The sequence below is a fragment of the Amblyomma maculatum genome, chromosome 7 (genome assembly GCF_055883805.1).
Source record: "Amblyomma maculatum isolate TAMU_Amacu chromosome 7, ASM5588380v1, whole genome shotgun sequence".
NCBI lineage: Eukaryota > Metazoa > Arthropoda > Arachnida > Ixodida > Ixodidae > Amblyomma > Amblyomma maculatum.
In genome coordinates this window covers 117,799,178-117,932,636 of record NC_139350.1, presented here as the reverse complement: position 1 = coordinate 117,932,636, position 133,459 = coordinate 117,799,178, and the positions used below count along the sequence as shown (strand labels likewise).

The 133,459-nt window shown below is 45.6% G+C and overlaps 1 protein-coding gene across 2 annotated transcripts; it reads left to right on the top strand.

Moving 5' to 3' along the window:
• Positions 1 to 11,931: 11,931 nt before the first annotated feature.
• On the top strand, positions 11,932 to 120,702 carry LOC146184533 (phosphatidylinositol-3,5-bisphosphate 3-phosphatase MTMR14-like). 2 transcript variants are annotated; one of them, XM_084609415.1, is made up of 21 exons: positions 11,933 to 12,145; positions 35,442 to 35,507; positions 45,076 to 45,176; positions 47,617 to 47,725; positions 51,825 to 51,894; positions 53,174 to 53,221; positions 54,823 to 54,894; positions 56,038 to 56,137; positions 59,272 to 59,388; positions 60,756 to 60,829; positions 90,806 to 90,876; positions 94,690 to 94,767; positions 103,730 to 103,793; positions 105,031 to 105,193; positions 105,314 to 105,350; positions 105,848 to 105,912; positions 105,999 to 106,057; positions 106,681 to 106,816; positions 107,933 to 108,097; positions 112,172 to 112,276; positions 120,357 to 120,702. In XM_084609415.1, the coding sequence occupies exons 1-21, from the start codon at positions 12,053 to 12,055 to the stop codon at positions 120,577 to 120,579; spliced, it is 2,016 nt and encodes a 671-aa protein (XP_084465541.1). In that variant the 5' UTR covers positions 11,933 to 12,052; the 3' UTR covers positions 120,580 to 120,702. The 2 variants fall into 2 exon arrangements, with proteins under 2 accessions (XP_084465542.1, XP_084465541.1); XM_084609416.1 differs by lacking the exon at positions 112,172 to 112,276 and having other exon boundaries at positions 11,932 to 12,145.
• Positions 120,703 to 133,459: the final 12,757 nt, after the last annotated feature.

Below are 133,459 nucleotides of genomic sequence, written 5' to 3'. Positions count from 1 at the left end.
CTGGCGGGGAGGCCAGCGCGGGACGGCCAGCGAGCGTCACGGGCCAACGGGGTGTGCACGAACGACGGAAAGAAGACCAGCGACACGAAAATGGAAGGAGTGCCTGCAGAAACGGCCTAGGTGTATTCGCGTATTTCTGTCACGAGAGGAGCAATGTCTGTCGTGCCGCAGCTAGTGCATTGGCCCTATCGCTCGCCCTGTTCGCGCTGCAGTGTGTTTTGCCTGCCGCGGCGAAGCCCTGACCCTCGTTAGGTTTTATCCTTTGCAGTGTATTGTCGTGCGCGTCGACAGCATGTCTCCAGCACAGTGGCGTTTCTTGTGTTGTTGTCCTTTTTATTGAATGATTTTGCGTTTATACGGAAATAAACGGGTGTTTTTAAAAGATACTGGAATTAATTGTCACTCGTCGGGCAAGGCCATGGCTCGCGGACCCCTTTTCTGAAGGCGAGGCCTTCGCAGTAGGGTTTCATCGGAGGAGTGCTGCGAGCGCAGGTGAAGGAAACAAAGATTAAAAGAGAGAAAGCGGCTGGAACACTTTGCACATCGTTTTATGCAAATTGGAGGAATCACATTTAAGGTGGGTTTTCGCTTCGACACGAAAAAAGTGGTCCCAACGCTCGGTCAGTGTGCTCGACGGCATCTAATGAATAACAACTCACAGTGAAATGAAGCGTTGGCACTCGTAACATATGTAATACTATTCGCGAAATCGTTACCATCTTAAGGTCGAGGATAAGGTAACGTTTCTGAACAAACCCGATGGGCTGGTGCGATGAAAACTTTGTAAATGTAAGCAAGTGTGTACAATATGTTTGTAGAAAAATACGCTTTATATACACCTTATATCAGAAGCACAAGGTTTAATCACACTTTAAGACATTCAATTTAAACAATAAAATTGTTCCGCACGTGAGCTAAATGCCGATTAACAAACAGCAGTTAACAGAATAGCGAGGTTAGCGTTCTCAACAGATAAGGAGTAAAGCCTCCTAATTTTATGATAATATTGTCACGACTCAAGCCACAGGGAGCCGTGAAGGTACACGTAGCCGAGGACCCGAGAATAAGGTCGGCTTCTATTTCCGATCACAGACTCCAGCACCAGCGCGCCTCTCGAGCCAACAAACACTTCGTCGTCGTCGGCACCAAGCACGGCAGTCGCGCGGCGCTAGGCACGTTGCAATATCACGCGACCATCGACAATACGCTCAGTCAGCGCCTTAACAAGATGCGAACCGGCGAAATCGGCGAGGTTTGGTGCGTGCTAAGAATTTCCACTAGTTCTAGCTGTTGTGCAGTGCGACAGACGTTCTATTCTTTTCATCTCGGGTTTTAGAATACACGTAATGCTTCAAACTGAAACTGACTTCGAAAATTGTCGAAACGCTGGAGAAGTTTCTCGGCCATCGCTGACAAGAAGAATAACAATGGTTGCTTGCTTCGGATTCATTCAGTCCCTATACAATCGAGTACGCAATGTCTCGGACCTTTTTTAAATACTGGTGGGAGGTCAGAGACCCCCCCCCCCCCCCGAATAAAAAAAAAGCAAAAGAGAGCAACTATAGGCACCTTTCTTTCTTTCTTTTTTTCTTTCTTTCTTTATTTGTTCCTTTCTATTACAGAAAGCCGGAGCGAAAGCTAAAGGCTACGGACCCTGACAAAGGCTTCCGCTCCGGATGACGTTCAGCGTGCAGTTTGAAAAATGTATACAAAACATACAAAAGAGCACTTCGAAACATAACGTAATCTATGAGACACAATACGGATTCCAAAAGAATAAGTCAACTGAACAGGCTTTACTGAACATTAAAAACGAAATAATACGCAATATTGAACAAAGACTCTACACAGTAGGTATATTTCTGGATCTACAGAAGGCTTTCGATTCGGTGGACCATGAAATATTATTAATGAAGCTTTACGACTACGGTATACGAGGTGTCGCATTAGATCTAATAAGAAATTATTTGACTAATCGTTCCCAATATGTTACAATAAATAATGCGCATTCATCATTATTAAATGTACTGTACGGCGTACCGCAAGGATCAATTCTAGGACCGATATTGTTCAATTTATACATTAATGACATCTGCAATATACCAAGTTCGCCAAAATTAATTATGTACGCAGATGACGCTAATCTTTTATTCGCAGGCAGATCGCTCATTTCGCTCCAGGACACAGTGAATAACTACCTCAACTCACTATCCCTCTGGCTCGATGTTAATAAATTAAGGTTAAACATACACAAAACCAAATATATAATCTTTGCACCAATAAATAAGCCTCTATGTTGCAAAATCGCCATCAATTTCCGTAATAAGCTGCTAGATCAGGTATCGACACAAAAATTTTTGGGTGTGTGGTTTCAGAATAACTTATCTTGGAATACGCATGTTAGTCGTCTAGCAGGGGACTTAAGTCGAGCTGTTGGGTGTCTGTATAAGATTAAGAACCTCGTTCCACTTTGGCTGAAAAAAATGTTGTATTATACCCTCTTCTACTCTCGACTGTCTTACTGCGCACTCGTCTGGGGAACTACGACAGCCCAAAATTATAAGAACTTAATTTTATTGCAGAAGAAAATGCTGAGAATATTTGAAAACTTTTATGGCATGCCCCATCTTCTCCCAACGCATCCGCTCTTTTCGCAACATTTAATAATCAAAGCAAACCAGGTCTACTACTACAAGCTCGTACAGTACATTAACAACAATAAGTTATATAAAGCTTCTGATTCAAACCCAAGTTCACAGTATTCTTTTCGCCGAATACTCAGAAGGACACCTGCCACAAGAACAAACTACGGCCGGCAACACACAGACTACCAGATACCGTTTCTGTTGAATCGTGTAGATACGCTCGTAAACTTTAACAAGCCTGTCACCAAAAAGTTTCTTAAAGCCTTATTACTCAAGCATGACATCGCAATTGCATAGTTTAATTTTTTGTTTTGTGTTTTTTGTATCAGAGGTTTCATGTGCTTTTCTTTGTTATTTGGAAGTGTTCTATACTGTATCACTAAGTTCAACAAACGGTTTTATTGATATCATCTACAGCGGTATGTTTCATCTGTTTCATTAATTGCAGTTGGTTTATTACATAGCAATCCGCAATAAAATGCCAATCTTTTGTATTTCTTTTTCCTATCCATAGTTATTTGGAGTGACTCAGTTTCATGCAATCAAATTTCTGTATTTGCGCGTTGTGTTTATGATTCGAAGTGCTCTTTTGTATGTTTTGTACACATTTTTCAAACTGCACGCTGAACATCATCTGGAGCGGAAGCCTTTGTCAGGCTCCGTAGCCTTTAGCTTTCGCTCCGGCTTTCTGTAATAGAAAGGAACAAATAAAGAAAGAAAGAAAAATAGATAGATAGATAGATAGATAGATAGATAGATAGATAGATAGATAGATAGATAGATAGATAGATAGATAGATAGATAGATAGATAGATAGATAGATAGATAGATAGATAGATAGATAGATAGATAGATAGATAGATAGATAGATAGATAGATAGATAGATAGATAGATAGATAGATAGATAGATAGATAGATAGATAGATAGATAGATAGATAGATAGATAGATAGATAGATAGATAGATAGATAGATAGATAGATAGATAGATAGATAGATAGATAGATAGATAGATAGATAGATAGATAGATAGATAGATAGATAGATAGATAGATAGATAGATAGATAGATAGATAGATAGATAGCGATGAGGATGGAAGGCAGGGATGTTAACCAGAAAGGCCTCCGGTTGGCTACCATACACTTGGGAGAAGGGATAAGGGGATTAAAGAGGGGAAGAGAAAGGGGACGTGAGGCACAGTCAGAATTTGTCACTCAAGCCGGTGGCTGTTAGATAGCTAAATAGTGTCCTGTATGCCTTGAAAGCAGTCGACTGACGTGGCCACGGACCAAGGATTTCATCCGCCGTTAGAGGGCGAGGATTTAGGGGATCGAGCGGTCAATGCAGCTCATGTTTTTCACTCACAAATATAGGGCATTCACATAGAAAACGTTCGATTGTCTCTTCACAGCCGCAATTTTTACACGCAGGGCTGTCGGCCATTCCAATTTTGAAAGCATACTCATTGGTGAATGCAACATCGAGCTATAAACGGTACAGCAACTCCGCTTCTCGACGCGCTGCCTTATGGGGAAGGCGGAGGCGCAGTTCAGGATCCAGTGCCCTGAGGCGGTAGTTGCAAACCTCCCCCGTACTCCATGCTGAAAGGGTCATCTCCAGAGCTAAAGTCCGAAGCGGATGCTGCGTCAACTCTCAATATGGGGATTTTGACTGGAACGCCGTCGCTGTGGAGAGAACGGGCAGCCTCGTCTGTCTGGTGGTTGTCATTGATGGCGCAGTGTTCTGGAAGCCACATAATAAGCCGATGACGTCAAAAGTTATTGACACCATGAGTATGTGACGCCACCACAAGTGGCGGCGGTAGCTTGATTAAGTAGCACAGCAAGCCAAACAGGAAGCTGTATAAACCTACCCTAATGGGGCGAGACACCCACGTATGACATCAAAAAATTACTTTGCGACTGGCAGCATCGGATGTTGAAGAATGACGGTCGGTTCTTAATGGGAGTGGTAGATTCACAATATAGTCGATCAGGAGTCAATAACGTCGCGGCAGCGCTAATGCTTTCAAACACTCCAATGCATGCAGTTTATGCAGTGACCATAAGTTTTTCGTGCACACCCCTGATTAAGAACTATTAAAAAAAAGAACTACCACCACTCAAGAGCCTTTGGGGTACTACTTTAAATGAATTTGTGAATAGATAAATATCAAATATTTGGTTGGTTGGTTGGTTTGTGGGGTTTAACGTCCCAAAGCAACTCAGGCTATGAGAGACGCCGTAGTGGAGGACTCCGGAAATTTCGACCACCTGGGGTTCTTTAACGTGCACTGACATCGCACAGCACACGGACGCCTTGCTTTTCGCCTCCACCGAAAAGCTGCCGCCGAGGCCGGGATTCGATCCCGCGCACTTGGAAATCAACATGTACGGAAAGATAGACTCGCCATAGCCTCCTAATTTTAAAGGCCCAATTACTCGCTCCCGCGCGACTTCAAGGTCGATGTAACAGGTCGCGTTGCTAGTAACAAGGCGAGTTAAGAAATCAGCTGCGAGTGACCTGAACGCGATGATGATGATGATGATGATGAAAGACGCGTGGGCTCGCGAGTGTGGTGATAGAAATTTAAGCACTAAAAAAAAGATAACCTCAAAGAACTAGAATGTATATTATACTGTCTCGAGGTGGTGACTAGGCCGTAGACACGAAAAGAGGACACAGGCGTGACAGTACTGAAATTAACTCTTTATTGGGCTGAATTGCGCTTGTAAAAGAACTAAGCAACACGGCGACGGCGATAGCAACAAACCTGCCCCTTTTATTCAGACAGGTGCCTGCAGAAATAAACCACTGAAGGCGTTTACATGATGCGCCACGAAAGAAAACGCCGACGACGACGAAGTCAGAACGATGCTATGGCGAGGTGGTTGAGGACGCCGCAACACTGTAGAAAAGGGGATTATGATGCGTGTTTCACGATCTTGGCCGTGGCGTAGTTGGTTAAAGCGCTCGGCTGGGGTTCGAGGGATGAAAGTTTGATTCCCGGTGAAGACCGGATTTAGTTATTTTTAACCATCATCCTCACAGTAGGCAAGGAGAATTGCGACGTGTGCTTCACGATCCCGTGCGTGGCGTAGTTGGTTGAAGTGCTTGGCTAGGCATTCATAGGATGGAGGTTCGATACCCGGTGGAGAACAGATTTTTACTTTTCTGAGAACCTTAGTTTCGGTTTGAGGTGATGCAGTGGTTTGCTTGATAGTTTAGTGTGACTGAATGGACGCACGCCAACAGAAAGAGCCGTTACAGGCTTTCGCCCTAAAACTTGACAGTTGTTATTCATGTGAAGTTAGCTGAGCAGTTACTGTTCCCATTTTGCCGCCATATGCGAGCATCGTTCTGCTGCAGCTGTCGCTGGCCTTGTATTTCGGCACAAAAGTGAAAACAGATATTCCAACTAATGACACTTCTCTGTAACGTCACATATTTCTGTTATATCCCCTAACGTCCCGTGTTATTTGGCATCACAGCTCGTAGGGGGCACCACAAAACTCAAACTTCGCTCAGTAGTCACGCAGGCCGTCTATGAGACTTTCGCCATGGTTGAAGGAGCAAATGGTAGCGAAACTCCCATAGAAGCCTGCGTGTCGACACTGAGCGAGGCTTTAGCTTCTTGGCGCCCTGTGCGAACTGTGAGGCACAACAAACACGTTACTTTGTGACGCCACAAAAGTTCGAGACATCACAGTGACATACATTGGCGGGGAGTCTGATATGTTTTTGCTTCTGGACGAAAGACAAGGCCAACGACGACGGAGGCAGAACGATGCTCGGATAAGGCGGAAAAAATGGGCACCGTAACTGTTCAGCCAACTTTACTTCAGATGGATTTCTACTGTTAAGTTTTACGTTAACTGAAATGTTACGGCATCTGCAACCACCTTATCATAACACAGTTCTGGCTCCGTCGTCGTTAGTCTAATTTTCCGTCGCGCGTCATGCAAACGCATTCTGAAGCCTATTGTTTCGGCCACATTTCTGATCATAAAGTGCCTTCAAGTGAATCCGGCAAGCACATGGATATGAATCACCATGGCTTGAGGGATTTCACTAAGGGCACAAATGAGTGAAGCTGCGCTGCATCGATAGCCAGGCTGTATTAAGTCACGATTACTTACATAGACGCGTCACGACAATGCAGGTCCTGAACTGTAGGAAAGCGACCATCATTTATTCGTCCGTCATGGACTTCATGTACTCTCCTTTATAACGAAAATGACCTGGGCGGAGGTCTACAAACGAGACGCGGTGAGATTATAAAATGAAGAGATTTTGCGAACAATCAAAGTACATATCAGTGTCAAAGATCAAAGAAAAACGAACGGGATAAATTTAACGCTATCGTTAGAACACCTAGCTAAACGAGCTTAGGTAAAAAATTGAAATGGGATTGTTACTATATAGAAGTTCATGTGTCTGCGAAGTGGAAACAACTGCAATACAACTTCGCTCCCTACAACTAAAATCTCGCCCTGTTCGTGATTTCCCTGTTTTACTCGCGCTTCATCTGTCACTGAGAGGAGTCGATATTCGGCTAGAAATTTACAACTTCAGCATTTACCATATTCATGAGAAAGATGCCACTCACAAAAAAATCCTCCTTGTGATACCAGCTAAAGCACATTCAGCGAACGTAGGTGCCGTAATGCGACGCAGTTAGCAAAAGACGAAGCAAAGGGAGCTGACCGAAGGCTTTGCGCAGTGCGACACGCTTCTTGAGGGCAATAAAATCTCACGTTCACCATTCAATTAAAATAGAGTCATCGAGACGCCGTTCATTCCGACGTGTATCCGCACAACAAGCCGCCACATTTATGACGTGCCTGAGAGGTCGAGCTGACCGGGCGGTGACGCAGCATTGTCGCATCGTCCGAAAATGCGCACATGCAGCGGCAATTAGTTCTAATCGTGCACGCACAGTCTTCGCCTTGCTGTAAAGCTCTACCAGGACCAGCAGAACGAAATACTGGGCAGAATCGATTATCGGTCCTGGAATGTCAGGCACTACTTGCTGACAGCTGTCCGGCGTTTCATTTTCCTCGGGCAGCCCAGAAGCCCCACCCACCAGTAGAGCTCCTGGGTCAACGGCCATTTTGGTCTAGACTCCCGAGCGCATTCGAGTACTTTTCGTGTTCCTGCATACGATGTCGTGCGCTAAACAATGACACAATCTCTATAAGCAGCTGTATGACGTTTGAATCTTGTGTTTTCGCTTTCCTGCCTTGACTTTCACTACACATAGAAGCGTCCAGAGCCCCGGGCACGGATTGTTTGTTCGTGCCACCCAGAAGTTATTCACCAGTCTCGCGATCTTTTCAGCGCACAGATCTGAAAGCGTCACAAGCAAACTGCTTTATGCTGGAGCAGCTAACGCTTGTAAATGCATCTGCAAACGCTCGTGTCTGCTTGCAAGCGCAGTGAGCTGGGCCCTTGGAAAAACTTCGTGTGCAGCAATGGCAAGAAAACACTGACAAACTGAAGTCTGTAAAGCGCTTAACATTTAGGCATGTCAGGTTTCATTCGCAAAAAGCACCGGTTGATTCGCGCGTCAGTTATCTATCTTAAGTACGGCAAAAGATAAACGTGCGCGCGCCGTCACTGCGAAAGAACTGAGTCGTGATGATGGATGGTGGGCATCGTCTGCTAAGAGCAAATTATGGAGGCAGCTTGCAATGTCACGTGACTATCACGCTACTTCCTGTCAGAGCGAAAGCCAAGACCTGTCAGAAAGCAGCCCGGGAGTGAAAAATCGAATGTATACACACTGACTGACAGAGATAACCCACTTTGCACGCAGACGCTTGCAAAAGGCAGCACGCAGCGTTGAACCGAGGACGATGACGCATCCACCCCACGGGTAAAAAAGCTTCGGTCTGAGCTTCGGGCAACTTTTTTATTATTACGCAAGATTGTCATAAAGCATATTATAAAAACTCATGTAAATTATTTTCCGTAAGGAACCGGAGAAGGCTCCTGCTTTTATCCTTGTCGGTGAGCCATTTGGAGAAGACCTCTTCCATTGATGCGGTTAGCCCCACTTCCTGCAGGATCTGTGTCCTTGATGCCCTTGTTCCTGCACAAGTCCACAGCAGGTGGCTAACAATCACTTCTGCAGCTGGTGTGGAACACTTCGGGCATTTGATGGGTCCGATGTCCTCTTGAGATTCCCATCGGCATTTTACCGACGGGGTAAGGGCCGCCCCAGCTCTTATCCTTCTAATGGAAATCTCCCCCAATCTCGTCAAGTTTTGAGGGAGGGGGAAAGTACACGAGGGAATGAGGGCACGTGTACTTTTCCTTAAACACGATGCTAAGATAGGAACAGCGGAGAGGGCATCAAAAGGAAGCCTGGTGGGGGTGCATTAGTGTTTGGAACTTCGTGTGTGAGGTGGTCAACATTTCTCTGATCAGCGTTCTCAGCATCGTATTGTGTCCAATGTATCTGGATGCGTATCTTTGCTTTTTGGACTGACTGCGTATAATGCCTGGCTTACACATGGTGTCTTTGTCCCTTTCTTCAGTTGTTTATGGCGGCTAAGGAGTCTGTATAGATGTGGGCTTCTGTTATGGAATCTATTTTATTTATGGCCTCCATAGCATCGCGGATTGCACAGAGTTCCGTCACAAGCAGATCCGGGTATTCTGAAACATATTCATTATGCACCTTTAGTTAACTGTGTGTCAGGCTAGTAGCTGCTGTTTTACCGCCAGTTTCTATAATTGATGCGTCCGGATATGCAATACAGGTACCTGGAAGTACATCAACCAGAGGTCGAGATGCCAGGTTTTCTTTACGACGAAGCCGAGTAGTCTTGTTTCTCGTAATAGTCGTGAAATCCCGCGGAGGGGGGTCAGCCATTGGTAGTGTTTGCACTGTCACTTCGTTATACAAGCATGTTATAGGCATAACATACTTTCGCTTCATATCCTTTGTTGCCTCTCGTTGTTTAATTCATTTTGTCAACGTATTCAGCTGTGCAAATTCTTGGAGAAGGATAGGGGTAAGTTTTGCTAAGGCCGCGATTGTGCGCATTGCGTTTCTATTGTTTCCAATTCCGCCCACTTCCGCCTCATGAGTCTTTGGAATTGGGTCTGGTATAGTATCCTAGGCTGTAACACCGATTGTACAAGACGTTTTGCCATGTCCGCTCGAGCTCCTCATCCCCTGGACGAAATGTGTTTTATCAAGTTTACGGAAATCGTAGCTACATTTTTCACCTTATGGAGCCATTGTGTTTCTTTGCCGGATTTGTGAAATTCTAGGCCTAGAACTCTCAACTCGTTCAGCTCTTGCAACGCCTGATTTGCAATCGTTAGTGTGACTCTTTGCGTTGCCAATTGTTTTCTTTCATTCTTGTTTGCACCATGAATGTAGCTGGACCTTTGAGGTGACACTTCCAGACTTGCATCTTGGACGTACTCATCTATGATATTTAAAGCCTCTTGCAGATGCTGATTCTGTCTCTCAAGTTGTTTATGAGCAGACGAAATCGTGACATCATGTGCGTATATCATGAACTGCACTTCTGGTATTTCAGCTGATTTCCACGCCAATGGGTCAGTGCGACATTAAATAGCAAAGGTGTTTACACTCACCCTTAAGGTACGCCTCTGTTCGAGGTGTAACTGTCTATTTGTTTTCCGTTTATCCGGATAAAAAAACGCCCTTTCCTTAAGCAGATTATGTACTGCTTTTATGACCTGCAAGAGAATGCCCATACATTCCATGTTGCTAAGAATCTTGGCATGTAACACGTTGTCGTATGCCTTCGCCACGTCGGTAGCCATTACAGTGCGCACAAGTTGGCTATAGGTGACACGTGTATGACCTCTACAATTTGCATAGCCAGTCCATTTTCTGTGCCAAATGAACTACTCAGCGGATACTAAATGGCCGATAGAGGCCGCTAAAAACAAGTTAAAATATCATTATAAATATGGCACGTTTTTCTGTTACGCAAGAAACGAAAGCTGCATTCATTTCTGCTCGTGGTTATATTTACTCTCTAGTTCTTTTAAGCAATCTTATTTCTTGTGTTTTAATATTTTGCCGAGCAGTTCGCAAGGGCTCTTTGCATCTTTAATCATCATCATTATCATCGAGCTGATGCCGCTGGCCATAGGCAGCTGCGCGTGTTTTCTTCTAAGTAGCGCGCCCTGTTGCACTGACCTTGTTTTCGCTATCACGGGATCATTTTACAATGGCGACCGTTCAAAATTGTTATCCAAAATCCGGGTTTGCGAGTGCCGCTGCGCGACGGGCGCAAACAGCAAGGTTACATCAAGGTTTTCGTCACGAGGAAGCAGGTGTCTTCAATGAGGCGCTCGCATCTACAATACCTCTGTGTCATGTGCTGTGCTTGGCTCTGCATGCCCGAATACTCTTGCGATTGTTACGATGCTATGCGTACGCATCATTGCCGTGAAGCGGCTTACTCACTGGTCGCGGTGACCGCCTAGTTTTATCGCTTGGCGCAAAGTAGCGGTCGTAGTCGGGACAATGTAGGACATCCCACCCGCTCACTCGTGATTCAAAACGCTCTGTTACAGAACCGATGGGACAGCGCCGAGAGGAGCATTCATTGTTTTCTACGCATGGTGCTGCCGAAAGCACCAGGTGCAGTACTGGAGGAATGTTTTCCTACGGTGGTGGTTGACAGAAGCGCCTACGTTCAAATTGTATATCATGCTATCACATTCCGAACGATTCTTTTTAGATAGTTGGCATAGTTCTTTTGTAGTCCTGCGTTACAAATTCAGTGTTCGGGAGCACTGGAGAATAGTTTTTCTTTGCAGGGCGCGTGGCTACAATTTCAGCCAGTACAAATCACTTCTTCCCATTGAGAACGTAATTACTCTTCTTGATGTAGACAAACAAACAAGATATTAAAGACGATGGAACGGGATACTAATACCCTGTTTCAGTCGAAGAGAACGCGCGCCTATGATATCGGCGCCTTGACCGTGCATGAATAATATAGAGGCTATAAACCAGCATACAAGGCCAATTTCGGTGCTCGTGGTGTCATTCATTTACATTTTTTTTAAACGACACAGCGCAGCGCCTTTTTAAACACTGAGAAAGCCCGACAAGCCACTGCTCAGAAAAAAAAAAAAAAAAAAACAGGTCACGCGAGAATGAAAAACTTAGCGCTGGACGATAGCAACCTTTCAGTAGTGAAGAAAAACAAATGCAAGTTCTAAAATATCTGCGCGACGTTCTTGAGGATTTCACCTTTGCTCTGTCGTTGGGCAAAGTATCGGTAGCGTCACGTGACAAGTGATATGCAAGAGTGACGTAGCTCGAGATGATTGTGTGACAGACGTTTCCGCTTCGGTCGCAACTGGTTGCTGGAAACTTCAGGCCTTTGTGACCGCGAAAAAAATGGCGCAACTTGTTCAAGCAAACGACGTAACGGAACTCGTGGCGATTTTTGCAAGCAGTGTCTTTGACAACACGACCAGCGACCCCGAAAAGGTAAGGGAGCCAGCCCTCTTACAAACTTATGACATTGCGGTAGCATTCCTGCAGCAGCATTTAGCCTATCGGACCCAAAGCGTCTTTCGGTTGGCACTACGCTGGTACGACGTGCACGCTGCTAGCGTTTCTCCGGATGGTTTCTTGAGCGCCTGAGATCTGTGCCGGCGCGTGCTCTAAGCGGTGAACTGGCCATCTAGCTTGCCGCTACAGGATATCTGTTCTCTCGAGGCATCAGGTGGTTTTTTTTTTTTTTTTCGGTTCCCTGCGCTTTTCACCACGCTGTGCAGTTTGGAGGTGTTTGTGAGGGCACGCGTGTTCGGTCATTTAAGTCCGCTAATGTACCTAGTTTCTACCAATCGGTCGGAAGGACGAGAAATTCTTGTAAGAATAGTAGACTGCTTGGCAGGATCACATGGGCTCGGCACTCTGGCGCACGACGGTAGCTAATAAAGCATTCAGCACAGCATGCTGACCGAGTAGTGAACCGGCATTTTAAACAGGATAAAAGCTTTGTGTACGCAACTGAAAAGAAATGAGCGTTGTCCTTTCGCATGCACAAGGCCGGGTGCAGTTACTATGGGCATTACTGAAGTACATATCAGTCTTTCCTGTCGAAATTGCGCGTCATTTGCAACAGCCGTATCAAGGTTTGTTTCCTTTGCTCTGACGACAGTGTTCCCAGTGTCGATATAAATTATTGATAAACGTGCACCGCCAGCTCATTAAAAAGTGATTTCTAGGAACCTGACTCCTGTGCTCTTAATCGTTCTATTCGCTGGCTTCGCCGATATTTAAATACTCACTTGAAATCACTACTAAAGACCCGACGTTGAATACAGAGCAGAGTAGCATGACTTAAGGCGCCAGCTAATATCAGTGTCACACGAGCAAGCAAAATCTTTCACCTAAGCGGCCCATTTAGCGAGTTAAGACTTTCATTCAAAAGGAGTTGCGTAGCAGACACACGACGCTGGCGATCTATTTTTAGCGTTTCCTACCGAAAACGCTATCGAAAGTGTGGCGCTAGATCTTGAAACCAAATCACTCAGAATAAACCGATGTATCGAAACGTATAAATCAAATTCGTATGTTATTACACGTTGTGTATAGTAAATTTAGCTACAGTATGTTCACAAAAGTCAAGTTAAAGAGGATGGCGCGCATACGCATCGGCGGTTTACGTCACGTACTATCAGCGTCAAATGAAACGCGAACAGCGGAGCGTGTGGCGATAGGCCCAACTGAAGCCACCTGCTTGTCGTTATCAGAGAGAGGCGCGAATTTCTGGTTCACGATAGTTTGCTTCTATTTTCTTTGGCGTTCGCTTTCTTGTTTTGTGTTTTGCCACTGGAGCGACACATACTTACCACCGATCGCAAGTTCTCCAGCGCGCGTTCTTTGGCGAAAGATGCTTATCAATAAAAAGAGCGATTTAAAACGTCACGTAGCGCACCGACCGTTCCCGATCGGCCGCCTGCGCTGTTCGTATCGCAACCAGATGCTGGTAACATGGCATCGGTGGAAGCGCAATCAAAGTGCTGTGCAGAGTGTAATCAGTGCTAAGTATGCATGTGGCGCTCCAGTGGCAAAGCAGAAAACTAACTCCATAGAAATCAGAAGTAAACTATCGCGAACCGGAAATTTGCGACTCTCTCTAATAACGACAGGCTAGAGGTCTCAGTTGGCCCTATCGTCACGCGTTCCGCTGTTCGCATTTCATTTGATGCCGATAGTACGTGATATCTTGAAATAGTTACGAGAGAGCTGCAGAATAAGTACATTATTGTGCCTAGGTAACCTTCTACGAAGAGTAAAAGTCTTTTTTATGGTGCATAAACGTTACACGAAAATTTACTTTTGCTTCGTTTATTTATTAAAGATAATCACGTATAAAGGATTTACTAAGGTAATCGCTAATAGAATCAGGACAACCTTAGACTGCAATCAAGCAAAGGATCAAGCAGGTTTTCGAAAACGGTACGCTACTATCGATCATATCCATACCATCAATCAGGTGATAGAAAAATGCTCAGAATATAACCAGCCCTTGTATATAGCATTCATTGATTACGAAAAAGCATTTCACTCAGTTGAAACCTCGGCGGTGATGCAGGCATTGCAAAATCAGGGGTAGACGAGCCGTACGTGAAAGTGCTTGAAGATATATATAGTGGCTGCACAGCAACCATAGTTCTGCATAAAGAAAGTAACAAAATTCTCATAAAGAAAGGTGTTAGGCAAGGAGACACAATCTCCCCAGTACTATTCACAGCTTGCTTAGAGAAGTATTCAGAGACTTGGAATGGGAGCAGTTAGGGGTAAGGGTAGATGGAGAATACCTGAGTAATCTGCGATTTGCTGATGACATTGCCTTGCTAAGCAACTCGGGGGATGAACCGCCAATATTGATTGATGACCTAGACAGGAAAAGTAGAAAGGTAGGCTTGAAAATCAATATGCAGAAGACTAAGGTAATGTTCAGCAGCCTCGGGAAGGAACAGCAGTTTACATTAGGTAGAGAAGTACTGGAAGTATTAGGCAAATATGTCTACTTAGGACAGGTAATAACCGCAGATACGAACCATGAAAAGGAAATAACAAGAAGAAATCGGGATGGAGCGCATTTGGTAAGTACTCTCAGATTATGAGTAGCAGCTTACCGGTATCGCTCAAGAGGAAAGTATACAACAGTTGCATCTTCCCTGTACTCACCTATGGGGCTGAAACGTGGAGGCTAACCAAGAGAGTTCTACTTAAGTTGAGGACAACCCAGAGGGCTATGGAACGGAAAATGGTAGGGGTAATGTTAAGAAATAGGAAGCGTTCAGAGCGGGTCAGAGAAATAACTCAAGTTACTGACATTCTAGCGGAAATTACGAAGAAATAGGCATGGGCAGGACATTTAGTGCGAAGAGAGGATAATCGATGGTCGCTTAGGGTAACAAACTGGATTCCTAGGGAAGGAAAGCGTAGTAGAGGGCGGCACAAAGTTAGGTGGGCGGTTGAGGTTAAGAAGTTCGCAGGGGTCAAGTGGATGGATGCAGCTAGCACAGAACCGGGTTAAGTCGAGAAATATGGAAGAGGCCTTCGCCCTGCAGTGGGTATAGCCAGCCTGATGATGATGATGATGAATCATTGGTGTTTACTGGGCTGGAGGCTACTCCTTTCCAGCCGTAAAAGGGATCGGCGATCTCAGATTGCGGAAAAGACCGCTTCTGGAAAGGCGATCGAACTCTGTCGTGTGTCTGCGGATGAAACTCGTATTGGGAAGGTATCGTTTTATTCAAATGCCTTTACAGTGCCCGTGTGACACGGGTATAAGACAATTGTGTGTACAACCACCTTGATTTTTAATAATACACTGCGAGCATAGGCGAAACTGCTGTTTAGCGCCTTATAACGGCGCTAAGCCTGCGCACGTGCACTAATGTGGAGCATCGTCTGCTACGCTATATCGATCGCAAAGACACACACCTTGTCACAATATCTGTTCACAAAAAAAAAAAAATAATAAAAGCGGCGGGCACTAGCGCACACGTGCTCTGCTTGGCGCCACTTTTGTCGTGTTTGCCCCTCATTTATGGCTGCTCAATTCGGAAGGTTTGCATTCCAAGCAATTCTTTACACGTGCTGCTGTATTTCCTTTCTTATGCTTTTTTCTTATTTAACTCTGCGTCTCCAGCGCTCCCTCCCAGAGAAAAAAAAAGAAATCACATCTAAATCACGCTTCATGCGCATGTGCTCTACGGCGCTTCAGTTTTTCGCGAATACATGTTGTGGTAGGGCGTGTCTATGTGATCGGAACAGCGTAGCAGAAGACGCCCTCTCTTCTCGCGCGTGCGCGAACTCTCGCCGTGTTCCACGCTCATCGCCGTTATAAGGGTGTTACGTTTCTCCACCGAGAAGTGGGACAGCTGACGCGGCCACCGCACAGCAACAGGCAGAACCGCGAGCGGATCGGCCATTTCGACGCCGTTCATCGGCCGCGCAACGCTTCCTCCCGCGGGCAAGACTCGACGTGTTCCTGCCACGCGCCAAATGTGTGTGCGTGCGTGTGTGTGGGCAAACGCCGGCCAAGCCTGGAGCTCGTGAGTGAGGGCGTTGCCCTCTCCTGTCTGCAGGAGGTGGAGGAGATGAGGTCGGAACACCTGCGATTGAGTCATTCGTCGTGAACCAACATGTTTGGCTCTCCCTTTCCTGTGAGGGTTTACCCTTCCCCTGTGAACTGGAAAAACTATAAAAAGCAGCGGCCTACTCCTCTGAGATAGAGACTACTTTGACGCGCCGTTGGCGCGACGCTAGACACCAGCTGTGTGAGAGTGTCTGTAATCTCTCCGGGTCAGCTTCACTGCCCGTTTCTTCCTGATGTTACAGTAAAGGTTGTTTCGTTAAAAGACGCCTCGTCTTTGCTGGCACCTTTTATGCCGTCCGCCGTCCACGGAGCCGCAAGGCCAACGCCACCGAGGGGCGCGCAAACCCGAACGTAACAATTGGTGGCAGCGGTGGGATGACGACGACCAAGCCGTAACCGTGGTTGGAGGGACGAGCCAGGCGATACCGTCGTCCAACAACTGGTGAACAGCGGAGAGACGAGGACGACCAAGTAGTGACCGTGGTCGGTGAAACGAGCCAGGCCTTACCGAGGTGCAACATCTGGTGGGAAGAGCGGAGATGTCCGAGGCGTGACTCGTGAATCAAAGCAGCTCAGCGGGAAAGGCGGGAGCAGTGCAACGAGCCCTGTGTGATGACTGGTTGCCTGCAGCGGAACGACTGCGTTGGATTCTTGGCTGCGAGGTTTGGTGAGTGCGGGACTTTCTTCTACTGGGTTTTGCCAGGCTTTTGTTAAGTAGAGAATAGAGCTGGTAATTGTGTTGTCGTTGTTGCTGGGTTAATTGCAGCAAGGCAATAGTGGGCAGTAGAGAAGGCAGCACTCGGAACAGCCATGGGTTTGGATTTGAAGTCGTTGCGCAAACCGAAATTGCTGGAGCTTGCGGAGGAGTTGGGTCTGGATTTGTCAAACTCAGAAAACCAGAAGTGTTAAAGGCTATTCTTGCATTGGAAGCTGAAGATGACGAGCTTTTGGAATGCCTTGAGATCATTGAAGAACGTAAGGAAAGGCTAGAGAAAGAGGAGCGTGAACGTGAACGTAGGAAACTGATGCAGCTGGAGATTTCAGCACATAGAATGAGCGTGGAAAGTATTAAAGCTTGCAATGCCATTCAGTGTAACGGTTCAATACCGCGAGATGGTCCGTCACCGTTCCTCATTGCCGAGGATGTGGCCGATTATTTGGCAGACTTTGAGAATGTCTGCAGAAGTAAACGCTTCGAGCGAGATAGTTGGGCGCAGAAGTTGGTAGCTCTTCTCTCCGCTGAAGCGTCGGAAGAAATCAAGCGATTGGTTGGCGACCGCTTGAAAAATTACGATGCACTAAAAGAGTCATTGCTGATACGATATCAGATAACGCCTCAGGATCTTCGGAAAAGATATGAGAGCGAGAAACATTGTAACACGGCATACTTTGATTTGGCCTATCAGTTGAAAGCCGCTGTAAGCGAATGGCTAGACAGTGCGGAAGTTCCGGAGCAAATCGAACTTGCACCGGAGTGTGAGAAACAGCTTGGGGAAGCGGCCGAGCAATGTGACCGCAGTAGCGAGCCGACCGAGCCTCGAACAGAAGAGTATCCTGTTACCTTGGTCGAGCCACTAGCTGAGACGGTTAGCACAGGCTTAATCGGCGAGAAGTCCGAAGTGACGCCGCTAAGCGAGGTGAACTGCATGCCGACCCAAGTAGCTGTAGGAGATACAGTTCCGTCAAATGAGTGTGGGGAACTGGTAGTAACTGAACCGTCTCTCGAGTCGAAAGCAGAAGCTTGTGTAGAGCGCGACGGAGATGAAAATGAGCTAGGAGAGGAGAAACTTTCAGTTTCCGAAATCAGCGGTGTCGTAGAGCAGGGCACGCAGAAAAACGAAGTGCCGATCAGCGAAACTGCGCAGCCCGCGAGTTGTGATCAGCCAGGGCAGACCGACGAGGAGCGCGCGTCCGCTGTAGAGAGCGAGACTTGCGAAGGCGACAGTGAACGACCAGAGCAAAGTCAGAATCGTTCGTGCCCCAATACCACGCTAGGTTGTATTCGCGAAAGCAACTCCGGTGCGAACGCGGACGTGGCACATATGGCTCTCACGCAATCCGAAGCGCCCCAGCTGTCGAATGAGCTTGATCGTGCACCGGTTAGCGCTGAGCAATGCGGCTCATCGGAGGACCCGTGTAACGTGAGTGGCGAGCCAGAGGAAATGCCTAGCTTGAGGGCTGGCATAAGCGGTTGTTCGGATTTGACTGAAAGTGAGTCATGCGATGCAGCCGCGGCGCCGCCAGAGGAACTGCCTAGCTTGAGGGCTGGCATGAGCGGTTGTTGTTCGGACTTGTCTGAAGGTGAGTCATGCGCTGCTGGCCGCGATGCAGACGCGGCGCCGCACTTTGACCGCTTCGACGACACCGGTGTCCTACTAGCTCCGGTTACCGCTAGCTTGCCAGAGCTCGCGCCGAAAGAAAGTGGAACTAGAGTATTCAAGTGCTGCCACCGAAAAACGCGGAAAGGCAGACGCGAGAAAGAATGCTGCCATCGTAAGGAGGGCAAACGATTGGAGAAAGAAAGCAGAAGGCTAGTATTCCTGTGCTGCCGACGAAAAACGCGAAAGGGCAGGCGCGATAAAGAATGCTGCCATCGTAAGGAGAGGACACTCAAACGATTGCGAAAAGAAAGCAAAACGCCTGTGTTCCAGTGCTGCCGCAGAAAAAAGCGGAAAGGCAGGCGCGAGAAAGAATGGAACAAGCTGAAGCTATCGCGAAAAAGAAAGCGACTATCCCAAAGGCAGAAATGCGCCCGTGCCCAGAAAATGCGTGACTGGTGCGCCAAGCGTAAAGAGAGGGATAGGTTGTTTAGAAAAGCGAGTGACTCGTGCTCGTCTGTTTCTTGGTACAGAAACAGGAAGGTACGGTTGTTCCGGGAAACGGACAGCCGAAGCTTTAGTGAAAAAGGTGATCTCAACAGAAATGCCGATGGCTTAAGTCGAAGCCTATAACGTGAGAAGAAGCCTCAGTTTTCACTTCTTGGTGTTTTTCTTCCTGACATAGGATTTTGAACATATTGTATTGTATTATTTTTGTTTGAGAATGGTGTTTTTGAAAGCGCGATTTTCAAATTGGTGGACGCGTTCCAAGTGCTGCTGAGCTGCCCTTTAATGTAGATAGGGGCATAAGAGGGAAATAGTCTGGCAGAACTTAGTGAAGTTTGTGCCGTGCTTGCTGGCTGAGCGGTTGAGTGCTTAGCGTGGTTGTGACGTTGTGGGTTGTCAGAAATCTCTCCTGAAGACAAGTTGCAGAGTGCCTTGGAAACCGAACTTGCCAAGGACTTCTTCAGGCTGTTTGAGCTCAAGAGAAGCTGAGTACGACGACCCCGGCTAGCAGCAACATCCCGATCCCTCCGGACAGCGGATGCAGTCCCCCTGCCCTTCGGGATCTCCCTTCCCCGGCGGGGCAGTCTGTTACGTTTCTCCACCGAGAAGTGGGACAGCTGACGCGGCCACCGCACAGCAACAGGCAGAACCGCGAGCGGATCGGCCATTTCGACGCCGTTCATCGGCCGCGCAACGCTTCCTCCCGCGGGCAAGACTCGACGTGTTCCTGCCACGCGCCAAATGTGTGTGCGTGCGTGTGTGTGGGCAAACGCCGGCCAAGCCTGGAGCTCGTGAGTGAGGGCGTTGCCCTCTCCTGTCTGCAGGAGGTGGAGGAGATGAGGTCGGAACACCTGCGATTGAGTCATTCGTCGTGAACCAACATGTTTGGCTCTCCCTTTCCTGTGAGGGTTTACCCTTCCCCTGTGAACTGGAAAAACTATAAAAAGCAGCGGCCTACTCCTCTGAGATAGAGACTACTTTGACGCGCCGTTGGCGCGACGCTACACACCAGCTGTGTGAGAGTGTCTGTAATCTCTCCGGGTCAGCTTCACTGCCCGTTTCTTCCTGATGTTACAGTAAAGGTTGTTTCGTTAAAAGACGCCTCGTCTTTGCTGGCACCTTTTATGCCGTCCGCCGTCCACGGAGCCGCAAGGCCAACGCCACCGAGGGGCGCGCAAACCCGAACGTAACAAGGGGCAGTGGTTTGGTCGACTCTTGCTCTATATTGTTAAAAATAAGGACGGCTGTACATTATGAGTGACATGGGCAATTCAAACATTTCTTCTATATTTCATTGTGAATCCACCGAAGGAGGTAAGGCTAATCGAACTTCCCTACATTACACAATTTTTACATCCTTGCTTTCACGTCAGCTCCGTCGCGCTGTGGGCACCTTATTGCAAGCGATACATAACTTTTAAAGCCGTAGAAATTCTCTGCGTACTTTCACGCGATAGCTTTTAATGGTCTCGTGTAGCTTAAAACCATCTATTTTCTCGCCGCCATATATCCGAAGTCGTGTCGCGAAGTTCTGCGAGACTTCACGTGCCAGTGTTCTGTTTGGAATTAATTGAAAAGGTGACTTGTAACATGTATTACAGATCGGTGCATGTTTGAAAAGGCTCTTATAACAGCGCATGGAGATAGGACCAAGAACAGGGAAAAAACACACACACCTCTTAGTCCCCTCTTCTTAGTGCCTTGTTCATGCACTGTTTTATAAGAAATGCATAACCAATTCTCTCAAACTGCCGTTTTACCTAAAATGCCTAGCATTGCAAACTGTTTGATTTTGCCTACCCTTTTACTGCGGTGTAGATGCGCTATCGACTAGGCTACGTATTCATGGTTTTTTGTTGTAGTACAAAAAGGGAGGAGTATGGGTATTGTTTGTGCGGTTTTTGATTAATTGAATCTTGGTAATATAGCGAACTGGACCTGCCAGTCTCCGGAATACATCCAACCAGGAACGTACGTGAACGTGCAATTTAGGAATGAGCTGATGATCGACCTCAGTGATTTGCAGAGATGTGCTAATTACTTAGTGTAGTGCAATATAGCAACAATAACTGATAACGTAATTCCAATAAAAGTGAATACCATTATTCTGCTAGCAGTGTGTATGCGTGGACGTGCAGTTTCGTGATGTACTGAAGAGAACAGTGGAATCCAAACACATGCTAATTACAGTTTATAGTAATCAAATGGAGGCAAGTGTATATCGGCTTCACTCAGGTTTGTGCTTCCTTAGCTCACAATAATTTCGATGTCGTCATGAGATGTGTATGTATCGAGTGGGCTGATTGGTGGAATAGAGTAATTAATGGTTCACTAGATGACTAGTCATTATACATCATACAACGTCATTGGACTCTCGTTGTATCATGGGAAGCGAAACGTTTCCTAGCGCCTTGGGCGGTTCCGTGACGTCCCATGTGGTCTTTAGGAGCTCCGTGACCTCCCCTCTCCCGTGGGACATCACCAGGGTGGAAAGTTTCCCGCGCTAGCGCTGATAACGTGACGTATGTACCACATGCGCGCGAAAGTGTCATGATGTATCACGCTACATCAACGCTTAATTTGCGCGCGCCGCTGCTATTTGCGCGATGAGAGACAGGCTGCTGAAGCAACCTATCAAAGCTATTGCGTCACGCCCTTATTGGCGAAGCTTAGGCATCCGCCTAGTTTTTTGTCTTCCAGAGCCTGTGCTTCACGAAAAGCATTCGATTGAACCGGTAGGTAAATCAGAATGCAGGTATAGTTGAGCAGATAACAGCAGGCCTTTTGGAGGACGATGGAGAGACGTTCAGAGAAATTACGCAGTGCCCCATGACTTCGACTGTACCGTAACTTTGAAAGATCGCTACGCAGTCCTAATTCCTAAAAAGGTAGACATGACTTCAAAAATTGTACTTATGAGTTAAGTGCATTGCTTGCAAGAAAAATAAGGCTGCCGCTACTAGAATCACGACGACATTCACTTCAATCAAGCAAAAAAAAGAAAAAAAGAACTGGTGATCGAGAAATGCACTGAATATAGGCATTCCCACATGTAGCCTTCCTAGATCACGCGTAAGCATTTGACTTGTTCTGAACCCTCGCATCCACGCAGGCTTCACACAAGAGCCATATATAAAAATACGAAAAAGATACCTATAGCCCCCCCCCCCCCCCCAACCTTCTGCTCTACGGAAAGGAATAAAATTCCAATAAAGAAGCATGTCAGGGAGGGCGGTACGACTTTCCCATTGCTATTCGCTGCGCGTTTACAGGAGGTATTCACGCACCTGAACTGGGAACGATTTGGTATCGGACTTAATGAATAAAGTGGAAGTTATGTATTTCGCCGATGATATCGGCTTGCAAAGCAAGTCGAGATACTAAGCGAAAATAATGATCGGTAATCTAGTCAGGTGAAGCAGAACAGCCAGCTTGAAATTAATATGTAGTAAAGAAATACTTTTCTAAATATCGACAAGAAGCAGCAGTTCAAGACATATACCAAAGCTATGGAAGCAGCAGAAATACATTTGCATAGGGCAGGCAATGAGCGAAGAACGGGATGCCCAGAGAGAACTGACTAGAAGAAATAGAACAGTATGGAGCGCATTTGGCAATTATTCTCAGGCCATGAATGCCAGGCTACTATTGTCCCTAGATAAAACAAGTAAATAGTTACTGCATCTTGCATCAGTGTCCAGGTGGCAGAAACACGGAGGCTAACGAAAAGGATTAAAAGGAAACGGAGAACAACGCAGCGAAGCCGCATTCACCGAAACCTCGTTTTTAAAGCATACGATCAGAAGTGAAGGCGCAGTCGCTTAGAATCTTCGCGAGTTAACCTCCAACTTGACTAGCACGTGTATTCTGTACTCCGCAGTGGTTAGGGCAATAGACTGCTGAACCCGAGGATGCGGGACCGAACACTGGCCTCCTGTTTTCGACTGAGGCGAAAAGCAAGGCGCCCGCCGTGTGCAGTGCGATGTCAGTGCAGGCTAAAGAACTCCAGGTGGTCGAAATTTTCAGTCCTCCACAGCGCCATCTCTCATAGCCTTAGTCGCTTCGAGACATTAAAGAGACAATGCAGCACTTTTTGCAAAAGTTGGGCTTTCAGCAGAAAGCCATAGTTTTTCATGCTGCGAACGCGAATATCATATTGAAATTAGGTAGAATAAAGCAGAAATAGCCTTTTTTCAGCAGAAATACGCAGCCCGCGCAACGGGGCTCACCGCGAGTCGCGCCGCCGCCCGTGATTGGCTAGACGCCGCGTGACGACATTCTGAGGACCGGGGAAGCTGCCGACGCGGCTCATTCACTGCGCTGTGTTGATAGCAGCTCTCTGCGGCTTTGTGAATGTCATTATGGCATGCCATTTACACACGAATGACAATCGGGATTTTTACCGCATGCATCCCTACCAGATACGTCCACAAACGATGCAGCATTTCCGTTGTGGGGAGTGTAGATTTGGCATGAAAACTTGCTTTGGTTACAGTGAGCCAGTTTGAAAAGTAGTGTGTGTCATTAGCAGAAATTACATGGCACTCAGCGAAACCTCGGCCCGCATATTCCTGGGAAGGAAGGGCAGCGAACAATGCCCTAGCCGACTATCTCCGTCTCAGGCCTCTGCATTAACCCAAAACTTGGTGTACGAAATCCTGCTTTGAATGCCAGTCGTAGTACCTTGCGGAAGCGAAGAATTTTATAGAAAGGGTGAAGCAGTACACAGCTGCCCCCAGGAAAATGAGCAATAAGCAAAGCGCGGTGGCGGTGCTCTGCAATGCATACGAGGCATTGACGGGGCAATTGTGCTGGAGACCAAGTCAAATGGGCGCAGAATTGCTGCTTGAGTCATACGTCATTTCAGTTCAGTTCAGTCGTTCAGTCGTGTCCGACTCTTCGTGACCCTATGGACCATGTCACGCCACGCTTTCCGGTCTCTCACTATCTTCCTAACATCACATAACTTCATCTGCAGTGCCTCGAGGATGCCATCTAACCATCGCGTTCCCTGCCTGCCCCTTCTCCGGCGACCCTCAACCTTTCCCAACATCAAATCTTTCTCCAGCGACTCCTCTCTTCTCATCAGATGACCAAAGTAGCTGAGCTTTAACTTTAGAATTTGACCCTCCAATGAGCAGTCAGGGTTTATGGTCGACAACATCGACTGATTTGATCTTCTGGCAGTCCAAGGAAATCTCGAGAGTCTTCGCCAGCACCACAATTCAAACGCGTCAATTCTTCGGCGGTCAGCCTTTTTCACAGTCCAACTCTCGAATCCATACATCACAACTGGAAAGACCATAGCACGAGTTATACGGATCTTGGTTGGCAGACTAATGTCTCTGCTCTTTACTAGGCGGTCAAGGCTAACCATTGCTCTCTTTCCCAGAAGCAGGCGTCTACTAATTTCATGGCTGCAGTCTCCTTCCGAGGTTATCTTGGAGCCAAAGAAGAGAAAATCTGTCACCGCTTCCACTTCTTGTCCCTTGATGCTCCAGGACTTGATAGGGCAAGACGCCATGATCTTTGTCTTTTTAATGTTCAGCTTAAGCCCAAACTTCTCACTCTCTTCTTGTACGTGCATCAGAAGTCTCTTGAGTTCCACTTCACTTTCTGCCATTAAAGTGGTATCATCCGTATATCTAAGGTTGTTGATACGTTTTCCAGCAATCTTCACTCCAGCTGAAGACTCGTCCAGACCGGCCTTCCTCATGATGCACTCTGCATATAGGTTAAATAGGCAGGGCGATAGTATGCAGCCTTGCCTCACTCCTTTCTCAATCGGAAACCAATCAGTAAGACCATGCCCAGTTCTGACTGTGGCCTCTTGCCCTTCATACAGGTTGCTGAGGAGACAGATGAGGTGAATTGGAACTCCCATCTCTTGGAGAGCTTGCCACAATCTGCTGTGATCTACACAGTCAAACGCTTTCGCATAATCAATAAAGCAGAAGTAGATGGGTTTCTGGAACTCTCTTGCTTTTTCCATGATCCAGCGAAGGTTGGCAATTTGGTCTCTAGTTCCTCTGCCCTTGCGAAACCCAGCTTGCACGTCCGGAAGCTCCCGATCCACATACTGCTGCAGCCTACCTTGGAGGATTTTCAACATCACCTTGCTAGCATGCGAAACAAGCGCGATCGTGCGGTAGTTGGAACAATATTTGGCACTGCCTTTCTTTGGAATGGGGATGTAAACTGACCTCCTCCAATCCTGTGGCCACTGCAGGGTTGTCCAAATCTTCTGACATAATGTATGCAGAATGTTAACAGCGTCATGGTTGAGGTTTTGAAGCAACTCAGCTGGAATGCCATCAATTCCGCTAGCTTTGTTCTTAGCAAGGCTGGCTAAGGCCCATTCAACTTCACTCTTCAGGATGCCCGGCTCGAGATCAGTAATCACAACCGTCTTAAGTTGTGTTTGCACATTCGGGTCCTTCTTGTACAGTCCTGTGTATTCCTGCCACCTCTTCTGTATCTCTGAGGCTTCAGTGAGGTCCTTGCCTTGTTTGTCCTTTATCACGCCCAGCTTAGCACAGAAGTTTCCTTTGATATCTTTGATTGTCTTATACAGAGCTCTTGAGTTCCTTAATTGGCTGTTGTCCTCAACTGCTTGGCACTGTATGTTCAGGAAGGCATTCTTATCTCTCCTTGCTATTTTCTGAAAATCCGCATTGAGAACCTTGTATCTTTCTGTTTCCCCCATAACATTTGCCATCCTCCTTTCCTATGGCCAGTCACAATACCATACGTCATTTAGCACACGTTGAAAGACTTTTCTTTTTATCGTACTGTCACAATACATTTTTAGTGAATTGACGGCTGACGTAAGTTGATAGCCAAGCTATAGCTTCTCCGCACCCATACCTTCGTGAGAAAACCGTGTTCCGAAATGTGTTTTCTTACAAGAGCTTCGTCGTTTTCATCTCCAACTTAATGTGCATCCCCAAACAAGACAGGACTGTGTAAAATGATGAGGCAGCAACGGGTGCAAGATCGCAAGGCCATGTATGAAGAACTTCGATGATTGATTGTTTGGACGCACCGAAGTAAACCTCGCTCTTTGCGCTCCTTACCTAAATGCGCCTATACCCAGCTGAGCGGTACACTCTTTGTCTTCTAATAATGCTCCCGTAAGGGTTCCGCGAACATATCAGGCACGTGCCGTGCTGGAAAAGGTCTCGCCGTCATCACAACCTAGCTTCGACACAGCAGTGGGCTCTTCTTACTCATCTTCTAGTTCGCAAAAAGCATCAGTGCGTGCTACTGATGAGCTGTCCATGTTTGGAACAGAAGCCGTTGCGCAAAGTTCTTGCACAAAAGAAAACCGAGACACGCGAATACAACCATGCGCCGATGCTGTATGACCGTCCCATCATGAAATTGCAGTCCATAAACGGATCGCAGATGACTCTCCGGACTGTTTTGTACAAGGAAACAGAAGGAACCGCTTCATGGTTCAGCCATGCCTTTTTGTCAAAGTCCTATAGAAATCGCATTAGGAACAAACTGCATGTAGCCACAGTTACGAAAATGCTTGAGTAGAATATTTCCTTTGGTTGGCTTAAATTTATCTCTCTTCTCAGCAACGCCGCATTGCGCCGCGAGCTTTTCATACAATGGAAGGTTACATCGTCGCGTCCACAGCTGTTCGTGCATCCGAACACATTTAGAGCTGTGTTGTATCAGATGCTCAACACTAAGTTAACGTGTTTTGTTCGTCCGCAAAGCACGCAAAACGAGGAACAGCGCACGCCGAAAACCCCCTTTGTTGGCTCAGAATGCCTCCGGCTCCTCACGGGGACGTCACGATGGACGAAGAAGCGAGGTTTCTCCCTCCGCTTTCCTCCTCTGTAGCAGTCGCGCGGGGCGCGGGAAATTTGAATTGCGCGCTTTCAGTCGACGACAGCGCAGATGTTTTATGCATAATGGAAAATATAACTTCACAGGCATGATCAACAAATAATCTACTTCAAAAGCCTATAGTATTGGTACATTTTAAAACCACTGCAATGTCCCTTTAAACTCCAGAATCCAAACCAATCATGTATGCTGTATGTAGCAAGAAATCGTATGACCTCACTCGGAATGCTGGATAATAAATGGGTGCAGCAAAACTTTGACACGAATGTCGGCAAAACTGACTCCAGAAAGATGTCGGGCCGTGGCAAGTATATGAAAATGAACGACTTGTACAGAAGTTGCGGTGACTTCAGTTGCGGATGGGTCTGAATGCACCGTGGATTCAGGGGTTGGTGTGTGCGCCATGGAGAGCTTTGACGGCATTCTTCTTGCCGCCGCTTAGACTTTTATTAACCATCGCGCGAGCATCAACAAACGAGGCCTCCGCCTTTCCTCGATATAATACAAGTAATGTTTCCGCGTTGAAAATCATATGGGGGGAGTGCGTAAGGAGCAGACCTTCAGCTTTGCATACAAGAAGTGGAGCTTCGCTCCAAAATTGGCCGTGCCTCAGCTATGCTAGGCTAGGATAGGGGCCGAAAGCATGCATGTCTGGCGCTGGGCTGCCTACTCCGCTCCAATCCAATCTAATTCCATCCAATTAGTGTAATCAAATCCAATCCAGTCTAATCTAATTCAATCCAAACCAATCCAGTTTAATCAAGTACAGTTCATTCAAGTGAAATACAATCTAACTATTCCTGTCTAATCCAATCGAGTCCAATCCAATCAATTCCAATTAAAAATAGTCCAATACAGTCCTGTCCAATGCTGAGTACACGCTCGCCCGAAATACGTCGCTGACTAGCCTATCATCCCTACTATTATCCTCACGCTAGAGAAGAATTATGATGCGCTACTCACTATGTCTAGCTATGTTGTTGTTGCATTAAAGACGACACATCTTCTTCTGGTTGCTTCTTGATTTCTAGATGGCGCGTGGTCTAGCTGCTCCTCCAGCTGCGGTGGTTGCTAGGCAACGTCTCTGTGTCTCCCGCCACACGAAACTCGACCAGTATAGCTTTCGCTACAAAAACGGCGGTCGCGAAGTGCAGCGAAATGCATTTCTAGAGAAGGCTGGAAGTTAAGTTTGCATGCGAAATTCACAATGTGAGGAAGTCTGCGCAAAATACAGAGAAAGAACAAAAGAGAGGATACGTAGGACGGTCACGAGTGCTAGTGACCGTCTTATGTGTCCTCAATTCTGTCTTTCGTCCGTATATTGCGCTGACATGTTCACATTATGCAACACCAACTATCTGTGGAGCTTGTTCTCCTGAAGTGCGAAATTTAGTTTTCAAAATTAGGCGATCGCGGGTGGAGGAGGTCTGGGTTAATGTGGGGAATATCGGAGGAGCCTTTATCATATAGTAGGTAGGCGCAGTCAGGGTGTGAGGATGATGCAAATATCTTGCCCGTTGGCACGAGCTTCCGCTTTTCAGAAATCCTGCTGCATCGCAGCGAATATACGAACGAACTTGCAAAGAGGCTCCGGTATACTGTTCGATATTTCGCGCATTGAATGCTTACTGGGGGCGCATCCTAGCGACGAAGGGTCTAGCACGAGATATTATTCCGAGCACATTCGGGATGACCATGCAAATTAAAAAGGTCATTTTGTACTTTTTAGGCTAATGTACACGTTGCAATATAGATAACGACCAGCGCACTACGTCATCCGCTACAATAAAGCTTCAACTTAATTGCTTAGAGTGACGTATAAGGTTTAATTTGTTGTATGCTTAACCACATTTCACAAATTCGCCATAAATAAAAGCGAAAAGGCGCTCAGCTGCCGATTATGCATTGACAATTGATTGATAGTCTAAAAACTCGATGAGTGCGTGTTTATTCAGAGCATGGAATTAAACGTTCAGGGCCAAGCCTGCGGACGAGCACAGTCTCAAACAACGTTACACAGTAATTGTATGCACCACTGAAATTTGTTTTTGCCACCTGAAACGTTTTCTTTCTAGCCCCGTATAATCTGGAAACTAGAACATGGCCTGCATAGAATTCTGACCCCTTTAAGAGGTGTGGCTGAACTAGCGGTAGAGACAAGTTAAAAGTGCACTACAGAGTTTCTTACAAAATTTTGTTTTCGCCTGCAGTTTAGCTCCTGTGTTTCCATGAATAAACATTTTAGTCGCAAGGAACGTATTGTAAATCAGACCTACGGGAATAAAGATACACATTAATTCTTTGCTTTTGCGAGATTGAAACTCGTCACTTCGCTATGGCCAACGAGTCTTGTAATCCGGCAAGACACTCAAAATAATTTTTATAATGGTTTTTGACCGTCCAACAAATAAGGTTTTGTAGAACCCCTACTTATTCGTCGTTCAGAGAGCGCGTCACCAAAACAGCAAGCTTGATGTGAGCACCCTTCGCTCGCAAGATTGCAACGCATACGTATTCTCCGCCGATGGCAGAGCGGCGAGCCACCACGACATTGCTTGAAAGGAATTTCGCTCGTTGGGTGACTCCTCTCTGCGATAGGTAAAGAAAGGGCAGGAGCTAGGACATTTTTTAGGAGTCTAGCAGCAAAAACCATCGCACAGGGCAGTGGTAAAAATTTGATAAGAATGCTCGCACCATGTACATCGATGTTAAGCATTTAAGACTCCTTAAAAATTCTGTGTAGTGCACCTTTAAATATACACCCACGCAGAGTATGATAAGGCAGCTGCTAGGTTTGAATAAGAAGTACAAAAGTTCAAAAATAGTATTGCAGATTCCCATTCTTAGTTTTTTTTAGGGCCATTTAACTCTGAGAATACAGCTGTCTTTTAAAAATTACGGAAAGATGACTTCCTTTCCAGCGAACAGGCCGCCATTGGAAACTGACCCTGGCAACGTTTAACGCTAGAACCCTAGCTAGTGAAGCTAGTTTAGCAGTGCTGCTTGAGGAACTAGAGGGTATGAAATGGGATATCGTAGGGCTTAGTGAGGTTAGGAGGCCGAATGAGGCATATACTGTACTGAACGATGGGCATGTACTGTGGTATCGAGGTATACCAGAGAGGCGACAACTAGGAGTAGGTTTCCTTGTCAATAAGTATACAGCCGGTAATATAGATGAATTTTATAGTATTAATGAGAGGGTGGCAGGCATCGTTATTAGGCTTAACAAGCGATATAAACTGAAGGTTGTACAGGCCTACGCACCTACATGTAGTTATGATGACCAGGAAGTTGAAAGCTTCTAAGAAGATGTAGAATCGGCAATGCGAAAAGTAAAGACGCAGTATACTGTACTAATGGGCGACTTCAATGCCAAGGTAGGGAAAAAGCAGGCAGGAGACCAGGCAGTAGGTGACTATGGCATTGGTTCTAGGAATAGCAGGGGGGAGTTACTAGTTGAGTTTGCAGAGCGCAATAACTTAAGAATCATGAATACCTTCTTCAGCAAACGGAAGAACCGGAAATGGACATGGAAACGTCCTAACGGAGAGACTAAAAATGAAATTCGACTTCATGATGTGTTCAACCCCCGCCATTACGCAAGATGTAGAGGTAATCGGGAAAGTGGGATGCAGTGACCACAGGATGGTGAGGTCCCGGATTAGCCTGGATCTGAAGAGGGAACGCAACGAATTAGTAAGAAAGAAACCCATCAACGAATTAGCGGTTAGGTGGAGGGCAGAAGTGTTCAGGATCTTGCTACAGAATAGATATCCAGTTCTAAACGAGAGGGGCGACATTGCCCTAGAAGGAATGAACAAAAATTTCAGAGATATCATTACTGAATGTGCGGTAGAAGAAGGCGGTAGGATAGTTAGAGGATACCGGTAAGCTGTCTAAGCAGACGAAAGATTTGATTACGAAACGCCAGAGTATGAAAGCTTCCAATCCAACAGACCAGATTGAATTGGCCGAGCTATCAAAGCTAATAAATAAGCGCAAGGTGGCCGATATAAGGAAGTATAACATGGAGAAAATTGATCATGCTGTAAAGAACGGGGGAAGCCTTAAAGCGGTAAAGAAGAAATTGGGCATAGGCAAACACCAGATGTATGCGATAAGGACAAGGAGGGCAACGACATCACGAATATGCACAAGATAGTCAAAGTAGCCAAGGAGGTCTATACAGATCTCTACATTAGCCAAAGTAGTCAGGACCGTAAGGAGATTGACGGTAGGGAAAAAAAGTCAGATGTTCCACCAGTTACGAAGGACGAGGTCAAGAAAGCATTAGAAACTATGAAAAGGGGGAAATCAGCTGGCGAGGATCAGATAACTACAGATATGCTGGAGGACGGAGGGGATATCGTGTTAGAAAAGCTGGCCACCCTGTATACGCAGTGCCTGGTGTCATCGACGGTAACGGAACCATGGAAGAATGCAAACATTATCCTCATTCATAATAAAGGGGACTCTAAGGACCTTAAAAATTACAGACCAATCAGCTTACTGCCTGTTACCTATAAGGTATTTACTAAGGTAATCGCTAATAGAATCAGGACAACCTTAGACTGCAATCAAGAAAAGGATCAAGCAGGTTTTCAGAAACGGTACTCTACTATCGATCATATCCATACCATCAATCAGGTGATAGAAAAATGCTCGGAATATAACCAGCCCTTATACATAGCATTCATTGATTACGAAAAAGCATTTGACTCAGTTGAAACCTCGGCGGTGAGGCAGGCATTGCGAAGTAAGGGGGTAGACGAGCCGTACGTGAAAGTGCTGGAAGGTATATATAGTGGCTGCACAGGAACCATAGTTCTGCATAAAGAAAGTAACAAAATTCCCATAAAGAAAGGTGTTAGGCAAGGAGATACGATCTCCCCAATAATATTCACAGCTTGCTTAGAGGAAGTATTCAGAGACTTGGAATGGGAGCAGTTAGGGATAAGGGTAGATGGAGAACACCTCAGTAATCTGCTATTTGCTGCTGGCATTGCCTTGCTAAGCAACTCGGGGGATGAACTGCAAATAATGATTGGTGACCTAGACAGGAAAAGTAGAAAGGTGGGCTTGAAAATCAATATGCAAAGACTAAGGTAATGTTCAACAGCCTCGGAAAGGAACAGAAGTTTACATTAGGTAGCGAGGTACTGGAAGTAGTAGGCGAATATGTCTACTTAGGACAGGTAGTAACCGCACATCCAGACCATGAAAAGGAAATAACAAGAAGAATAAGATTGGGATTGAGCGCATTTGGCAAGCACTCACAGATTATGACTAGCAGCTTGCCGGTATCGCTAAAGAGGAAAGTATATAACAGTTGCATCTTACCTGTACTCACGTATGGGTCTGAAACGTGGAGGCTAACCAAGAGAGTTCTACGTAAGTTGAGGACAACCCAGAGGGCTATGGAACGAAAAATGGTAGGGGTAACATTAAGAGATAGGAAGCGTGCAGAGTGGGTCAGCGAAATAACTCAGGTTATCGACATTCTAGTGGAAATTAAGAAGAAATGGGCATGGGCAGGACATGTAATGAGAAGAGAGGTTAACCGATGGTCGCTTAGGTAACAAACTGGATTTCAAGGAAAGGAAAGCGTAGCAAGGGACGGCAGAAAGTTAGGTGGGCGGATGAGGTTAAGAAGTTCGCAGGGGTCAAGTGGATGCAGCTAGCACAGAACCGGGTTAAGTGGAGAAATATGGGAGAGGCCTTCGCCCTGCAGTGGGTATAGTCAGGCTGATGATGATGATGATGACTTTCTTTAGCCTGGTTAAAAGCTACGAAGAACGAAATAAATATCAAATCAAGGGATAGCACAATGAGGAAGCAAGTGAAGATACGGGGGTGAATAAGCAGATGAGATTGTAGGAGCAGCAAACACCTCAGAAGGCACTCGCTATAACTGAGCCCTTAGAAAGTCTTAATAAAACAACTGACCACACTGAATATCGCTGTGTGCCTAAAGCACAAGAAACTAGTGACCGAACAGGGAGTTTTGCAGAAAGAGACAACGACACGTGGTTTACAATCTATTTTTTCAGATCTAGGATAGTAAGGCTGCATAAAAGGGTACTTTCCAAAAGAGTATCGCCAAGCTGCAATGAAAAAAAAAAATTTAGTTTTTTTTTTGTTGAGTGATATGTAAGCAGCGCAAACGTTAAAAACAGTGTTCACTTGCAAGAATTTGTGGTACAGAGTTTTCCCAAAAGTTCGCTAATATGCAGAGTTATAAAGCAGATGAGCAGTTCAAATGCCCATTACAGGACAAAACACTTTAAATAATGCATTGAATTTGGCGTTGCATCACCATGCGCACAAAGGATGGTTATGCAGTATTTTTGTCTACAGCCAGCCCATCACCAGATCAGTCAATGCTAATGCCAGTTCTATGAAATGAACAAAATTCGCAATGGCGTATTCTTTTTTATACTAATTGCAGAACCTTGAAAGTCATCTGAAAGCGCTCACACCACACAGGCGTAAACTCACGCCTTTCTTGCTGCCATCGGCCCCACCCAGTCAAAATCAGGCACCCTAAGCGACTCTGATACCTCACCGTCACAGATGACTAGACCTACAGGCCGATGCGAAACTTTTCCTTATGCGGGTTTTCAAGAATAAACTTCATCGTGGGCAAGCAGACCAGATCGACCAAAGCATGAAAGCCCGATGGGGATGCGAGACCCAACTGCTGTAAGAAATACCAGCTTTTGCCCTGGCGGTACAACGCAAGCATAAATTCTTTTTCTGAAAATCATCCCTCAAACGTCTGTCCATGGCTTTATGCCGGCTGCCCGCCGTGGGGGCGCAGTGGTGCGTCCAAGGATGCGGGATCAAATCCCGGACTATATCCACTGCAGAACGAAGGCCTCTCCCATATGCCTCCAACTAACCCGGTCCTGTGCTAGCTGCATCCCCTTGACCCTGCGAACTTCTTAACCTCATCCGCCCACCTAACTTTCTGCCACCCCCTGCTACGCTTTCCTTCCCTTGAAATCCAGTGTGTTACTCTAAGCTACCGTCAGTTATCCTTTCTTCGCACTACATGTCCTGCCCATGCCCATTTCTTCTCCTTAATGCCCCCTAGAATGTAACTTTAGTTATATCGCTGACCCACTCTGCACGCTTCCTATCTATTAACATTACCCCTGTACCATTTTTTGTTCTATAGCCGTCTGCATTGTGCAGAACTTAAATGGAACCCTTTTCGTTAGCCTCCACGTTTCAGTCTCATAGATGAGTACAGGTATGATGGAGCTATAGTATACTTTTCCCTTCAGCGATACCGGTAAGCTGCTAATCATAATCTGCGAGTACTTACCAAATACACTCAATTATTTTCCTTGTTATTTCCCTTTCATAGTCTGGATCTGCGGTTCCTACATGTCCTAAGTAGACATATTCGGCTACTGCATCCAGAGCTTCGGTACCTAACGTAAACAGCTGTTTCTTCCCGAGGTTGTTGAACTTTACCTTAGTCTTCTGCATATTGATCTTCAAGCCTACCGTTTTGCTTTTTCTGTCTAAGTAGATAATCATTTCGTTTCAGTTCTTCTTTTGAATTACTTAGCGTGTCAGTGCCCTTTAAAGAATTATAGGTGGTCTAAATTTTCGGACCTCTTCACTACGACCTCTCTCATAGCCTAAGGCGCTTTGGGACTTTAAACCGCATAAACCAAACTAAGCTGTGCGTCGGCTGGCCACAGCCGGCAGCTAGCTAAACACCGACTGACTCTGACCGAGGTTAATGGCATCAGTGCTGCTTGCCGCTGCTGTCAAAGAACGCGAACATTACGTATTTTTAAAAGAAAGCGGTGCACCTTTCAGCATAAAGGGCGGTGCCAATTTTTTGGACGATTAATGGATATTTAAAATCTTCAAAAGTATAACCAAATATTACATACTTATGTTTGACCTCAGCGATAAGTTTGGCGTGCAGTTCCGCTCCTCTAGTTGGTGTCACTGGTGCTTGGTTCTAGGCCGCTATCGAGACCAGCGTCACAGGCGCTCCTGTCAACTGCCAGCGCACCTGCCCACTCCGCAACGGCTTACGTTCCCATGACGCCACAGGCCCGTCGATTGATCAGCGATGTTTATGACGGGCAATGTCTGAGGCCAGAAATTGAATCCCAAACTTTTTTTTTAGCTGCTGAGGCTTTTTGTGCTATCGCATTGAAACGCAGGCCATTATACGCGGTGGCGTCTGAATACGAAATAATTATGCATGGGAGCCCCGAAGCAATGTACGCGCAAGGACCGGCCTCGTGGTCAGTCATCGCCATAAGGGACAAGGGGGGGGGGGGAGGGGGGTTGCGTTGCGTTATAGGCTTTTTAAGAGGGCCTGCCCTGGACATAATGTAAACTGCGGACAGTAGTTGGAGACGTGGCTCAGAACTAACATAATTGCCATTGTTGTGAATAGTAGTGCTCTATCCATGGTTTGTTACTGCTTTCTTTCAAGACCAGGGTGTATGCTGAAATTCAACAGAAGTGCGTGGACCTGTTCTCCAAGGATTATGTAGTGAAGGTAAGAATATAATTTGACATGTGGTAAGTCATGCGATGAAATCTTATGGTGAGGTAAATTTGATATAGTTATCCAGGCTGACCGGCCACTTTCTTAATTATTTACCCTTTTTGCTGAGTTATTTCTATGTCCCTAAAATTAAATCCTTTTTTTATGGACCCACTTTCCCCTTTAGGTGCTTAAAATTAACCTTTTATGCCGTACTTAGTGATCTAAGGGTGGATGTTTTCTTCTCGTATAGGGAAAGCTGTGCTCCAGGGTTAACTAGTTTTTTTGTTGTCATCGTGACATCGAACATATCTACTTCATCACAATCTAACGTTATTAGCAGTTCTTCAATTTTGCTTTAGATAAAGGTATGTTCAATGTCCAACTTTCAGAACAAGTGCTTTGTAAGTTTGTTATAAAACAATTGTGTAATTAATCTACGTATCTAGTGCAGTAACTCCCACCATTTGTAGTGCCGGCTTTTTAAAAACTGCAGTGTATTTTAGGCCCGTTCAGCGGTAAAGGCTGATCTAAAACATTTCTTAGAGTTAGATGAACAGCTCGTTTTCGCATATGCATGTTCGATTAACTTTTTTTTGTCTGGCCCTTTGAAAATGGGCAAAAACTAGTTATTGTATTCATGAAAACTATGTTTGGTAATATCTTGTGAACAACGTTTTCGAGTTTTGTGATTTACTGCGTTCGCATCCACTTCGAATGCATATGTGTTTAGTATTTGAATTTACAACTAGTTTCTGAACACCTCAAAAATTGAGTGTCGTTCGTACACAGTCTATGGTAGCTGCATTCCAACTGCCACCCTCCTAATGTCGAGTGCAAAGTATAGTATAGTGCGATAATGATTGGGGTATTTTCGACAATAATTAACTTCAGTCGGTGTTAACAAGGCTGGTAGCTCACACGCAACGTTTTGATTGACAGCCGGGGCATGGAATTGGAAAATGAACGCATTTTCTCCAAGTTTAACCTATTCGAATACGGTGCTGGCTTTCCAGCAGTCTACAGGATTTCCCAGCTAACTTTAGCAAAGGGTTCAGGAATAAAACTTTCGAGACAGGGAAACCACTTGCCTGCAGCTGCCAGTCATCTCGCGCACCACAGGCAAGTTTTAGTTTAAAAACTATTCGATATAAATGTTCTAAACTGGATACTGTCTTCACAATAAATCACAATAAATGTGATTCGAAAAGTTGGAGAGCACCTTGAGAAATCCCCATTATATTTGTTAGCGAAAAAAAAGGCTCATGTGTTTTGTTTGTTTTTGACCTCGGGAGAAACGCTAGCAAATAAATTTAATGAACACTTTTTACAATCGGGAGCTTCAGGTGGCAGTTCGCTGAGCTGATGTGGCTATAGCACGTACATAGCGCCGAGAATCACGAAATCGATCGTCTTGTTCCCCGCTACGGAATCGGATATAAGAAGCCTACTGATGAACTTTAGGAACAGTTGTGTCTGTGGAGAGGACGCAATGAGATCAGAGCCCTTAAAGTTAGTTGCCCATATAATTAGTGAACCGCTTACTTATATATGCAATCTAATTCTAAGCTCTGGAGTATTTCCCGACAAATTAAAACTAGCAAAAATATCTAATTCACAAAGGAGGCGATCACCCCGCCGGGGTGGAGCAGCAGTTAGGGCGCTTGACTACTGCTCCCAAGGTTGCTGGAAAGAATCCCGGCCTCGGTGGCCGCTTTTCAGTGGAGGCGAAAAGTGGAGTGTGCTGTGCGATGTCAGTGAAGCTAAGCGTCCCCAGCCAATTTTTTTTTCTCGTCTTCCTCTGAATTCTGTTTATCGAACACCGAGAAAGACTTCCAAACTTCGGAACCTGCGGCCATGCGGCTGCCATAGCCAACATCTGCCGAAAGCCTCATACTGCCTCGCTATTTTGTTAAAGGCACGTTAAAGAACCCCAGGTGGTCGAGATTTCCGGAGTCCTCCACTACGGGATCTTTCATAGCCTGAGTCGCTTTGGGACGTTAAACCCCACAAACAAACAAACAAGCAAACATAGGAAGCGATCGAAATGACTTGGGCAATTGCAGACTTATTTCTGTTTTGCCCCTCAGGGGGAATCTGTTAAAGCAGATGTTTGTGTGTACTGTGCGACACCATGGACCCCGAGCACCCATGCTTAGCCGTGCGTGGCATCGCCGTGTTTGGGGGATAGGCGATGCTGGTGGTTGAGCCGATGCCGAGTGTTTGGACCTTATAGGCCCTTCGGCAGAGGCAACACACCACTTTGGCCCACGCTACAAATAGATGGCATCTCAGGGCTGACCGACCCGAGGGAAATCGGCAGTCGCCGTTTCCCGTCCTCCTCTTTATCTTTCAGTTTCCTATCCTCTTTCTTACAACTGTCCTGCCTTCTCCTGTATACCTTCTTAGCCTCTTCCTACTTACAGGCGGCGAGGGTTAACCTTGTGTGGCTAACTACCCTGCGTTACGCCATATCCGGTTGTAGTCGGGGTATACGGCTGGCGTTGGCAGGACTGCCTTGCAAGTTCCTTTTACGTCCCCTCGTTGAGCTCCGTGGTGGGTAGCCGCCACCCTGGCTGAACAACAAACTTACTTTTATGGCTGCCTCTCCTGAACATCATGATCGCCTTGGAAAAAGGCGGACCGAAGGTATACCTGAATCCTTGTAAAATTAAACCAAAGACAAGCTTTGGAAAGTATCACCTTATCCTCTCCGAAGTTGACCAAAAGCCAGCCCACACCTTGTCCCCCTTTTTAGTTTCAAAATGTCATACCGAAGTTTTTGGCACAAAGTACAAACTGAACAAACTAACCAGCGGAGACCTGCTCTTCGAACTCACTGATGAAGCTCAATATAGAAAGCCTACGAACATTCAGCCCATTGGGGACCATAACACCCCATAGATCTCTAAACACCACTCGTGGCGTCATTTCCGACTCTGGCTTTCCCCACATCACCGAGAAAGAGATGCTGGATGGACTCGCTGATCTGAATGTCCAATGAATCCCCATTAGAAAGGACAACAAGCAGATCTATACTAAACACGTACTTGGTAATAACTTTGAGTTCAAGCTGAATTCAAGACAAAATTGAAGTAGTGTACCTCAAAGTCGAAGTACGTGATTACATGCCAAACCCACGAAGATGCTTTAACTGCCAGTGATACGGTCATGGATCGCAAATCTGCCGTGGGCGCAAAACATGCGCTCAATGTGCCTCCAAAGAATACCATGCTGAAAACTGCGACGCTCTAGTGCCTCACTGGGCCAACTGCGAGAGAGAACACCCCTCATACTCTAGATCTTGTTCAATCATAAAAAAGAAAAAGAAATCATTACAATAAAGACAAAAGAAAACATATCATTTGCTGAAGCAAGGAAACGGTTAGCACTGAATACCCTTTTCGTCTTAACAGCTAAAACAGACTATGCAAATGTAGCGCAGAGGGTCGAAGCACTACAGTGCAGTCAGGCACCAACCAAGGCCACATCTAAGCCAACGGTAATGCCATGCAACTTGCCCGACGCAGAAATAAGGAAATCTGCCCTGCCACTTCCAAATGAGGAACTGCTAGCCGCCGAACTGGTAGCCCGCAAGGCATCCCCCAGCAGGGGGCAGCCAAAGGATCGTCCGTCCGTGGCCTCACCAGGACATACAGCGCCACCACGACTGTGGCGCAGGAGCGATGACAGTCTCTAGAAAAAAAAAGGGAAACCAAGAGTAACCCCCCCCCCCCCCACTAGAAAATAAGTAATTATTCCCCAACATGCCACTATGGCTCACATAATACACTGGAACTGCAGAGGTTTGCTTAGAAACTATATAGATATCAGAGCTTAAATCAATAGCACCTATAGCTTTATGCCTTTAGGAAATAAACCTTCGTCCCAAAAACGCAAATATCCTGAATACAAAACCTTCCGACGAGGGCGACAGCAGGCCAGCCGACTCCCAGGAGGCGTCGCAATCATAACACCAAGCGACGTCCGTGCAAGGCAAATACTGTTAAACATACACCTAGAGGCAGTTTTATTCTACATAGTCCGCCACAAAACAATCACAGTTTGTTCTTATACATACCACCACACCTAAATTTAGTCCGTGACTTAAGACCTTATTTAACAATTACCAGAGCCGTACGTTGTGGTTGGGGATTTTAACGGGCCCTCTTCTTTTTAGGGTAGCGAACGAAGTGACACAAGAGGGCAAATTATAGATTTTATTCTGTAAAATATTGTATGCATTTAACATGAGAAACCTGAAATATTGCTGCCCAAGCTCGGACAACATGAGCTGCCTCCTTGTAGCTTTAGCATCACCATTCATTTTTAATGATTTTATTTGGGATGTTTTAGATGATGCCAGGGGGAGTGATCATTTACCTGCCATTTTAAAGTTATCATCCGCCATACCCATCATTCCAACGAGGTACGGCGCTGGTAACTTCACCTAGCCGATTGGTCGGTTTTTAGAACAAACGCTGCATAACAAACAGTATACTCTGAAGATTTGACTTTAGAAGAAATATATGAAAGGTTTACCGCGTGCATAATTTCAGCAGCTTTAGTAGCAATTCCGCAAACGTCACAACACGCAAGAAAATGACACAGTATGATGGACGGAGGAATGGAAATTACCAAAAGAACAAAACAAAGTGTGGGGCATCCTCCATAGATATCCGACACCAGAAAACCTGGTTAACTTCAAGAAAGCTCGAGCCAGAACACAGTACGTGTGAAGAAATGGGGACAAATCCTGGTGGCAAACATGTGTCCTCTATAAACAGCTCATTGCCCTAAAAACATGTGGGAACAGGTAAAAAAATTCACTAGAGATTTTACCCCCTACACATATCTTATCCTGACGCCCCCTGGAACACAAACATTAGAAGAACAAGCCAAAATTTTAGGCGAGCACTTTGCCAAAGTTTCAAGCTCGTCCAACTACACTCGCACATTTCAAAAGCATAGATCAAAAACAGAAAAACAAAAGCTTCCTATTTGGAGAGGCATAAAGGATGACTACAATGAGCTTATAACAATACGTGAACTAAAGTCTTTACTCTTGGTAAAATAACAGCACCGGAACCTGACAATGTATACTATCAAATTCTCACCCATGTCTTGCAAGCTGCCGTGGAAGCATTGCTCAATTTTTAAAATAAAACATGGACGGCTGGCAAGATACCAGAAGCGTGGAAAAAAAAGCCATAATATTATCCTTTTTGAAACCAGGCCAACCCCCCCCTGTCCTAGCAGTTACACACCAATAGCCCTGGCCAGCTGCATTGCAAAATCTTTTGCAGACTAACCTTTTTTTTTCTTTTCTTGAATTCCGGCAACTTCCGGATATACATCAATGCGGTTTTAAAAAGGCGTCAAGAACAACCGATCACCTTGTACGTCTCGGGAACACAATCCGGGAGGCGTTCAGCCACAGGCAGCGCTGCATCGGCGTCTGCTTCGACCTGGATAAGGCCTCACGTGGAGGTTCGGTAACCTCCGTGACCTAGCAGATCTAGGTATCCATGGCAGGATGCTGAGCTGCCTGACTGACGTCCTGAAGAACCCTACATTCCAAGAGCGTTTAGGCACAGTATTCTCCACAACTTTCACATAAGAAAACGGCGTGCCGCAGGGGTGCATCCTAAGCACAACTCTCTTTATAATGAAAATGAACTCGTTAGCTACACTAATCCAAAAGTTCATAATGCACTTTGCCTACATAGATGACCTTCAAATAGCATACACTTCCTATAACATATCCACTTGTGAGAGCAAACTGCAACTGACACTAAATAAACTAGCTACCTGGGCAGACAGCAATGTATTTAAGTTTTCTCTTCAAAAAACATTGGCCGTTCTGTTCTCAATGAGAATAGGTTTACAGACAGATCCCAAGCTATACCTCAACCCGACCATACTACCAGTGAAACAAGAACATAAATTCGACAAACATTCGACGAAAAACTTACATTTCTTCCCCATATAAACAACCTAAAAAAGAAAGCCACCCAAGCACTTAACGTCCTAAAGTTACTCTCACAGAAACGGGAGGGGGGGGGGGGGGGGGGGGTTGGAGTGAGCATGATTTTTGCATATCTACAGCTCCGCGGTGTGCTCCAAGTTAGACTATATGGATGCATAGTATAGGTTCAGCTTGGACATCCCATTTAAAACGACTAGACCCCATATGCAATCTTGGTTTAGGGTTAGCATGTGGTGCGTAGAGAACATTACCAATAACCAGCCTCTAGGCATAACCAAATGAATCGCAATAGAAGGTAGACGATCCGCACTAACATGTGCATACATCCTTAAAATTCGTTCTCAATCAAAACATCTGTCATTGAGTAGCCATGAAATATCCATCTAGGACAATTTTTAACAAGCCCCGGTTGTTTAAGCCGCTTCTCATGCGCTTTGAACATAAGTGCCAGGGCTTAGACATTAGCGAAATGCTAACTATTGCCCCAAGAAATAAACCACTCCCACCATGGTACATACTCTCAACAGTTTTCGACCTCACACTAACGTAATTTCAGAAAACACGCACACCACATGAGCCTATCTTACAAGAATACGTGGCATTAAAATTGAAATATAAAAATTACATTGAATATGATACAGATGGCTCAAAAACGATATACTATGTTGGTAGGGCAATAGTACAAGAGAAACTAATACGACTGCCTCAGTGTGCATCAATTTTTATGGGCAAATGCGATGCTGTTTATGTTGCCGTGCAGAAAATATTGGATGAGAACGTCAAAAACAACACCATTTACACAGCTTCCTTAGCCGTCGTCATTGCAATAAACTCTAATAGTGCTGTGGAACCACTGATAGAAAACATTATACACAAGATAGTAAATATCACAACACGAAAACATACTATAAAATTCTGCTGGGTACTCAGTAATGTAAAGCAATTTTTAAAATCAAATATGAGCAAGAAAACTCTATTCACCTGATAGATCATCTAACCTTGTGTTTAGCGCATGATAGCCGCAGTTGCTTATGCGCCATAAACCTCATATAATTATTTCTGTTTGCCAATTTTCTCTAAGGTCATGGAGCAAGCTGTCAATGCGCGGCTTCGAAATTTATGTGAGAAAAACTACCTTATCAATGACCAGCAGTATGGTTTTCAAAATATTGAAGTGCAGAAATGGCTTTGTTAAATGTAAGGGATAAAATTATTCAAAACTTTGAAGAGAAGTCGTATGCAGTAGAGGTATTTCTCGATTTCAGTAAGGAATTTGCTTCAATTAAGCACAATACCTTATTAGTAAAGCTATCTCATTATTGAATTAGAGGATTAACGTTTGAACTAATTAAGAGGTATTTAACAAATAAGATTCGGTATACATATGTCAACCAGGCTAAATAAAATAATGATCATATAAAGTATGGCGTGCCCCAGGGATCCATACTGGTCCCTTTGGTATTTCGTTTATACATAAATGACTTCATAATGTGCCCAGAACACCTGGCATAACTTTATGCGCAAACGACACAAACGTACCTTTGCGTAGAAAAAACTTTGATAACTCAGAAATAAAAACAAATATATGGCTAACACATGTATCTCTCTCAATGGCTCCAGATGAATGATCTTCAGAGCATATTCAAAGGGAAATTGTAACCCAATTTCAGGGTGACACACTTGAGCGAGTAACTTCTTAAAGATTCCTTGGACTTTTGTTCCAAGAGAAACTATCTAGGGCCCTTTCATGTTGACAGCCTCCGATCAGAGATCTCGCGGGCTATAAGACCTATATGAAAACAGCGGAAACTTTTGCCTCCTTGGTTAAAAAAAACTGTTGTATTACAGACTTGTCTACTCACGAATCCATTACTCCCTGAATTGTGCGGCAACAAGCACATAACAACATGCATAACTTGCACATTCTTTAAAAGAAAGCTCTGCGCCTCATTGAGAACGCAGATTACTTAAGCCACTCTGATCCACTTTTTCATTAGCATCAAGTAATAAACATTGCAAATATCATAAAACACCGACTAACATTAATCATTTTTAAACAAATTCAGTCTGCATCTGCTGCCTGTTTCCGCCAGTATCTTCAAAAACAACATGAGTACAATGCGCAGCAAAAAATCTGCAAAAAAAAAAAAAGGCGTATGGCTCAGAAAAATCATGTATCAGGGTCCTCATTTCTTGGATCAAAATCCTGGTACTTTCATCATGATCAAGGAAAGTTTTTCGCTGCAAACATTCAGAAATAATATATGAGTGCATTTATTCTCGCTCCAAGAAACGTAGTTTGAGCTCTGCTGTAAGCCGTAGTGATTCTATTCTTTTCTTTTTCTGCCTTTTTTTCTGTTTGCGTAAATGCCGTCGCATAATCTTTGTTCTGTGTTGTGACTTGTCATTGATTTTGTGTATTAATTCTTTACTCAAGTATTCTACTTTTCTGTATGATGATATACCGAGTGCTGTGCCAAACAAAATGGGGAGGAGGTGGGAAGCTGCCGCTTGTCAGGCATGTCTATGCCTTTTGGCCAGCCACCTAGGGAACTCTCCATGTTCTCTGAATGAAGTTCTATTTTAATTTGATTTCAAATCCAGCGAAATACAAAAACTATCACATGACTAACGGATTCGAGCGACCCGATTGCGCTGACCTCAACCGTGGCTTGAGTGAAACAAATCAGCTGCGGCCGTAGCGCTACGGCCCAGTTACAGCGTTAGGCTAGGGTGCCTCGATAGTTCCGTGGCTGTGTTCAGCGTGCTGCAATCGAGGCAATGTTAGGGTGATATACTGGTGATCATTAAAGCGAGCTCGCCGCGCTCGCTGAATCTTGCACCGTCACAAGCGCCGACTGGTTTACTCGGGCGAAGATACTGCGTAAACATATTGGCCTGCCACGGCAACGGAGCATGCGACCATAGCTGCAGTTGATTTCGCTCACTCAAGCCAGAGTTGAGAGCAGCCCAACCGTGGCGGGCGAATGAGCTAGTCGCATGATTTTTTTTTTTGTATTTCGTGGGCTTCTTTAGAGCTCGTAAAAAGGATACACGTGAGGCTTTATTTCAAATAAATGGAATTAGGGTCTCTGAAGGTGCTCTCGTACTTGCAAATGACATTTATTTTGTAAAGTCATTATTTAGTAATGCAGAAAAACATTCCATCGTTACTAATGAATTGCAAAACAAACTTTCCTGTGGTGCGCAAGTCGGCTGGCAGCCCTATGCGAATGGTTTCGTTGGCCTACCTCAAATGCTTTTTTAACCCTTGACGAAAGTTAGTTGGGACACCCTGGATATATCTATGTTGGGTGAACAGAATTTTTGGTCATTGTTGGCGGATTTCGTCCTTTTTAGCAGGCGTCAGTCGCCACCTTATCGACACCCACTATACTGGCCTGCACTCTGAGTGGCACACATGGCTCTCCTTACCTCAACAAAAGAATACTTTGACAGTCTTCCTTGTGATTTACTTTTGCGCGTGCAGGCATCTTAGGGTGCGAACTTACAAGAACCGTAGGTAGCAGGCGAAATGACGTAGCACCTAATTATGCCTTAAGAGATCATTTTTTTTTTACATTCGCACAGGTCATTGACAATGAAAAGGGATCCTTGAGCGCCACCTATCCCAACCGCATCGTATCCTTAGCGCTTCCAATCGGTAGCCCCGACGGAAAAACTGATGACAGGTAAGTCATTTATTTTTTTCTTCGTTTATTTTCACCGCACCTTCATTCTTCTATAACGTATTGTCAATGAGACAATTTTCAGCGAAAAATAATTCTCGTTGCAAATGGGTGACCTCTACTCAAAAATGGGCAGCGTCAGACTATACTTTCATCTTCGTTTGCTAAACATTGCGCTAAAACTGTGCCAGCCAAGAGGACCTGAAGCGCATTCCATATTTTGAGGTTTGCCTGACTTCATGTCAGGTACGCTAACTCGCAAGATAAGGTTGACTTGCACGGGCGGGCAGCAGCCGAACAGCCGTGAGAACTGTTATAAAGGCACGGTTATGTAGTATAGGGACAAGCAGCGAGCTTGCATGAAGTGTGAGACCCCGCACACCCTCAACCATGCTTTGGCGAGAATGACCCCGCTTTTGTTCAATACTGGCAGAGCCGTGTACGTTCGGTCTTGAAGTGATCTGCAAGACGCTGCCGGTGTTTGTGCGTTATAAAAAGGATTGGTTGTTATATGCGGCATGCACCGCAAACAAAATCACAGCCTTAAATGTGCATTTCGTGCCGACAACTCAGAGGTTTCTAGAGGTTGAGACCTGTAGGCACGAAATGTGGCGATTTTGTTTGCAGCACACAGCAAAGAATATTGAAGTACCAGCCCCACGCGCCATCAATTCATCGAGTCTTCCCGAGTCAGGTTCCCTTCGCTAAGCACCGCTTCACCTCCGGGCCCTGTGAACGAAATCGAGGCAGCCGCACTGCCGTTATAACATAAGGATGGTATCCCGCCGGGGTGGCGCAGTGGTTACGGCGCTCGAATACTGTTCCCAAGGATGTGGGATCGAATCCTGGCCTTGGCGGCCGCATTTCGCTGGCGGCGAAAAGCAAGGCGCCCATGTGCTGTGCGAACCCCTGGCGGTCGAAATTTCCGGAGTCCTCCACTACGGCGTCTCTCACAACCTGAGTCGCTTTGGGAGGTTAAACCTGACAAACCGACCGACCATAAAAATGGTGTCTGTCCCGCAGTGTGTCCGCTTTATGGCTGTAATCATTATTCCAGCAGTCGGCTTTCTGTACGTGCAGATGGTTTGAGATGGAGGTTTGTCTTCTTCCCTGGTCCGAAAGATCGTTGAAACTCTCATTCTGAAGCCGCCCATTTTGCAGACTGGTGCGCGGCGTAGATGCACGCACTGAGTAGAGAGCAGAAGGCACAACACGCGCGTTTATTGAAGCATGGACAAACGCCATGGGTCTGCTCTGACATGCGCTCTCTCGGTCTTCATCTATAGGCACCGAAAAGGATGAGCAAGTATCCCACTACGCCCACAAGATGCTTCATGGAAAGCCACACGTTGTATCTAATGCGGGCGCAGGTCGATTTGCGCGGATGCAATGCACTACCAAAGCAACATTTCTGGAGAGATTTCCCTCATTAGTCACCGCCTGAAAGTGCCCTTGGCCACACATGTCTCCACAAACACCTATTCGCTTTACTTTTCAGTTTTCTTTCTTCTTCTCGCCATTCCCAATGTAGAACGGAATGGCTCTTTCACATCTGAGCATTTCGCGGTGAGACCGGCCGAAATCCGTTGCCGCCGACAGACTCCTTTGTTCACAATTCCCTGCCAGCACGTCGCCGCCATAGCCGCTCCGACTGCAAGCTCTCATTACCGTAAGGTGGCCGCGCGATCGAAGCTACGTACGCCACCAAAGAGCGTCTAGCTAGATGCAGAAAGGAAAATGCATTAACATTAAATTCTGCACTAAAGCGTACCAAATTTGACCCCGTGTACTGTGGCAGCACGCGCTTTAACATGCTATTTGCAGGCTTAGTTAACAACGGAGGGGAACAGGGGTAAAAGGGCAACGATCTTATTTCCAATGTCCTATGCCTTCTCCCACATCGTCACCCATCATGATCCTCTTTTTTCTACCCTTCTCCAATGCAGCGCAGCAGGGCAGATTTTATTAATTCCGGCCAACCTCTCTGCCTTTCCTATAAATAAACATATCTGTCACCCTTCAACACGCTGTTTTTGTGTTCATGGTGACGCTTGTCTTACAGCAAAGATATAGCTTCGCGGCGTGGCCGTCATGTGAGCCGATGGCAACTTGCGAGCACGGCGTCGCCATGTTGGCCTCTGGGGGAGGCTACCGGACGTCGCCGCGGCGACACTTCCTTGCGTCCTATTTGCTGATGGAAATCGGCGTAATTTTTCGTGGAGGCAACATTCGGCCCCGGACCAAATCGGCTTTCCGTCGGTATTTCCAGCGGATTCTACGCCGCGGCAGAGGATTTTTTTGTCTCACCGCCGAATGTTCAAGTGTGAACGAGTCAGAAGACCGCAGCGTGTTATTTCGATAAGTGTTTCCACACGTTTGCACATCTTTCAAAGACTGCCTCACGATTACATATTTATGCCTTCGTGGACTATGATTTTCGCAGAGCGGCTCATGAGGTTCGCACGAGGAAACTTCGAGGACACATGGAGAAGGCTCGCTGGGCGAGGGCTCACAAGCGTTTCGCCGTGCCGGTCATCTTGTACGACGGAAAGGTACAACGTAGTGCTTGCATTAGAGCATACGTTGTTCAGGAAGAACTAGCGCGAGGGATTTGCTACAAAATGCATTATCGCTTTTGGCACACTAGCTTCAAGCAGACTTGAAATTCAGCACAATGTTCGAAGATTTATGTATGAATATTTTAAGTATGCTCCCCGTTCATATTTTATAAAATGCTTTATTCCGTACACTTCCCTCTCTAAGCATTTTGCAACGCGCACTTAACTCTACCACTTTCTAAAGGCACTAATGATTATCTACGCTGCTTTCTATTTGCTCGCATGGTGTCTGTTATTCTCGTTTCCCAAACAAAACTCGGGAGGGACGAGAGGCTAGGAGTTCACGCAAAGATTGGGCGACAGAAGGAGTGAAAGAGCGCGGTCCACACTGCCCACGCATACTGCGCATAAAATGCAGTATTTGGAACCTTTTTCCGCATAAGTTGTGAAAGTGATGCACTGGGGCTCATCCATTGTGGGCAGCATCCCCTTGGGCCACATAATGGTAGGCTACTCTAATAGAGTTGGCCAGACTGATAGCAAGGCCACGGTGGAAAACTTTTCCTGCACCAGACCACAGCATGCAGGAGTGGTGGCCTGCACGCATATCGCAGTTTGTAGTGCATTAGAAGTTCAAAACTGATGAATCAATCTGTGGTATACCCCTCATACATTTAGGGAGTAAGATTCAGATTTGCAAGAAAGAAACCGTATGCAGCATTGAATTGAAAGCACAGCAGTTCTGAAAATTCTTGAAGCAGCTAGCTGACGGAGTTAGAGAAGTCTTCTATACATGTATACCACTGGCCCTCAGCTTTTCCCACAACTGGCCCTCATTCCACCTAAAAGGCGCATCTACGATCGAGCCTAGTCCTAAATAGTAAGCTTTTTGAGACTTGCAGTACTCATTGATAATCATAGACTTGTGTGCATTTGAGTAACCAGCGTCCTAGCTTTTACGAAATTCTTGCGACCTTTGAGGAGCGAAGGAAATGGTCACTGTAAGAACCATGACACTGCTAACTTTGCTCGTCGCAACAGGTAATGTGAGAATTATAGAATAAAATAGTGTGCGAGGATGCCAAAACAATTTTTGCCATAGTCAGCATAAATGGCAAAAGTACTTTTAAAATAGTTAGGCCTATATTACATTAATATTTACTGCTCCCAAAAAGTAATTATTACATTAACTATATTTACTTCAGCAAAGTTTTCCAATTACATTTAAAGTACTTTCTACTTTGAACTATAAAAACTAAGCAAACCTAGTAAACTGAAAACGACTTCTTTCCAGACGCAACGCACACATTTTGTCTTCTCGCCAAATTGATTCGCAGCCAACTATTCTCTCCCTCCTTCTAATAGTGCGCGCTTTCTCAAAGACAAGTCAACTGCAAGAAATTAACAAAAACAGAAGCATGGTCGCACGTTTGTAAGTTCTTTGCTCTAAAGGTGAAAACGAGCGACGCACCCACCGCTTTGTTGACCTGGACCATTTCTAAGCATACCACGGTTTCGTTTGTTTGTAAAGGTACGGGCGATAACAAAGGTAAGACCCTATTCACACTCGAAATAGAAATTTTTTCTTCAGGAAACTGGCTAAGGTCTGCGGGCGCTATCCAGCTGGAAGACAGCTATTTAGATCAACGATTAAAGTGTGCTTGTTTGTCGCACTCGAACAGGCGCCATTGGGTGAATGTTAACGGCGTGCTATTTCATATTACCGCTGGTAAAGCGTCTGGAAGAGTGAAGGGTGAAATCGCTTACTTCGCAGTAGTTGAGGGGCTTTATCTTTCTTGCTCATGCGAAAGGTTTCTGGTGGAAGTCATCGGAGTAGTAACGCCCAAGCTCATTGGGTCAATGGTGAAGACGATCGACAGCTGAACTTGAGGAAAAATGACTGTACCCCAGCCTCGTTGTCGTGGAGGCTGACGGCAAAGTGCCGGTGTGCTCTACGATGTCAGTGCACGTAAAGAATATCAGGTGGTCTATTACCCCCAGACATTCACTACGGTGTCCCTCGTAACCAGTCATAACCTGGATCGCTTTCGATTATTAACCGCATTAAACCAAACCATCGACATAGGTAGGAAACTTACTACATTGAAAAACTGGCATCGTGGCAAGCTTTCTGTAAAAGTTCAAAATGGAATTTTGCTGGATGCTAAGCGCAGTAAGACAGGACAACAGGAACACTGAAAACAAGACAGGACAGTGTTCTTGTTCTCCTGTCTTCCTGCGCTTAGCATCCAGCAAAATCCATGCACCAACTAGCCTGCTAGAATGCTGTGGCAAGTTTCTTTAAAATGGAAAAACGGCTTTTGCGTCGTGCCCTTTAGTCTATAAAATTAAAACTCGTAGCTTTAACCTTTCCATGCGAGGATGATGTTAAAAGATCGAGGGACAAAAAAAAAATGACCTTAAGAGCTTTTATATCGCTAACGTTTGGCTCTACAATGTAAACCCAGTAGAGAACAAAAGTAAATGTAAGCGTACTTGAAAGCAATTTGCGTTTGTTTTCTACGCCTTCGGCTGGAGAAGCAGTGAGAAAGTCTTTTGAGTGTAAACTCGTTCTGCTCAAACTTTGTGGTTTGGCTATTGACGGTAGTGAGATGCTGCCTGCTTCTACGTCTTTTTTCCTCTCGCGTCTTGCCTTAACTCTATAGAGTTGAAGAAAGTGGCCATAACAACTTTGTAATAAGGGATAAATTGCTCATTGACATCCACCCAAGTACGGCCATACGGCTACAAAGGAAAGCCATACAACCTTCTCAAAAACTTCGCAATTAAAGGAAAAAAATTATCCTGATCCGGGTATTGAACCCGGGGATCGAACCCGGGGCCATCGCCTTTCCAGGGAAGTCGTTCTACCAACTGAGCTAACTCGAACGGTTAGTACAACAGATGACAGGGCGAGAACGAATTCATCAATAACTCGAATATCTAACCAACACTATTCCCCCTTCGAGTTATTGACGAATTCACTCTCGCCCGACCATCCGATCGGCTGACCGTTAGCTTATTTGGTAAAGCGACTGCTCTGGAACGGTGGTGGTTATGGGTTCAGTCCCCGGACCAGGGCGAATTTTTCTTTAACTATGAAGTTTCTGAGAAGGTTGTTTAGCTTTCCTTTGTACCTGTATGGCTGCGCTTGGGTGGATATCAATGAGTAATTACTCCTTTGTTAAAAATCTACTCCACCTTGAGGGTTTCCCCTAAATATCCGATCATACCAACTTTACCGCACCGCCGCCTTACTTCCTCCCCCCTTTTTCACTGTGTGGCTCACACTTCATCTACGACATACGTGTATGTAGTATATACATTTGCTAGTTCCTGTTTCTGGTACAAACTTCCTTTGTCTCTTAGGTCAACCTGGATGACCATCTTGTTCTTAGCTAGTCAGGCAATGCAAGTGGGATTGGCTACTACGTATAATGTAGCGATGGTGCTGACACCTAAAGTCCTCAGGGATGTTTTTGCCACTATTATTACCGTAAAATAACGAACTAATTACTATTACGAAGCGAATTATTTGCGCATCGTGGTAGTTTTGCTACGGCTACTTGCTGAGCTCGAAACAAAATTGCATTGACTGGCTTTGTGATTCTATTACGCTCTTTTCAGGCCTGGTATTATCGCGCGATCGTACAGGCTAGCAATGTCCCGATGAATTTTGTTTATTCGCCTCCTCTTCATTCTTTTCAATTGCTTCGAAGTCTTCACTATGATGGAGGGCCAAGATTCGGGTCCGTTTGGCATTTTTGACCATCTTTTTAGGTCCCCAGCTCCCCTTTACACACATCATTGCCGGGCTTCACGAGCACACACATAGTGCGTCCACACGCATAGCAGATTAGCATCTTTTTCTGTGTTTGACCTCACTGGCATTTCACAACGGAAATAGAGGATTAGTGATGGCGTTTTTTTTTTCAGATTTTTTTTATCGTGTGATAAATCCCATTTCTTTAAGTGCGTTTGTGAAAGAATGTCGACGCATGTGGGAAGCCAGATAGATAGAACGTGGTTGAACGCGCAACTTGAGCTTGGAAACAATTTCTGCTGTCAATCACTTTTCTTCCTTCGTTGCCAGCACATATGCAGGTCAGCCACGCTTTCTGGTGGACTGGAGATCTATTGGCGAACCGTGCTGGAGTTCTTGGGTGCGCATATGGCTTCCTTGTTATTGGTATCTTTGAAATCAGTTTTGTAAGCAGCCTCATTGCTCTCCTGGCTTTTGCTTGTGCGTTCTTACGAACGTAAACGTTTGGAGATGAAAACATGATTTTAGTTTTCTGCGTCTGTCAGGCATGTTGCTGGATGCTTACGAAAAGTGTCAGCTAGAGAGCAGTGCTGTCAAAAAAAGATGTCGACACAATTCTCCCAACCACCCTGGTGCTTGGCATGTTTAACTTTCGGCTGCTGATGTGAAGGTCTTGGAATAAAGTTTTGGCCCCAGCGACCACACACCCACACACCGAAGGACGCGAAGCTCAGAAACGGCGACTTGCATTTTTTTGCGACATCAAGGGGCATTAAAATCTTTGTGATCTAGATTAATCCGGAGTCCTGTATCAATTCGTGCCTCAAGGCCTATGTCTAGTTCCGCAAAGGTAAATTCCACATACGAGTAATAGGGCGAAATCAATCTCATTCTATTTAGGCGCGTAGGTTTCCTTTTACTCGGGTAACTTTCGTTAAAGACTTATGTCTTATACCCTTCCAACCGCAGTTGACCGTGAAAGTGATTCTCTTTCAACTCGACCAACCGTAATAACTGTGCATGAAGCACTTTTACCTTTCACTTCACACTTCCAGCATTGCAGACCAAATGAACCGTATTCCTTATGAGCTTTTCTGTAAATTGATACATAACGATCTTCCAGGTTTTGAGTACAGAAAGTCACCGTTGTTGACGTTCATTGGCGCGGTTTCTCCATTTGGAGCATTACACTAAATATACGATGGAATGACTTCGCTTTACGTGAATAAAGTCGAAGAACGCCTTTCCTGAAAACACCAAAATCGCCATCTCGTGCCTGGTTTTAACTGGAGAATTGATTATTTCTATTTGCAAAATCGGAAATATTCTATTTTGAATAGTTTTGCACGTATTATTTTTGTACTTTCTTTGGCCTCGTAACTTTCAAGTTTTGCTTGTTTTAAAGGGTCTGAACACACTGTTTCACTTCTGTCTTTCTATTAATGCTTTGTAAGTGGTCACATCTTGTACTGATTGCTTTGATATTCTTTTTAAATTTCACGTACCATTCTTGCCCATTTCTTTTAGCGCAGCTGCGTCTTGTTCACTGGTTCAATTTTTATAGCTTGAGTTAACAAATAATTGAAACTTTCTGCACTTTATGGCGTAACTAATCATTTTCGCTAGTTTGAAAAAATGGCTTCATGCCGAATGGTGGCGCCATTAATTGTTTTGTGCAGGTACTTCAACAGACTATTGTGCCCAAGTTTGCCTTTCAATAGCAGCAGGTAAGCAATGTTTTCGTATGCACACAGGCGCTTGGAGCAGTGCCCCCATCTCATTTTAAAACCTATTTGCGACTTAACAGAAAACTATATTAATATACACGTTGACCTGAGTACTGGGGCTGCCAATTGTCTCTCTAAATAGACTTCGACGCCGTAAATTTGGAATACCATTTATGTTATTCTGCAAAACGAAATGTACGGTTCCTATTTTTGTGTTCTTCATATGTGGTGCAGTCGGATCTGCTGGTGCTGCAAAAAGAAGCAAGTTCCTGTTTGCGAACTTGAGGTAATGTCTTTCAGCTTACAGTCAGTCCAGTATTAGAGCGTTATACCGGCGTTTGTGCTCCAGGAGACACAGTGGTGGCCTACCGGTTGCTACATCTGCCTCTCATACGGTAGATGAAACCAATGGGTAGAAGAAAACCAATACTAATCATGCAGATTGGAAAGCACAGGCTTTGATCTCCAGTGCTTCCCGACACTCACCAGCAGTACAAGTACAGTGCGTACCGGCGTATTGACCTTGAATTCAGCGGCACCGAAGTTGTGCAGTTGTTAACAGAGACGAAGGTTCGGGAAGCTCATTTCATGTTCACTGTATTTCGTTGCCGCTTTTATTTTGTCAATGGCATTCTATCAACACGCGGGAGTGGCCGCTCGAAGTGTCGTACTTGGAGCATTGCTCGGCCTCCTGGTCTTGTGGCAAGTTGATGACAAGGCCCCAACAAGCTTGGATCTAATCCCAAGAACCTTAGCTTGCGTAAGTGCGCGGGCCTTTGTTGAAGCAGGCACGTGCACCTGTCGCACGCCACTATAAATCGGCGCCCGCCTCATGACTTCACACAAAACAACTGATATGAATCTGTAGGACTTTGGTACGTCTGTATGGCATGCCAGAATGCCACGCAATTTTCAGGCGCTGCATCTTACTCAAGCAAACTAACATCAAAACAATGTTATCATGCGTCATTCATTTGTGGCTTTTATGGTTTACTATATGGGTGCTCCGGGACAGCTCTTTAACATTTCAGGAACTGTCACTGATAACAAAATTCCGGAGACATTCCTCTAAGCCTATGGCGCGATAGCGTTAACATTAAGCTCCCTTCTGCGGCTGCCCGTGCAGGTCCTCGTTCGCTATACATGGGCTTTGCCAATCGCTTAATCTTAATTTCTGCCTCTGTTATCCCAAAGATGTTCATAGCATACAGTAGGTATCTACCATGTTGTGTGAATGACCACCCGACATATATACAGAGCGCCATCTTAGCCAAGCCGTACGGTCGTGCATTTGTGGTCTAAGGGAACGTGTGTCGAAGAGGTCCAATGGTCCCGCTGTGTTCGATTGCCACTGCGCCCTTTGATCTGAAAGGGAGCTGCCCGAGTTGGCCGCTCCCAACTCAGCCATGTCATGTACTTCCGGGACGTCATACAACCTGACAATCACTTACTGTATATTCATGTCACCGGACAACTGTCGCTTGCCAGAGGTATGCTCGTGCCTTTTCGCCCACAACACCGCCATCGTCGGCGCCTTACGTTGGGAATAAGGGGTCGTTTAAACCACCACATAACAAACTTGCGCGCGTTTTCGATTTCAGGGATTTGGGACCGAGAAAGGAGAGAGTCTGGGCAGGAATCCAAGTCGGACGCAGACCCCTGCCAGCCTTCAGGCAAGTGAACTTTCGGCGTTGTCAGTAAGTGCACTGTATGTTACAGAGGCTGTCTGTGGCAGACATTGGGCCATGTCTTAACAGCATACGACTGCTGCTTCTGGGACGCGAATGCTTCATGGCTTGAGTCGGGGCGAGATTACTAATTTTCCATTTCCCGGTGGTGTCATTCTAGTGGTGTGACGCCACCCGGAACGCTACACGAACAACGCTGCGTCACAATTTTGATGAGGAGGACATATATAGCAGCGCATAGAGGTCCTTCAATGATGTCTTAGAAGAAAATGGCGTGGTCTGTCGATGGTCCGCAAGGCTGATATAATCAAATATTTGCAGTCGTACAACGACAAAAAAAAGAGAAATAGACGTGAAAACATCCAAATTACGATATCCCGCTTGTATATGGTGTAAAATCGAGAGTGGAAAGGGCTGCACGAGGACGGGGTCTAAACAACGGTACTCCTGAGTCAGGGTCCTTTCGCCCCTTGTCGCCTCTGGCGCGCCGTTTGCTCTTATAGGATATAATTAGGGACCTTCATGTGCTGCGCAATTCCTTCTCCTTCGTATAAAAATTGCGACACAGCTGTTCTTACTGTAGCGTACAGGATGGTGCCATACCATTTGGCGGCCTAACTGGCATCAATGTGCCAGTCTACTTAACCGGCGGGGTTTCGAAACGCCTTATGTGAGTTCAATCTCAAGCCCTAGTCACCTCGCTACGCAATGGGACCTAGCGCAGCGAGCGTGTACAAATCGCGCGTAGGTACACGAGAGTAAGCGGTGCATTGTATGTTGCTGTCTCTGTCAACTTTCATTCGGGCACGAATTTTACAGAGCACGCCACTAACCACTGTCTTCTTAAGTCGGCGTTACATGGAGCGTAAGACGCTCCATGTAACCTATCTTTAACGTGGATTTTGAATGGGCTTTCCGACAATTGGTGGATCATTCAAACCGTCCCTTAGCTTTTTTTAAGGCTGTTATCAAGTGCTGACAACAGCAACAATAACGCAATACGAATTTTTGCGTATTGGGGTAGCAATGCTTTCACAGTAAAACAATGTATAAACATAAATTTTTTAATCAACTGAAAGCGATCACCTCTGCCTAGAGTTTGAAAAGTGCTTTTTTGTTTTTGTACAGAAGCGACCAGCACTTCAGACGTTGCCGTCGAAGAAACTGAACAAGTGCAGGGTGAACCGAGCTCTCCGACGAAGGCAACCGACTCGCCTTTGACTGACACGTAAGAGCTCCATTTTAACTGCTGCGCGATTGCCTGTTTCTTCATTCGAGCCAAGCATAAATGCAATCACCTGTTTTAGGCTAACTTTGAGGTGACCATCGATGAACAGCATTTATAAAGTTTTCCAAGGGGCCACAGGGACACAAATTGTTGCCCAAAACTTGGGGCGCTTCTTTTCTGCCTTGTCACCAGACCTCTTCCTCTAACGCACGCAACTCGGACACGTGCAATCCTGAGCAATATTAGAGGTAACAAACTTTTAGTTTTCGTCTATTGTCCTATCCCACCGTTCTGCGTTGTTTCACCAAAAATGAATAACGTGGCCAAGCTGCCGTCCCGCCAAATGTTGTGTGGGCATGTTACTGTTTTTCGCCTTGTTATCTGTGGGCTCAAAGCACCTGACGTACTGCTTCCTTCTATCAAGCCTTGACAGTTTGGTCTTTTAATTGTAAACCCTCTCAGGGCTTTCAGGGCAGGTTTTCTTTGGACTTCAAAGACGACAGTGGGAGCTTTGTACTTGCTCCATTTTATTAGATGACCCGGTTTTGGTAACTGTCTCCTACAGCTTATGAAGAATATTGCGGTGTTCCTCTACTTGTTTTGAAAGTTCTTAGCGAACGCCGAAAAACTGGTTCATACCCTTGATCTTCATTAGGTAGCTGGATACCCTGTTCCTGCGTTCCGAGCGTGAGTCAAACCACCGAACAGTGGACCATTGGTCCTGGAAGTCGGGTGTCGGCCGTGTATTTCTGTGAAAAAATGTCGCGACTTCTACCATTCCATTGTTTAGCTTGTTCCTTGTAGAATACCCACTGTTATATCAAGAGTGTAAGCAACTGAACGCGAGAAATATGGGCGTCGTTTGGCAAACCACATAAAACAGAGAAATCTAGAAAAACGGAAAGGAAGTTGCAAGGGTGGAAGAACGGGCTAGTTGGTAATTCATCTTGGAAATCAAACTAGCGCACTTCAAAACAAAGACACAGGAAGAGAACGACAAAACAGCGCTGTGTTGTCGTTCTCTTCCTGTGTCTTTGTTTTGAAGTGCGCTAGTTTGATTTCCAAGCGGAAAGGAAGGCAGGTTTCACCCAAGAATTGTAGAGGGGTAAGTAACGTATCACACAACGTTCTTTCTTATTGCGAAAGCAATACTACTTGCACATTCAAGCCTTCCGCGTAGCGAGGTGGTGCATACCATTGACCTTTAGCTTCACCCCTGGTGTGACATCATGCCATCTGCCGCAAAAAAATCTATTTGCGCAGTTGCGCAGTCATATTTGTTTACCGGCACCTATTTAAGTACGTAGATTTTTGGCCTGGTAATCAGCACCACAGCGTAAGATGAAAAGAAAAGGAAGAGATGAAAACCGCCCTTTTTATTTCATTGCACCACTCGTGGCGAATAAAAGGCCATTCATCGAAAGTTTTTTGTTTATACAGTACGGAACTGTACCTCGCCTCCATTGGACTAACTCCAAGGATGCGGGATCGAATACGGCCTCGGTGGCCGCTTTTCGATGCAGACGAAAAGCAAGGTGCCCGTATACTGTGCGATGTCAGTGCACGTTAAAAAAACCCAGGTGGTCGAAATTTCCGGAGTCCTCCACTACGGCGTCTCATAGCCTGAGTCGTTTTGGGACGTTAAACCCCACAAACCAACCAAACCAAACCACTCCATTGGACTAACAGGGCATTATATCTGCAGGCGCTGACATGAATCTACATCCTCTTCCTCCATATCCATGATGCGTATTCGCGTCCTCATTTCGGCTGAATCAAAACACAACTAGATAGGGCGCGTCTTCTGGTGAAATGTTTCCGCTTACCGACTGATGCTGCGCCTTCGGCTTCGAGCCCAGGGACGTGCATCGCAATAGTGCCCAGCATGGGCGACGCTACCGCAGAGAGACAACTCAGAGCAGGGCAGACGAGGCCCCGGACACTTCGTGTGCGATGATATCCTTTTGTATGCTGGTGTGGTCCAACTTAAATGCAGGCTGCCCTTTTTAAGTCTTAATTGAAGCTCCTTTGCTGGTATTCTGATGAAAGTGACGGCGCAATATGTAGGCTGTCGTGTAAAAATACCAGAAGGATGAAGCGAAGAATAACAAAGTAGACAACGAAAAATGCAAACAAAAATGCTTTGATGGCTGATTTCGTGCACTCTCAAACACTGGCTTCCTTGGCATCACTGCTTACTTGTAACGGCTCATTTTTCTGTTGGCTAATGCGGTGTCGGGCCTCCTTGTAGAGGTCTGTGGTCTATACTTACCACCGTTACAAGCATTGCGACGTCGGCTCGCGAACGATTCGGATCGCTTCCATTTTTCTATGCGTTCGCTTGTCTCCAAACTGAGCTGACAAATCTGCGTGCCTTCGAACACCAGAACCGTTGGGTTAGCGGAAGAAGGTAGAATTTTTTTCACGCTCGCTTGAAGCCTAACAGTGACAAATGTGCTGCAGTGGGTAGCTTTGGCGGAAGCAAGCGTCACTCACGTGTTTCAATAAGCAAAGAAAAATGAGCGTAGCCCTAAATTATCCATGGCCTAACTCAGTATAGAATAAATTAGAGGAAATGTAATTGGTAATAAGTGACATTTCGTGGGAATAGTAATGAATTTGTTTCTCATCCGCACAAAACATTTGCAAGTAACCAGCCGCGGCGGCTCGTAGTGAGGGCACTGAACTACTGGTCCCGAGGACATCCGTCTGATCCAGGTGGCGGTGCCTGCGGTTAGCTCACATGCAAGGCTCACGTGCACTGTGCGATATCACCGAAAGTGCAAGAAACCTAGGTGGCTGAAATTACCGGAGCCATATCTACTACAGCATCCCCCCTAGGCGATTTTGCTTCGAGACGTTAATATACCGTGTCATTTACAATTAAATCCTATGTACAAATAAAGTTTGCTGGACGCCTTCTCCATTCCAAAACCTAGTGGTTCTGCATGTGAACAAATTTTGTTCGTTACTTTTGCGGCCTTGTTCAATTCGTAGTGCTTTATCTCGGAACATCTTTCCCTCTCTTTTACCTTTGGTAAACTCAATAACTGAATACAATATTGAACATAAAGCTAACCCATAAGTGTGAGTACCTGCGCCATTTTTCTCACTAATCATTAATTTCCTTCCAGTGATTCGTCGCGTCACAGTGAACTGAGAAGAGAAGACATTCTCTTGCTCCGGGAACTCTCAGTTGGCCAGATATGTGACTTGATGGTCGAAGGAAAGAAGGAAAAGTACACCGTAAAGTGAGTGTGTTTTGGCTTTTTTGTTGTAATTACTTATCAAAGCTCCCTGATGGCTACTGAAGTCGGCAATCAGGAACGATTTCGTCACTGCTTTGACTAGGTGCCAATTTTTAGCTCGGCTTGGCCTGGCAGTTGGGATCGCAATCTGTACCCGTTGCAAGCTCTCAGACCCACGAAAAACACCCAGCATAAGTGCACGGCAGCTGAATGGCTGCCGAATGTTTTCAGTTCACAAAAACATGTTGCGATTGACGTAACGAATGTGCAGTCAAGAACTCGCGCATGCTTAATGCAGGAAAATTATAACACGAACGGTGAGAACCACAGAAAGAAACGACGTTTCTTTCCATGGGGATCACTGTTTGTGCTATATTTTTATCTCTTAAACATGTTGCACCATCTATCCCTAATCGGTGTTCTTTTCAAACTCGCGTGCACGTAAGTGCACACACGCGCACACAAAGAACGACCGGCGTTCACTCTGCGCGCGCGTTCCTCACTTTCATGCGTGCCAAATCATACGCTTTATTTAGTAATTAGCATGCAAACGCGCCAAAGAAATACGGGCCCGCAATTTTCTTTTTCGTTGCTTCAATACTAAGCTACGAAGAACTATTTCAAACACTCAGCTCGTTTCAGTCGCAACAGCCGTGTATCACTTATGGCAATCTGCAGCCTCCCTATGTCTCTGATAAAGATGGGCACGCAGAGTGAACGCCGGTTATTCTTTGTGTGCGCATGTGTGACTTACGAGAATGCGAGCTTTCAAAGAACATCGATTAGGGATAGATGGTGCAACATGTTTAGGAGATAAAAATATAGCGCTAACAGAGACAAGAAATCATGGTGGCAAATCATGAACTGAAATTTGATATATGGCGAAGTATGCATACAAGGCAACAATTGTGTGGTGCATTACATAAGGGGGCTATAGTTTCTGAGAAGATAACTGGAGAAAACTGGGGCGAAACATTTGCTAGCAACGTGGGAGCAAAAAAAAGTGCAGGGGGCAGCGCGCAAACTGTTTGTGCGCTGCCCTGTTTATTTTTGCAAAGTATTTGCTAATTGTACTTGCACCGACTGGGGCAAGTCCAATTAGCAAGTGATTGGGGCTGTTCACTATTGAGGCGGAATAACCAGGTTCATTACTGGTCGTTAAGGCAACAGCGGATGAAAGAGAACACCAAGTGTTCGGCATTGGCTGGAGACCTCCACAGCGGATTCCCTCTCAGCCTCAATCATTTTAAGTCTTTAAAAGAACCAAGAAATAATGTAAAACAATAATGCAACGCCCCAGGCTGTCCGGGGTGAACCATTGTGAAAATAAATGTAGCATTTTAGAGTAATGGAGTTATTTCTTCCTCCAGGATTACGTCCTCTGAAAAAGTTGACAAGTGGAATAGGTACCGCGACTTCACAATCTTCAAGCTTCCCTACCCAGGTCGGTACACTCGTTCTTTTGCAAACGTTGTAAATGAATCACTGTACTAAATTTTCAACCGTTTGATATTATAGTGCAGCTCATGGTTAACGCTCGAAAAAAAAATAGAGTCGAAAAATAGTATCTGGTGTTTCGCAATTTCTTCCTCGTCTGTTACCTCAAATGGCGAATATCTTTTAACGCGACAGGCTTAGAGGACTCGCCGAGCAGAAAATCTGACATTACCTGCACACTGGTGCAGGTGTTGTCGGATCAAATGAGTCTCAGTGTGCATACAGCCTTAAATTTATTGAAGATTGCAGAGTGCATTAGAAACTCGTCTTTTGTTTACACTGAATGATTGAGTTACACACAATTTTTTAACTCGAAAATAAACAACTTCGTTTGTGATATAATGAGAAATCATATACACTAGCTCAGTTGCCTTTTCATTTGAATGACCGCGCCCTCTAGCGAGCTTTACAGCGAATTTCACATTCACAAATCTTCGCTCCGGTAAGTTGACGCGCGTCTGTGTTTTTGGTTCTACTGGTTCTTTTGGTTGGAGAGTTCTACTTAAGTTGAGTACAACCCAGAGGACTATGGAACGAAAAATGGTAGGGGTAGCATTAAGAGATAGGAAGCGTGCAGAGTGGGTCAGAGAAATAACTCAGGTTACCGACATTCTAGTGGAAATTAAGAAGAAGAAATGGACATGGGCAGGACATGTAGTGCGAAGAGAGGATAACCGATGGTCGCTTAGGGTAACAAACTGGATTCCAAGGGAAGGAAAGCGTAGCAGGGGGCGGCAGAAAGTTAGGTGGGCGGATGAGATTCAGAAGTTCGCAGGGGTCAAGTGGATGCAGCTAGCACAGAACCGGGTTAAGTGGAGAAATATGGGAGAGGCCTTCGCCCGGCAGTGGGTATAGTCAGGCTGATGATGATGATGATGAACGTGTGATGTGTCCACTCGAGAGTGAGGGAGAAATCTGTCGTCACCAACGTTACTAGAACAAATTGGTCGTCCCAAGGTCCGTTCGTTTCACTTGCACTACGTGAAATGGTTCACGTGGTGCTGCACTTCGCCTTTCGTTTGACCGATGCAACATGGCTCCCTCTGCACCCCGCCGCCCGTTTCAAAACGTGCAGGCGTCGTGCAGGTCGAGTTCACGAAAAGTTCAGCAAAACTGTGCACCTCCTCAGTGGTCAGTGCCGAAATGGTGCAGCTGCAGCCGCCGCATGAAAGCAGACGACAGCTTTCGCGACGATGGCTTGCGTGTTGTGATAAACAGTGAATCGACCCTAGTTATTCTTCTCGTCAACGACAACGGTGCCCGTGCTCGCCAAAGAAATGACGACGCGTACTGGAAACCATGTCTAACAAGTAAGCACGTGCATGCGTTATGGTTCATGTTGACTTCAATCGTGATCGAAGTTTGTTTACGTTTCGTGCCAGCTGCTGCATGGTGCGCCGCATACACGCTGTTTCGTATCAATGTGCTATTTGAAAATTCATCTTACTCGGCATGTTGGCGCCGGCTGATGTGAGTGGCAATATAATTCACAGCTAGCCGACCACATCCGGTCGACTTTTGTACATATATATGCATCGCTTATTCACGAATTAATGAATCCTATCACTCGTGTATATGCCGCTCAAATGAACGGCGCTAATTATTCCAAACATATGAAGATTTTCAAATAGCATATCACATGAAGTACGCGTTGTGCAAACGCACATATGCGCCTTTTGCGGCAGCCGGCAATAGAAGCGCACATGGTCATGATTGAAGTATATAATCAGCATGCATCATACCGCATGCGTGTACTTTTTGTGAGTACGCGTAGCCATTACCTTGGCGAGCTCGATCGTGTTCTCGTTGAAAGTGCCGTTTATTACAACTCACAGGCCAAAACATCTTTGTCATGTGCTATTTGCAAATTCATCAAGTTCAAAGGGACGTTGGCGTCGCGAGTTGCACACAGCCGACCGCAGCTTGTTGGCGACGCCAAGGCTAGCAGACGGCCCGGCCTGCACTCTACCATTCGTTTGGAAGCAGCTGGTGCCGATGATGCACCTGAACTGCTGGAACTGGCGCTGCACGCTTGCGGCACCGCCGCAGAACTTTGTGGAACTGGTGCAGGGTGCAGCTGAATCGAACGGACCTACAGTGCATAACCTCGAAGCGTAAAACCCCTCAATAAACTAAAAGTAGCGCTAACTTGTGAAGATTGCCGCCTGCCTCCTCTCCGGCGCTCTCCTTCGGCGTTCGACCCTCCCATTGGCCGAGCACAGTCACGTGTTTGCACACGCTTTCCACCGCTGCAAAACGACGCGTCGAGCGCGCGGCGGGGCGACGCCACCTAGACTGGCTCAAGGCCGAGGGGCTGCCTGCGTTACGTAGGCCGGACGGGGCCGCCGTCCGGCTCAAGAGAAGGGGCCCTTCAGCACAATCCGTATAATATAGCGCTCACCTGACTTTTTTCTTCGGCTGCGCGTGCAGTAATCTGTCTAAATTCAGGCATAAAAACACAGCAGAGTCATGTGTTTTGTACATACATCGGCGTTTTACTCATTTATAGGTCAGAGTTTGCAGCTTCCACTTCTTACTCTTGTTGTCCAGGTCAGACACCTTGTCATTCAATCGTCGGCAAAAAGTTTTGAGGAGAATGTTTGTCCTGCACCACAACACATATTTCAGCACTGTCTCACTCGTGTATCCGTGTTCACGGACATCGAAGTCAGAAGGCTTCTCATCGCTGAGCAGGAGTTTGAGTTCCATAGCGACTTGGTGCTGGTTTTGTACATTTAGAAATTCTGCTCGCTTGAACAACTCTTCCACCATAACGTAATTGTGAGCTACAGTATTCACAGCTGGCATTAATGGGTAAACCAGCCGTCAAAATCTTTGACAAGACTTTACATGTGATTGTCAGGCGAAACTGTGACAGTCTTGTCAATTGTCAAGATCTCCTTTGCATTTGTCGCATTTCAACCTCTTCAGAGCAATGTGCACCGAGTAAGCTGCCACATATGCAATGACGGGAAGTGCATCCTTCAGTTTTGACAGCACCTGTCCGGTCACAACAATGTTGAATTGTCTGCTTGGCACGGCTGCTTGCATTTGAAGCTCTTCCCAATTTTGATTTTTCTCATTGTCGGTTGCAGAGACCGCGCTCATTTGTGGACGTGTGCTCTGTAGTCGCAACTTGTTCTCACATTCATAGATTTGCCTTACAGGCAAATAATATTGAGAACCAGCCAGGCGTCGGTAACGTCCATAGTGGTCTTCTAGAAAGCCTGTCTGGAACTTCCCAAGGAGCACAAAGGGCATCTTGAGCTCCTCAAAGCAGTATCTTGCAATCTCAACAAATGCTTGAGTCGTTTGGCTCAAAGCGCCATAATTTTCATCAGACAACGTACTGGCGTCTGCCCTCCTCTCCTTCCATTCCTGCAGCAAGCCTAAAAAATCGCACAAAAAGCAAAGCCTCGAGTCGAATGGAGAAGGGTAGATGGGTTTTTGGTATTCATCTCTTAGTCTGAGTACCTTGAGAGGAGTTTTGACGTTGACAACTTTTGACCATTTCACTATTATATCTATGAAACTGGCAGTTTTTTCGTGGTGTTTTAAATTGTGTTTGGCCCCAATCACTCGCCCTCACTCCATTAAACTCGGATATCTTCTTGGCGATGTAGCGGAGGAAAGTGCCGTCTTGCTGCTCTAATTGGGGGTTCACCCCGAGACTCGAGTGATGAACAAATTGATCGAATAGTCCTTAGGTGTGGCATGATGATGCTCCCGTGACTTCGCATGTATTTGAATGTATGAGGCGATATTTTAAAAAAGTATGCAGGCAGTAAACCATGAACCGTGCAGAGTAGCACCGTCGTTCATTTCTTGTTGACATTAGCTACACTTGCTCGGTCAGCAGTTGAATGGTCGGGAAGTTATCATCTCCTTGCGCTGCAGATATTTCACTCAGAAGAGAAGCGACAGTCTCACAGATGTCCACGTCTGAACTTTCAGAACTTGAACTCACGGCACTGTCAAAATCCTCGACTCCCTCAAACAAATCCAGCAGCCGTCGTTTGCTGTCGACCGCCGAAGGACCTAGCACTTTGGAACCGAGCAGCTTAACTGGTGCTTTTACGACGTTTACTGTCAGAGTTAGGTTGGTTTTTATAACAGAGTATTTAATCAAAAGAGCCTCATCATTACAAATGTGAGCCAAAATGATGTGTTCATTGCACTCGATGGCATGCCAAAATGTCAGCTGCTTGTCTCGAAAGAAGTTCGCCAAAGCTTTCAAATCGCAAACCTTGTCTGCTTCATCTTCATTCTGAGCAATGATAATTGACTCCGCGAGCACTTTCTGAAGGGCAGCGGCGTCTAAGCGCATTCGCTTGCTCTCTGGGTCCTCTCGTATAGTCCCTTCTCCAGACAGGTAGCATGGGCAATCGGGGAATACCGTCGGTACGGCCTCAGTTCGAAGCCGCAAACGCGAGTGTGACGCGGTAACTGTGCGGCCGGTGGCTTGGTCAATATAGCTTGCTTCTCGAATGATGTCTTTGGCTTTAAAGTAACGTTCGCAGACGTAAACAAAATAAATATATCCTACCATAAGTACGGCTATTTAACATCGCCAGCAATACGTGACACATTTTTCCTTTACGTGCCACGAAGGAGTTGTAAGCAAAGCTTGCAACCCCAAGGGTAGAAGCAACTTGCTGGGAAAAAAGTAAGCAGCAAAAATGTCTCACCCTGGAGTTTGCAGACACGACCAGGTTTTTGCGTGGAATTGCACGTATTCAGGCTTTTCTTGCTTTTACGGCTTTAGGGAATGAGAAGACATGCACTTTGGGGCCTGTCTTGTAATTGTCATTGCACCGCGGCACACACTTCCCAGGCATTTCGCAGTTCTAATTCTGCACAGCCCTGTTCGGCACACATAACACGCGGTAAACACCGATGTCAGTCGCCGGTTCACGCACAGAAATAAAGATTCAACGAAACGACCACGTTATTCAGCGACCACGTGCGCGTCCAAACGTGACACTGCAGCCGCCGCCGCGCCGAAGACGACCGTTGGAAGACGACGGCCCCACAACGATGACGTATGGTCACGTGGCCACGGGAGCTCCCCGGCCTGGAAGAATTTCCTCTAGGTGGCGTTGGGCGGGGCCCCGCCACGGGCTCTGGTTCAGGCGGCCGTGACCGGCGCTTGCTCCGGAGAGCTCGCGCTAGCAGTGCACCGCGTAGATGGAGCCACGGTCGAAATGCGAGAGGAGGAGCGGCGGAACCGGAGGAGGAGAGAGATGGCGCTACTTTTAATTTATTGAGGGGTTTTATCCGTTGGATGGATGGATGAGCGTCCCATTTGAAAAGGGGTGGTAGCAGTAGCTATCATGCTCATTTTTCTGCCTATATCTTATTTATTACTTTAAATTGGTCAACTACACCATCGTTCTATTTATTAAAGTTTTGTTTCTGCATTACTAACATTATGTCACTTTTCTGCTTTCAAGCCACCAATCTTCCGGTCGTTTTTTGCTAGCTTCCACCGCCGGTTTATTCACATGGCCACTGGTATGTCTAAACCACAGAGCTTCAGAAAGTGACTGCGCCTGCAACGACTTCCGGATGGATGCCATTACAATCGAGTATAATATGGTCAATTGTTTCACTGGAGCTACCACATACAGCACATGCGTCATCTTCATCGTTAATTTTTTTTTTTGTAACTGCGTGTTCTAAGGCACCCTGATCTAGCTTCAAAAAGTAAGGCACTGCTGCCTCTTGAGTTATCAAAGGAAGCTTCCTTCCTGATCGGCCTTTTCCATTTTTGTATAATTCCACACTGTTTCTTTTCCATCGAATTTATCCAATTTTTACCATCGCAGCACTGGCGCGAGCTCCGTGGTGCGGCTCGCAGACGCTCCACCGATCGAAGCCGTGGGTCGCGTAATTTGACCGCACCTGTACAGCGTATGCCATTTCTGCATTTGTAAATTTAGTCGTTGATTTGTGTGCTTTTTCCCGTGCTTCTTGTCCGTCTTATCCTTTATATCTGGCACGTGTGCTTGCGCATTTAGCATTTAGCTCCTTATTACTTTACACGAGCTGCAAGAGCATACATATTCGCTACTGGCGCCTTGTGCAATTTGTTTTTGTACGCGGTGGAACGAGCGCGTGCAAGCCGCAGTAAAACGTAAGGTGAGCTATAAGCTTGCCTTTCATGTAAATAATATACGGATAGCGTTGGGTCAGTTACCGGGCGTTGCTATTCGTTTGCCACTGTCCAGCTCGGACGGTTTGCGCGTGCATGTTTTAATACCGGAGATATAGTCATGTGACCAAGCATTTTTTAGGCGTTCGCGTTTTTCCACCACTTGGTCAGTGAATTATCTGACAAGATATAAGTGGGAAAAAAATTCATGGCCACGTGACCATTTAACGACAGAAAATCATAATGGGTAATTCGGGATTAGATGAAAATGAACGGCGTTAAGCACCAAATAGTCTGGCATGTTTTAAAACATTTCTTTACCCCATCTGCATATATACAGCAACGTGAACATATAAAACGAAATTCAGAATATCTATGGAAATACGTTGCTTAACACAGAACATCCATAAAATGCAATAAAGTGTAACGCAAAATAAAAACATACTGACGCTAAGAGGCAAAACGTTTGCCAAAAGGGCCTCATTTCATAGTAATGTTATGTAACACCTTGCATAAACAAGTATAAATTACGTTTCGAACTGCACAGAAACATTAAAAGTAGCCCGGACGCATTGGCTCGATGATGTATGGCGCTCGACTGCTGATCAGCCACGTGGGCGGGTGTGCGACTCAGTCGCGGCGGCCGAGTTTCAATAGAGGTGAAAACGCGCGTTGCCACGTTCTAGATCGATATCTCAACAAAGGGTCAGGACTGTGACATTAGTTGAAATATGCAATGTTAAAGAGTGCTCAAATGTGAGCAGTGGAGAACTGCCGAGTAAGTATAGAGTAGAGCTAAAAGAGAAAATGAGAAAAGTAAGCAGGTGCATTTCAGACCGGCCTCATACCTGAAGTTCTCCTATAAGCTACCCTAAACATTTTTTCATGCTTAAAACCGGCCTACAATGCAAGTAATCCAGCCTCAAATGAAGAAAAGAAAACGCCAATTCTCTGCAGTTTCCGCGATCCCGAAAACAGCTTTTCAACACTTCTACAACGCTGTTTACACGCGGCCCAGTCAAACACCATGAATGAGTAATTATTTGACTATCACTATCGTTGACTTTTCTACTCAGTGTTGCATAACAAAGTACATAATTGGACTAGCTGATGACTGATGAAGAAATATTTGAATTGATGGTATACGACTGCAGGGTATGCGATGGCGGCAAGAGGTTTCTTTAACCTAATTCGTCTTTTGGCCGGAAGCCTAACGGTTTTTATGCTTTTTATAAATGCGTCAAACACAGGCACAACGAATTACTATGAGAGTCGTAATGTTTGTGTATTTCGCGAATTTAACCAAGAGCAATGGTTACCAGTCAAAAATTGGGCTAAAACGAAGATTAAAAAAGATTAATCTTAGATCTTTATTGTGCCGATGCGAAACGTTTGTGTGCTTGTCATATCTTTACAGCAGCATGCGTTTTGTCACAGCGTACACGTTTTGTCACAGCGTTTTGTACACGTTACTGTTCGGCGAACTTTGCTAAGGTGCGGCTATGCGCGCACTCCCCTCCGCGTATCGCCGTTCCCCGATAACTGCAGCAACGGAAGTGCCGGTTCCGTCACTGGAACATAAATTACACCCTTATGTTTTGTTCGAGCATGAAGCGCAGTATGGAAACTGAAATGCAATATTAATAAAATTATTTTATGGATTAAAATTACTCACTGTAAAGAGCGTAACACATCGGTTGCGTCCGTCGCGCCATCTTTGCGACGTTGAACAAGTTAACTTGAAAAATCGGCGCAGCGTAAACCCCTAAAAAAGAGTAACATGTTAAAAGGCGATTGTTGTTGAGAGCTGTCTCTGAACGCAACCTAAAGGTAACATACACTCACTGAAGACAGGAATTTATTGCAGTGAAGGTAACTGAATAGTGTAACCGTTGTCATACCATCACATCCTGGCTGCATTCGCGGCTGGTTTTGCGGCTGTTGAGAACAATAACATGGTATTATGCAACCTAAAGGCTAACATATCCCAGGAAATATGGTCGTAATTTATTTGAATGTTGTGAATTTAAAAACAAAATTAATAACTGTGCCTACAGGTATGGAACACATGCCGAACACATGTCTTACAATCAGGTACATGGTGTTAATCCATTGCGGCACAGAAGCGACGGTTAGTGACGTCTATAAACGCGTTCTTATTCGTTTTGATTCAACGCACTAAAGATGGCGCGACGGACACTACTGGCATTATTAGAGGATTACTGCAAGCAATTTTAATCCAGCAAACTATTTTATTGCATATGCATTTTAATTTATGCACTGCAATGCATACTCAAAAAACATATAGCTTCCTTTTTGTTGTCTTATTTTTTAGTGACACTACTCAGCACTTCCATTGCTGCAGTTTTCAGGCAATGACAATACGCCTCCCCTCCGTCCCCCTTGGCTCGCTACGAATCGGGCATCATAGTGACGGCGGTCGTAACAGACACAGTTGTCTCTGCCCTGCACGGCAATGGAGAGGAGCAACCACTTCAAAGCATTCTGGGTGCGTTCCAATACCCCCTAGTAGACGCCTACCAGCTAGCCGGGCAGCCGCCATTGTGGGACGCGCTCCATTTAACGCAAAGTATTCTCACGAAGACTGATTTGGCGAAGTCAACACCGATGCAGGCTACTTTGCTGTTTAAAAATGGAGGACAGTGCACGGAACGCACTGAGCGAGTCTTGTTCGCGGTGTTTATAGTAGCTGTATAGTGGTTGCGCTCTTTGCGAGCGCCGCAGTATGCATATGCACGAGCCTTCAAATGTGAGTTGTTACGCCCATAACAACGCTATCTAGAGTCTAATCCAGCTGCTTTATCATGGTCATGAGATTAGTAGCACTGCAGGTTCTTGAATCATGCCAGAGGAAAGCCCGCGGTTGAGATTTTTGCTTAATAGTGGGATGCTGTTGATCTTTTTTTTTTAACTTGACGATGACTGTTGCTTGAGTCATTTGAGTCTTGATGTTATCGACGAATTCGTCGGTTTCTCACCACTTCGCTGGAAGTCAGGGCGGCTTCTGTACGGCACGCGTGTTTTTCTCTCTTGGTGTAGTAGCCGTGGCAAATTCTTCCGTCAATTTTCAGTTAATCTCGGAAGAACGAACTCAGCTGACGATGCCGGATGGTTGCGCATTGATTTTAGCCTGCTTGTATATTATTAAAGCCAGTTGCTGTCTTTGGTTTCCTCGCCTTGTGACTGCAGGCGACAGGTGTAACCAGGGTGTCGAACCGGCACCGGAACAGAACCCGAAGTTTCGCTCGGAACCGGAACCGAACCGAACCCGAATTTTTTCCGCCATCTCAGAGCTGAACCCCAACCGGAACAAATGGGAGGAACCGTTCCGAACCGGTTCACGGTACAGTTCCGACCCATATTTGCTGGCAACTCCAGCATATGCAATTTAGTTGACCAAGAGTTCAAAATGATAAGTCGATATTTACGGAGGAAAGGCCACTTTGGGCAGTAATCTACCTTTCTTGAGTTGTATCTGAACTTTAGAACAAATGTGATTCCATAAGTCTATTTCCCCTTTTGTCTTGTCTTCCTCTCGCCCCTAGTGATGTCTGCTGGTTTTATTTTCCTTGGAAAGTTAAACTATGCCATTTTGAATATGAAATTTGAACATTGAATTATTGGAGCAACGAACCTATAGTGCAATTACTGGTAGGATTATTAATTCACAAGCTAAGTTTGATGGCCTACCGGTTCGGCTCGGATAGCTATTGAGTCGAAAAAAAAAACGCGTTTCATTTATTTATCCACCATCATTGATGCAAACTCCTCAGACAGTCTGGAAACGTTGCTCTGAAAGCTAGAAGTACAATATCGAGGGAAAACATAACTAAATAATACCTGCGTCTACAGGTTGTGCGGTGACGAATGAGATCGGGAATGACACTTTGAAAACGCAGAGAAAGGGCAAAGTCAAGCACGGACCGAGGGAGCCTGAGACTGGGTCGTAAAAAAAAACAAGCAGCAAAGGCAATACCTGTGAAATTGGTGAACTCCATCGTCAGACCCTCGATGTCATATTAATCTGACAAGCCAGGAAAGGTGCCGATCAAAACGGCATTTGGTCATTACAGGGAAGCGGATTCATGAGATCGCTGACGGCGATCAAGTACCGCTACAGACTGCAGCAGCATGTCCGCCTATGTTAAGCTTACAAGCTGAGGACGAGCTTGAAGCGTTTCATATGGTAAGAGAAGGCTACCTTTAAAGAATCGGAGACAGCGGTAATTTTCTCAGAATTGAAGTAGAGAGACATGTCTATGCATTTCAAAATGTTCACATAATAAGCAAACACTCGACTGTTTTCAAATTTTGGGAGGAGGTGAAGTGGCGGAGAGGGGGTGCAGCGGTGGCGTAGCGGTAGAGCATCCGCCTCGCATGCAAGAGGACCGGGGCCCAAATCCCGGTACCGCGCAATTTTCCACCGGATTTAAAAAAAAATTCAATTGCATAAACAGGTTTGGGGTGCGACCTGATGCCGGTGAACACCTCCGGCAACGCACTCCCTCATCAGAACAGGAGTTGGCCACCCTGGTGGAAACTGACCCTGGCAACGTTTAACGCTAGACCCTAGCTAGTGAAGCTAGTTTAGCAGTGCTGCTAGAGGAACTAGAGGGTATGAAATGGGATATCGTAGGGCTTAGTGAGGTTAGGAGGCCGAATGAGGAATATACTGTACTGAAGGATGGGCATGTACTGTGTTATCGTGGCTTGCCAGAAAGGTAACAACTAGGAGTAGGTTTCCTTGTCAATAAGTATATAGCGGGTAATATAGATGAATTCTATAACATTAATGAGAGGATGGCAGTCATCGCAATTAGGCTTAATAAGCAGTATAAACTGAAGGTTGTACAGGCCTATGCACCTACGTGTAGTTATGATGACCAGGCAGTTGAATACTTCTACGAAGATGTAGAATCGGCAATGCGAAAAGTAAAGATGCAGTATACTGTACTAATGGGCGACTTCAATGCCAAGGTAGCGAAAAAGCAGGCAGGAGACCAGGCAGTAGGTGACTATGGCATTGGTTCTAGGAATAGCAGGGGGGAGTTACTAGTTGAGTTTGCAGAGCGCAATAACTTCATCATCATCATCATCATCATCAGCCTGATTATACCCACTGCAGGGCGAAGGCCTCTCCCATATTTCTCCACTTAACCCGGTTCTGTGCTAGCTGCATCCACTTGACCCCTGCGAATTTCTTAATCTCATCCGCCCACCTAACTTTCCGCCGCCCCCTGCTACGCTTTCCTTCCCTTGGAATCCAGTTTGTTACCCTCAGCGACCATCGGTTATCCTCTCTTTGCACTACATGTCCTGCCCATGTCCATTTCTTCTTCTTAATTTCCACTAGAATGTCGTTAACTTGAGTTATTTCTCTGACCCACTCTGCACGCTTTCTATCTCTTAATGTTACCCCTACCATTTTTCGTTCCATAGCCCTCTGGGTTGTCCTCAACTTAAGTAGAACTCTCTTGGTTAGCCTCCACGTTTCAGCCCCATAGGTGAGTACAGGCAAGATGCAACTGTTGTATACTTTCCTCTTGAGCGATACCGGTAAGCTGCTAGTCATAACCTGCGAGTGCTTGCCAAATGCGCTCCATCCCAATCTTATTCTTCTTGTTATTTCTTTTTCATGGTCCGGATCTGCGGTTACTACCTGTCCTAAGTAGACATATTCGCCTACTACTTCCAGTATTTCGCTACCTAATGTAAACTGCTGTTCCTTCCCGAGGCTGTTGAACATTACCTTAGTCTTCTGCATATTGATTTTCAAGCCTACCTTTCTCCTTGTTCTGTCTAGGTCATCAATCATTATTTGCAGTTCATCCCCCGAGTTTCTTAGCAAGGCAATGTCTTAGCAAGGCAACTTAAGAATCATGAATACCTTCTTCAAACGGAAGAACTGGAAATGGACATGGAAAAGTCCTAACGGGGAGACTAAAAATGAAATTGACTTCATAATGTGTTCAACCCTCGCCATTATGCAAGATGTAGAGGTATTCGGGAAAGTGGGATGCAGTGACGACAGGATGGTGAGGTCCCGAATTAGCCTGGGTCTGAAGAGGGAACGCAACAAATTAGTAAGAAAAAAAACCCATCAACGAATTAGCGGTGAGGTGGAGGGCAGAAGTGTTCAGGATCTTGCTACAGAATAGATATTCAGCTCTAAACGAGAGTGGCGATATTACCATAGAAGCAATGAACAATAATTTCAGAGATATCATTAATGAATGTGCGGTAGAAGTAGGGGTATGATAGTTAGAGGATACCGGTAAGCTGTCTAAGGAGACGAAAGATTTGATTAAGAAACGCCAGAGTATGAAAGCTTCCAATCTGACAGACCAGATTGAATTTGCCGAGTTATCAAAGCTAATAAGCGCAAGGTGGCCGATATAAGGCAGTATAACATGGAGAGAATTGAACATGCTCTAAAGAACGGGGGAAGCCTTAAAGCGGTAAAGAAGAAATTGGGCATAGGCAGACACCAGATGTATGCGATAAGGGACAAGGAGGGCAACGTCATCACGAATATGGACAAGATAGTCAAAGTAGCCGAGGAGGTCTATACAGATCTCTACAGTAGCCAAAGTAGTCAGGACCGTAAGGAGATTGACGGTAGGGAAAAAAAGTCAGATGTTCCACTAGTTACGAAGGACGAGGTCAAGAAAGCATTAGAAACTATGAAAAGGGGGAAATCAGCTGGCGAGGATCACATAACTACAGATTTGCTGAACGACGGAGGGGATATCGTGTTAGAAAAGCTGGCCACCCTGTATACGCAGTGCCTGTTGTCATCGACGGTACCAGAACCATGGAAGAATGCAAACATTATCCTCGTTCACAAGAAAGGGGACTCTAAGGACCTTAACAATTACAGACCAATCAGCTTACTGTCTGTTACGTATAAGGTATTTACTAAGGTAATCGCTGATAAAATCAGGACAACCTTAGACTGCAATCAAGCAAAGGATCGAGCAGGGTTTCGGAAACGGTACTCTACTATCGATCATATCTATACCATCAATCAGGTGATAGAAAAATGCTCGGAATATAACCAGCCCTTATACATAGCATTCATTGATTACGAAAAAGCATTTGACTAAGTTTAAACATCGGCGGTGATGCAGGCATTGCGAAATCAGGGGGTAGACGAGCCGTACGTGAAAGTGCTGGAAGATTTATTTAGTGGCTGGACAGCAACCATAGTTCTGCATAAAGAAAGTAACAAAATTTCCATAAAGAAAGGTGTTAGGCAAGGAGACACCACCTCTCCAGTACTATTCACAACTTGCTTAGAGGAAGTATTCAGAGACTTGGAATGGGAGCAGTTAGGGATAAGGGTAGATGGAGAATATCTCAATAATCTGCGATTTGCTGATGACATTGCCTTGCTAAATAACTCGGGGGATTAACTGCAAATAATGATTGATGACCTAGACAGGAAAAGTAGGAAGGTAGGCTTGAAAATCAATATGCAGAAGACTAAGGTAATGTTTAACGGCCTCGGGAAGGAACATCAGTTTATATTAGGTAGCGAAGTACTGGAAGTAGTAGGCAAATATGTCTACTTAGGACAGGTAGTAACAGCAGATCCGGACCATGACAAGGAAATAACAAGAATAAGATTGGGATGGAGCGCATTTGGCAAGCACTCGCCGATTATGACTAGCAGCTTACCGGTATCGCTCAAGAGGAAAGTATACAACAGTTGCGTCTTACCTTTACTCACCTATGGGGCTGAAATGTGGAGGATAACCAAGAGGGTTCTACTTAAGTTGAGGACACCTCAGAGGGCTATGGAACGAAAAATGGTAGCGGTAACGTTAAGAGATAGGAGGCGTGCAGAGTGGGTCAGAGAAATAACAAGTTACCGACATTCTAGTAGAAATTAAGAAGTGGGCATGGGCAGGACATGTAGGGCGAAGAGAGGATAACCGATGGTCGCTTAGGGTAACAAACTAGATTCCAAGGGAAGGAAAGCGTAGCAGGGGGCGGCAGAAAGTTAGGTGGGCGGATGAGGTTAAGAAGTTCGCAGGGGTCAAGTGGATGCAGCTAGCACAGGACCGGATAAATTGGAGAAATATGGGAGAGGCCTTCGCCCTGCAGTGGGTATAATCAGGCTGATGATGATGATGATGATGATGGTTAAGTTGTGGTGTTCAGAACTGCATTCTCTAGCTACAGGAGTGCCATCTACGTCCGCGTCGAGAGAATTTTCTGGACTTAAGTATATAATTTCTTTTCATCGAACACGGATAACTTCTTCGGTCTTTCTGTCCTGCCAAATAAAAAAGTTGGCAGCATCAACAGAGGACATAATAAAATATTTGCGAGCAGCCTTGATGCCATGTAATGCTTGTAAATTATGCGACTCAACATAACAGTCTACTTCAAAGTGGTTATGCAAGAAGTTATATAGCGCCTATGAAGGCAACTATGGCGTGAAACAAGACGGTAGTCGTATTAATTCGGTTCTCCGGCAAATACGATAACGACTCCAACCCCAATACGTGTCTGAGGGGACTTTTGTCAGCGCCTTTCGGACCTCAACGCACTGGTGCCTTTGCGTTTCACCTCCGTAGAATCGCGAACTGGAAAGGCGTCCGCGTGTTGTGCGATATAGTCACACATATGCCATATTCATCGCTAGTCTTGGGGAGTGTACTTCGTTCCACCTGGATGTGATTCCAAAGTCCTTATGTGGGAGCCAGACAAAATATTGTTGTATATGTACTAGACGAGGTTTCGCTTTAAACAAAAATACATGAAATTTTTGTACCTGAAAAGTGCATCAGGAAGCATTTTCTTTTAACTTTCGGCGCATAATAGCTTCAGTTGGTTATAATATAATAAAATAATAAAATAATAATTATTCCACCAATCCTACTCTAATCATCGGTCACTCATTATAAACAGTTAGCTGAGGTCTGCACAGTCAACTGTAGCTCACCACATCTTACGACAAAAACGTATAAGGACTACTACATGAATATTCTTGCTTTTGTTATATAATAAAACCAGAACGAAAATTCAGTATTAAAATTTGGATTGAGAAAAAAAATACACCTAAAGTTTTGCTTGTTTATTTCTGAACCCGTTCGAACACTTTTGAACCGGTTCGACCTTGCTCGTACCGGAACGGAAAGGGTCTCAGGAGCCGAAACCGAACCCGAACCCGAACCGCACCCAAAAAATTTCCGTTTCGACACCCTGGGTGTAACGGCACAAAGTTTTTCTTTTGCTGTAGCCGGTTATCAGCTTGCGTCCGTAATCCTCTAAAGATTACAGCCTTTTGCATTTCTTCATGCTTACAGCTGCGTGCATAAGCACATCCGAAAAGTATGTACTAGTCAGCATCAGGTATAAAAAGGTAAAAGTGTCGCTAACATTTTGTTCCGTCAAGCCGTGAGTTGGCCCATCGCAAGAGCAGTCGGTGCAGTCCATTACATATTAACCGCCGAATAGTCGATTTCCGTTGTGACAAACACTCAATATCATTGCTGCGAAAAATCGGAGAACCGTTAAAAACGTGGTTTTCATCTGTACTGTCGTAAAGTTTTAAAAAGAAAGTAACGCTATATTAGTTATTTAAAACACTTAGTTCATTTTTATGCCGCGATGTGGCGCGAGGCGTAGGCAGAGATACCAGTGGCGGGTGAATAAACCGGCGGTGAAAGCTAGCAAAAAAACGACTGGTAGATTGGTGGCTTAAAAGCAGAAAAGGGACATAATGTTAGTAATGTAGAAACAAAAATTTATTAAACAGAACGATGGTATAGTTAACCAATCTAAAACAATAATTAAGATATAGGAAGAAAAATGAGCATGATAGCTACTGCTACCACCCCGTTCCAAATGGGAAGCTCCTATATTCCATCCATACATCTATGAACGTGTTTCATTACGCGAACGTGTAGACGGTTACGATGAAGTCTACGAAGCCGTCTTCCTAGACGTTTAAGGAATTAGAACGCACCATCTATACCTCACTAGGGCACCTCGATGCAGCGCCGCCATTCAGGGTGGAGCCCGGTGGGGTGTAGACAGCATCGCCGACGCTGCCATATTGAAACTCGCGGAATCTGCTAGCATGCGTAACGGCACTTTTCTTGATTTCGGCGCTTTCACTTGAATTGTCTTTTTCATCAGTATCGCAGAACGAGCAAGTTCGCTCTTAATAGCCATTTTAACATCCGACTGTCGAAGACGTAATGGTGTGCCTTTTTTTAGGGCCTCAAGTGTTAACATTTAATAGATCCGCTCCCCGGCAGGATCTGCCACCCTGTGTGGATGAAAGAAATTGTCTTATCGTTTCCTGTATGGCCTTCCGGTTTTGTTTTTAATCCCACGCGTTGTTGATGACCGCGCGTCAGCCGCTAGCGTCCTGCGGCGCAAGCGGCTTACGCGCGGTATATAAATTACTGAGCTGGAAGGACATAAATGTTGTTTATGTACAGTTCGGTGTAACCATTTTAGATAACATATTAAAGCAAAGCATGAGCAAAGCGTGTAGAGAAATGCAAACTTCGAATTGTGCGATCAAATCTAGAGCAAAAATGGCTGGTTGGTCTCTGGGGTTTAACGTCCCAAAGCGACTCAGGCTATGAAAGACGCCGTAGTGAAGAACTCTGGAAATTTCGACCACCTGGGTTTCTTTAACGTGCACTGACATTGCACAGCACACGGACGCCTTGCTTTTCGCCTCCATCGAAAAGCGGCCATCGAGGTCGGGATTCGGTCCCGCATCCTTGGGAACAGTAGTCGAGTGCCGTAACCCCTGCGCCACCCCGGCGGGGCGTAGAGAGCGAAAATTTTGATGTGCGCAATGTGATGTAGCTTTCGCAGAAAACACGGAAGAAAAGATGTAAACCACGAAATAAGCGAGCAAGAAAGAGTGGTAAAAGCTTATGTGTACAGTGCGGCATAACAGTTAAAACAAAGCACTCTGCAGCAAATTGACGGCAACCGCAGTCTAGCTGCTAAATCGTCGTCCGAATCATCAGGCTCACTTAGCCAGCGTCTGCAGAAACAGATGAGGAGTTGGTGCCGTCTTCTCCAGAAAGTCTACATTTCTCATGCGTCTCGCAGGGAGGTTGCTCGGCTTGTGATGAGCTGAATGAAAAATATAAAAGAACAAGTCTTATCATTTTGGAAGCACTGGAACTCGAAGAAATAATACACTCCAGTACGGTTATCACGTCTTAAGTCAAAGGCAAAATGTGCAAGGACTGCGAAGACGGATGTGTGCCCAATTTAGATGCGACAAGTATTATCGGGAACGGAAGACAGAGTAAAAAGAGAGGTATCAGAGGCCTTGAACATATTCACCGCAGGTACTATGTTCGAGGCAATGGTTTGAGTTGGTTTTTTGTGTTGTGACTGCTAAATTTCCTGGCAGAGGTGTTTCTTTGACCACGCATCAGTTGTTAGTGCGTCACTGTTTGTGTTATTCTTTTTTATGCGCGTTGTTATGCGCACCGTTTTAACACGGAAGTCAAAGAGCACGCGGCCAAAGCTGTAAACTGTAACAAGCGGTGTCCGACCTGTCGATTTCTCTTAACCTCCATCTAATCAAAGGGGCGATTACTCTCGCTAATGTTGATTAATGCAAAGGAATAATTTGAAGGAAATTATCATAATATTGAAGGTACTTGAAAGAATGTTTTCATAAAAATGTTGCTGCACATTATCCAGCCTCGCATGTTTCCAAACAACGCGCAGGCTACGACGGTGAACGATATAGAAAACCCAAGAAAAAATTGAGTAACAATGTGTGTTGAGTGCATGTTTACTTGTGGCACATCAGGCTTGGGCACTTTGCTCCGAAGCACGGCCGTGAATGAATGATTCACCTATCTGGTTACGAGCCACGTAGTGACAATATACCCGCCAAGAAAACATCGATTACATCGCTTACGAATAGCATGGTGCAATATATACTATTCTAAAGAAATCAGATATAGGAGCCCTGACATGAGAGCCGCGAGATTTAGCAACCAACAAAAAGCATCTTCACTCAACCCTACATCAGCTAGAAAGCGCTCTGAAAAACAATGTTCAAAATGAAAAACACGGGTGCTCTTTCCTTTGCGTATATGCGTACCTATATGCTATATACTTACGCCTCAACGGCATGCAGACTACACTGTATTTGTTCGAAAATATAGGTCGCTAAGAATAAACTGTCATGCAGTTATCTCGCCGATATATGAGCTTTCGTTTCCTTCTCGTGGATTCCGCTTTACTTCCTTGAGTCACCGGGGAAGCGAAAACAATGTATAGTAATTTACAGGTTTACCCGACGCACATCCGCGACATAAAAGCTCGTATGTTTTCCTCAGTGGACCTGAACAGTCACGCTAACACTCTCAAACAAGCAGAACGGCCGGCGAGTGCTCGCAGCCTCGAACAACGCAAGCTTAGCTCAGTGGGGTGAGACTATAGAAGCAATGGGGAGGAAAAATTGCTGGCGACACTGGCGGCTTCTGCTTTTTAAGCGATAAACACTCGGATCGCCAAAATGCACTTGTACCCACCCGAGAGCACAATAAACCATATAATATATTAAACGAAAGCACAATAAAACATTCCTGAATGTTCCGTCAGCGGCTTCAAGCAGCAACTGTCACCGGCCTAAGAAAGCTAAAAGTGTCGCTATGGGTTGTAACGGTTCCAGTAATGTTTTAGATGAAGCGCGAAAAATACTTCTGATAAGCAGGAACTGTAGACTGGTACAATCGTCAGTAGCCAGTACGGTCGCACTATTCCTTTACACAATACTAGCCCATCAAGTTGCATGTTTTCGCCTCTCACTTAAAAAAAAAAAAAAAATTCCTAACGGCACGCGATACTTGCGGGGGCCGCCCGCGCCAGTCGACGCTCTCTCCGCCGACGATTCAAATGGATGGGAGAGGGAGGGTGTATGCCACGTGGGCAGATTTTGCGCAACTAAATGCTTTTAACTCTGTGCCGCTTGTTTGGAAATTAACTTGTAAGCAAAAATGTATTCCCAAGCTTCCGGAGGTTAGGAAATTATATTTATATTAGGCCCAGCGCATCCAGCGTTTGGCATCTGCCACCGGAGTCTGACATCGCTCAGAAACTCTTGCCATTCCCAATGCATTAGAGAAAGTGTGGCTGAAGTGATGTCAAAATTGACGGTTAGCCAAGTCGGGAAATTAGCAACGGCATCGCAGTTGCTATGAAAACTCGGGCCACTAGCAACAGCGTTGCTAAGGGCCCGAGGTACGCGAGCGTCCCGGCGATAGAAAATGCGGGGGGTAAAGGAGGAGATACAATGGCAGTGTCCGGTCGTGGCGCGGCCGCGCGACACTGCCGGCTGCAAAAAAGTGACGTCAGGGCCTCTCCTCATTTCTTTCCTTCATTCATGGCTCCGACAGTAGTGGCTCGGAACTCGCTACATGCCACCTCCCTGCGTAGCTGCTCGCACCAAGCGACTGCAACCGCGCCGAGGGCCCGCTGTGATTAAAAATGGCGTCGCAGCGAGAGAGAGGCGGCGTGGGGCCGGTCTAAGAATGGCACCACTCTGGACGGTAGCGCTGACATCGAGGAGCTCAATACTTTATAGACGCGTTGCACCATTTAGCGAAATCGACACAAAACGCCACAGCGCAGCAAATGAGCAGAAGAGAGAAAGGCATTTCCAGCTCTTAAGCAGTCTTAAGATCAAGGCTGTAATTTGTTTTTGTTGTATATTCGGCGCTCCTTGTTTGGAGTTTTCGCCTACTGGACCTCTTGCTGTTGCCCAAGTTTCAACTAAGGAGTGTCTCTATGCCATGTTAGCAATCCCTGCGAAAAGGCCAAAATGATTTGCAATCTTTTACGCTGTTACTAGTTGACTGGCCGCCAGGATTAATTATTTAGCTAAGCTCACATTTCTTTTCTCTCAATGCAAACAGCTGTTATTCTTGCTCACACAAATCTTTACCCATACACATGCTAACCATTTAGGCTCCATGTTTTGGGCATGACGCGATAGCGTTAGCGGCTCCCATCTGTGGATATCCTCGCGAGCCTTCATCTGTGTGCAAGCACATTGCTACTCGTCCCCATCATGAAGGTGCAATAGTTAGAGCTGCTGTTCCCAAAGATGCGGGTGCGAATTCAACCCGCGGCGGTTGCTTTACGATGGAGGCGGAAAGCAAGGCGAACGTTTGCTGTACGATGCCAGTGTACACTAAAGAACTCCAGGTGGTCGAAATTTTCGGCCTTCTATCACCTTGCAGTGCATTTAATCACAATATGACAGTGCTAACTATGCGCACTTTTCCCGTAACGTATTGACTGTTTCAGTTCACTGAGGACATGAAGGTACATTTCTGATATGCTAATAATGTCTTGTAGGGACACAATATGCATCGGGGTCAGGTGAGCTCAGCTAGCTCGGTGTAGCGCTTGTGTGTGCCAGTGGGACAAAAAGAATCTGGTGGTTGATCCGACATCAAATGTTGGGATTTTTGTCCCCCCGTGGCTTCGGCCCCCACACCCCTTGGACATTTCCGTTGGGATGACCGAGCTTGGAAAATCGCCCATCATCCTTTCCTGCTCTGCTGCATCATTAACTTTGCCATTCTCTTTCTAGCTTTCCAATTCCCTTTCTTGTTGGTAATTTCTTTTCATGGCGGGCTTGTTGCCACCTGGTCGGACAGAAGATGCATTTGATTGCTTTCTTTTCATAATGTGGTGTGCCTCAAGAAATACTGCAACGAGGTAGCAGCTGCATTCTCTAGAAGAAAAAAGGGTACATGGCCATGGGGTTGATGGGTTTCACGGCCTAACTTTCTTCAAAATGTGACATTTAATTTAAAGTGCGTGTGCCCCGTACAGAATCCTTGGCCGACTGTAAGCGACAGACACGAACCATCATAGCTCTATACCGGTGGCGTCGCAGATATGAAAGCTCTTCTCGAGACGGCTGCGAAAACAAAACTCCGAATCACTGGGCTGGAATAAACTTAAAAAGTTTTTGTATTTTACGTACGGTAATATGATGGCCCTAGTAATAGTGTATTGATTGGCAACGTTTAAATAGATGTGTGTGTGCGCGCGTGCGCGCGTGCGTGTGCGCAGGTATTTGCGTGCATGCGTGTTTGTGCGTGGATAGAGATAGAGGAGATTGTTGACAGCTTCACTTTTCCTTTTTGGTTTGCGTGTAGAGTAAACAAATTGACGCTTTTTCATCACAGTTGCGTGCAGGAAAACTTGCGTTCCGATCCGACCGCAAGGAGGCGGGCAAGTTCTTGGATGATGGCGCGATTATTGAGAAAAGTGGCGTCGAAGCTTGTAAAGCGCACGCTATACTAACTTGGAGGCTGTAGGAGCTATTTTTGATATATCGAAAAGTGCTACAGAGCGCGCTCGAAGGGAGCTAAAGCCACTTACACTAGGAAAGCATTGACAATTTACTTGCGATGATCAATTCGCAATAATTTGTAATCATTAAGTTAATTCATTAGAATTTAGTAGAAAAGAACAATACCGCCAGTGGATTCGGTGCCAAAGTGTACGATGAATTTCGAGCTGCACCTCAGTTACCCTCGACGAATATTACGTCACTCTAGAGGAAATATCAACACCTAATGAGCAGTTGGAGACTTCAACGGAATATTGTGGGAGCGCACTGTTCAAATTAGAGGTATTATTATTGTTCGTAGTGCCGAGCACTGGTAAGCCAACCCGTCGATACCGAGGAATCCAAGCTGCAAGGACGACCTGTTAGCTCAGCCTAGATTTTTATTGCTTCTAACTCTTTCCTCAACTCGGGAAAACAAAATGTCAGGGTGGTGTTAGTAAAACCTCTTTTGAACCATATATTCTTGATTTCCCTTTATTGTTGCATATGTTTAAGTAACCAATAGATTTCTCTATCAGACATGTAGAGCATAATGTACCGTCTTTGCCAAAAGTAACCGAGTAGCCCAGCCGGCTGGCGGAGCAAGCTCAGGGCCAAGCGCGGCGGCGTGGCGGTCGCCCTCAGTGACCTCTGCTCGCCGGCTGCGAGTGTAAGCTTGCTGTCGCAAGGCTGCTCCCTCGCTATCTTTCTTGGGATGATAAAATGTAAGCGGGTAGCATGTGCGGCGCGCGATTTCGTTCCATTAGAATGCTGTGCTAGTCATGGAGGGCGCTGTGCACTGTCAAAACTCGCTCAACGCTGATTTTGGGCTGGCATCGTGAAACTGCGATCTTCGTTAGAATGCATTGCATGTGGAATCCCAGTACACAGCTACCGCAGATGAAGTGATTCTAAAAGTTAGCCCAGTCAGACAGGGCATGATAGAAACCTTAGTTCGGTTCTTCCGCGATTCCTAGTCTGGGATGATCACAATTGTTGAGCTAGAGAGAAAAAAAAAAAGCGAGGCAATAATTTCCGCTGTTTCTAGTGCGGCTATTCTTGACCATGTAATGAGGCGAATCCGTTAATGTCCAATTTGCCGCCTCTTGTTAACGCACACAAGAACATAATAGTTTTCGCGATTGCAACGCCAAAGTGAATACCGAAAATCTGGCAGAGATTTACAAGTGCTTCAAAACATTTTTGGCAATACAGAATGAGTGATGCAATGTCCCCAAGCATAGATCCCCCAAAAGAAACCCTTGCTATTGCGAAGGATGCCTACGAAGACGTTTTTCTTTCACTTGCATTGAAATTCCCTCCTAATTAAGCTTCACCATTTTAAGGCCAGGGAGTTCAGTAAAGACGAGAGTCTCAGGTTTACCAGCCTGATCTTGTGTCGCACTTGAAGGTTCTATTCCAACAACGTATTTATCGAGTCACCGATGCACCACTCTACCAACGACCACTAAACTACCAGTCAAGTTGCTAAGGTAATAGACAGTAACGCAAACGTAGCGCAGTCCAAATCAACTGCCGCTGTGCAGATTTCTTTGCACTTCCAGGACATATTGCTGTTAGGTTGGTCGCATGATGTTCCCTCGTAAAAAAAAAAAAGAAAAATTGAAACGGCCGCACTTATTGAGAAAATGGGTGACATATGTTTAAGGGGTGAGAAGGACATTTTTATGCAGTTCACTCATTAAACAAATATATTGGCAGCAGGTTAACGCCTGAATGTAATTACCAACGCGGAAAACACTACGCGCTTTTTTTACGATACCAAATAGCGGGAAAAAAGGCATGCAGCAAGAGGGGTACATGAAACATTTGGAAGTCTTATTTTTCTCTCCTTCAGGTTGACTTAGCGTTACAGCAAATCCGGTATTGGTCACAACAGATGACTAGGAACCGCTGGAAAAGAGCATCGAGTTTTCTAAATCAATTCCTCGCAATACTTCCCGGATAATCCAAACGAGTAGAAAAATGTGCATTTGTCCATTCGTTGCAACTACGGGCCCCTTCATGGATCACTGCCTAGTCGTGGCGGAGGGGCTTGCGAAACTCGATGAAGTCGTGAGCTCTGCTGTGTAGGGCCACCCAAGATAGACAGGTCACGGCAGAGAGTTCTGACAAAATGTGATTCACTGGAGAAGGTAATGGCAACCCACTCTAGTATCTCCTGCCAAGAAAACCCTATGGCCAGTCACAATACCATTAATGATATGGCGCTGGAAGATGAGCCCCCCCCCCCGGTTGGAAGGCGTCCCACATGTTACTGGGGATGAACAAAGGGCGATTCCTAGTAGCTCCAGGACGAATGAAGCGGCTGGGCTAAAGCCAAAAGGACGCTCAGTTGTGGATGTGTCGGGAAGCGACCGGAAAGTCCGATGTTGCAAGGAGATATATCACATAGCAACATGGAATGTAAGATCTACGACGCAAGGTAAACTGGATGTCGTCAAGCGAGAAATGGACAGATTGAACATTGATATCTTGGGTATCAGCGAGCTCAAGTGGACCGGAATGGGAGAATTTAACTCCGGCGACCATTATGTCTTTTATTGTGGGCACGAATCCAAGAAAAGGAATGGGGTCGCTCTCATAGTAAACAGAAGAATGGGCAAAGCAGTGCTAGGGTACAACCCCAAAAACGACCGAATGATTTCACTTCGGATCCAAGGTCACCCTTTCAACATAAGTTATCCAAGTCTATGCACCGACCACTACTGCTGAAGAAGCTGACTTTGAGAGATTTTATGCGGACCTACAATGCCTTTTAGACCGCACCCCATCTACAGACGTCGTTTTTCTCATAGGAGACTGGAATGCTAAGGTCGGGAGTGAAGAAATATCCGGAATTATAGGCAAGTTCGGTCTTGGCTAGCCAAATGAAGCTGGGCAGAGGCTAGTAGAGTTTTGTCAAGAAAACAACCTGACCATAGCAAATACTCATTTTCAACAGCACAAGAGGCGCCAGTACACAAGGACTTCACTGGACGGTCTGTACAGGAATCAGATCGATTATATTCTTTGCCGGCAGAGATGGAGACGCGCTATACAAGCAGTAAAAACAAGGCCTGGGGCTGATTGTGGCACCGATAATCAGCTTCTTGTTGCCAAAATTAAGCTTCGATTGAGGAAAACGCAGAAAACTAGAAGGCTTTTCAGGTATGATCTGGATCAAATTCCAATAGAATATGCTGTGGAAGTGAGGAATCGATTTCAAGAATTAGATCTAGAAGAGAGATGTGGACTGATGTTCGTGATATAATACAAGAAGTTGCTACTAAGGTAGTTCCAAAGCAAAAGAAATGCAAGAAAGCAAACTGGTTATTTGAAGAGGCTTTGCAAATAGCTGTGGAAAGGAGGATTGCGAAAGTTATGGGGGAAAGAGAAAGATACAAGGTTCTCAATGCGGATTTTCAGAAAATAGCAAGGAGAGATAAGAACGCCTTCCTGAACATACCGTGCCAAGCAGTTGAGGACAACAGCCAATTAAGGAACACAAGAGCTCTGCTTCTGTGCTAAGCTGGGCGTGATAAAGGACAAACGAGGCAAGGACCTCACTGAAGCCTCAGAGATAAAGAAGAGGTGGCAGGAATACACAGAAGAACTGTACAAGAAGGACCCGAATGTGCAAACCCAACATAAGACGGTTGTGATTACTGATCTCGAGCCGGGCATCCTGAAGAGTGAAGTTGAATGGGCCTTAGCCAGCCTTGCTAAAAACAAAGCTAGCGGAATTGATGGCATTCCAGCTGAGTTGCTTCAAAACCTCAACCATGAAGCTGTTAACATTCTGCATACATTATGTCAGAAGATTTGAACAACCCTGCAGTGGCACAGGATTGGAGGAGATCAGTTCACATCCCCATTCCAAAAAAGGCAGTGCCAAAGATTGTTCCAACTACCGCACGATCGCGCTTATTTCGCATACTAGCAAGGTGATGCTGAAAATCCTCCAAGGTAGGCTGCAGCAGTATGTGGATCGGGAGCTTCCGGACGTGCAAGCTGGGTTTCGCAAGGGCAGAGGAACTAGAGACCAAATTGCCAACCTTCGCTGGATCATGGAAAAAGCAAGAGAGTTCCAGAAACCCATCTACTTCTGCTTTATTGATTATGCGAAAGCGTTTGAGTGCGTAGATCACAGCAGATTGTGGCAAGCTCTCCAAGAGATGGGAGTTCCAATTCACCTCATCTGTCTCCTCAGGAACCTGTATGAAGGACAAGAGGCCACAGTCAGAACTGGGCATGGTCTTACTGATTGGTTTCCATTCGATAAAGTAGTGAGGCAAGGCTGCATACTGTCGCCCTGCCTATTTAACCTATATGCTGAGTGCATCATGAGGAAGGCCGGTCTGGACGAGTCTTCAGCTGGAGCGAAGATTGCTGGAAAATGTATCAACAACCTTAGATATGCGGATGATACCACTTTAATGGATGAAAATGAAGTGGAACTCAAGAGACTTCTGATGCGCGTACAAGAAGAGAGTGAGAAGTTTGGGCTTAAACAGAACATTAAAAAGACAAAGATCATGGCGTCTTGCCCTATCTAGTCCTGGAGCATCAATGGACAAGAAGTGGAAGCTGTGACAGATTTTCTCTTCTTGAGCTCCAAGATTACCTCGGAAGGAGACTGCAGCCATGAAATTAGGAGGCGCCTGCTTCTGGGAAAGAGAGCAATGGTTAGCCTTGACCGCCTAGTAAAGAGCAGAGACATTAGTCTGCCAACCAAGATCCGTATAACTCGTGCTATGATCTTTCCAGTTGTGATGTATGGATGCGAGAGTTGGACTGTGAAAAAGGCTGACCGCTGAAGAATTGACGCGTTTGAATTGTGGTGCTGTCGAAGGCTCTTGAGAGTTCCTTGGACTGCCAGAAGGTCAAATCAGTCGATATTGTCGACCATAAACCCTGAATGCTCATTGGAGGGTCAAATTCTAAAGTTAAAGCTCAGCTACTTTGGTCATCTGATGAGAAGAGAGGAGCCGCTGGAGAAAGATTCGATGTTGGGAAAGGTAGAGGGTCGCCGGAGAAGGGGTAGACAGCGAACGCGATGGTAGATGGCATCCTCGAGGCACTGGAGATGAAGTTATGTGATGTTAGGAAGATAGTGAGAGACCGGAAAGCGTGGCGTGACGTGGTCCATAGGGTCACGAAGAGTCGGACACGACTGAACGACTGAACTGGGGAGACTGCAACTGCGGGAGCACTGTACCGATATTAAACGCGAATGCATAACGAAGAGCGCAGCTTCACAGCACAAGACAAAAAGGAGCTTTGAGCTGAGTGGTGCTATGCGGGGCGCCCTTCCTCGGTAGCGCAGCGTTCTGGAGGCGCCAAATCAGAGACCGCACATGATACTCGCCTATTTTTATCATCCTAAGAAGGGGAGCGAGGAAGCATGCTTACGTCAGTCAGCTTACACTCGCCGCCGGAGAGCAGAAGCCAGCGACGGCGATGGTTGCGCCTCAGCCCGGCTCCGTGCCTGCTCCGCCGGCTGCTCGGTTACTTTTGGCAAAGACGGTACCTAGAGCTTCAGTGAATAACTACCACATTTCTAAATCTATCACATTCGAAATAAAAAAAAAATCTTTCAGGGACTCACCTAAGCGCACGTCGTAATTTGTTGAAGGAACTTGTGCCTAGCTAATTAATTGACTTACAAATTAGCACTTTATTTACCGCACCGCAGTGGACAGTGAGGAGTTAAAAGTGTTTCCGCCTACTGGTTTTATATTTTTGAAGCGCAATGCCCTAAAAGCGCAGATTTAGAAGAGTTGGGTGCCTTAGATGGATGCAGTCGTTTAACTTCATCATCGTTCTAAACTTCATTGCATTGGCCGCTCAGTCATAGCCGTAAAGCACTACTGATATAAGCAATGAATGAAAGGCAAACCTGCTGAGGTGGCTGAGTGGTTAGAGTGTTCGACTAACTGATCCCAAGAATGTGAGGTCAACCCGGTCGCCGGGTCACTTTTCAATGGAGGACAGAAGCAAGGGGCACGGGTGCTCTCTGTCATGTAAGTACCGTCTTTGCCAAAAGTAACCTTTAGCAGCCCTGCCGGGCAGCGGAGTAGGTGGTGGCCACTCCTCCCCTGCTGCGAGTGTAAGCTGGCTCACGTCAGCATACTCCCTCACTATCTTTCTTGGAATGATAAAACCTAAGCGGGTAGCATGTGCGGCGTCAGATTGAGTGCCTTTCGATCACTGTGCTACTCGTGGAGGGCGCTGCGTACAGCAAAACTCGCTCAACACTCATCTTTAACTGGCACCGGGAAGGTGCAGTGCGCTCTCCGTTAGAATAACTTCTGCGCTGAATACCAGTACTAGTACATAGCTCCCGTAGATGCAATGATGATTAAAAACATTTGCTTTCCTCCCAGCTGAAGTGTTTGCACAGTGAGATCGGTCTTTCCGCCAATTCCCGTTCTTCGATTGTATGCTTCGCTGGCCTAGAGAAGAAAAAAAAAATGCGTCATGTAAATGCTCTCTGAGACAGGATCCCCAAAGAAAGTCCTGCTGTTACGAAGGGTGCCTGCGAAGAAATTGTCCTACTTGCATTAAACCTCCCGCTGACGCTTCACCGTGGTTTCACCAAGGGCAGGGAGTCTCCAATTTGCGAACTTCATCTTGCGTTGCAGTTGAAGATTCCATTCCAACATATTATTTTATGAGTTACATATGGCACCACTCTGCCAGCGGGCATAAAACTACCAGTCAAGTGGCTAGGTGATAGCGAGTGGCGTAAAAACAGTCCCCAGTGTAAATTCCCCGTGTCCGATTATCTGTTCAATTCTAGAAGGTACTGCTTTTAGGTTGGTCACACGGTTCTCCCGTGAAAAGAAAAAAAAAAAGAAGAAAAAAAAACTTTCGGACTTACTTAGAAAATGAGCGACGTATGTTCGAAGTGTGAGAATGAAAATATTTCATGGATTTCGCTCCTAAAATGAGAGCATTAGCAGGAAAGTAATACATGGTCATTATTACTGACGCGGAAAACTTTTGTACATGCGTTACCAAATCGCGCGAAGTATAGTATGTAGCAAATTTCAACTAGAAACAGCTGGAAATTGTTCCTTATTTTTCGCTCCCCCAGATTAACGAAGCGCCACAACACAACCCGTCGGGGTGACAACAGACGACTAGGACAGCAGGACAAAGCGCATAGATTTTTCTAAATCCATTACCCACTTTTCCCGACACTACAAAAGAGCAAAAAAAAAGTATTTGCCCAATCGTTGCAAATACGGAAGCAATGCAGGTACTGATAGTAAACGCGACGGCATATTGACGAAGAGCGAAGTGTCACAGCGCCAGCCAAACGATTTGCCGACAATTACGTTACTTCCTAATGCGAAATTTGAGAGCAGCTCATCAGCTGTTTAACCTTTCGATAGATTGAGCAAATGATTTCGTGTAAGACATGCATATACAATAGCAGACACCTTTCTGAATGTTTCACACATATTCCTTCAGGAAACACTCCACTAACAGTTCTTGACTGTCATGAAAGAAGCCCTATGGTTGGAGGAATGAAGAGAGCAATTAAGTTATGAGAGGTTGTGGGAGGCAGCCCGTGGGTCCATAGGAACGTTGCGCGGCGATGAGGTAGCAGCGACTGACTGATGCTGCTGACGCCGCCAGCGAGTCATGACAATAAAGCTCTGCGTTTCGGCTTGGGATGCACGCACCGTGATCCGCTGGTAGCGATCCGGTGCTTCAGAAACCGACGAACACGGTCGCCGCCATGCAGAAAGAGCCCCTGTAAGTGTACCTCAGTGGTAGAGATGTCTGGAACCCTCCGACATGGCGTATACCATAGCCTGAGTCAGATTTTAGGCGTTGTGTTTAGAAAGAATAGTGATCAACGAACGGTTGGCAGTTGGGGATAACGAAGCAAACGAAATTAGGAACTTGGGAGAACAACAGCCCTGTTTGTACCAAGTATGTTTGATTTGAAAAAAAAAAAAAAAATAATCGTGCTGTTCTCGGTTACCAAGCCCCCCCCCCCCCTCCCCCCCCCACCCCACTTCCAAATTCTTCGTGATAATACATGTCTGTACGTGAACGATGCATTAAATAAAAAAAAACACTATCGGTTCTACGATGAATGCCTTCCTTTCTCTCGAATGTTGCTTTTTGAGTAAACATTCTCTTGTTACTTGTGAGTTTGATTAGGTCCCTTGCTTTTAGGTTCCCATAAAAGCAGGTTTTGTCATTATTTAAATGCTACATGTTATAAATAGATCGCAATACGTTTCAGCCTCATGTTTTCTTCATGACAACAAGCAGTCCTATTATTGACACAAGCTGATTAAGTGTCATAAAATATTAACGCTCGATCGGCTTCTGCCATTGAAGTCTATTTTTTATTTACCTCATTTCAGGTTGCGAGTTTTTTGAACAGTTCAAGACGAAGGATTACAACGCAGAAGGCTTGATCTTCGGCTGGAACAAGGTCTCTCTTGCTTTGCAACGTGCTCTCTTTCGCGACCCCAGGCTTTCGCCATTGATAATGTGGGCCCGTTTTAAATTGCTAGCTGTTTCCAGGACGGGATACTCCACTGAAGAAATGGCGCCGCTGAGGCGAGCTGTAACCTGAAATGTTTCAACCTGTCCTGTTGCCCGAAGTGTTTTATTATCGAGTTCAGCGTGAGCTGCAAGATAAGCTTACCGAACGTCTGTTAAGGTCATACGAGAAAACTTGCATTTAAATGGAGAAAAATTCAGCATTTTAGCCGAGGCCGAGAATGAAGCCTTAGTTCACGGTAGTTATACTGGCCGAATTTGTCCTCGGTTTTCATTGCGTGTTCCTCAGCGTCATCGCCAAACTTTGCAAGTATAACTTACTGAGCTATCCAGGTAGAACGAGAGTAAGACCATGGCTTACACTGTATGGAAGAGCACTGAACAAGGCTAGAGGGGGGAAGCCTCAGTTAGCAGGCCGAGCCATCGTTTTAACAAGTGGACTTGTCTTCGTCTGGGCTATCGTGGTTTAAGAATACCTTCCCTACTTTCACTATTATATAGAGTATATAGAGAACACGTTTCCTAGCACAGAAAGCTCTTTTTTTGTAATATCGCGTTTCACATTTTTGGAATACACGAGACAGCCGCTTTTTTTCGTCTGTGAGAATACACTGGAGAAGTAGTAAATAAACTCCTGTAGCACGGAAAGTTCAGTATCGTAGTGGAGTTTCACCGGATTGTTTCCGTTTGACACCAGAGGTGACCGCTTATCTCATTGAAAGTCACGGAATATGCTTTTAAGAGTGCCAAGTCGTCTTTTATGCATGGCAACTGCGCAACGTTCGAAGAAACAAGCCTAAATGAAATCAGTAACTTAAAAACACTGAATTCATCCTTGGCGTGATTTTGAGCCCGATTCCTGTCGTAGAACACGGAGCCTGGTGTGCGCCCATTTAAACCAGAACTGAATTAACTCGGAAATATTGGGGTATTTTTGTTTTTATTGAGGACATGAAATTAACCAATAAATGATGGAAATATTAACCTTAGACTTTACTTTGAAGCCACCATGCAGTGTAGGATATTAGGTAATATTCATGTCTAACGGCTTCGAACATTTCACATTGCCTTTATGTTCTATTTCTCCTCACGTGGTAGTTGTATCCTAAAATGCGCAAAAATTATTTGATTGCAGTAATGTTCTCTTCTGTGTTTGGGTGTCCGCTCGTGGATGAGAGCGGCTTCCAAGAAGGTACTCAGCAGACGGTGCCGTTCAAGATAGCACAACAGGCGTGTATTTGGTTGCCTTGGACATAATACAACACACACACAAAAGACTAACTGTTACGCAGTACGCCGCAACGTACTAGTAGTACCGCGCACGGTACACTCACGGCTTGCAAGCCGTTAAAAATCGGGCCAGGCGCGCACGACTGCCCGTAAATACGGGGAGCCCTCGGGCGACCGCGGGAGCTTCAAACCACGCGACTGCTCACAGACGCGGCTCCGTTCTAACTCGAGTTCCCTCCCCGCCGTAGCGTAGCCCCCCGACGCGCAGCGCTCCCTCTTTGTTTTACGAGCCGTGTACGTTTTACTTTCACGCGACAGACAGCCGAGATCATCGCCTCTCCCCGCGGGGGCATTGCCCGCCGTTAGCAATGTTTAGTCTGGCGGTTTCTTCCGAGAAGTTCCGCTCTTTGCAGACACATGCGAAACCGGAGAGCGATGCATTCCTACCGACCCGGTGCTCTGTCTCCGGAGAAACACGGCTGTTGTATATGGGCTTCGAGTGCGCGCATCGGGGCCCGCCCGGCGGGGGCAGAGGATCCTCTATTGCCGACGTCGCTGCAATTGCATTTCTGAATCGGAATGTACTCGATTTGGATTGGATGAATGTTTTGATATGTTAAAGAGAAGACTAGCCGCAATTTACACGATGGTCTGAATGTACTAAACTCACTATTGCACATCGCTTAGACAGGCAGGAAACAATAAAAGCTTCTTGAACTTACGAGAGCATGCGCCAGCTTTTTCTCGACCGTTTAGAGTTACTGAGCTAAAAAGCGGTGTCCTAAATTAGGATGCTAAATAAAAAGGGGCGTAAGCAGACATGATTTTTTTTAAAGGTAAAACGGTGGCAGTAACTTTGCGATTGATTTTTATGAAAAACATGATCCTGGTTTTCTTTTATACATCAAAGAAATAAACAATTTTTGTGTTTTTTATTTATTTATTAGAACCTCAAGGGCCTCCAGATAAGACATTACATGAGGGGTGGGCACTTGAACGGCAGTTAACAATGGTTTTTGTGAAGTGATTACAAAGATGATGAGGCTTCTTCGATGGCAGTCTTGAAATGAGCAGGGTCGGAGATTAGGGCAAGGCTGCTGGGAAGGTCATTCCAGTCGCGAGCTGTGTACACAAAAAAAGACTTTTTGAATGTAGTAGTGTGGGCACAATGCGGGATGACGCTGTTAGAATGCCCTTTGCGGGATGCTCGACGTACAGGTTGGATGAGCTGGCTGTCACGAGGTGAACTATGAAAGAACTTGTGATAAAGGCAGAGGCGTGAAATTTGGCGACGGGAAGCGAGAGAAGGAAGTTGAAGCTTTAATGAAGATATGCTAGAACATCTTGAGTAGTTTGATAGGATAAAGCGAGTAGCACGGTTCTGTACAGATTCAAGAGCTGTAATAAAGTTAGTTTGGTGAGGATCAAAGATAGCACTAGCGTATTCAGGTTTAGGTCGCACAAGTGTTTTGTAAGTCAACTGTTTTAAGGAAGAAGGAGTCATGCGTAGATTACGACGAAGGTAGCCAATTGTTCGGTTAGATGAATTTATTATGTAGTTGACGTGGTACGTCCATGATAAATCGCTAGTGAGGTTAATACCAAGGTATTTAAGAGAGTTAGTGGAAGTAACGGCAGAATCATTAATTTTATAAGCATGCGGAGTATAATTTCGGCGGCGATGGAAAGAAAGTGGTACTGTCTTTTTAGTGTTTAGAGACATTAGCCACGTTGAGCACCATTTGTGTACTCTAGTAAGATCATTTTGAAGGACAGCAGTGTCGTCGGTGTTAGTTATAGGGCGGTATATTACACAATCGTCCGCGAAAAGGCGTATGGTAGACATTACTGTGGAAGGCAAGTCGTTAATGTATATTAAGAAAAGTAATGGGCCCAGGACTGTGCCTTGAGGTACTCCTGAAAGAACATGCGAGTAAGTAGATGAGAAGCCGTTAGCGAAAACGAATTGCATGCGGTCTGTTAAAAAGCTTCGGATCCAGTTGAAGACAAGCGGGTGAAGATTTAAAACGGACAGTTTTAAATTGTGTAACTTTAAACAATTGAAGCTTGTACTACACAACAAGCACGATTTGCCCGCTGAAGTTCGGCCGCTTCCCTGCGACGGAAGAACATTGGCGAAATGGTTCCGGTTATAAATTCAGGCATGAGACACCGGTTCGCCCCACATAGACACGTGAAACTCTCCGTTGGAAAATGGGGACTAAAGGGACGGAAATTAAGGTGTGAGTAGTGAATTGGAGGTGTTGGTTGCTCGGCCCAACTGATTTCGGCTTGACGCCTGTTGTCGCAAAGCTTTTTTTAATCACTACCCTCATCTTAATATTAAAATTACTTTCTCCGCAGTATAATCTTTCTGCGTATTTTTGAAGACTGAAAGCAAAAACATTACTTAGGAGCCAACAGATGCCTAGGATATACTGCTAACTTAGCTTGGCATCAGGCATTTAGTAATCAGTGTTAAACATTTACGCACTGATGTCTGTCTGTGCAGAACTATGTAGATGTTGAACTTGAAATTCCCAAGGACGACTTCGCCTCGGACCTCAACATTGACTGGGCAAAGTACAAGGTAAGTTTGATCATGTTTCTTTACTTCAATGAAAAACACACCCAGGTACTATTGCTTTGATTGAATAGCAGTATAAAATGTTACTGACAGCAGCAAGAAAGCGCTGAATGCTGAAGAAATCGTTTCATTCTCTTCTACTGCAGTTGCAACATGAGCACTAGCAGATGTGCACGGCAAGGTCTTCTTTACAGCAAATTGATAGTCTTCTTTACAGCGCTCATGAAAAATGCTTTAAAACCAATACCAGACATATAGGAAACTCATACATCAGTATTTCAGTAAGAATTTTTTTCATCGACAAACTGCACTTCATCTAATAATGCTTTCAAATGTCATCATCATCATCATCAGCAGCAGCCGGACTATACCCACTGCAGGGTGAAGGCTTCTCCCATCTTTCTCCAATTAATCCGGTCCTGTGGTAGCTGAATCCACATGACCCCTGCGAGCTTTTTAACCTCGTCCACTTAGTTGATTTCCTTCCGTCCCTGCTAGACGTTCCACTTTTTTTAATCTTGTTGGTTACTTTTAGCGGTCATCGGTTACCCTCTCATCGCACTACATGTACTAAAATGTACTACTGCATGTGCAAAATGTTCTAATGTTAAAGTGTAATAATGTTAAAATGGACTATTAGCTAGTCTACATATACAGAGGCGTATTGCTTCACGCAGCACCCTATTTGCGTGGTGGGCAGCATTAAAGTCTGCTCCACGTTTGCACTTCCAGCGCACTTACCGCACCATGAATTGAAATTGCTGTTTCAGAGTTCTGTCGGTTTGAGAACCTTAGGTTTGTGTGTGCAACCTTTTTTTTAAGTGGGAACAGCTGAGTACACGTGTAAACAAAGTAAGATCAAACATTTAAGAGCATGCGCTGCCAGCCTTACGGCATAAATTGTGGTGGACACATAAATTAATGTAGAATACCAATAATTAACGATATGAGTTTTGCTCTAATGTTTCGAAACCACGTCTAAAGACCTAAAGTACCAAGAAGAAGACTAGAGTTTGTTATACGCATACGTAATTGCATGCATGTCACGTGAAAGTTGTGAGGATTTGCGGACTTCCGCAATCTTTCATGATCAGTGAATCTCTGTGTTACATGATTTCTCTTTGCATGCACTGACGGTGATTCCGCGATGGCTTCAACACCTCACAGGTTGCGAAGTAATAAATATGACACGTTCTGGCAGGATAAAATTCATCACGTGTGAGCGGAAACCGCCATGCCGGAAGTTTCATAATCACCATCTTGAGCTGACACTTGTGGAAGGGGGACGTCAAATTCTCATGCTACATTGCGTTGCAGTGAAGTGGAAGGATCACTAGCTGGCATGGCATATAGGTTGCTTTTCGTGCGTCCTGAAAGCTTGACTTTTTCATAGCACACCTACTTACAGAACTTAGTGTGTAGCGGCGATGGACCGGGTAAAAAGTTAATACAGTTAAGCTTCGCCTTAATAGTAGATGTGATAGTGGGACTTAATTAGGCGCCCATCGCCTTTTATATAAAAGTGCATGCGTGTGAAAGACAAGGCGGAGCTTAAGTGTCCAGCCAATACTCTCTGACCTCGAAGGACACGCTTTCTGGAGTTGGGTTCGTGAGTCATGGTATCACTCGACGAGTAAAACGCTACGAGCATTTAGGATAAAGTACCGGGTTACTCACGGACAACAAAATACAGTAGAAGCTGCTACTAAGGCATTTTAGCGAAATAATTTCTAAAGCTATGCGCTCAACTGCGTCTACAAGGCGGTCAGTTTTGCAAGAAACAGGATGCCTCACGCTAACAATACGTTGTGCTGCACAAAGACGGGTTGCGGTATTCGCAGCCACTCACTCTAGGCACGCAACAGGCTTCGTCTCGAGGCTGACCGCCGGTGCACGTTCGCTGCTGGGCCAGGGCGGACGGCAAGTGCCCGGCGCGGTCCGACGATTGTCACGACGGGAGGCGACGGGCCGTCGCAACCACGCTGACTACGGTGCCCGCCGCTGGTAGCCGCAATCTGTCGAATGCAACCCCGTGACGCACCGACCTGCAATGCACCGTCATGTGCCTTTCGACTGCACTCGCGTCTTGCATTCGGAAGAAGACAAAGGAAGTGCATGTGATAGCACTCAGCACGCAGGCGTGTGCTGAGGCGACAGTGGCCAGGAAGGCCCTCAAATTCTACAAGCTGCCCTCAGTGGTCACTTGCCGAGCGAACGAGCTGTCGCGTAATACGAAGCCCAGCGCAAATGATCAGAAAAATTAATAGATTATGTAACAGCACGCATTGAATGAATCATCCAGCGTTCAATCGAACAATGGTCAGAGCCGGCACATAGCTAGAACTCTGTAAGATTGTTCGTTCTACATGTGTTCTCTGTTGTCTCTGGGTCCCCCGCAGTTTCACTTTGTGTAACGAGGTGTTGGTGCTTGGCGCCACCGCGGACCTTAGCCCCCATACCAAAGTTGTCATCCGTGCCGTGACGATAGGTTGAGAAGTGGAGGGAAGAAACCATAAACGGCGGCGGTCCAGGTCGTGGTATAGCCTCGGCTGACGGCCTCCTCATTTGTCTACTAGGCGAGGGGCTCCGGGACGTTCCTCTGCATATGAGGGTGAAACAGAGGTGACTGAATATTATGAAACCTTAGCCATTAAATGCCGTATGGACAAACCTTGTAAAACATGACCGATGCTAAGCAGCTGATACCACAAAAAAGCGAAATTATTTGCGAAGTTTTTCATTATTCATTCTTTGACAGACTAGTCAGTAGCAAACCTGTCCGCTTTTATTATGGCCAAAGGAATGCTCAAAAGCTGTGTTGGCCAAAGCTGCAAAGCGAAGAAACAGATCTCCGAAATAATAAAATAACAGAGTAAAAAATTTAAATCCTTGCAATATCTTGGACAAATGGGCATGAAGGTGAATGCACACCGCACCTTATTCTACACCAAAGGCGTCATGTCTGAAAGAGAACTACAACAAAGCAGTGATGGAAAAAGGTATAATTGCAGCACGCCGAATCACCGTCATGACAAATAACATAGAGATAAAACAAAACACATAATTCTAACCCCACTTTACCGTAATCCATCCATGCAGCTTACCTAAATATTAAAGTCCGCCCTTACATTCCCAACCCCAGGAGGTGTTTTAAGTGCCAGCGTTTAGGCCACAGCGCCTTGGATTGCCAGGGCAAACCCGAAACCCACCGAAGGCAGATGTGAGCGCACGGCCAAATGTCAACTGCAGCGGTCCACATGGTGCGTACTTCAGGTCGTGCCCCATCTGGTAATCTGAGAAAGACGTAATCTTCTTGAAAATCACAGAGAGCTTATCACAGCCTGAGACACGAAAACGACTCTCCTTACAGAATAAGGGTAAACACTTTAAACTGGTGACGCGGGGACCTCCATCACCTTTAGTTCCAGTCGGCACACAGGTCGATCCGTTGGACCATGGTGTCCACATACGAGCCCACACTATCTTCACTGAGGCCAGCGGCACAGTCCAAAAGCCTCAGCCTTTCGCGAGATGAGCACGCGGTCAATGCTGGAGGCCTGCGATTGCCGTTTTCGGTGGCAGGCAACCGGAACGGCACTGCTGAAGAGGACCGGTCCCCCCAACCCACAAAAGAAAGCGGCTGATGAGCCAGTAGGCTCTACAGTTGTAGCGGACCCTGGAACAGCTGCACCACCGACTAAGGCGCATGCGAAGACCACAAGCCTTCTTGACCGAGCAGCATACTCCACATTCACCGAGGAGGATATGAATGTCGGTGAGATGCTGCCGGCATCCAAAATTCATACATCCGCGGAACCTCCCCGGACGTCCATTGTCACCACAGTGGCAATGGGATCATCTCCCAGTTCGCCGCTGTGGTGGTTGCGAGACTCCCTAACAAAAAGGGAAACGGCAAATCACCCCACCTAAAGAAAGTAACTTTACCATATCTCCAGCTTATCATAATGGTTTATTTATTACAATGGAACTGTAGAGGATTACACAGAAATTACGCAGACATATTGGATATCTTAAAAACAATGCCAGCCCCAGCTCTGTGCCTTCAAGAAAGAAAGCTTGGGCAACAGCACACAAATATCTTCATAAAAAAATATTGTTTTGAAAAGATCGAGTGCTGGCTGGCAGACTATCGGGAGGCGTCGCAATAGTAATACAACCCGACGTTCCTGCGAGAGAAATACCACTGAAAACTAAATTCGAGGCAAATGGCAGTAAGTATAATTACTCATAAAACAATAACTATATGCTCCATGTACATGCCACCCCACCTCGCAGTTACCATTCAAGACTTAGAAGAATTTACTGAATTGCCAGAGCCATATGTGATAGTTGGGGTTCTAAACGTTCAATATTCGTTATGGAGATGTGAATGTACAGATTCAAGAGGCCAAGTTATAAATTACTTTATGTTATCTAATAACATATGCCTAATGACCATGGGGAAAGGTACATATTGCGGCCTCAGTTCGGGCAACATGAGTTGTCTCGACCTAGCTTTTACATCACCATGTTTTTAATGATTATAATTGCGATGCTTTAGACGACTGCAGGTATTTCGATCAGCTACCTACCATTTTAAAGTTATTATCCTCCATACCTATCATCCCAAAGAAGCCGCGGTTGTGGAAACTTCACCTCGATTAGTTAGATTTTAGAACAAATGCAAAATTGGAAAAAAAAATTACTCTGAAGAACTCACTGCAGACAAAATAAATGAAAGGCTTACTGTGTGTTTAATATCTGCAGCTTTAGTCGCCATAACTGAGACATCGGAATACGCCAGGAAAAAGCTCAACGTATGGCGGACATAGGAATGCAAATCAGAAAAACAGCAGCAGAAGGCCTGGGGCACCTTTCGCAGGTACCCCAGCGCAGAAAAGTTAGTTATTGTTAAAAGGGCTAGAGCCATAGCATGGCACATCTGACGCACTGCTGAGAGAACTTGAGGCAACAATATGTGTCCTCCATTAACAGTTCACTAACATCAAAGAAATTGTGAGAAGAGGTACAGAAATTTACAGGGAATTTTACTCCTTTTATATTTCCAATACTCGCAGCACCCGGCGTACAAACAACATTGAAGAACCGACAAGCATTTTGAGTGAGAATTTTTCCAAATTGTCAAGCTCGTCCAGTTACACACAGATTCGTAGAGCGTAAAGTTACAGCGGAAAAACTAAAATTCCCTTCAATCAGGCAGGCACGACGATTACAATCAAATTATTACATTAAAAGAGCTAAGTGGATACTATTATCCTCTGAACAAAAAAAAACTGCATCGGGCCCAGACAATGTACACTAAGCTATGATTGCCCATCTTTCTGAAGCCGCCATCGAAGCACTGCTGAAATTCTTTAACAAATTATGGACAACCGTAAAGGCTCCTGAAGCATGGAAAGAAGCCATTGCAGTACCCTTCCTCAAACTTTGCAAATCATCATCCCAATAGTTACAGAGCAATAGCACTTTGTAGTTACATAGCAAAATCACTCGAGAGGTTTTAAATATAAGGCTTATCTTCATACTCGAATCCTGGCAACCTTTAGACATACATCAGTGTGGATATAAAAAAGCCTGTTCTACTAAAGATCACCTTGTCGATCTCGAGAACACTGCCCGGGAAGTGTTCGTCCACAACCACCACTGTATCGGAGTCATCGACTTGGAGAGGGTTTACTATACCACTTGGCGATTCGATATCCTCCGTCACCTAGCGGATCTAGGTGACCGCACATGCAGAATCCGCCTAGGCGCAACTTTCTTCAATGCTTTTACTCAAGAGAACGGTGTACCCCAGGTGTGAATCCTGAGCACAACCTTCTTCGTAGTCTAAAATCATACCTAAGTCCATAATGTACTAAGTTAACGTAGATGACCGGCAAGTAACGTACACCACATCCAGCATATTTGCTTGTGAGCGACAGATACAAATGACAATAAATAAACTGGTTACTTGGGAAGACAAAATTGGATTTAGATTTTTTCCTCGGAAAACACTAGCGGTTCTGTTCACTTTGTAACGAGGCCTGCAAGCCGATCCCATACTAAATAAAAACCAAACCGCAGTACCACTCAAGCAAGAACATAAATATTTAGGCGTCTCTTTTGACAAAAACACTACCATTTTTATCTCACATAAACAACTTAGAGAAGAAAGCTTCCGAGGCACTCAACGTCTTGAAGCTATTATCTCGAACACATTGGGAATCTGACAGGGCATGCCTACTGTATATCTATCAATCTATCGCTCGCTCTGAGTGTGGGTGCATAGTATATGGCTCAACAAAACCCTATTATCTGAAACGCCTCAATCCTGTCCATATTCTCTTTCTAAAGTTGCGTCAGGTCCTTACGGGACATCCCAGGCAGTCAGTCTTCATTTGGAAACGAATGAGCCTGCCTTAGAAAGTCGAAGAACAGCACTAGCATGCACATGCGTCCTTAAAGTCAGTTCACAGCCAAAACACTTTTGTTATTCACTACATACAAAGTACAAGGGCAGTCTTCAAAGACGAGCCCTAGGCAATAAAACCACTACTCTTGCGTTTTAAGAACAATGCCAGATTTGCATGTGGCAAACGAAATGTCCAGTATTGCCACAAACCACGAATCGCTTCCTCTATGGTATATTCTCCCCGCAGTTTTTGACCTGACGCTAACAAAAAAAAAAAAAAAAAAAAATGCGCACTCCACATTAGTATATGTTGCAACAATACCTGGAACTGAAAGAAAAATATACGAATTTCACTGCATTTTACACAGACTGTTCAAAAACTGTTGAATATGCTGGAAGTGCAATAGTACAAGACGAAACAGAAGAAATTACAAGACTACCTCATTGTGCAGCAGTTTTCACTGCATAATGCTATTTTTCTTGTACGCTGTGGAGGGAATAAGGAATAAAATATAAAAAATGGCATTATTTAAACTGATTTTTTGAGCTTACACACTGCCTTGAACTCTAAAAATGCAAATGAACCGCTGATTGACTGCATAATACGCAACATAGTACAGATAACGTTCCAAACCATAATATTCTGTTGGTCCCCAGTCATGCTGGGATTAAGGGCAATGAGAGAGCAAGCACATGCGCTGCACAAGCCAGATCCATGATAATAAAACTTGACAACATACCCCACAGGGATCGCATAAATGTCGTGCCAGCAAACTAAGAGTCTGGTGGCAAGCTGCTTGAAAAGAAATGAAGACAGCCAGCTGCATTCTGCAAAGCCTTTTTTAGCTGAATGAAAATCAATACCGACATCAGGAACGTTTTATCGAAGTTATTTTATGTCGTCTACGCATAGGACAAACACACATCAGCAATAGCTTCTTGTTAACAAAAAAAAAGAGAAACCGGTGTGTGAAATATGCGGTTAAGAGATTACTGGTTAAGCACATATTAATCTCATGGCCGCGACTTGAACTTGGGAAAATATATTTTAGTATATTTTACAACGAACACATTGCATTTCATCCTGCATTGCTTTTAGAGGAATTCAAACATGTCTATTTTTCTTTTTTTTTCTACTTTTTTTATGAAAGCCAATATTTTAAATCAAATATCAGTATCATAATTCTAGGCACTTCACATTACAAACCATCTAAACTTGTGCATTGCGCATCATAACCAAAGTTGCTTTTGCACCTTAAAACCTTATATAACTAACTTAACTTTGCGTCACCTTTGAATCGTGCCCTCTGGTAGTCGATAACCAAAATGAGCTAAATTTTGTTCGCAATCATTGGCGCTCATTTCTTAACCAAGCATAGTCTCACAATTGTCACCAGCGCAAGAAAGCCGGAGCTTTGAAGGAAAATTCTTCGATCTCTAGCGTATAAGGGCATTTCCAGAGCGGATCAAGACAAAGTTATCTTTTAAACCCGCGTCCACTGGACCATCAGGGAAAATTTGCCTCTGATCGGTATGTGCGGTGACCAGATTAGTAATGGCATGGTTCCGCTGACCTAAAAAATTTGCACCCCCCGCCCCTGAAATTTGTTCTGAACCTGATTTCGAGGCAGCGTACAAAAATAAATTCTATATGGAAGCATAGAAGTCTTGTTGGAGGAAGATAGGTCCGACGTCCACCGGAGTCTTTATGTTATAACGTCATGTGACCACGTGACATGGCTGCGCCGGCTGGTAGACTGCAGTTAGATGGGACACTGGTCACGTGATGGGGTCACACGCTGGGTGATGCTCGGTGCCTGATGGCCCCTACTTTTGGTTGCTTCCATATCTCTTAATTTTTGTGTATATGTGGCAGTATGTTTTAATCACGACACAGGACCGACACGCGCTTTAGAGCGCGTCGACGCCACATAATGTACACAAGCCTTTTTTTTTTTAGGAAAAGAAGTGCGCTGATGCTTCTTTTACGGAAGGAAAGCGTGCGGAGATCGCGCTTTGCAGCATTCATATCGCCTTCCACACTACGATTATACTTGAAGGCATCACGGGACACACGGCAATGATCACCTTTATGAAAGAGCACCCAACGCACGTTTGTTGGTGTCTGGATATCGGATATACACGACAAACGTTTCCCGCTCGAATTGATATCTTCTGAGTGCGATTGAGTTTTGCGCCATAATTACTGAGGGAAGAGGATTGAAGTGGCTTCTCTAGCTTTGAAAGACGTGCGATATGCCTTGTTCATTGAGTGTCTAGAATGAAATGAACAATGAGTTGCGTGTAATGAATCAGGTGCTTAAAAGCTCACTATGTGCCCCTGTGGCTATTATATGTAATCAATGATTACTTTTTCCCAAAAGTTTTCGTTTATTTTGGGTGGATGTCTCTGATAGTTTTTCGAATTGCCAATTCACTGAGCGTATCAAGTTCCATAATGAACATTTCCCCGTGCCTCGGCGTCGAGCGGAATTCTCGCATTCGCACCACGTTTTCTATAGGGTGTCTTGGTCAATTCTTTATTTCCAGGAGTGGGACTTGGTGCAGATGACAAAGAACTATTTGAAGTACCTGCTGAAAGTCGTGTTCGAAGGTGAGATAATTGCTGAAATGTGAAGCCCTACGATTTATTTGTCAAGGGAGATTGGTGACTGCATGCCATAGTGAACATGTCATAAGTGACACTGGTGAACCGTCGCGAATAAAAGGCGCTTTCGTTTCTCAGGATTCTTCAATATTCACGAATAGGAGCTAATATCTTGGATTTTGCCATACCACCACAAAATCTTTGGGATTATTTGCTTGCTACCCTTACGTGCAATTGAGCTGAACTTACCAGTTTGGTTTAAATAGGTGAAAAAGAAACGTTCCTAAATACGAAACATGCTGAATCCGTGTATCATGACTCATGACTGCACTCGCCATGAAGGAAGCTCTATATATACGTATATATATATACACACTCATGTATTCAGAAATCTTGCTGTTTCTATGTGAAATTACTGGCTCCGTCAGCAGGTGTGCGAGTACGGTTACGGCAGCCCTCTTGTTCTAAATCGCTATGACGACGATGAGGTTCTGTAACACCATGGCTGCCGGTCGGTTTTTCTGCATTCTTCCTGGTGTTCGCATTTTGTGAAAGTTCAACGAAGAAATACTGTGTCGATGAAACGACAAGTTTAGAAGCATCCCATTCAATTTCTCTTTTCCGTAAAACTGGCTGTAAAAACTGTCACTGTGTCATGTTTTAATGCATGCACGACAACATTGTGGCATAAGACCCTCTTGCATTCAACCTAATAAGAACTTCCTAATTTGACTCAAAAGGGTGTTCAAAGTGCAGTAATTAGTTTTTGGAGCGTTCTGCGGCTCGAAAAGGCATGGGGTCAAGCTCTATATTTTGTATAAATAGCAATTATTGCTAGAAAAAAAGGCGACGGGTTTCAGTTTGGGTATCAACATGGTTGTATTTTAAGAAAGTACATGCAGCGTAAAGCAACCTGTTACATAGTGTCAGTTTATAGCTGTATTATAAAATAAAAGAAACAAAACGTCCAACACTTCTGATGATGGCGGTAAAAGCGTTTGTGCATCTTTGATACGTTCTGTGATTTTGAAGAGAAAGACGCAACAGAGATAGTTGACATAAACCGCATTCTTGTTTTACCTGAGGTCTGCGTCCTTGTATTCTCTGGACGCATAGGTATGTAGGAATGGATAGGCATGTAGGACTGAAAGTTGAATTATTTACATCATTTTTAGGCTCTACTATGGATCCATTCTAAGAAGCTACAATTACACTTTTGTTATGTAATAACTAAATGCTTCAGGTACATCTGGCCTCCTGGTGCACTGTATCTGTGGCTGGGACCGCACGCCACTCTTCATAGCTCTGCTGCGTCTGTCGCTGTGGGCAGACGGCGAGATTCACCAGAATTTATGCGCTGTGGAAATCGCTTACCTCACGGTCGCCTACGATTGGTTCCTTTTCTGGCAAGTGTTCCGCCCTACTTTAGCAAAAACCAAAGGGAATCTTCAGCCGAAATAGACTATTCACTTGAGAAGATTTTATACTTCCTCATTAGCTTTCATTTTTTCCTCCTTCTATTCAAGCCACAATCTTCCCAACCGGGTTAAGAAGAGTGAAGAGGTGGGTGTTGTTTAAGATACTACTATCGCGCTTAACTGCTTCTGCAATAGATGCAATAGCGGGCCGCTTCGTAACCAGTGCCAAATGTTTTACGGATCGCACCAAACCGTACATGTACAGATCCACGATGAGGCGGTGGCACTTCAACTCACACCTAGTATCATTCCTTTGTCGCAATACACTTGGCGCTGCCTCTGGATTAGGGCGGGAAGGATGTTTTCTAAGATACATTGCAAGATTCTAATCTATTTTTTATGCTCATAGTTGCCGAAATTTCAGCTAGTCTTCCGGGGCACGATTTATGCTACTTGGAACTGTAAGCGCTGCTGAATTGTTATATTTTCCGTGTGTTCTGTAAAGTATTCTTAACGTGATACTCGGCAGTAAGCTTACATTAGTGGCAAACGATTACTTTAGAATGAATAAACTGTCCGGCTATCACATCTCTTTTTCATTTCTGCAGCGACATTTGTTAACTTGTTTTTCGTCTACTACAGATCTTCTTCTTCTGCTTCAACGTGCTCAAGTATATCGACACGGAAGAGTTCTCCGTGCTCACCCTGTAAGTTCCAGGTTTTTCCTCGCACACCACAGTTGCATTATCAAGAGCGCTGGTAACCAGGTTCTTGTTATCGTTACGTTTTGCAGGAAGTCACGAAAGGAGAATTCAGAGACACCAAAGAGCAACATTGAATCCACCTGCTCGGGTCAGTACAATATGCGAGCACCTAATGTTTTGATCTGCTTTATTCATTTCGATTTATTGCAGTTTGTTACATTATTTCCTTTGTACAGGAGATATTTGTAATCTGCAAAAAGAGCACCTCTAACAAAAGCGGGCAAATATTACTCCTTTAAACGTCAAATTTCAGCATTTCAGACAGCATATATTCCTTCCCAATGGGTGCATGCAGCTAAAGAAGCGGGATCATTTTCTCTGATTGCGCTACTAAAAATTACTACTACGTCAGAAAATCTTAAGTTGTACAGCACCAATACGTTTGAGTGCCGCTCAGGACAGGCCATAAAATATTGCGCGTAAATGGTAAATAAAAGCGCGGGCAAAGATGTGAACAATCTAATCGTAACGTTGGGTGAATAACTGGGCTTGCTGAGGCAATCATGAGATATTTTTTGATGGCTGACACCTATTTCAGTTCCTTCGCCCTGTCCTGTACATCTGTCTCGCAAAGCGAGAAAATTTTTCTACAAATTATTTGCCATATTTTTTTGTTATATTGATGAAAGACTATAACCTTGGGTCCTGTAGTGCTCAGCATGATGTTCTGCAGTTGCCAGAGAAAAACAATTGGCGTGCTTATCAACGCAGTGGAAAAGATTCCGGTAGAGAGCACGAGCTCCAAAACCCAAGAAAGCAGCGGTCCTAGTGGGTGGGGCCTCGACGAGCCTTTAGTGTACTTTCAAGTTCCTCCCGAATCGGAAGACCAACGCACTACCGGCCACGAGTAAGTTTCATGGCTTCACTCATTGATTCTGAACAATTTGTTTATATCTGCTATCTCGCGATTAGGCTTCTCAGCATGCTGCCGCGCAGATTGCGAGTGTTAAGTTGGGCTTGAGTGGTGTCATTCTCGTAGCACATACCCTGAAAAGGTCGTCCTCTTGCATTCTTTGTAGCGTTTTTCACCGGCACTGAAACCCGTTTGCTCAAAAGCGAAACGAAGAAGTAGTGCAAAACCCTTACAGATACTCGTTTTCACAGCGAGTTCCTGGAAGTGTTATATACGTTATTTCATGTTTGCACTTTGGAAGTGCTACATGGTGTTTTTGCTGTTTACATTGTCCAAATTTTGGAATGCATTCCTTCTGGGCTTTTTTGTTTCTAAATTTGTAACCGCTACGCCTGGTATAAGGGACACATTCCTAGTCAAGCCACCTGTTGACCTTTCTAGTGTGCCCCTTAATCCCGAGGTGTTGAAATAAATGTTTGATTGATTGATTGATTGACTGAACAGGTAAAATACAGAAGGAATATTATTCCCTTGAAAGTAAATGGCCAGTTTTCTTTATTTCTAGGAATGTTTTCTGTAAAAATTCTGTGGTTGTGAAATTTTACGGAAACGCCTACAGGAAATAGCTTGCCATTAGTTTTGTAGGTTAGCGTGAAATGAGCGGAAGTTTATTACCATATTTCGTTTTGTGTCTCAACATTGATCTCAAACTAATATAAGGTTTTCAGGGCCTCTGCACTATTAGAGAGGAAAAGCAAATACCCCTAAATCGTTTAATATTTTCTTTATTGCACACGAGGCGTTTTATACGGTTTTTTTAGTAGCACCAATTTCATAACACCTCATCTGGACCGTCCTTCCGTTCAATGAAATCAAATAAAAAAAAATGCAGGAACGAAAGGCAGATACAAAGTCCTGTACCCCAAGCTCCTTTCAGTGCTCAGCCACTGGCGTAAGTATATTGCGCTCAGTGGCGGTTGGAAGGCGGCATTTAAAGCTCCAGTTTTGGTGCGAACTAATTGTGAGACTGAGTGCAGGCGTTCGGTGTCATATTGACCCGTTCTCCTTCAAAGCCTTTTCAGTTTAAGTACCCTGTTCTGTTTTTCTCAGAGGGGGCGTGCGCATAGGCAGGGAGGACGCCTCTACCGAGAAGACCTCTGGCGAGGACGCAACTGCAGTCACAGTTCCCTCTGAAGACACTACCGCTCCTTCCCACAGTTCTTTTTCAGTGCGGCACCACCATTCATGGGGCGACTCCTCCTTCAGCACAGGAAGGTTAGAATTTTGTTGAAGATTAGCGTTCATACATCAGTTTTTTGTGCACTCCTGAATTGTTCGCTTACAGAACTATCTTATACGTGAGAACGCATTGTACAACACCCAGTTTCAGCAGCAAAAGGGAGCGTAGGGCAGAAACCATGCAGAAAATGGAGGCGAGATTAAGGACAATTTTGACGCGGCGAATAAGAAAAGGAGAGAGAGATGTCCTCTACACGTTCGTGATTCGGCATTTGAGATTCTGAAGTTCGAACTATGCTGAATCACAAGAGAGAGGGGAACAAATATATTATTACGTGGCGGCAAGCGATGAAAACAGGAGAACAGAGGACATAGAGAAGATGCTCGATGGTCGTGAGATGACATTTAATGAATATGTTAGCGCGCCTAGCGTGCGCGCTCCTGCCCGCGCCACTGCCCTCTTCTTCCTAATTCGTTCATAACAATATTTTAAGGGTATTTTCATGTTTGACTGTATCAGGGAACAAAGAGAAAAAGAGAAACTAAGTGTAACGATGTCTAAGTTGAGCATAAAAAAATGATCTCAATCTAAACTAACCAACCAGCATCAGCTCTTTTGACGACCAGAAATTGCCATCAGGCTAAATAATTTTAAATTACCTAAGTGCCAGTTATGCTGGTTGGTTTGTGGGGTTTAACGTCCCAAAGCGGCTCAGGCTATGAGAGACGCCGTAGGGGAGGACTCCAGAAATTTCGACCACCTGGGACCACCTGAGATCGCACAGCACACGGGCGCCTTGCATTTCGCCTCCATTGAAAAGCGACCGCCGAGGCTGGGATTCGATCCCGCGTCCTTGGGAACAGTAGTCGAGCGCCGTAACCACTGCGCCACCCCGGCGGGACAAACCAATGATGCTAGCCCCTACAAAGTGATAAGAGGAAACAGGTGTCGTGGCCAACCCATCCGCCGATTGGCCTGAAGTTCCCAAGCTTTGAACTTCAAACCTCTTGATGTGGCCTATTCTTCCGCAACCTTTCAAATCCCATTTCTTTTTTACAGCGGGGAAAATGGGTGTAGCTTCAATTTAACGAATAAATCAAATATTTTTCGAAGGTCATGCATATATACATATACTTTCTTTCATTCAAAGCAACTTGACAGGGGAATTTGAAGTATTGAAAATCAATAAATACTTAGCACAAGAAAGACCGCGCATGATGGCGCTACGATCAGATCTACTTTTCCGGTCATGGTATATGTCAATGAAAAGCATGAACGACGTCGTTGAATTTTTTTTCACCATGTCTGTAATAACTGTGGTTTTGTCGCTGCAATTTAAGGTGTGTTTACGCTTCGTTGAAGAGATGTGCATTTTTTTTTTAGGCGGTTCTGCGTGCGAAACAGGCGCCTATTTATCTGCTGTGAATTCAGTTCAGTGGAATCATTTGCTTCCACAGACTATATTAGTTTGCGGTTATGTTCTCTGGCAGCCTTGATTTAGGAGCCTGCTATCATCAAAATTAAAATCTAATTGTGCATGCTGACTATTAGGAGTATGGTTAAGTTTGTAAAGTTTTTCAGCAGCATACTAAGGTTTCTTTCAAGAGTTGGTGCTTTCGCTCTCTTATTTCCTCTTCTGCTTTAGCTTTATATTCATATTCATTCATCTCTTTACTCCAGTGCAGGGTGGCGAATCGGTGCCAATGGTCGGTTAATCTCCCCTCCTTCATTTCTTTTTCTCATCTTGTATTTTAACCATATAAAATGAAAAGAATAAAGGTCGCGGATGATTCAGCCTAGCCTTTGGTCAAAGGAATTAGTGATAACTAAGCCGCCTGCTCCTCTCCTTCAAGGCTAAATTAATTCCTCGGCTCACTGCACCTTTTGACACCGGGTGGCGCGACCCACTGCGCTCTGAGCGATAATACACATCATACAGAGCGAACATACACTCTGAGCGATCGGATAAGGAGGTTTGCGATTACGACGTACTTAGCGCTGAAGGTTGCGCCTTTTGCCGAGGAGAAATTTCTTCATGCACTGTCGTAATATATATATATATATATATATATATATATATATATATATATATATATGGAGCGGGTTGAAGCTCGAATGGGTCCGATAGGGCATAGACGTAAAGGAGATGACGCACGGTGGGAAAACAGTAAACTTTAATCCGGCGTTTCGGCCGGGGTCCGGCCTTTGTCAAAGAATGGCCGGACTCCAGCCAAAACGTCGGATTAAAGTTGACTGCTTTTCCACCGTCCGTCATCTCCTTTACGTCTATGCCCTATTGGACCCATTCGAGCTTCAACCCTCTCCATATATATTTATATATATATAATGTATGTGTGTGTGTGTGAGTGAGAGAGATAGAGACCATTCATCATCATCATCATCAGCCTGATTATACCTACTGCAGGGCGAAGGCCTCTCCCATATTTCTCCACTTAACCCGGTTCTGTGCTAGCTGCATCCACTTGACCCCTGCGAACTTCTTAATCTCATCCGCCCACCTAACTTTCTGCCTCCCCCTGCTACGCTTTCCTTCCCTTGGAATGCAGTGTGTTACCCTCAGCGACCATCGGTTATCCTCTCTTCGCACTACATGTCCTGCCCATGCCCATTTCTTTTTCTTAATTTCCACTAGAATGTCGGTAACTTGAGTTATTTCTCTGACCCACTCTGCACGCTTTCTATCTCTTAATGTTACCCCTACCATTTTTCGTTCCATGGCCCTCTGGTAAGTAGAACTCTCTTGGTTAGCCTCCACGTTTCAGCCCCATAAGTGAGTACAGGCAAGATGCAACTGTTGTATACTTTCCTGTTGAGCGATACCGGTAAGCTGCTAGTCATAACCTGCGAGTGCTTGCCAAATGCACTCCATCCCAATCTTATTCTTCTTGTTATTTCCTTTTCATGGTCCGGATCTGCGGTTACTACCTGTCCTAAGTAGACATATTCGCCTACAACTTCCAATATTTCGCTACCTAATGTAAACTGCTGTTCCTTTCCGAGGCTGTTGAACAATACCTTAGTCTTCTGCATATTGATTTTCAAGCCTACCTTTCTACTTTTTCTGTCTAGGTCATCAATCATTATTTGCAGTTCATCCCCCGAGTTGCTTAGCAAGGCAATGTAATCAGCAAATCGCAGATTACTGAGGTATTCTCCATCTACCCTTATCCCTAACTGCTCCCATTCCAAGTCTCTGAATACCTCCTCTAAGCAAGCTGTGAATAGTACTGGGGAGATTGTGTCTCCTTGCCTAACACTTTTCTTTATGGGAATTTTGTTACTTTCTTTATGCAGAACTATGGTTGCTGTGCAGCAACTATATATATCTTCCAGCACTTTCACGTACGGCTCGTCTACCCCCTGATTTCGCAATGCCTGCATCACCGCCGAGGTTTCAACTGAGTCAAATGCTTTTTCGTAATCAATGAATGCTATGTATAAGGGCTGGTTATATTCCGAGCATTTTTCTATCACCTGATTGATGGTATGGATATGATCGATAGTAGAGTACCGTTTCCGAAACCCTGCTTCATCCTTTGCTTGATTGCAGTCTAAGGTTGTCCTGATTCTATTAGCGATTACCTTAGTAAATACCTTATACGTAACAGACAGTAAGCTGATTGGTCTGTAATCTTTAAGGTCCTTAGAGTCCCCTTTCTTGTGAATGAGGATAATATTTGCATTCTTCCATGGTTCCGGTACCGTCGATGACACCAGGCACTGCGTATACAGGGTGGCCAGTTTTTCTAGCACGATATCCCCGCCGTCCTTCAGCAAATCTGTAGTTATCTGATCCTCTCCAGCTGATTTTCCCCTTTTCATAGTTTCTAGTGCTTTCTTGACCTCGTCCTTCGTCACTGGTGGAACGTCTGAGTGTTTTTCCCTACCGCCAATCTCATTACGGTCCTGACTACTTTGGCTACTGTAGAGATCTGTGTAGAACTCCTCGGCTACTTTGACTATCTTGTCCATATTCGTGATGACGGTAATTTAGCATATTTTAGCAGATCAGATTTTTCTGAACTGAATGTTATGCTCCCTTCGTAGGTCATCAACTTTTCTTTTTACTGTCTGTCTCGCATTTTCAGCTGGCAGGTCATCAACGAATCTGGATCCGTCGGTGGCTCGCCGCCATCCTTGAGGTCAACGAAAAAATTCGCAAGCAACCAAACACCAAGCACCGACAGCAGCCTGTAAGACTTCGCGTTGGCTTTCTCATTCTGATGAGTTATTCGGCATATACTTCTAAACACTTTTTGTCTACTCCGCTCGGCCCCGCCGTGGTGGTTTAAGGAAATAGAGCGCTCGACTATTGTGCCCAAGGATGAGAGATCGAATCTCGGCAGCGGCGGCCGCATTTCGATTGAGGCGAAAAGCATAGGTACCCGTGTGCTGTGCGATGTCAGTGCACGTTAAAGAATTCAGGTTGTCGAAATTTCCGGAGCCCTCCTCTACGGCATCTCTCATACCCTTATCATTTCGGTGCGTTAAACCCCATAAACTAACGAAATCAAACCTATTCCGCTCAAGCTACCTACCGCGGAATACGCTTTCTGCATTTAGGCGTGACTTTTGTATTGACTGACATATCATGAATGAGCTTTCGTCTGGGCTCGCGCCTATCTTGTTGCTTAAAATTTTATATTGATAGAGGAGGCGGCAGCATATTTCAGCAACGCATGCCTGAGCCAGACTTTCGAGCGTTCTGGAAAAGCACGTAGCCCACTATATACTGCCACCGTCCACGATTGGTCCTGAGTGGGATGGCTTACACATCTATCCGACTCGGAGGCCACCATCTTCACGTTAGTTTGCTTCAATATTGTCTCGCCTACTTACTTTATTGGCTTTATGTCGTCAGGTTGAAATAAAATAAACAATAATATAACAAATTTTCCAATGCGGTCAATAGGAAGACAAAATGCGACTTTCACTGAGACTTGGACACAGAGATCTTCGCACACTAGAAATAAGTCGTGTGCAAGTGCAGTATCACTAACCTAAGATTTCGTAGTGCTATTTCCGTTACATGTGCCTTCGCGTTTCATTTGACCCTGATAGTACCATGTCACCACGGTGGCACTCCAAACCCCACATCATCTTAGCAATGTGTAGTATCTTTAATGGATGCGAATTGTGAGATGTCATTGATTATACTATACCACAATACACGTCTTTGTTGTTTAAGTTTTATTTCAGCTTGTGCCGTCCACGTCTCATAGGCTATGCTCATGACGTGCAAAATCTTCGAGACCACTGCTGAATATTTTATGGAAAATCGTTGTTTCTAATGCACATCCTTCACACTACATTACCTTTATAGCTGCATGAAGCGTTTCTTCACCTTTTGAAACTATTAAGTAGACGTCTTCATCTTAACCCGCAAGCTATATATTATGGGTGTGGCCTTTACAAGTAAATCTAGGGATAGATGTCTGCTGAGGGTAGGTGGTCATACTTTTGCGGGGCGTTCCCGATCGGCAAGAGTCTGACTTCAAAGTCAGGAGCACCTTCGCAACACCAGAGCATACAAATACAACAGCGTCAGCTTCAGTGTCATCGTCGTTCGACCCAGCGTCCAAAATATCCTCGTCGTCTTCCAACGTCGTGCTACACACTGTAACACTCCCCCCTCCCCCGCGGGGCAAGCACGGTCCCGGTGCTTTCTAAACCTATTGCCGGGAATAGTAGGGTTTTAGACGAGCGACGTGAACAATTTATGTAGGTGGTACAGTGGAGTCTGGCGTGAATGACGGGGCGTAATCTTGTAGTTCGTCACTAAGTTGCTCCAAGACATGGTAGGGACCCAAGTAACGGGGCACGAGTTTCTCGCACAGGCCCACACGGTGGGCCGGGTGCCAAAGGACGAGGGAGCCAGGCGGATGGCGTAAATATTGATGATTATTGTCATAAAGGTGCTTTTGGGTCGTCTGAGAAGCTCTGAGGCGATCCAGAGCAATGTTTTGGGTTGCATCGGCGAGTGCTATGGCATCGGACTCGGAGGCATAACTGCTAGGATGGTCTTCAGCAGGCAGCAAACTGTCGAAAAAGAGCAGAGCGTCACGGACAAGGAGGAGATAAAAGGGTGAGTTGCCGGTAGTACATAAACGGGACGAATTGTGTGCAAATGTGACAAATGGCAAATTGACGTCCCAGTCTCGATTGGGATCAGAAATGTACATGGACAGCATGTCCGTAAGTGTCCGGCTAAGGAGCTCCATAAGGCCATTCCTTTGGGGATGATAGCCTGTCATAAATTTGTGGCAGGTAGAGCATGACCGGAGCAAGTCGCCAACAACTTTAGAAATCAGGCACGGCCCTCGAGCCGCAAGTAGTTGACGGGGAGCACCATGAAGCAGGATGACCTAAATCAGCGATATCGGTGGCACAACTGGCAGGGGTGGCTCTTGTGTTAGCGCACCGCATTGTGTAATCAGTGGCGACAGCAATCCATCTGTTCCCGGAAGTCGATGTCGGAAAAAGCGCAAGGAGGTCGAGACTGACGCTGAAAAATGGGTCAGGAGAAATGTGGATTGGTTGAAGGTGACCGCTGGGCTGAAGCGGCGGCTTCTTATAACGCTGGCACATGTCACAAGCTGCAACCTAGCGGCGAACAGATCGATAAAGGTCAGGCCAGATAAACAGGAGGCGTACTTTATCATACGTGAGTGACACTCCCAGGTGCCCAGCTGTAGGGGCGTCATGAAGTTGGGTCAGAACAGCAGAGAGGAGACAAGTGGGGACAACGAGCAAAAGATCCACACCATCTGGGCGCAAGTTGCGTCTGAACAATGCATCGTCACGCAGCACGGACCTATTGATGGAAGAATCGGAGTCGTCGGTGAGTAGCTGGTCGATAATGGGTCGTTGGGATGGATCAAGACGCTGTTCGGCGCCGATATGCAGAAAGTCCGTGATTGACAACACGTAGTCGTCAGCAGTACAGTCGAGTAATTCAGGAGGATCAATGGGATAGCTGGACAAACAGCAAACCGCCCCCCCCCACTTTTGATCCCCTTGATGCAAACAGCTTGACTTGTATGCGATATCAAATGTGTTTTTCTGTAAGCGCAAGGCCCAGCTACCTAAGCGCCCAGTAGGGTCCCCAAGGGACGGCAATCAACACAAGGCATGGTGGTCGGTCACTACGAAAGGGCCTCCTAAAAGAGGGCAAAATTTAGTCAACGCCCAAACAAGTGCGAGGCATTCTCGCTCGGTAATTGAATAGTTGCGCTGAGATGGAGATAGGAGGCGGCTGGCATAGGAAATTACACGGGAGACTGCATGGTAGAACTGGGAAAAAATAGCGCCAATTCTATGGCCACTGGCGTCGGTTGGAAGTTCTGTAGGGGCCGAAGGATTGAAATGGACCAGTACAGGTGGAGCGGTGAGGGCCGAAATCACTGCTTGAAAGGCGCGAGCTTCATGAGGGTCTCAAGAAAAAGGCGCGTTCTTCTTAAGGAGAGTGGTGAGTGGACGGGTAATGTCAGCCAAGTTCTGGACGAACCGTCGGAATTAAGAACGCAAGCCGGGGAAACTGCGCACATCAGTTGTTGAACGCGGAGCAGGAAAATTGCGGATGGCACAGGCTTTACCAAGGTCAGGCTTGATTCCTGTGGCGTCAACCAAGCATAGGTCGGCATAATTACGTGTGCTCACTCAGGCTCACTCAGAAAAATTTGGTCTATCTGCGGGCTCACTCTCACTCAGACTCACAAGGCCCGGAATCACTCACACTCATGAACTCAAACTCACGCAAGCTGGCGACTCACTCGGGCTGACTCAGACTCATGAACTGAAACTCACGCATGATGACTTCATTCTGGCTCACTCAGACTCATAACTTATCTGGGCTCACTCACTCGTCTCGACTAACTCATTTTTGACTCACGACTCATCTGCACTCACTCACTTCGACTCACGACTCAATTGAGCTCATTAATTTCGACTAATCGGGACTCACTCATCTTAGACTCACTCATTTCCACTCTCTGCAAGTATGGGTAGGCGGTAGGCAGTACAGAGAAAAACACAGAAAATAAATAGAAAAAAATGTGTAACGTTAGATGATTAGACTGTTTTCTTCAGTAATGAATGATTTGAAAGGTTACAGGAAAAGGAAAATTATGGTAGGGATTATCTCTTTTAAGCTGATTATAGTACGAAAGCTTGGTCTTTTTAGCAATAGCACGGGCCAAATTTTTGGTAAGACTATGGCCGATTTGGTGGTTGCCATCGGGCACAGTCAATAATGGTTGGATACCAATTATAACGGTGAAACTTCGAAGGCGGCCTGTGCAAAGTCTGGAAATGGTTATGCCCAACTTTATAGGTAACCATAGAGTCGAGGATGGTCAGTGCAATTATAGGAACTGATCTTTTTTGGCGCAAATTGGCCAAAATCAAATTTGGAGGGTTGGTAAACCGTGTGTGACCCAAACCAAAATTTGGAGGTCACTATCGTGCTCGCCGTAATCGAATTATGCTGTCCGTTCATTTTGGTCCAAAATCGACTCAGGTCAATCTACTGGGGTGAGGGGACCAAATTTGAGGGTGGGCCCGGTCACATTTGGAGGTCACCATCTTGTTCGCCATAGGCATATTAAATTGGCTAGATTTTTGCCCAAATCAGTCGAGGTCAAATTTCGGCGGTGGGTGGGCAAAATATAAGGCGGCCCTGGATGTCACCATCCTGGTCGCCGTAGTGGAATTATGTCGGACAGGTTTTGGACCAAATCGACCGAAGCAAAATTTCAGCTATACTTAATGCGTTTAAATTACCCACGTACGTAGCCACGTATTTGTGACCTCTTCAAAAAGCCCACCCAATTAGAGCAATGACACACAAAAAGAAATATCGGACAAGGTTCTTGGTCAGTGGTGGTAAGCCTGTGACTTCTTTCACAATAAGAACATTAATAATGTGGTTACAGAATGGTCTCTTCGAACTTAGCCTGATATTATTAGCTATGTACTGCTAGCCTGGAACGTTCGCATCGCTGTGCACCAACAAGCAGCTAACCCGTGAAATCATTTGCGAGATACTCCGAAGTAAATAAAACGCAAAGGAAGAACTATATAGCTACCGCAATACAACACGCCAACGAGAACGAATGTTCGATTAACGTGCAATTATCGCCACAGTCAAAATGATTGCGTAATAAAAAACAACAAAATTGCTCTACATCATCAGATCATCAAGAAGCTTATTAATTACTAGAATTACCCCGGCAATTCGAGTCCGCTAGGATCTAATTATCGACTTGTGCCTATTACTCACTCCATCACTTCAGATCATGATTCTTCAACCACTGAGCAAAAATTCATTTGATTTCATAGGAACTTTCTAGGTCGGACTCGGCAAGACTCAGTTCATAATCTGAATGCGAGTCTGGACTCACGACTCTGATCATGATCTAAATGTGAGTCCGGACTCACGACTCTGATCATGATCTAAATGTGAGTCCGGACTCACGACTCAGATCATGATCTGAGTGTGAGCCTGAGTGAGCCCGAATGAGTCGGCCCATGAGTGAGTCCGCCGACTTATGCAACCAAGTGGCTATGAACCTTTATCTGGCATTGGCTGAAGCTGCATTTTTTTAGTTCACCTGGAGATCAGCATTGCGTAAGACAGAAAGGATCGTAGAAAGATAAGCGAGGTAGGTTTTTAATGTCGGGGAGAACACTACCACGTTGTCGAGGTAGCACAGGCACGTGGGCCGTTTGCAAACAAAAAAAAAAACAGGAGAGAGTCCATCGTACGCTCGAAGGTCGCCAGAAGTTGCAGAGGCCAAAAGGCATAACTTTGAATGGGTATAGGCCATCAGAGGTAACAAAGGCAGTTTTTTCACAATCACGTTCGTCTACCGCTATTTGCCAGTATCCTGAACGAAGATCAATTGAAGAGAAATAGCTAGCTCTATGCAGGCAGTCCAGCGCGTAGTCTTTTCGGGGCAGCGGGTATACGTCTTTCTTTGTGATCGCATTCAGTTGGCGGTAATCAACGCAGAACCTCCAACTGCCGTAATTCTCACTAAGGTGACAGGTGATGCCGATGGAGTGTTGAAGGGCATAATGTTAGCCTGCATCTTGTCGACTCAGTTTGTATGATTGCCCCTCAGAAAGAGATATACGGTACGATCAGCTGTGAATCGGGCTAGCATCGCCGGTTTTTATGCGGTGTGTCGCAACGGAGGTTTCAGGGAGAGGACAGTTGCCGAAATCGAAGATGTCCTTGTAGGAATCCCAGAGTTGCGAGTCTGCGTGAGCTTGGTCTGGTGGCAGATCCGTAGCAATCATTTCAGAAATGAGGTCGCAATGAGATGTGGCTTAGAGCGGGGCTGCACATTAATCAGGTTGGAGTTCAGGTGAGACAGCAGAAAGTGTGCACTCGGTGAGGGAAAGCAGTTCGCCGAGTACGATGCCTTGGGGCAACTCTTGGGCAGAGACGCTGAAGTTAAGATCGGAAGGTAGGTGCCGTTGGCAGTGACAGTGACGATTTGAGGAAGGATGGCATAGCGCTAAAGGATACTATCAGTGATAGGGCAATAAATTATATGTGCCATCAGGAACAGAGGAGAACGAGACTTGGAACATATAAGGCTGCTTCAGGTGGTAGGCGAACAAATTCAGCAGCGCGGGGACAATGTATCTGAGAGGCGCTGTTGTAGCAAAGTGGGAGGTCCAAGCGTAGATCGAAGGCCAGTGGTGCAGTCGATAAGGGCAGCATGGGCGGTCAAAAATCAATGCCGAGAATTTAATGGCAAGGACAGCGCTCTATAACGGTGAACAGCACAGGAGCAATACGGTCGGCAATGCTAACACGAGCATAGCGCATTAAAACGACAGCAGCTGCACATACGGCAGAGGAAGTGGCGAGGGTCAAAACTTTGCTCAGAAGGCGACGAAAGGATGAAATAAGGAGAAAAGCTAGGGCGCCAGTGTCAATTAAAACGGTTACAGGTACACCGCCCAGATAAATGTCGAGAAGGTTGTGTCGATCAGCCATGGTCAGGAGAGAATTTTCAGGCCGGGTCGTCACATTCCCGTAGAGAGCCAGAGAAGGGGGGGGGGGGATGAAGAAGGGCGTGTGGGGGCGAGCGGGGGCGCCGGGTCTGGGGAGACGGTGAGCGACTAGACATGCGCGGAGCTGGCGAGATAAAGTTACGAAACCGCGTATCACGGAGATAGTGTGAGTATGGTCGATATTCAGCGCTGCGGTCAGTATAGTAGCGAGGTCGAGGTGGCGGAACCCAACGGCTACGGTAGCGACAATAAATGTGGCCTACGCGTAAGCAGTTGATGCAGATTGGACACCGTAACAATACGTTCTTTTCCTCTGTCGTAGCTCAGGGCTCCACGATCGTCAGGAGGCTCGTGGTTGTCAAAATACCGGAGGCCAAGGCTGAAATCTTAAGAAACAAATTATGGAGACAGTTAAGCTCCGCATTTAGGTGCATAGATAGACGGCGTTAATAGCCTCCATATGCGGCTCTCCTTGTGGTGCTAGTTCTCGTTATGCATGCTTCTAAAAACTGTCCAAATCAATAATGCTCTGATTTACGGCGCTGTTGTCCCACATGCGCTCATTAGCATAGAAATTTCAATCGCTGCCGTTTTCCTTTAGCTTGCTAAAAACAATAATTCCTGGCGTTCCATAGACTCCGAGTAGAGCAGAAATTTACTCACATTTTAAAATGCAGCTGTTCAATGCAGTGAACTATTCTCATTACGCTGCTCATGCGGTACGTTCAGAACGTATCAATCGGCTGAAAGAGTATGCAGTCTCGCGACTGACGCAACAAATTTTGATCAAGACAACGAGTAGGAATATTTACTCTGCAGAAGCGAGAATGGTAAACAAGAAAACAATTATTCACCTTGAAAACCTCTTTAAAGGAAAATTAAAGAAGAAGATCCTGTTCTCCTCAAGAAACAGAAAATGGTTTCTGTTCACTTAAGTACGATCTGTGTTAGGAGAGTGAGTGTATGGGGTGGGGGGGGGGGTGATCGCACTTTTTGATACCGCCTTTCTTTGTTCAAGGGTGACGTTTTTTTCCTGTAAAAGTCAAAGTAGTGAATTAAGCTCTACCGAGGTGATTCATTCTCGCTATTTGCCGAGTGCATTCTCTTTCGTGTGTACCTATAATGCGGCTTACTCGCCGGGATCCTTCTCATGTTTACTGCCACAAACTCGTTTATGCATGTATGCCCTCAATAGAGTTGCCATAAATTCCCCTCTCATGACTCTAACCTCTCATTCCTCAACAGTGGCAACGGGGACCAGCCCGCAGATGTTTCACATCAGGTGCTGTCTAGAGCAGAGCTTCTGCAGCGCCGTCGTGAGCGGCTGAAAGAGGTTCGCCGCATGGTGAGCAGACCCTACCAGAGCATTGTGGCGGATAGGACGAACCGACGTGCGGGGAGTCGACTGAGCAGCTGGGCACGAAGCTTCTTTTCAGTGACCACCACGCTATTTCAAGATTGCTGCTGAAGTCGGAAGGAATATTATGTGGCTTTTAGTCCTGCATGTGGCAATGCACTTACACGAAAACCATTCTAACATATATCCTGGCACATTGTGTACTTCCAATAAATGCAATGCGGCAATTTGGCGTTTGCGTAATCAATGGTTCGACGAAAATAATTCTGGCAAGGCATTAAATGAACTGATTTACGGTCACTGATCGAGTCTGAAGAAGGTTTAGACATTTCTGATCCGCGAACGGGTTTATTGTCCACTGAGATAAACAAGAAGTCACCACTTAAATAAGCAAAACGTGAAGTAATAAGCACGCCTAAATGAGTGGTGTAGTCCCTTGCATCCGGATAAAGCATAGTGTGCCAGCTCTTTTGCGCTTTTGTTTCTCCGGAACCTTGATAAAGCATACCGCCTACAGGAACAAATACGCTGCCATATGGTTGTAATCATGATACCGTGCGACGAAAAAAAGAACAATGGAGCTGATAGAAAAGAGAAGCAAAGCGCGCTAGGACTTCGTCATGAGGGATGAGAAGGTTGGGAAACGGGAACAGCCTTGACTGTGGCAACTCTGTTGGAGGCCAACACGTGGCGCAGTCGGCGACAGGTGCCCGGGTTCAAATTTCAACAGCGAAAGCTTTCCCTACTACACTCCGAAACTTCTTCGCCGTGTGCGCGTGTTTGATCATGAACCGAGGAAAAACCACGTGGTAGCTATGATAACACTAAGCCGCTGCCGTCGAAACTAAGGTAACCGCGAGATAGCCGCGGCCTTGTTACGTGACAACCATGACGCCGCCCCAATCTCAGCTACGCTGGAGCCGTGGCACTTTCTCTGTCTAGATAGCCTCCGCAGCTGTCGTAATTAGAGTCGAAGCGCCGCCTTGGCCTATGCTGGCCTTGGCCTATGCCACTAATAACAGATGCATTTATTAGTGGCATAGGCCAGATGGCTGATTGCGTTCTTTGAGTCGGCCATATCTGTTGGTGCGGAAACCACAGAACGAGGCAGAGAACTTTAAATGCTGGTTTATATACCGGTTAAATGCTCGTTATGGATGATCGAGGTGAGATGTCTCGTTAACTGTTTGTGTCTCAGAGTGGCAGACAAAGAGAAGAGGCCGAATAATATCGTCCAGTGGACGCAGTTAGCCGAGAGCTGGCTGCTGCACAGAGACGGAGAGAGGCGGGTGGAGCTAAACGTGACGAAGGTTTCGATTTGGTTACTATGTTTATCAGAGTTAATCATTACCTTTTCTTGTTTTGCGATAAAAGCACGCAAGTCAAGGCAAGTGCTTAAACGGACGAATTGTCAAGACAAACGCTGCGCGCATCATCCGCCTCAGGTACGAATTTTTCGAGCGTTAGGTTTCCAAATCTGCGGAAAACGTACTAGTCCTTGTATCTCATTTGATATGCGTAGAGAAAATTCGATTTGGTCGAGAGTGTCACGAGGTCACGCGGAGGAGAAGTGATTAAATAGTCAGGTTATATATGTGTTTACAAGGCCCCAACATGACGCAACTGCGATAGGGGTATTTAGGAACGTAAGTAAAATTATATGCACCCAAAGAAAATGTAAGATGAGATCCAAACTGTCTCTTTTGCGTCGCAAATCAAACCGTCGAGGCATATTGGTTCAATTTGCGTAAAACGAAGTTGGTGTTGCTGCTAATAGATCACAAATAGATAAAAATAAATACAGGGGTGAAAAAAGACAGAGGACTCCAGGCCGCGAGAGGAACCTGTTGGCAGTGTCGTATGCACAAGTTTGCCTGGACGTTTTTGTGCGGTCATCGATACAGCGCATCACACACTACTCCACGCCTCTATGGAAACGCTGGGGCAGACCAGACGTACGTTGTAGGTATACGTCTTCGCCGAAAGCGATCGGGCCTAATGGTTTGCTTTTCGCCCGTATCGTAGAGCCTTATCACTCCCGCTAAAATCAAACGTTCTCTAAAAGCAAGAACCGTAGTCTTCTTTACAGTAAACAGACGTAAGCCATACACTCTACCTCGGAGACCTGGGTGCTTTCGGCAAATACAGAACATAATATTACATACGATTAATTTCAAAATTAAATTAGCTGATGTATGTGCAGTACATAAACTGTGAGGAGCAATTTGGTAGGCACTTCATGCGATGGCGACTGAGCGAAGCAAAACTCTGCTGCAGTACTATCTGCAGGCTGCACATGAAATCTACACAGAAGATGGGGCCTATTCCTATCAGCAGGTGCCTACATAGTGTGGATTGATCGATTCAATCCTACGCGCTTCAAATCGCTGAAGGGCCGAGCGGCGACGCTGCAGCGGTGGTCCCCTGGCCCTGTTTTCATTTCCTGCTTTTTAATGCGAAAACCTTTCTAGGCTCATGGAACGAAATTCCATGCGTGAGAGGTGTGCGCCAGATCTGTCATATTCCGTGAGATACTTTCTTGTCTAGCGTTCCTGCCATTTGCGATCACGCATTCGAACGCGCGCCAAGGAACGCCAAGCGGCAGGAGCGATGGTGTACAGTCCACACTCACACTTGCCATAGAAAGTGTGACAGATACAGTGCCTTTCCTTTCCTGTACATCAATTATATATAATTGTATGTAGAGCTGCAACAAACGCAAATGAGAGGCAAATTATAGTTGAGGAAGGGTAAGCTTTCGTCGAGACCCTCTAATTTTCTGTTGCGGTGCGTTTTCATGTGAAATGACAGATTGCGCGCCGCGGCATGATACAACAATTTCGCTGTGTCATGCTGCACATGGGCCTCCCTAACAGGCGTAAATCAGCCAGGTGGATTGAAGGGCCGTAAGAGAAAACTTTGATCGCTTGAGTCTGAGTGATCTGTCTTGCAGTGAAAAACAAAATAAATACAGGAGGCTGGTACAGCGCACTGCCGACTATGTCAACACCATAGTATATACTTGCCGCAGAAAGCGTGACAGGTACTACGCCTTTCCTTCCCTGTACACCAATTATAACAAACGCCGTTAAGTAGCATACTATAGGAAAGGAAGGGTAGGCTTTCACCATTATCCTGTTAAGAGACATCTGAAGGTCCCTCTAAATTTTTGTGCCTGTGCGCTTTCATACGAAATCGTAGATTGCGCGCCGCGGCATGATACGACCATATCGTTGTGTCATGCTGCACACGGGCCTCTCTCACAGGCGTAAATCAGCACGATGGATGAAAGAGCCGTAGGAGAAAACCTTGATCGCTTGAGTCTGCCTGATCTGGCTGACAGTGAAAAAAATAAATACATGAGGCGCTGATTGGAAACCCCTTTTTCGACTATGCCAACAGCTTAGTTTATACTTGCCGGAGGAAGTGTGACAGATACTACGCCTCTCCTTTCCTGTACACCAATTATAACAAACACCGTTAAGTAGCAAACTATAGGAAAGGAAGGGTAGGCTTTCACCATTCTCCTCTTAAGAGACATCTGAAGAACCCTCTAAATTTTTGCGCCTGTGCGCTTTCATATGAAATCATAGATTGCGAGCCGCGGCATGATACGACCATATCCTTGTGTCATGCTGCACACGGGCCTCTCTCATAGGCGTAAATGAGCACGATGGATAAAAGAGCCGTAGGAGAAAACCTTGATCGCTTGAGGCTGCCAGATCTGGCTTGTAGTAAAAAAAATAAACGCATGAGGCGCTGATTGGTACAACATATTCTCGACTCTGCCAACAGCCTAGTTTATACATGCCGGAGAAAGTGTGACAGATACTACGCCTTTCCTTTCCTGTACACGAATTATAACAAACACCGTTAAGTAGCAAACTATAGGAGAGGAAGGGTAGGCTTTCACCATTCTCCTCTTAAGAGACATCTGAAGAACCCTCTAAATTTTTGCGCCTGTGCGCTTTCATATGAAATCATAGATTGCGAGCCGCGGCATGATACGACCATATCCTTGTGTCATGCTGCACACGGGCCTCTCTCATAGGCGTAAATGAGCACGATGGATAAAAGAGCCGTAGGAGAAAACCTTGATCGCTTGAGGCTGCCAGATCTGGCTTGTAGTAAAAAAAAATAAACGCATGAGGCGCTGATTGGTACAACATATTCTCGACTCTGCCAACAGCCTAGTTTATACATGCCGGAGAAAGTGTGACAGATACTACGCCTTTCCTTTCCTGTACACGAATTATAACAAACACCGTTAAGTAGCAAACTATAGGAGAGGAAGGGTAGGCTTTCACCATTCTCCTCTTAAGAGACATCTGAAGAACCCTCTAAATTTTTGCGCCTGTGCGCTTTCATATGAAATCATAGATTGCGAGCCGCGGCATGATACGACCATATCCTTGTGTCATGCTGCACACGGGCCTCTCTCAAAGGCGTAAATGAGTTCGATGGATGAAAGAGCTGTAGGAGAAAACCTTGATCGCTTGAGGCTGCCAGATCTGGCTTGTAGTAAAAAAAAATAAATGCATGAGGCGCTGATTGGTACATTCTCGACTATGCCAACAGCTTAGTTTTTATTTGCCGGAGAAAATGTGACAGATACTACGCCTTTCCTTTTCTGTAGACCAATTATAACAAACGCCGATAAGAGGCAAATTATAGGAGAGGAAGGGTAGCCTTTAGGCATTCTCCTCCTAAGAGATATCTAAGAGACACTCTAATTTTTTGTTGCGGTCCGCTTTCATATGAAATAACAGACTGCAGGCCGCGGAATGATACAACTATTTTGATGTGTCATGTTGCACACGGGCCTCCCTCACAGGCGTAAATCAGCACGATGGATGAAGGGGCCGTAGAAGAAAACCATGATCGCTTGAGTCTGCCTGATCTGGCTGATAGTGAAAAAAAATGCAAAAGCGCTGACTGGCATAGCACATTGTCGACTATGCCAACAGCTTAGTTTATACTTGCCGGAGAAAGTTTGTCAGATACTACGCCTTTCCTTTCCTGTACACCATTTATAACAAACGCAGATAACAGGCAAATTATAGGAAAGGAAGGGTAGGCTTTCACCATTCTTCTCTTGAGAGGCATCTGAATGACCCTATAACTTTTTGTGCCTCAGCGCTTTCATATGAAATCACAGATTGCGCGCCGCGGCATGATACAACCATTTCGATGTATCATGTTGCACACGGGCCTCCCTCACAGGCGTAAATCAGCACGATAGGTGAAAGAGGCGTAGGAGAAAACCTTGATCGCTTGAGTCTGCCTGATCTGGCTTTCAGTAAAAAAATAAATGCAAGAGGCGCTGATTGGTACAGCACATTCTCGACTACGCCAACAGCCTAGTTTATACATGCCGGAGAAAGTGTGACAGATACTACGCCTTTCCTTTCCTGTAAACCATTTATAACAAACGCCGATAAGAGGCAAATTACAGTAGAGGAAGGGTAGGCTTTCATCATTCTCCTCTTAAGAAACATCTGAAGGACCCTCTAATTTTTTGTTGCTGTGCGCTTTCATATGAAATCAGAGATTGCGCGCCGCGGCATGATACAACCATTTCGTTGTGTCATGCTGCACACGGGGCTCTCTCACAGGCGTAAATCAGAACGATGCATGAGAGGGCCGTAGTATAAAACCTTGATCCCTTGAGTCTGCCTGATCCGGCTTTGTCTATTTGCGTGCCGATATGCTATATACTTACGCCGCAGCCGCATGCAGACTACACAGTATTTGTTCCAAATATAAGTCACTAAGAATAAACTCTCTTGCAGTTATCTCGCCGATATATGAGCTTTCATTTCTTTCGCGTGGGTTTCCCCTCAGTTGGGCTTCTCACCTCGCCTTGAGTCACGGGGAAGTAGTTGACGGGGAGCACCATGAAGCAGGATGACCTAAATCAGCGACATCGGTGGCACAAATGGCAGGGGTGGCTCTTGTGTTAGCGCACCGCATTGTGTAATCAGTGGCGACAGCAATCCATCTGTTCCCGGAAGTCGATGTCGGAAAAAGCGCAAGGAGGTCGAGACTGACGCGGAAAAATGGGTCAGGAGAAATGTGGATTGGTTGAAGGTGACCGCTGGGCTGAAGCGGCGGCTTCTTATAACGCTGGCACATGTCACAAGCTGCAACCTAGCAGCGAACAGATCGATAAAGGCCAGGCTAGATAAACCGGAGGCGTACTTTATCATACGTGAGTGACACTCCCAGGTGCTCAGCTGTAGGGGCGTCATGAAGTTTTGTCAGAACAGCAGAGCGGAGATAAGTAGGGACAACGAGCAAAAGATCCACACCATCTGGGCGCAAGTTGCGTCTGAACAATGCATCGTCACGCAGCACGGACCTATTGATGGAAGAATCGGAGTCGTCGGTGAGTAGCTGGTCGATAATGGGTCGTTGGGATGGATCAAGACGCCGTAGTATAAAACCTTGATCCCTTGAGTCTGCCTGATCCGGCTTTGTCTATTTGCGTGCCGATATGCTATATACTTACGCCGCAGCCGCATGCAGACTACACAGTATTTGTTCCAAATATAAGTCACTAAGAATAAACTCTCTTGCAGTTATCTCGCCGATATATGAGCTTTCATTTCTTTCGCGTGGGTTTCCCCTCAGTTGGGCTTCTCACCTCGCCTTGAGTCACGGGGAAGCGAAAACAACGTAGCAATTTGCAGATTCATCCAATGCACATCCGGGCACAGAAAAGATCGTAAGTTTCTCTCTCTGGACTTGAACAGTCACGCGATCTAACACTCTCATACAAGCAAAACCGCCAGTGAGTGCTCGCAGCCTCGAACAACACAAGCTTAGCTCAGTGGGGTGAGACTCCCGTAGAAGCAATAGGGAGGGAAAATTGCTGGCGACACTGGCGGCTCCTGTTTTTTCAGGCGTAAACACTCGGATCGCGAAAATGCGTTCGTACCCACCTGAGAGCAGGATAAAAGATATAATATATCAAACAAAAGCACAATCAAACATTCCTGAATGTTCCGTGAGCGGCTTCAAGCAGCAACTGTCACCAGCCTAAGAAAGCTAACAGTGTCGCTATCGGTTGTAACGTTTCCGGCAATGTTTTAGGTGAAGCGCGGAAAATACTTGTGATAAGCAGGAACTGCAGAACTGGCACTATTATCAGTAGCCGGTACGGTCGAACTGTTTCTTTACACAATACTAGCCCATCAAGTTGCATCTCTTCACTTCTCTCCTAAAAAAAAATTCCTAACGGCACGCGATACTTGCGGTGGCCGCCCGCGCCTGCCGCCGCTCTCTCCGCCGACGATTCAAATGGATGGGAGGAGGAGGGTGTATGTCACGTGGGCAGATTTTCCGCAACATAATGCTTTCAACAAGCGTGCGGCTCGTTTTGAAATTGACGTGTGAGCTAATTTCCCATTGTTGTGTAGTTTAGGGCCCAGCGCAACCTGTGTTTTGCATCTGCCAGCAGTGTCTGGCATCGCTCAGAGGCCTTTGCCATTCCCAATGCATTGGAGACGGTGTGGCAGAAGTGATGTCAAAATTGACGGTTAGCCAAGTCGGGAAATTAGCAACGGCATGGCGGTTGCTATGAAAACTCGGGGAACTAGCAACAGCGTTGCTAAGGGCTCGAGGTACGCGAGCATTGCGGAGATAGAAAATGCGGAGGGTAAAGGAGGAGGAGAGACATTGCAGCGTCCGGTCGCAGCGCGGCCATGCCGGCTTCCACAAAGTGACGTCAGGGCCTCCTTAAGTTCTTTCCTTCCTCCATGGCTCCGACGGTAGTCGCTCGCAACTCGCTTCATGCCACCTCGCTGCTTATCTGCTCGCACCAAGCAACTGCAACAGTGCCGAGCTACCACCGTGTTTAAAAATGGCGTTACAGCAAGAGAGAGGCGGCTCGGGGCAGGTCAAAGGATGGCACCACTCTGAATGGTAGCGCTGACATAGAGGCGCCCTATACTTTACAGACGCGTTGCACCATCTAGCGAGATTGACACAAAACGCCACGGCTAAGGAATTGTGCAGGAGAAAGGCATTTCCAGCTCTTAAGCAATCTAAAGAGCAATGCTGTAATCTTTTTTTACTGTATTTGGCCCTCCTTGTTTGGGGCAGCAAAGTTGTCCTCTAATGAACCTCTGGTGCGGAAATACGTACTACCTTAGCTTTCGAGGTTTCCACAGAGAAGTGTCTCAATGCCATGTTGGAAAACCCTGCGAAAAGGACAAAGTTGATTTGCAAATTGTTTAGCCGCCAGTAGTTGATAGGCCGTTAGGGTTACTTATTTAGCAAAGCCCGCATTTCTTTACTCTCAATGCAAAGAGCTGTTATTTTGGTGTACACAAAGTGTTAAATATAAACAGCATACCATTAAGGCTCCATGTTTTGGGCATGACGCGATAGCGGTAGCGGCTGCCATCTGTGGATCTCCTAGCGAGTCTTTGTCAGCGTACAAGCACATTGCTACTCGTCTCCGTCATGGTGGAGCAGTGGTTAGAGTTGCTGTTCCCAAGGATGCGGGTTTGAATTCGACCCGCGGCGGTTGCTTTACGATGGAGGCGGAAAGCAAGGCGAACGTTTTCTGTTGGATGCCCGTGTACGCTTAAGAACTCCAGGTGGTCGAAACTTTCGGCCATCTGTCACCTTGCAGAGCATTAAATCACAATATGACAGTGCTAACTATGTGCACGTTTCCCGTAATCAGTTCACTGTTTCAGTTCACTGAGGACATGAAGGGACATTTGTGAATTGCAAATAATGACTCGTAGGGACACAAAATGCACCGGGGTCAGGTGAGCTCAGCTAGCTCGGTGTAGCGCTTGTTTGTGCCAGTAGGACAAAAAGAATCTGGTGGTTGATCCGACACCAAATGTTGGGATTTTTGTCCTCCTGTGGCTTCGGCCCCCACATCCCTCAGACATTTCCCTTGGGATGACCGAGCTTGGAAAATCGCCCATCATCCTTTCCTACTCTGCTGCATCATTGGCTTTGCCATTCTCTTTCTAGGTTTACAGTTCCCTTTCTTACTTGTCGGTAATTTATTTTTATGGCGGGCTTGTTGCCACGTGGTCGAACAGCATATGCATTTGATTGCTTTCTTTTCATAATGTGGTATGCTTCAAGAAATAGTCAACGAGGTAGCAGCTGCATTCTGTAGAAGAAAAAAGGGTACAAGGCCGTGGAGTTGATGGGTTTCAAGGCCTAGCTTTCTTCAAAATGTGACATTTAACTTTAAGTCCGTGTGCCCCGTACAGAATCCTCGACCGACTCTAAGCGACAAATACGAACCATCATAGCTGTATACCGGTGGCGTCGCAGATACAAAAAGGGCTTCTTGAGACGGCTGCGAAAACAAAACTCCATATCACTGGGCTGGAATAAACCTAACGTGTTTTTGTATTTTGCGTACGATAATATGACGGTTCTAGTAATGATGTTTTGATTGGCAACTTTTAAATCGAAGTGCGTGCGCGCGTGCGTAGGTGTTCGCGTGCATGCGTGTGTGTGCGTGGAGAGAGAGGAGATTGTTGGCGGCTTCACTTTTCCTTTTTTCATTGCGTATAGAGGGAACAAATTAAGGCTTTTTAATCACAGTTGCGTGCAGGAAACCTGACGTTTGTACGACAGCAAGCAGGCGAGCAAGTTCGTGTATGATGGCGCGATTATAGAGAAAAGTGGCGTCGAAGCTTCTAAAGCGCACGCTATGCTAAGTTCGAGGCTTTAGCAGCCATTTTTCATATATCGAAAACTGCTACAGAGCGCACTCAAAGGCAGCCAAAAGCACTGATGTCAGGAAAGCATAGACGATTTATTTGCGGTGTTGATCAATGCGGAAAAAGAATGTAATCATTAAGTTAATTCATTAAAAATTAGTAGGAAAGAATAATGCCGCCAGTAGATATGATGCCAAAGCCATATAGCCATTTCGACCTCTCCATCGTTGTGCAGCTTGTGGTGGACAGCAAGTGCCATATCCTCGATGCGGTCGCAAAGTGGCCCGTTGGCACATACGACGCACGAGTGCTCACACACAGCGCCCTCGCTCAGCTCTTCAAATCGGGCACTTACAGCGGCATCCTGCTGCAGTGGTTATCCATGCAGACTTTGGCTATTTATATGTACGCTTCCTCTTACAGCTCATGGGCCTGGATCTTGGCATGAGTGGCATCGATGGCGCCCACGATGTCGGGGAAACCTCCAGCAGCACAGAGGTCGCTCATGCAGCCCGGCAGCTCATCCTGTGATGGCCAGCTGTAAAGCAGGAAGCCTATATCACTTCTGGTGTGCATATTCATCGCTAACAGTTTCAGACAATCATGTGGCGGCACAAAACCGAGATTAAATTACACGCTGATGCCATAGCGCAGCAGGACTTGTCGTCCCTTGCTCCGTCGGTGACGTGCCGCTGGGATTCTGAAGAGGATGCAGTGCAGAGCACATGCCCTGAGTGTCCAAGGCAAGCTGGTGGATCTTCGACATATTTTATGGACATGGCCAGGAATGAGCCGTCAAGAATAAGACGACTACAAGAAGCTGGATCGACTGTCGTCTACAAAGGGGGAACGTTTACACTTGTGGCTAATGGACAAATTAAGAGCCGCAGCTTGCTCCGATTCCTTGAAGAAAATAGACTGCATGATTCCTTTTACGTTAAAAGACAGCCTCATTCTATGCCACCCCCCCCATGTCAAGCCTTCCAAAAAAAAGCAACTTGTCGTAGACCCTGTATGATGCAAACCCCGTCTATTTGCGCAATCGGTACTATAAACCGGACTTACTAAACCGTTGTGCTCGATCAAGACAATAAAGGCTTATGACCGTAATAGGCGAAAAAAAAACGTTCCTGAAAACGTTGCTTCGCTGTCGGTAACGTCCTCTATGGGCCCTGCATATCACAACAACCGCTAAATAAAGGTATAAGATTTAGAACAATTTCTTCTATTTCTTCTTGCCTTGACTCTACTGGTGAAGAAACATCACAACAGGCAAAATGGGTGAAATGACAACGGCGGCTCTTACCGTGTCCAGGCTGCGGCGTTGCGTTTCAGTGCGAGAACGACTCTTCTTTCTGCCCGGCTCGCCGTCGACTCGTCCACGCCGACCGGTTCACCAGCCTTTATGAGAAAGCCGCCGGTAGCAAAAACTTCAACGCCAGAAGCACCATGCAGTATGAAGCTAACGCAAGACTGCGATGAGTCGGGTGATAATGTCGGTGTGAGGCAGCGCGGTTAACGGATGCCGACCCGGCCGAAGCGAGATCGCAGTTGCAGCTCATACTCGCAGGGATATTTCCTGTCCCTGAAAGCACGTTCACGACACAAGTGGAGATCTGCAACGGGCAGCACGCGATGCGGACGCTCCGCAGGCATTCGACGAACGAGAAAAAGTGAACGAACGCACACCACACCGATCAACAAACCAAGACCGACTGAAATACAGACCTGCACAGATAGCACTGCTCCAGCGCGCACTTTCTAGTTCATAACCTTCTAGGGAACTCTAGGGAACGAACACTGCGGGTAGCCTGGCGCTACTGTAAACCTGTTAATAAGAAAGGTCTATTAGATGTGTCATTTTTCTTCGTCGTTATAGTTTATTTATCTGTCCACGCTGTAATGCACAAGCACCTGTTCTGCGCATGTGCAGCGAGTAACTGCAGTGCCGTCGCACAGAGCGGAATCACAGTATGTCTTCTGGCGAGAGAAAAACGTTTTAAAATAAATACTCTCCGCTAAAATACAAAAAGGCAAAATTTTCATAGTATAACTCGGGCAAATATCTATTTTTTTTTATTTGAGTACAGTTTGTTTATATTAATTTGTGATTTGGTGATGATGAAAATGACAGACGAACAGGTCAACCGAGCGCCCTCAACGGCGAGAAAGGTAACGAAAGTTGGCGCACGAGGTCCCATAGGACCCTGTTTTCTGTGCAGGTCTGTATTTCAGTCGGTCTTACAACAAACACACAATGAGTGACCATCTGTTTTGTTTTACGGCCTCCCAAAACATGACGACGGAATTTAGTGCAGTTTCAGTTATTTTGTAAAGCTGCCGAGGAGCAGCACACACATCCTTATCTGAGAAAACAACGAAAGAAAAACACGGGGTTAAAATCAAAACAAAAACGCTTATTTGAGCGTCAGGCCAAGCCGCTACTGCTATGGCGTTGCTACCTCTCAGTGAAATATTGCGGCAAACGTCGTGACTGCCCAGCTCGTTCATAGGCTTTCTGCAAGCATCAAGTCTATCTCGGTTGGCTCTGGATGTCCCTACGGCCAGCGTTCTTAGCTTAGATTTCCCTACGACTTAAGTCGCTTGCACAAAACGTTCAGTGCGCGTTTAAGACTGCGGTTAAGACGGAGCTTAAAAGCAGCGTGGTCGGTAACAACGTAGAATGGGCGACCGTAAATATAAGGACGAAACTTGGTAATGGCCCATATGATGGCCGGACACTCCTTTTCGGTCACAGAATAGTTCGATTCCGCTTTCGTGAGGGTACGACTGGCGTACGCGACGACATGCTCGGAATATCCAGGTTTCCGTTGAGCAAGAACAGCGCCTAGACATACGCCGCTTGCATCAGTGTGTATTTCGGTCGAGCAGGCAGGGTCAAAATGGCAGAGTATAGGGGGAGAGACCAGTAGATGGCGTAGTGTACTGAACGCAGCATCACAGGCTGGTGACCAAGAGGAGAGGTTCGGGCCTCCGGCAAGAAGTTGCATTAAAGGGGCGATGATACTGGCGAAGTTGCGGATAAAACGGCGGAAATAAGAACATAGACCGACAAAACTGCGAAGTTCTTTCAAGGTTGTGGGCTTGGGAAGTCTGCGACGGCACGAAGTTTGGTAGAATCCGGTAGAACGCCATCCTTGGATATGACATGATCAAGTATTGTGAGCTTGGTAGCGGCAAAGTGACATTTCTTCAAGTTGAGCTGTAGGCCGGCTTCAGTAAGGCACGTAAGGACACGCTGAAGGCGCAGAAGGTGAGAAGGAAAA

Coding starts and splice junctions, on each gene's coding strand:
- LOC146184533 (XM_084609415.1), top strand. CDS start 12,053: ATGGCGCAACTTGTTCAAGCAAACGACGTAACGGAACTCGTGGCGATT. Junction 45,177..47,616: donor GACGGAAAAACTGATGACAG/GTAAGTCATTTA, acceptor TGATTTTCGCAG/AGCGGCTCATGAGGTTCGCA. Junction 60,830..90,805: donor CTTCAAGCTTCCCTACCCAG/GTCGGTACACTC, acceptor ACCTCATTTCAG/GTTGCGAGTTTTTTGAACAG.